Genomic DNA, 144179 nt, shown 5'->3' with positions numbered 1-144179 from the left:
ATGCCATCTGGAAGCCAGAAAGAGCTCTCACCAGAAACTGCTTGCACTTGTGCTTTGATCTTGGATTTCCCAATTTCCAGAACTGTGAAAAACAAATTTCTGTTGGTTCAACCACCTAGTCTATGGCATTCTATTACAGAAGCCAAGCAGAGTAGTACAAATCCCTTTGTCCTTTCCTTTGCTTTTATTTCACCAGCCTTTAAATATTAAAGCTCCTCTGTGTTTTCACCCAAGGTTTTTTGTGTTTTTTTGTTTTGTTTTGTTTTTCTTCTAACTCTGTTCATCCTCCTTAAATAATCTAGTCAGTTACCAAAGTTTCAGTTAGGGTCTTTGCACCAGTAGCAACCACATTATATAACTATCAAGTCAGACTTTGCTTCTGAGCTCCAAACTCATGCATCTGTATTTCCACAGTTATCAGGATGTCTCATATTTAACATATATCCATCAGGCTTCTGGAAGGAAACAGAAGAAATTTGAATAAAGAAGGTATTTGCAGAATTGTGGACAAGGTTTAGAAAAAGCAACATGGGTTGATGCCTTCCTGCTACTAGGTCTATAGACCTGGTAACAGCAGGAAGCTATTAGCATTCTGAATCTGTTGGGCAAGAGAAGGAACAAGAACCCAGAGAGACAGAAGGAGAGAAGGATGGGGGGTGGGGGGAGAGGAAGAAAGGGAGAGAGGGGAAGAGATTGTGTGTGTACTAACTAACTAGCTATGTGGAGAGGAACGTCTGATAGATGGTGGGACAAAGTCAACCCAAGAACACCCAGTAGGAACAGACCCAGTGAAATAAATATCGAACCCTCACTCTCCTCTCTTTGATCTATTTCCTCTGCCCTGTTCATTGAACCCAACTGGAAGTGAGAGGGCAAAGTCATCTATTGAATAGGACATAAAGATCAGCCTCCTGGGGCAGAGAGCAGAATGGTGAAGAGAGGAGACTGAATGTGGAAGAGTCAAAAGAAGCTCTCTTGATACAGAAAGGGTTAAGCCGAAACCATCTCTATCTCCAGTATTTCCTAGCTCAGCAGATGTCACCACCATTCACACAAATCCTGAAGCCCAAATCCTGAGAGTTAACCTTGATTCCTCTTTCTTTCTGCTCCTACAGCCATATCAAGTACAGATACAGTGCAGATAGCTTACAAATATGATGAGGTCTCTCCATTTGTACAGGCTTCCCTGCTGGCTCAGAGGTTAAAGCATCTGCCTGCAATGCAGGAGACCCGGGTTCGATCTCTGGGTTGGGAATATCCCCTGGAGAAGGAAATGGCAACCCACTCCAGTATTCTTGCCTGGAGAATCCCATGAATGGAGGAGCCTGGTAGGTTACAGTCCACAGGGTCACAAAGAGTTGGACACGACTGAGCAACTTCACTTTCTCCATCTGTACTACCACTATCCTGATTTTAACTTCCATGATATCTCTCTCAGACCACTGGAATAGCCCTCTATCTTCATTCACTTCTGTCTATCTCTATTCCATCAAGGCATCAGTGTGGTTGGGACTGACAGAATCTCAACCTTCCCAAAAGTCCATATTCTAATCCTTGAAACCTGTGAATCTATTATTTTATATAGCAAAGGGACCTTGCCAATGTAATTGAATTAAGGGTTTTTGAGATGGGAGGTTATGTTGTGTTATCTTGGTTCAGTTCAGTCGCTCAGTCGTGTCCGACTCTTTGCGACCCTGTGAATCGCAGCACGCCAGGCCTCCCTGTCCATCACCAACTCCCGGAGTTCACTCAGACTCACGCCCATTGAGTCAGTGATGCCATCTAGCCATCTCATCCTCTGTCGTCCCCTTCTCCTCCTTCCCCCAATCCCTCCCAGCATCAGAGTCTTTTCCAATGAGTCAACTCTTCTCATGAGGTGGCCAAAGTACTGGAGTTTCAGCTTCAGCATCATTCCTTGGACCAATGTAATCATGAGTTTCTAAAACTGGATAACCTTTGCTACTTGGAGGCAGTGGCAGATGTGACTACAGAAGAATGTTAAGAGGTATGTCACATGTCTGGCTTTGCAGACCAAGGATGGGGGTTAGTAGGCAAGGAAGACAAGTGGCCTCTGAAGCTCAAGAGGGAAAGGAAATAGATTATCTCCTATAATCTCCAGAAAGGAAGTTAGCTCTGTTATGACCTCGAGTCCACTGTGAACCATGTTGTTGTTCAGTTGCCAAGTTGTGTCTGACTCTTCACAACCCCATGGATTGCAGCACTCCAAGCTTCCCAGTCCCTCACCATTTCCCAGAGTTTGCTCATGTTCATATCCGTTGAATCCCTGATGCCATCCAATCATCTCATCTTCTGTCGTCCAATCTTTCCCAGCATCACGGTCTTTTCCATTGAGTCAGCTCCTTGCATCTAGTGGCCAAAGTATTGGAGCTTCAGCATCAGTCCTTCCAAAGAGCATTAAAGGTTGATTTCCTTTAAGATAGACTGGTTTGATCTCCTTGCTTTTCAGGGAACTCTCAGGAGTCTTCTCTAGCACCACAGTTCGAACCATGGCCTTCTTCTAAACCACAGAACTATAAGAAAATTAATTTGTGCTATTTGAAGCCACTCTCTGTGGTAATTTGTTATAGTAGCTATAGCCAGCTCTTAGAGTGGTCTTGTAAAGTCTCAAGTTTAATATATCACTCTACAGCTCTAAGACCCTCAAATGCTGGTCATTGTACTGACAGTCTAAAAATCCTTCACTTAAATTCCAGAGCCCCCTTAAATCTGCTACTTCATCCTTGTTGCAAACACTTCTCAGTCAGCACACTCCAGCTATGCCTCACCATTTCTGGACCATGCAGTATAACAAATTGCCACAAACCTGGCACATTTATCATCTCAGTTTCTGTGGGTCAGGATGCCAGATCCCCTCCTTAGGATCTCACTAGAATGCAATCAAGGTGTCAAAAGAGCTCCGTTTGCATTTGGGGAATAGGGAAGGATCTTCCTCCAAATCTGAGAGGCACAGTGCAGTTCCTGACAGAGAGTCTGTTCTCGGCCACCTTCAGCTTCTGATGACTGTCAGCATTCCATGGCTTGTGGCCACATCACTCCAGGCTCTGTCTCGATAGCCACAGTGATTCCCCCTCTTTTTTATGTCTTCTCCTCTTGTCCATCAAATTGCCCTCTGCCTTTTTCCTTTTTTTGAAAGAATTTTTTTTTTTTAATGTAGACCATTTTTTTTTTTTAAGTCTGTATTGGATTCGTTACCTTGTTTCTATTTTATGTTTTTGGTTTTTGACCATGAGGCATATGGAATTTTAGCTCCCCAGTGAAGGATCAAAACTACACTTTCTGCATTGGAAGGTGAAGACTTAACCACTTGACTGCTGGGGAAGTCAATGCCTTTTTCTTAAAAAGACTCTTGTTACTGGATTTAGGGCTCACCCAAGAATCCAGAATGATCTCCACATTTCCTTCTTATTTTTCCTTTTTCTATTTTTTTCTTTACTGTCCAACGTGGGTCCTACTGCTTTCCTTTTTTTTTTTTTTATCATTTTTTAAAAAAATTTGAAGATAATTGCTTTACAATGTTGTATTGGTTTCTGCTTCACAGTGAAGTGAATCAGCTATATGTGTACATATACACATCTCCCCTCTCTCTTGAGCCTCCATCCCACCCCTCTAGGTTGTTCCAGAGCACAGAGCTGAGATCCTTGTACTGTACAACAGCTTCCCACTAGCTATCTATTTTACACATGGTCATGTATATATGTCAATGCCACTCTGTCAATTCATTCTACTCTCTTCTTCCCCTGCTGTATCCATAAGTCCATTCTCTATGCCTGTATCTATAGTCCTTCCCTGCAAATCAGTCCCATTTTCTAGATTCCGTATATTTGTGTTAAAAAAAAAAAGGAACGCTTCACAAATTTGTGTGTCGTCTTTGTGCAGGGGCCATGCTTATCTTCTCTGTATCATTCCAGCTTTAGTATAAGTGCTGCAAAAGCAAGCACCAAAAACTCCTTTTTCTGAACAAGTCAGCATTCACAGGTTCTGGGGATTGAGGTGAACATAAGGGTCACCGCCCAACCTGCTACAGGTCAACTGCTTGAATGCCTTCCTTCTCCTGGGCCCTCCCATTACACACTCAACAGCCCCTTTTACTTTTGCATAATCACAATTGTGATCACTTGTTCAATGTCTAACTTGATCCACTAGAGCACAACCTCCCTACAGGTAGGAAACTTGCTATGTTGTTCACGACTGTGTTCCCAGCACCTACTATATATTAGGTACACAGTAAGTAGATTTTTTTTTTCTCTCCCAAACCAGCTGAATCATTTCTTTCTCTTCCACTTTGCTGAGGAGAAGTCACCTAAGTCATTGGTAATGAAAGTTCTTCCTACTAATTGTGAACTTGTCATCTCTCAAGCTGTCTCATTAAAAAAAAGCATTCATATTCTGAATTTAAATGAAGACGTTTCTCTTCTCATGTGCTGCTTTACCTTAGGAACTTCAGACCAATTTCTATGTGTAAGAGAAGGGTTGACATATGGAGGATGCAATATAACTCCTTTGCTATAGTCCATGGCATAAAAATATGGCACAGGACACCATGTATGCTTTAACAGCTCAGTTCTCTTAGGGTGATCAGATTGCTTTTTACAATATGAATATTTAATCCTTTCAAGTCTGAACTCTATCTTCATACATGCTGTGCCTTGCATGCTGCAGAATGCAGAAGTGGTACTCAATGAATAACAAATAAAAACCACAATGATGATTGTAATGCATACCGTAATATTGTTACTAGAAATATAATTATGTGAACAGACAATTTACAGAAGAGAAGGGACCTCAGAGCCCTTGTGTTGTCAATCTGGCCTGTCTCTTAATCAGGGATAATAATAATAAAAATATCGCCCCCCCACCTGCAGTCTGCTTGTCAGCATAACAATATTTATAGAATGCTGTATGTAACAATGGCATCTCCATGCAGATGGATTAAGATCGAGGAGCAGCTGCAGATGGCTGTTCATTAACGGAAAGAAGAAAATGAATCTGAACAAAGGCACTTATGGAACCCCTAATTTATTAGTGCTGTAATAGGGAAGAGGAACTCTCTGGAATGATAACTGAGTAAGACCAGTTACAAAGGTAATTGTAAAAACAAGACACAGACTCAGTACAACATACACGGACATTTTATTGCCTGTAAGGTCTGTAGAATTACAAGGTCAATAGATATCAGACTCAACATCTAATCCTTCATATTTATTAATTACATTCAACAAAGCACTTGCCATTAATGTACAGACTGAAGCTAGATTAACATTCTGTCACAAAAACCTGGTCCATTCATCCTGAGAGAGGTGAAGATTTCTTTTACTTCTCTGTAGTATTTAATACAGCACATGCATGCACACACACACACACACTCTTTGCCACAAAATACTTTCTGACTTTGGTCCTTAGAATGACTTCCTAACATTCAAGAATTTAATGAAGTAAGTTTCATTAAATGCTCAACAAAATGTCGACATGAAGGGGCTCCCAGCTCTTTTTTTTTTTCCTTCCATATCTCAGCTACCACATGACAGAAAAAATTTTTGCATATGTGACTTCTCTGGTTTATGCTTCTCCAAAAGAGTTCTTAAGAATCCATCCTTAGCTAAGATTCATGTCAGTGACTTCCAAAGTAGAAGATAGTCCATCAAAACAAAACAGAGATATTCATTAATAGATGAACAAACATATTGTGGTGTCAACATACAGTGCAATGAGAGGAACAGACTGCTAAAATAACATGCAAAAACCTGGCTGAATCTCAAAATCTTTACATTGAATGAAGGAAGACAGACCTAATGTCTGAGACCAGATGTGGGGAAATCCTCTGAGAAGGGGCTGATGGAGTGCCTTCCTTACTTTGATTATGTTGGTGGTTCCATGTCAAGTTTTGCCAAGAGAATGCACTGGTCATAGCAAACACCCTCTTCCAACAACACAAGAGAAGACTCTACACATGGACATCACCAGATGGTCAAACCAAAATCATATTGATTATGTTCTTTGCAGCCAAAGATGGAGAAGCTCTATACAGTCAGCAAAACAAGAACGGGAGCTGACTGTGGCTCAGGTCATGATTTCCTTATTGTCAAATTCAGACTTAAATTGAAGAAAGTGGGGAAAACCACAAGACCACTCAAGTATGACTTAAATCTAATCCCTTATGATTATACAGTGGAAGTGAGAAATAGATTTAAAAGACTAGATCTGATAGAGTGCCTGAAGAACAATGAACGGAAGTTCGTCACATTGTACAAAAGACAGGGATCAAGACCATCCCCAAGAAAAGAAATGCAAAAAAGCAAAATGGCTATCTGAGGAGGCCTTACAAATAGCTGTGAAAAGAAGAAAAGCAAAAAGCAAAGAAGAAAAGGAAAGATATTCCCATTTGAATACAGAGTTCGAAATAATAGCAAGGAGAGATAAGAAAGCCTTCCTCAGGGATCAATGCAAAGAAATAGAGGAAAACAATAGAATGGGAAAGACTAGTGATCTCTTCAAGAAAATTAGAGCTACCAAAGGAACATTTCATGCAAAGATGGGCTCGATAAAGGACAGAAATGGTATGGACCTAACAAAAGCAGAAGATATTAAGAAGCGATGGCAAGAATACACAGAAGAACTGTACAAAAAAGATCTTCACGACCCGGATAATCATGATGGTGTGATCACTCACCTAGAGCCAAACATCCTGGAATGTGAAGTCAAGTGGGCCTTAGGAAACATCACTACGAACAAAGCTGGTAGAGGTGATGGAATTCCTGTTGAGCTATTTCAAATCCTCAAAGATGATGCTGTGAAAGTGCTGCACTCAATATACCAGCAAATTTGGAAAACTCAGCAGTGGCCACAGGACTGGAAAAGGTCCATTTTCATTCCAATCCCAAAGAAAGGAAATGCCAAAGAATGCTCAAACTACCACGCAGTTGGACTCATCTCACACACTAGTAAAGTAATGCTCAAAATTCTCCAAGCCAGGCTTCAGCAATATGTGAACGGTGAGCTTCCAGATGTTCAAGCTGGTTTTACAGAAGGCAGAGGAACCAGAGATCAAACTGCAAACATCAATTGGATCATGGAAAAAGCAAGAGAGTTCCAGAAAAACATCTATTTCTGCTTTATTGACTATGCCAAAGTATTTGACTGTGTGGATCACAATAAACTGTGGAAAATTCTTCAAGAGATGGGAATACCAGACCACCTGACCTTCCTCTTGAGAAACCTGTATGCAGTTCAGAAAGCAACAGTTAGAGGCGGACATGGAACAACAGACTGGTTCTAAATAGGGAAAGGAGTACATCAAAGCTGTACATTGTCACCCAGGTTATTAAACTTCTATGCAGAGTACATCATGAGAAATGCTGGGCTGAATGAAACACAAGCTGGAATCAAGATTGCCAGGAGAAATATCAATAACCTTAGATATTCAGATGACACTACCCTTATGGCAGAAAGTGAAGAGTAACTAAAGAGCCTCTTGAAGAAAGTGAAAGAGGAGATTGAAAAAGTTGGCTTAAAGCTCAACATTCAGAAAACTTAGATCATGGCCTCCAGTCCCATCACTTCATGGCAAATAGATGGGGAAACAGTGTCAGACTTTATTTTTGGGGGCTCCAAAATCACTGCAGATGGTGATTGCAGCCATGAAATTAAAAGACGTTTACTCCTTGGAGGGAAAGTTATGACCAACCTAGATAGCATATTAAAAAGCAGAGACATTACTTTGTCAACAAAGGTCCATCTAATCAAGGCTATGGTTTTTCCTGTGGTCATGTATGGATGTGAGAGTTGAACTATAAAGAAAGTTGAGTGCCGAAGAATTGATGCTTTTGAACTGTGGTGTTGGAGAAGACTCTTGAGAGTCCCTTGGACTGCAAGGAGATCCACCCCGTCTATCCTAAAGGAGATCAGCCCTGGTGTTCATTGGAAGGACTGATGTTGAAGCTGAAACTCCAATACTTTGGGCACCTGATGCGAAGAGCTGACTCACTTGAAAAGACTGATGATGGGAGGGATTGGGGCAGGAGGAGAAGGGGACAACAGAGGATGAGATGGTTGGATGGCATCACCAACTCAATGGATATGAGTTTGGGTGAACTCCAGGAGTTGATGATGGACAGGGAGGCCTGGAGTGCTACGGTTTATGGAGTTGCAAAGAGTCGGACACAACTGAGTGACTGAACTGAAGTGAACTGAAACATTTGTCAAAACTTATCAAACTATTCACTTTGATAGTTTACTTACTGCTTGTAAAATATTAACTCAGTAAGTTGGTTTTTAAGATTCCTTAGCTCAAATATGTTTTAAAAATATTATATCCTGTATTCTCCTGTCACAAATTTATGACTAATCAATTAAAGAGTGTTCACCCATTAAAAGCAATTGAATCATTACAAGCCCCGAGAAATACTACAGTGTACAACAATGATTAATTGCTAATTTCCACATTCCCTAAATCTGTGTTATTTTCAGATCCTCCCACTTGAAAAAATTAAATCCTATTAACAGCATTGAAATTATATTTTATTAGCTCTTTGATCGTTTGTGAGTCATTTAAATTCTTTGTATTGCGTTTTCCTCACCTGAAAAATTAGATATTTGTCTCCATCTCATAGGTATAGTGAGAACGAAATGAGTTAGATGTTTGTAATACACTTAACATTGTGCCTGAGACAATGTGTTACTCTTGGAACACATTTTGAAAAATGGAGAGCCTTCTTTCTGTCATTCACTTAAGGGGAGAAGTCAGGATGAACTATTGTCTTATACATTTCTGAAAAAGAGGGCAAAAGTGAGTGGTACTTCTTAATGTAGAAGCTGCTCAAATGTGTATATGAAGCAGTGCACAATGATGCTCTAGAAAGGAAATCAAACTTTAACTGATCCCCAGCTCTGAGGTTTACTGACTGTGTAAGCTGGGAAGTCATGTGATGTCTCTAGCGCCGAGCTTCCCTTCATTTAAGAATAAGATGGCAAGAACGGGAATTTGCTGTATGACACAGGAAACTCAAACTGGGACTCTAACAATCTAGAAGGGTGGGGTGGGGAAGGAGATGGGAGGGAGGTTCAAGACGGAGGGGACATATGTATACCTCTAACTGATTCATGTTGATGTTTAGCAGAAACCAACACAATTCTGTAAAGCAATTATCCCTCAATTAAAAAATAAATAAATTTTAAAAAAGAATAAGGTGGCTAGGAATACAAGTGGCATCTTAACCCCAGGAAAGCCATCCATGAAACACTGCTACTACCATTCCATATGATGGTGAAAAGCAATGTTTCCCTATTCCTGGTTTGCTGAGTTCTTACTGGCAATGGATATTGAATTTTATCCAATCCTTTCTGCATATTTAGATGATTGTTTTTCTTTATTATTTTTTTAGTATGATGTAATATATTTATCAATTTTTAAATTGTAAAATTAATATGCATTCCTGGGATAAACTCTTTATAGTCAGCAGAAAAAGGTGGCTAATAGAGGCTAAAAGCAGATTAGAGATGGACAGGGACTGGGGTGGAGGGATGAGAAGTGACTGTTCAATGGGTTCAGGATTTTTTGGCAGGGAGCAGAGTCTGGTGGTGATGAAAACAAGCTGGGACCAGGTAGTGGTGTTGGTTGTACAACACTGTGAATATACTAAAAGCTATTGAAGTTTTCACTTTAACATTGTTAAAGTGGTGAATTTTATATTATGTATCTGTGTATATTCACCTTATACTAAAAAATATAAGATGAATAAGGTGAATGTACTGAATGATATTCAAGATCTTTGATCTTTGTTCACTCATTCACTTATTCAGTAAATTTCTATGAAGCCTCCACAACATGGTTCCAGGCAATATGTTCTCCTGAGAAGATATTGTAAAGAATAAAAAAAGACATGTTCTCTAACATCGCTAAAATTTTATCTTTGGAGCGTTCCTTTCTAATTTGTGCCCCTGGTTTAGGGTATTAAACTCTAGTCCCTTAAAGTCAATGAGTAGTTTGAAGGTTGGAAAGCATGCTAAGGGTTTGATGGTATGACATGAGTTATTGTTTGACATTATAGACAGAAACCATAAAGGGAACGGACTGTTATTTACTCGGCCCCAAGTAGCAGTCACTGTGGACTTGACCATACTTATCTCATTTAATCGTCACCAGATTCTTGTAAAACTGGTGTTATCATGCACATTGTGCAGATAAACTAAGCCTTAAGGACATTAAGTAAATCTTACTTAGGTGACAAGTTTTATAAGTAGTATAGCAAGGAGTTGAAATGCATAAGCCCATAGATTTTATATAATATTATATTTGATTCCATAATGTAATGTTTGTAATCCTGACATTATTTATGTAAAATGTAGAGTACTTGTGACATTAAGATTTACAAAGTTTCCTATGAAGTTTAATCTCACTATGACAGCTGCCAGCAAAAGAGTTAATAAGATGAAGAAATCTAATTAGAGGGGAAAAAGCCAGTGATACCTAGAGAAATATATCCTTTGTGGTATTTACCTACTCAAGATAGTAGTTAATATTTAAAACCATCATTTAGGATGTTTTGTGGTTTTTTGGCAACTAAAAAAACTAATTTTTTTTTGCAATTCCTGAAAGAATCTATTAAAATAAAATCTTATGGTTATCATAATTTTTAACCAGATACTGGGCCCATTATAAAAATAAAATGACCCTGACAGGGCATGTTTCCCCAGTCCTTGCAGTTTGCATACACACATCAAGTGACAACTGAAATACAACTGGCAAGGAAATTGAAGACAGTTTGGATAGTAAAAGATACCGATGTAAGGCAAACATGGACAGTTTACTTTGTTAGTAATTCACTGACACAAAGCTATTGCTACATTTCAGTTATATTATCAACTGGAGAGTTTGGTGGATAAAAATATTTGTTTTAATTAGTGTCTTGGTTGGTATAAAAGTTAGATTAGCTCTTTATAATCCAATAATTTATTTGTTAGCAGAAAAGGAAATTTCCTAAGCAAAGTATGGCTTCTACTTATATCCTGTTTCCTTTTTGTTTTTATTTACTTGGCTAAAACTGCCATTGTAATGTGAAAGAAAAGTGGTGATGGGAATCGTTTCTGACTTTAAAGGAGATGTTTTTTAACCTTTTAGTGTTAAATTAGCTGTTTAAGTTTATTGGGAAAAACTCATTATGAAATTGAAGTGTCTTTCTGAGACCAGTTTTCTAGGAAGTTTTTGAATCAGTGTTTCCTCTTACTGAATTCCTTTTTCTGCAACTGTTGATATGAACATACTGAACTTTCTCCTTTATTCTGTTAAAAAATTGTATACTACCTTAATCCACTTGCAGAGATCAAACCATCCTCACATTCCTGGTATAATGTTGGCCCTTGCTTATCTTTTCGGTGTCACTTCTTGCCAGTTCTGTTAATATTTATGATCAACAGTCTGGTTTTATTTGAAATTTTTTCAGTTATTTGAATCAATTTACTTTTACACATCATACATGAGGTTTTTTCACCCCAGCACAGTCTTCTGGACTTTTCCTTCTCCCAACACATCAATATGATTAAATTACAATCTACTACCCTTAGCTTCTGTTAGGTCCCTACCATTTCTGTCATTTATCAAGCCCATCTTGGCATGAAATGTTCCCTTGGCATCTCTAATTTTCCTGAAGAGATCTCTAGTCTTTCCCATTCTATTGTTTTCCTCTATTTCTTTGCATTGATCACTGAGAAAGGCGTTCTTATCTCTCTTTGCTATTCTTTGGAACTCTGCATTCAGATGCTTATATCTTTCCTTTTCTCCTTTGCTTTTCACTTTTCTTCTTTTCACAGCTATTTGTAAGGCCTCCCCAGACAGCCATATTAATTTTTTGTATTTCTTTTCCATGGGGATGGTCTTGATCCCTGTCTCCTCTACAATGTCACGAACCTCCGTCCATAGTTCATCAGGCACTCTATCTATCAGATCTAGTCCCTTAAATCTATTTCTCACTTCACTGTATAATCATAAGGAATTTGATTTAGATCATACTAGAATGGTAGTGGTTTTCCCTACTTTCTTCAATTTAAGTCTGAATTTGGCAATAAGGAGTTCATGATCTGAGCCATAGTCAGCTCCTGGTCTTGTTCTTGCTGACTGTATAGACCTTCTCCATCTTTGACTGCAAAGAATATAATCAATCTGATTTTGGTATTGACCATCTGGTGATGTCCATGTGTAGAGTCTTCTCTTGTGTTGTTGGAAGAGGGTGTTTGTTATGACCAGTGCATTCTCTTGGCAAAACTCTATTAGCTTTGCCCTGCTTCATTCTGTATTCCAAGGCCAAATTTGCCTGTTATCCCAAGTGTTTCTTAACTTCCTACTTTTGCATTCCAGGCCCCTAAAAGAAAAGGACATCTTTTTTGGGTGTTAGTTCTAAAAGGTCTTGTAAGTCTTCATAGAACCGTTCAACTTCAGCTTCTTCAGAGTTACTGGTTGGGACATAGACTTGGGTTACTGTGATGTTCAATGGTTTGTCTTGGACAGAAATGATATGGACCTAACAGAATCAGAGTATATTAAGAAGAGGTGGCAAGAATACACAGAAGAACTGTACAAAAAAAGATCTTCACAACCAAGATAATCATGATGGTGTGATCACTCACCTAGAGCCAGACATCCTGGAATGTGAAGTCAAGTGGGCCTTAGAAAGCATCACTATGAACAAAGCTAGTGGAGGTGATGGAATTCCAGTTGAGCTATTTGAAATCCTCAAAGATGATGCTGTGAAAGTGCTGTATTCAATATGCCATCAAATTTGGAAAACTCAGCAGTGGCCACAGGACTGGAAAAGGTCAGTTTTCATTCCAATCCCAAAGAAAGGCAATGCCAAAGAATGCTCAAACTACCGCACAATTGCAGTCATCTCACATGCTAGTAAAGTAATGCTCAAAATTCTCCAAGCAAGGCTTCAGCAATACATGAACTGTGAACTTCCAGATGTTCAAGCTGGTTTTAGAAAAGGCAGAGGAACCAGATCAAATTGCCAACATCTGCTGGATCATGGAAAAAGGAAGAGAGTTCCAGAAAAACAACTATTTATGCTTTATTGACTATGCCAAAGCCTTTCACTGTGTATCACAATAAACTGTGGAAAATTCTTCAAGAGATGGGAATACCAGACCACCTGACCTACCTTTTGAGAAACCTATATGCAGGTCAGGAAGCAACAGTTAGAACTGGACATGGAACAACAGACTGGTTCCCAATAGGAAAAGCGGTACGTTAAGGCTGTATATTGTCACCCTGCTTATTTAACTTCTATGCAGAGTACATCATGAGAAACACTGGGATGGAAGAAGCATAAGCTGGAATCAAGATTGCCAGGAGAAATATCAATAACTTCAGATATGCAGATGACACCACCCTTATGGCAGAAAGTGAAGAGGAACTAAAAAGCTTCTTGAAGAAAGTGAAAGAGGTGAGTGAAAAAGTTGGCTTAAAGCTCAACATTGAGAAAACGAAGATCATGGCATCTGGTCCCATCACTTCATGGACAATAGATGGGAAAATAGTGGAAACAGTGTCAGGCTTTATTTTTCGGGGCTCCAAAATCACTGAAGATGGTGATTGCAGCCATGAAATTAAAAGACACTTACTTCTTGGAAGAAAAGTTATGATCAACCTAGATAGCATATTCAAAAGCAGAGACATTACTTTGCCAACAAAGTCCATCTAGTCAAGGCTATGGTTTTTCCAGTGGTCATGTATGGATGTGAAAGTTGGATTGTGAAGAAGGCTGAGTGCCGAAGAATTGATGCTTTTGAACTGTGGTGTTGGAGAAGACTCTTGAGAGTCCCTTGGACTGCCAGGTAATCCAACCAGCCCATCCTAAAGGAGATCAGCCCTGGTTGTTCTTTGGAAGGAATGATGCTAAAGCTGAAACTCCAGTACTCTGGCCACCTCATGCGAAGAGTTGACTCACTGGAAAAGACCCTGATGCTGGGAGGGATTGGGGACAGGAGGAGAAGGGGACGACAGAGGATGAGATGGCTGGATGGCACACTGACTCGATGGACATGAGTTTGGGTGAACTCCAGGAGTTGGTGATGGATAAGGAGGCCTGGCTTGCTGCAATTCGTGGGTTCACAAAGAGTCGGACATGCCTGAACAACTGAACTGAACTGAACTGACCGTTAGCTTAAGGAATCCTTTTTCCAGGCAAGTCTCTTGTGATACATCCTATTCCTAGACTCCTCAGTTTAACACCCTCTATTTGTCCTTGGTTAGCACTTATATTGAGTTGTAATTATCTGTTTAATTTTCTTTCTTCCTAAATATACTATATATTCCAAAGGAGATGATATTAGGTATTTTTTCAGTAAAATATCCTCTGTACTTCACAGAGGGCCTGGAAAACTGTAAGGAAGTAGTAAATTATGAGAGAAAGAGCAAGAGAGTGGGGTGGTGAAGAACGGGAGAATATACTCAGTTTAGATTTATGGATGACTCTAAGGATGAAATAACTTGTATTTCTTTTAATTACCTTGAGAATTTTCTGGTTTCATTCAAATTATGATGTATATATAGAAAAAACATGGAAACTAATTCTATTTCTTTAGCCTGTCTGACACCAGGAAGAAGCAACATCGATGGAGGATAAAGAAAAGGCACTGCCATAAACATTTCCTTTCCACCAATAAAAACGAAGCTATATTGTTTTTAATGTCACCACATGTGAAGACTTATAAGAAACTGGTTTATGGTTAGGATCTTGAAAACTATCATTTTGTACTATAATCCTAGCAGTTGTGATATGTAGACACTGTAACTTGGATATTTTGATGCGAAATGCCAGCAGCTCTGAGATTGTCACAGAAGGTCCTAGGCAACAGCAGGACAAGAGAACAGTGATAGAAGAGAAAGGAGCAGAACGATTACCTCTAGGACGACCCTAGTAAGAATACAAAAAAAGAGTGTGGAAAGAAAGCGAAAGATGGAATAGACGTGAACCTGCCACTTCTAGAGTAGTAGAGTTACATTTCAGTGCTAATATCAGGTTGTCACTCAGATTTTCTTTTCCTTTCCTCTCTGTACTTACTGCTCACCCTTGGTTTATACTCTAATCAATTCATACCTATATCCTTGCCTTCAACCTCTTCCTGTTCCCATCTATCTTCTTCCTAGGAATACCCTTATTCACATCCCTCTTTCCACTTCTTTCAGGTACATCCATCTGTCTTCCCTGTAAGTCTCAACAGGCTTGGGGATAGATTTAACACATAACAGGAAGCATATCAAATATTCTGGATTAAGCCATCACATTGCTTCAGCTTCAGACTTTTTTCTTGCCCGAAGAGACAAGAGTGATAGTTGTCACATTCTTGCCATCCTGTCTTCTTTCTTGTCACATTTGGGTCCAACCTCCTTACGTAAGTTTGTAAATGTCAGATTAATAATCTCTCTGGTTTTACTTGTCCATTTCTGCTCCTCCCACTCTTACCATCTACCTGGTTAACAATACTCTGACCCAAAGCCGAATTTCTTCAATTATCACCTTGAACACAGAATTCAAGTGTTTCCAATTTTTGTCATTCCTCTCTGCCCCAGAAATTGTGTTGACCTCATGGCTTTTGTAAATAGCTTAATTGCTTTTAGGAATTAAGATGGTCATGAGTAGATAAATAGACTGTTCCTGTTACGTACATGCTGACTCAGGGTTAACCTACCTGTTGCTGACTTCTGCTCTCCTAATGATTCTGCTTCAAAACTTGACCTGTACTTGACCTACCAGTCACTTTCTCTTTCTATAGCAACCCAAAGTCGACAGTATCCACACCCAGTTGTTCCCCAAAAGAGCTGCTTTCATCATTTTATCTCCTCCCCACTGAAGAATCCACACAATTCAGCTACTTAACAGTGGCTCTCAAATTATGCTTCTCTCTCACTGGCAGACAGGTATTCCACTGCAAACTATAAATAATGAGAGTCTTTTTCTGTGACACAGAAAAATTAAGTGAATTGAAATTTTCTCGTTTTTTAATACCATTTTGTATTTATGTTAGTCATAGCACATAGCAAAAGCCTAAACACTCACTCAGTGAGTAAATAATCACTGATTTGACTTTATCATTGTTTGTGGTTTGGGATTTATGTGAAATTAAGGGTAAAGATTCCAAAGAGTAAAGGGTATTGGGGATTTTAATGCTCATCCTGTGGTTTCTTAATAACTGGGAATCTGATATATAATAATAAAACTAAATATAAAATACTATATATCTATTTTGCATATATGCTTACTATAAATATATAGTAAACATATCTACTAAAAGTATATATATATATAAAATATACATGCACACTTGTGGTCATAACTGTATACAAAATATAAATAAATAAGTGCATCCGCATATACATATGAGGCTTTCCAGGTATCTCAGTGGTAAGGAATCTAGCTGCCAATGCAGGAGGTGTGGATTCAATCCCTGGGTTGGAAAGGTCCCCTGGTAGAGGAAATGGCAATTCATGCCAGTATTCTTGACTGAAAATTCCCATGGATAGAGGAGCCTGGTGGGCTATAGTCCATGTGGTCAGAGTTGGACATGACTGAATGCTCACACACATACCCACACTCATTCATAAACACAGAGGAGTATCACACTTGGCCTGTTTTCTTCTGTTATTGAATATTTATAACTCCAATATGATTAAATTTATAAATGAGAGCAATGATACTGTCTTCTTCTTCTTCTTGTTCAGTTGGTTAGTCGTATCTCACTATGTGACCCCATGGACTGCAGCACACCAAGCTTCCCTATCCTTCCCATCTCCCAGAATTTGCTCAAACTCATGTCCATTGAGTCGGGGATGCTATCCAGCCATCTCATCCTCTATCATTTCATTCTCCTTCTGCCTTCCATCTTTCCGAATATCAGGGTATTTTCTAATGAATAGGCTTATCACATCAGGTGGCCAAAGTATTGGAGCTTCAACATAAGTTCTTCCAGTGAATATTCAGGACTGATTTCCTTTAGGATGGACTGGTTGGATCTCCTTGCAGAATTCAAGAGTCTTTTCCAACACCACAGTTCAAAAAACAATTCTTCGTTGCTCAGCTTTCTTTATAGTCCAAATCTCACATCCATACATGACTACTACTAGATGGACCTTGGCTGGCAAAGTAATGTCTCTGCTTTCTAATATGCTGTCTAGGTTGGTCATAGCTTTTTTTCCAAGGAGCAAGTGTCTTTTAATTTCATGGCTGCAGTCACCATCTGCAGTGATTTTCGAGTGCAAAAAATAAAGTCTGTCACTGTTTCCCCATCTATTTGCCATGAAGTGATGGGACCAGATGCCATGATCTTCATTTTCTGAATGTTGAGCTTTAAGCCAACTTTTTCACTCTCCTCTTTCACTTTCATTAAGAGGGTTTTTAATTCTTCTTCACTTTCTGCCATAAGGGTGGTGTCATCTGCATATCTGAGGTTATTGATATTTCTCCCAGCAATCTTGATTTCAGCTTGTGCTTCATTCAGCCCAGTGTTTCTCATGATGTACTCTGCATATAAGTTAAATAAGCAGGGTGACAATATACAGCTGTGACGTACTCCTTTTCCTATTTGGAACCAGTCTGTTGTTCCATGTCCAGTTCTAACTGTTGCTTCCTGACCTGCATAAGATTTCTCAAGAAGCAGGTCAGGTTGGATGGTATTCCCATCTCTTTAAGAATTTTCCAGAGTCAGTGTGGTCCATTATACTCTCTGAGTGAGTGACTGTTGCTCAGTCGTATCCGACTCTTTGAGATCCCATGGACTATACAGTCCATGGAATTCTCTAGGCAAGAATACTGGAGTGGGTAGTCTTTGCCTTCTCCAGGAGATCTTTCCAACCCGGGGATGAAAACCAGGTCTCCCGCATTGCAGGCGGATTCTTTACCAGCTAAGCCACAAGGGAAGCTCAAGTATCAAGGGATGATACTCTACATCTTGTTAATTCTTTTCCCCTTTACCTCTTTTTGCTTTTTAGCATTTGAAATATAAAGTGTGTGTTTTAATTAAAATAAAAAGTCTCTTTCTGTTAATAATCAGAATTAATTTCAGACAAGGCTAAGGCTAGAATTCCTTTGTAAATAGGCCTAGAGAGACTCCATGAGTGTCTGGTAACACTTAAACCTTCACTAAATATCCTATTTTATATTTATCAAATAACATATCTGTTTATATCAAGCTTTACAATAACTTGCTCTCATGCATTAGGCAGACATATGGATTTTTTAATGACATTGGCACGTCTTATGTCTCCAGAGAAGTTTCCTGCCATGGCATCCATACACTATAAAAACATTATAAAGGCATTTTTGGAGCAAGGAGTGAATTTTGAAATGACAGCCTGGCTCTGCTCCATGATGAAAATTAATGATAAATCTTTCCTTAAAAAAAGTTTAAAAATAACCCTAAAATACTGATTTACAAAGATTCCTGCGCTTGTTTGGCTACTGGAAATTTAGTAACTTTGGTAAATTATTCTGGTAATCTAGGTGACACCCTATTCTATTTGCTGCTTTTCCAAACCAGTAATCCAAGGAGATGTTTATAACTGTTTTCCTTAATCCCCAGCTGAACTGATAAAGGTGATTTCCTGAAATCAGGAGGTAAGAGGCATTCCAAGTAATCACAGATGATAACAATTGCCAAATAGACTTCAGATATCTAAAAATAGAAGAGCATTCATTCCTACTGCCACAAAAATAATCTGATGTCAGCAGTGTCAGGAAATGTAACCTAACCAGAGTGAAAACACCCCATGGGGTTATATAACTCACTGGAGTCATTTTCAGGTTCTGCATGTAAATTGTATAAAACGCCCAACAATATAATCCTCAGGATATAGGGATGATTGGCAGGCTGCAAAGCTTTTTCTTTAGACTCAAACAGTTCTTTGATACAAACAATATTTTTCATTTCAAAGGTAATTGTTGGTAGCCAATAGGCACTGATAGTCCCATGTGAGTAGCACAATAAGTACATTGCCTTTCAAAAAACAGTATTGCTTTTCATGTGATAGAGACCATTTGTGCAATTGAAAACCCATTCAGAAAGCACACTGATAGACAGACCCTTTAAAATTCCAAGATGTTAATGTACTGAAGTGCATTATCAGACAGGCTCTCACACAAAAGCTCCTTGGGAGAAAATCTAATATATATATTCAGCCATCATTGTATTTACTTTTTTGGCAATAATTCCTTTCCCTTATTTTCCACTACACTTAGCAGAAAAACCTCAGCTGTGTCTCAGCTGAAACAAAGGCAAGCCACAGCTCCTAATTTCAGTTTTTATTGTTGTCTCAATTACAGTGTTTCCCACTGTACCATTTTTGTTTCTTATCAGGAATTTGTAAATAACATACAGGACACAGAGATCACAAATGATTGCCTACCTATCCCTGGACAAAAATGTCCTGAAAAGTAGATTTTTTCCCAAGTAAATCTTGCAAATTGTCTCTCTTTAACTCCCATGGTGAGCTTATTTTATACCAAATAGCAAATGGTTTTTATCTTCTCTTTTTATTTCTAAAGAGCAGGCCAATAAGAGAGATCCTTAGGCTATTCAATATTTGTACTTATTGACAGAGCCAAAGAAAACAAGTAATCAGAGAGTGTAACAAAATGAACTATTAAAAAACATAAAACTAAGAATAAAGGAAAGCATTACCATTCATCAAGAGATTAGCCATAATCCTATTAAGAAATCAAAGAACAGTTCTAAAAGAATTCCACATTCAAAATTCTGACTGATCAGTTGTCTGAAAGAAAATCAATTCTTACATCACATCAAGAACAATTTTTGATGAATCTCTACATAACTATTGATAGCTATGCAATTAAAATAATAAAAGTTCAATGACAATGTTAAACCACTATTTAATCAATTTCTATTAAACAAAAAAATGAAAAGCTTATTTAACTGAGTCTTGGGACCTGAGAAAATTTAAGTCACAATATAAAACTGATAAGGGAACCAAGAGACACAGTTCATTTTTTCTCTACATTGAGTCACTGTGTGACCTTCAACTAGTAACATCATCTCTCTGTTTTATTTTTACCTCGTGTGAAAATAAGAGTTAAACTGAAATATCAGCAAATTTGCCAGAAAGACTAAAGACATCATGTTCCTAAAAGTATCTACATCTATTGAAAAAATACAGATTCATGTACTAAAATTAAAAATCTTTATTTCACAATGAATGCTTTAACTTATCTATGTGCTAGGAAGGTTGCATGCTTTCTAATACAAATGTAGAAATTTTAAATGCTACTTTTTCTTACATAAATGTCTTCGGGCTTGTAGAGTTTTCCTAGTTCATTTTTAGCTAAGCTAGGATCTCATGGGCTATATTTACTGCACCAAAGTTATCCTTATCATCACACAGACTTCTAGCTACATTGGCTAAATGCCAAGATACTTATTAATGACCATACTATAACAGTACCTTATATATGCAGGCCACTTTACACTTTACAGTCTAACATGCATAATGCTTTATTGGCTAGTAAACGATTCTACTTTGACGGTGATTGCATACTTGCTATGACTTCAGTTCTTTAGAGAGCTAGGGCGCTGGTGGTTTGTCATCTACAAATTTTTCAAAGATGAAGAATTTCTGAGATTTTACCTCTTAAGCCAAACAACATGATTCAGCAGCATACTCATCTTCATTGGATAGAATAACACACATGGCTACAGAAAGGAGTATGACTGCCATTTTTCACAGGTAAATGTAAAGCGAGTTACAGTTACTCACTTTGTTGGGGCAGTAAGCACAGCTAGAGACTTGGTTCTGATCGTTGCCACGTGGTGACTCAGCCCAATAACAACTTCTACAAACATTTTAAGAGAAACAAAATCTGTACACACACACATATAAATCAAATACCCCAGTTTTAAAAAATAGTGATTAATTAATGTATGTTGAGAACTCTGAAAAAGACCTCTGTGCTAGGGCATGATATCTGAGCTACTGGAAATTTCACTTTATCAAGAAATTCCTTCTGAGAAATGTTGTTTCAGTAGGAAAATGGAGAATCCATGCTTAAGAGTTTCAGACTCTCTACAACACGAGTCTTCATCCTGTAGGATATTTACAATAGTGATTTTTATCATCAGGTAAGTTTTTGTTGGAGCTGTAATGCCTCAGCATCACAGAGTGTTGACATCACATAGTCTTCTGCCCAAGAGCAGCAGCATCTCTCATCTCAAGCACCATCACCAATTTTGCACTTTCCATCTTTCTCATCGCAAATCATAAAATCATTCAAATAAGAGATGGGTTATAAACATAACTGTATTATATCTATACATCGGTTGCTTCTGATTTCCATCTTATTCAAACCTGAAATATACATATTGTTCTCAAATGGAGCAAAAAAAAAGTGTTCTTTTAATTTTCTGAAACTATTCTCACCTTATGCTGAGATGCCCATGTCAGCTGATGGCAGGGAAAACAAAAAGCTTAAAAACTTGCAAATTACAGCCCTTCCAGTTTCAAATAATTTCTTTTGGTTAGAATATTATCATTTCAGAAATTATTAAGGCAACTCGAAGCTCAGTTCCTACCCAATCTCTTTCCTCTCCCTCTCTAAATTAGCTTCTGTTTTCAAGAGCGACTTTTCTATCCTGATGGTGAGATAGTTGGGACCTGGGGTCCTCATACTTTTTTCTGGGACTCAACTAACAACCTGTAGGTATCTACCTCTAGTGTCCAAAAATGAAGAGCTCATTTATTAAAGTCATAATCTCAGTGAAATTCATATTCTTCAGCATGCTTAATGCTTGTTGAATATTCCACTGGGCAGTTAGACATTACTCCTTGCTAACAAGACCCTACTTCTATTGTTACTTTTATTAGGTTGGCCAGAAATTTCATTCGTGGTTTTCCTGTACATCTTCTGGAAAACTTTGAATGAACTTTTTGGCCAATACAATATCATTATTATTATAAAATATACATATCATAAAATTTATCATTTTAGCCATTATACAATTAAGTATCACTCAGTCTATTTACAAGACTGTGAAGCCACTCTAGTTCCTGAAATTTTTTGTCACTCCCAATGGAATCCATGCAATTAATAACCAGTCACTCCCCATTCTGTCCTACCCCCAGCTCCCGACAACCAGCAATGTACCTTATGTCACTGAATTTGTTTATTCTGTATATTTTGTATGAATGGAAACATACAACATGTGACCTTTTGCGGTGGGTCAGACAGTAAAGCATCTGCCTGCAATGCAGGAGACCCAGGTTCAATCCCTGGGTTGGGAAAATCCCCTGGAGAGTGAAATGGCAACCCATTCCAGTATTCTTGCCAGGAAAATTCCATGTACTGAGGAGCCTGGTAGGCTATAGTCCATGGGGTTGCAAAAGTTGGACACAACTGAGCAACTTCACTTTCTTTCTTCCTTTCTATTTAACCTAATGTTTTCAAAGTTCATCCATATCTTTTACATTATCAAAACTTCATTCCTTGTTAAGGGCTGAATAATAGTCCATTTTATGGATATATTGCTTTTTGTTTACCCATTCATCTCTTAATGAAAATTTGGGTTATTTCTACCTTTGGCTATTGTGAATAGAGCTGCTATGAATAAGCAAGTCTATGTTTCTATCCGAAGACTTGTTTTTCATTCTTTTGGGTTTATACCTAGGAATGGAATTGTTCAGTCACATGTTCATTCTGCATTTACCCACCTCTACCTATGTTTGCATGCAGATCTTCTCATTCTCAGTCACTTCCATTCACTTCATTCCTAATGAATGACGTCCACCCATGGTTACCATGCTGGGGACACTGAAGTTTTCATTACAGAAAGCTTCCTGGAAGACCTGCAAGTTTTCACCTTAACTTTCTGGATTCGGAGAGACACTCAGAAATCTCTGAATCTCTAATGTACCACTTGTAGGCATACAAAGCCAGAAGAACATCCTGTAGCCCATCTCTCATCTCCCTCCTTCAATTCAATTTTGACATCCCTGAGCCTTGTTGGATGTGCTGGGAAAATAAAACTTCTGCTTGAATATTCTCATGTTCTCCCTCCATTTCTCTGAAGATTCTAACATATTTTTCTTGTCTTACTGCATTCCTATCCACCCTACAAGCAAATACACACGCATAACCTGTCTGGTATTTCTGCTCTTCTCATCTGGTAGGTTGTTTCAACTCTGAAGAAGATGTTTCCCTTAGACTTGTTATCCTTCCTTCCCATCTCTTTCTCCTTCTGTAACCGGAGGGATTTCCATTACATCACTTCTTACTCTTTCATGAGGTGTTATTTGCCCTTCTTTTTTGGAGCAGAAGGGCTTCAGGGCAATCTGATTTAGGGGAAAATGGAAATATATATGTTTAATAGTTTTTGTATCAGATTATCCTGTTTGCATGTCTAATGGGCTTCCCTTGTAGCTCAGCTGGTAAAGAATCCACCTGCAATATGGGAGACCTGGGTTCAACCCCTGGCTTGGGAATATCTCTGGAGAAGACAAAGGCTACCCGCTCCAGTATTCCGGCCTGGAGAATTCCATGAACTGTCTAGTACATGGGGGTCACAAAGAGTTGGACATTGCAGAGAGACTTTCACTTTACTTCACTTTATATCTAATAGCAGTCTGTGTAATGCGACTTATATTCCTTAATTAATTGGCTATTTACATTCACTTGGGGAATTCTTGTACTATAAGAAAATTTGTATGCATTTTTAGGCGTTTCTAGAAAAATGAAGCTCTTTGGGAACATTTCCACTGTGTCTACCTGGCCTACACTCATGTTCTCCAAGTTGTTTATGCTTCCCATGGCTTCATTCTTAATGACTCCTTCAGTCGCTGTCAGTAACTTTTACTACCAACCATTTGGCTCCATTGAAGCCTGAGCCCCCAGAGTTGTGTTTTAGCTTCTGTGTTGTCCAAGGTTTGCAGCCACAAGCCTGTCCTGTGGTAATTCTCTAACTTGGCCTGAGTCCTCAAACGCCTTGTATTACTTTGTTGGTGGATGAAACACCACCAAAAAAAAAAAAAAAAAAAAAAAAACCACCACCAAAAAGTCCCATCAAGGGAGTAGGGAGCTTAAAGATGGAAGAAACTGTTAGTAATGTCAAAAACTGAAGAGAGTTCAGGTAAAATGAGGAAAGAATTGTGTCTCAATGACTTTCACGAGAGAAATTTTAGCAGAACGGTAGAGCTAGAAGCCCTAAATAAACAGCCAATACTTCTAAAATTTTTGTATTACCCTTCATTTCCTTATAGTATTCATTTCAGCTCTAATTCATTTTGTAAATAATAATTTGATGTGACTTTCCTTCCAAAATTATAAGCCCCATGAGTACAAAGACTATATCTTTCTGTATAATACTTTCATATTTTGTGTCAGTAGGACTGAATATAGTTCCTGGCACATAGAAAATGCTGAGCACATAAATGTGGGATGAGTGCAGATTAATGAAAATTTCAAAGACAGCACAACCTCTTAGGTATTGAGGGTGCCGGTGAAAGTTCCAGGTGATGTTAGTTCTAGTCCTGGGCCCTTCATTAGCAAGATACATAAACTTGGACATGTCACTGAATTCCTCTGATTCCCAGTTTTTTTCTTCTAATAGACTGATTGGATCTGTGAAAGATTTTTCTGTCATTGGTGCCTTTTTAGTAAATTCAGCCTTGCTTTTCATGTATGAAATGAGAAGTTTTAACTTTATCTTCTTTAGAGTCACACATTTTATTCATAGCTCCAGGCAATGTATTGCGGGTTGAGCTTTCTAGAATGGAATATTGAGTAGCTCATATTTGCCGTAACATCTTGTCTCGTTTTCCAGTTTTGGGGATCCTATCTTTCTTTATTTCCCCACAATTTTATGTTCTTTAGCCTTATTTCTTTCTTATTTTGTCTCTGCTTGCTTTCTTTCCCCCTTCCTGGCAAGAGGAAAAACAAGGAAAATAGGCAAGCTAAATACCTTGGGCAGCAACGTGACACTTACATGACGATCTTTTTCCAATAGTGAAGATTTTCATCTGGGAACCACACTACTGTTTTTTATTTCTAAACTGAATGTGTATTTAACCTTATTAAGAGCTTATTTGCACTAAATGGCTCTTTGTTGAACCAATGTTTGGATTTACTTGTGTGCATGTGTGTGTGTGTGTGTGTGTGTATACAAATGTGTGTACCTGTGTTTATGCCACAGTTTCTTAAAGCTTAAGCCCACTTTTTATTTTGAATGCTTTAAACAACATCTAAACTAAACACAGCAATTAAATTTTTAAAAAACTCAGGATTATGCTCCAGAAAGACAGTTTTATTTCAGAGAGAAGTGCTTTATAATGGTTAAGGATGGAGACACAAATTCTTCTTGATTTATATCAAAGCATTCTGTACTATCATCTCCATGTTTCTTAGCTACTAAAGAAATCTAATATCCAACAGGAACCAAACTCAAGAAGCTTTGAAATAGAATAGAATAAGCTTAATATGCAATCCAGTTTTCTAGTCTCCCAAAATTATGATGTAGATTAAATTAGGCTCTGAGAGGACTGAAATGGAAGATTTCAGTTCCCATTAGAAAATCAGGTAATTAGGGAAAAGAGTGATTTAAGAAAAAAGGAACCTTGAGCTACTGTTAAATTAATTATGTGAATTGAATCAAAGAAGTTTGAACTAAAATTGTTTTTTACAACTTTAGTCTTCTTTAGCAGAAGAATTAGAAGGTTAGGGAGATCTAGGAAAGAAGATATAGGAAGGGATTCTTCAAGAGATGAGGTAGTCAGTTTCTCCTTATAGTCCCATAACTGTTAATTATTTTAAGTTTTCCTGCTGGGGAGCATTTTTTTCCATTTTAAAAATGCTCCAAACTCTTTCCAATAAAAAGCACCTATATATTATAGTCTATTGAATCAAGACTGATATATGGCAAGTAATTTACAGAGAGATGCATTGAAGCCAAGCCCCAAATGAGATGCTATCATTACATGCAAAACTGACTCAGGAATAAAATGAACTCTCAGAAATGTTATCATTTCACTGGCCAATTCCTGTCATCCTACAATCAGGACCTAAAGTTGGTGGCCTCAGAGGTGGGAGGTTGCTATTGTAGCTGTATTTTCTAAGTCTAGGAAGTTGCTTCTTTTATTTTAAATAGTAACAGGATGTTACAGCATATAAACTTTTTCTTTGGAGTATTCACCTGCATCATAGAATTGAAGATATAACTTGTACTGAAATAAAACTGCAACCAGAGGGAATTCTTCCCTTTCAAGACTTATATTCATGAAATAGTAAGAATTCCCCTATTTTTCTAAAATACTATGATGGATGCATTTTGACAAAGTGAAAATTGAATATAAAATGTTATGATGAATTATAAATACAGAAATATTTCATTCTCTCATCTCAATACTTTGCATTAAATATGAGTGTTGTATTTCTTTCAAGTGACTGAGTTAATTTTATTGGAGAAAATAATAAAATGATCATTCATTTCAGAAAGGCCTTTTGGAAAAGTTTGCACTCGTCTCATTTCTGTTTTTGTATACATACATAACCCACTCTTGAAGAGCCAAGAAAATATTTTATACATCTCATGAACTCCATCAAGTGGAAAAGAACTTAAAGCAAATATTGACATAGGGTAGTGACTTAACCATATTACCTAGTGGGGAGAAATTTAAATTAGCTTCCTGAGAGATGGATCAGCAAAACCCAATGATAAGTTTAGTCTGCATTGATCTTTGAGAATGATTGAACTCAAGGATAGACTTTGGAAATTTTAATGAGACTGAAATGGAAAACACAATAAGAAGTAGTTTACAGATTATCCATGATTATTTGAAAGATGTTTGTGTGTGTGTGTGTGTGTATGTGTGTACAGATGAAAGGAATATAGGGGAGACAGGAGAAGTCCACTGATTATAACTTAATTGTAAGAAATCAATAAAATGAAGTAATCTAACAAAGTAAAATAATACAAATGTAATATAATTGTAAATATGATATCAATAAAACACATTTAGAAAAAAGTCAGAAAACTAATTCTTCTGATTAAAAAAAGTATTTTTTTGCCTTCCATATAAACTATATCTAAATATATAAATTTTCTCCATGTGGAAGGGTTTGTGGGTCCCCTGAAAAGTTCAGAAAGATGTTTCTCCTAAGAAAACTAACCATGACCTCACATTTCCCTGCAGAGAACAGAATAATATATTAAGCTACAGAATAGTGTATTATTTGTGACTGGAAAAGGAGCTCATTGCCACTTGCTCTTCTCTAATTCTTCTCTCCTGCTAATCTCTTCATGGATATAGACACAGAAGATAAATGATAAAAAGGACATTTGAAAAATTATTGGATCAAATCTAATCATGCATTTAATAATTTGTAAATTTCCATATTCCAAGAGGGCTTTAAGAAGTGATTCAAGATTAAAATTTAAAATTCAAGAGAGTCCATAGGGTTCTCCAGGCAAGAAAACTGGAGTGGATTGCCATTCTCTTCTCCAGGGGATCTTCCCAATCCAGTGATCGAACTCAGGTCTCTCACAGTGTAGGCAGGTTCTTTACCATCTGAGCCACCAGGGAAGCTTTAAAATGTAGAAAAAGATAGGACAAACAGTAATTAATGTTTAAAAATATAAAATTAAACAGAATTTAGGTTATTACTAAAAACTCATTCTATAAGAAATGGACCACAAATTTAGTTTTGAGGTTTCCAAATAATAATGCAAAAGTAAAAATAGACCAATTAGATGTTAATTCAGAATGTCTGTTATTAATATTTCCTTCAAAGGAAGGAAAACTCAAATATTCCCAGTACTCAGGCCAGGGAGAAGTTTCTCTCAAGGCTTAAAAAGTGTATTGTGAAACATAATGACCACAGCCTTCAACCACAGCTCATTTGCTACAATTCCGGTCTCTGAGAGCACTCTGGAGATCATGATGATGTGACCCTGCAAGTGTCTTCTGCTTTGACCAACACACTACTTGGGAAAACCTCACTGGATTTTGTTTATGTAGGAAAGATTTTCTATTTATAGTAATAAAGACAGATTAGTAATACAACAAACAAATGCTATGTAACAAACCCTCTGCTTCAGTTCAGTTCAGTTCAATCGCTCAGTCCTGTCTGACTCTTTGCCACCCCATGAATCGCAGCACTCCAGGCCTCCCTGTCCATCACCATTTCCCAGAGTTAGCCCAAATTCATGTCCATCGAGTCGGTGATGCCATCCAGCCATCTCATCCTCTGTTGTCCCCTTCTCCTCCTGCCCCCAATCCCTCCCAGTATCAGAGTCTTTTCCAATGAGTCAACTCTTCGCATGAGGTGGCCAAAGTATTGGAGTTTCAGCTTCAAAATCAGTCCTTCCAATGAACACCCAGGACTGATCTTCTTTAGGATGGACTGGTTGGATCTCCTTGCAGTCCAAGGGACTCTCAAGAGTCTTCTCCAACACCACAGTTCAGAAGCATCAATTCTTTGGCACTCAGCTTTCTTCACATTCCAACTCTCACATCCATACGTGACTACTGGAAAAACCATAGCCTTGACTAGATGGACCTTAGTCAGCAAAGTAATGTCTCTGCTTTTGAATATGCTATCTAGGTTGGTCATAACTTTCCTTCCAAGCAGTAAGCGTCTTTTAATTTCATGGCTACAGTCACCATCTGCACTGATTTTGGAGCCCCCCAAATAAATTCTGACACTGTTTCCACTGTTTCCCCACCTATTTGCCATGAAGTGATGGGACTGGATGGCATGATCTCAGTTTTCTGGATGTTGAGCTTTAAGCCAATTTTTTCACTCTCCTCTTTCACTTTCATCAAGAAGCTTTTTGGTTCCTCTTCACTTTCTGCCATAAAGGTGGTGTCATCTGCATATCTGAGGTTATTGATATTTCTCCTGGCAATCTTGATTTCAGCTTGTGCTCTCTGCTTAATTTCATCTTAATTCTCTCCTGTATTTGCATTATATATTCTTTTAAAATGATTTAAAACATAGAGTTGAACTCTTCTCACCCCCACCACCAACGCTTGCCAAATCTCAATTACCACCCTCTTTCATTTGAAATAACCACTGTTATGATTTTGATATTTGTTATTCCTGTGTATTAAACAACATTCACTCATTAGTTGAACTTTAAATACATGAACTTTTATATACATTTTAAAAAGTATATAAATTGTGCAGTTTAATTTTCATAAAGTAAAAAGGCTCATTCAAACACTGTTAATTTTAGAAACTAGAACATTATTGGGTCCCAAGGAGCCCCTCCCCACCAAAATTTGTACATCCTAGCAATCACTGTTCCCATAATTTTCTCAAAAAGTAATCAATATTTTTTCCTCTACCACCACAGATCAATTTTTCCTGTTTTTGAACTTGACATATTAGGAATCAAATTGTATGTTTCTTTTTACTTGGTTTCTTTTGCTCAAAATGGTGTGTGTGAGATTCATCTTGTTGCATGTGACTTTGATTGTTCATTTTCATTGCTGTATAGTATTCAATTGTATTTAATATACCAGAATTGATCAAATCATTCTATTAATACCATTTAGATTGTGCTCCAAATATTAATAAATATTGTTATGGGCATTCTTCAACATAGATTTTTATTGGCTGTATATCAAATAAGGAAATTATAGAATTAATGAATGAAACCAAATAGTTTCCCAAGTGATTCTAATGATCACACTGCCACTGGCAGTGTTTGAGAGTTGCCATCACTCTGCATGTTTGCAGTACTTGGCATTATTAGACTTTTAATTTTTAACCATTTTGATAAGTATTGATATAAAGTATTATCTTGTTTTTAATTTGCATTTGCCTGATGACAAAGATTGCTGGGAGAAATATCAATAACCTCAGATATGCAGATGACACTACCCTTATGGCAGAAAGTGAAGAAGAACTAAAGAGACAGATGTATTATCTTATAGTGCTAGAGGTCAGAAGTCCGAAAATGGGCCAGCAGGGCTGCACTGCTTTTCAAGGCTCTTTGAGAGAATATGTTTCCTTGCCTTTCTCAGGTTCTAGAGGTTCCACTCTCCTTTGTTCATTGCCTTGCATCATGCCAGCTTCTGCCGATTTATTTGGCTGCAACACGTCTTTGTTGCAGCATGTGTAATCTCATGATCTTCAGTCTTCATTGAGGCTTATGGGGTCTTTTTGTTGTTGCTGTTGCAGCATGCAGGATCTTTTAGTTGTAGCATGGGGACACCTTTTAGTTGTGCCTTGTGGGCTCTTTAGTTGCATCATATGATTCTTTAATTGTGACTTGTGGGACCTAGTTCCCTGACCAGGAATTGAACTCAGGTCCCTGGCACTGGGAGCATGGAGTCGTAGCCTCTGGACCACTGGAGAATTCCCCAACTTCTATTTTTGTTGTCACATCCATTTCTCTGATACTGACCTTCCTGCCCTGTTTTATAAGAACTCTTGTGATTACATAGCCCAGTCACAATAATCCAGGATGATAATATAACCATATCAAAATCTTTATTAATTGAAAGTCCCTTTTACAATTTAAGGTGTCATATTCATGTTTTCCAGGAAATAAAGATATGTACATTCAGACTACCACAAATAATATTATTAAATGAATTTTCTGCATCAGTTGAGATGATCATACTATCTTCTCCTTTATGCTATATATGTGGTGCAGCGGCTGCATGGTGCTGGAACTGTGAGCCTCTGAGAGAAGATACCCCAGGTCCAAGGTTAAGAGTGGGGGCAGTGAGGGGATACCTATGTCTAAGGTGAGGAGCAGGGTTCAGGAGGAAATACCCCAAGTCCAATGTCAGAGAAACCCAGTAAGATGGTCGGCGCTGAGATGGCATCAGAAGCCTGACAGACAGAAACCACATCACAGAAAACTAACCAATCTAATCAAATGGACCACAGCCTTGTCTAACTCAGTGAAACTATGAGCCATGCCGTGTACGGCAACCAAGACAGATGGGTCATGGTGGAGAGTTCTGACAGAATGTGGTCCACTGGAGAAGGGAATGGCAAACCGCTTCAGTATTCTTGCCTTGAGAACCCCATGAACAGTATGAAAAGGCAAAAGGAGAAGACACTGAAAGATGAGCTCCCCAGATCGGTAGGTGCCCAACATGCTACTGGAGATCAGTGGAGAAATAACTCCAGAGAGAATGAAGAGACGGAATTAAAGCAAAAACAACACCCGGTTGTGAATGTGATGGGTGATGGAAGCAAGGTCCGATGTTGTAAAGAGCAATATTGCATAGGAACCTGGAATGTTAGGTCCATGAATCAAGGCAAATTGGAAGTGGTCAAACAGGAGATGGCAAGAGAGATCGTGAACATTTTAGGAGTCAGCGAACTGAAATGGACTGAAATGTGTGAATTTACTCAGATGGCCATCATATCTACTACTGTGGTCAAGAATCCCTTAGAAGAAATGAAGTATCCATCATAGTCAATAAAAGAGTCTGAAATGCAGTACTTGGATAAAATCTCAAAACCGTCTCTGTTTGTTTCCAAGGCAAAATATTCAATATCATGGTAATCCATCTATGCCTCAATCAGTAATGCTGAAAAAGCTGAAGTTAAATGATTATATAAAGACCTACAAGACCTTTTAGAACTAACACCCCCAAAAAAGATATCCTTTTCATTATAGGGGACTGGAATAAAAAAGTTGCAAGTCAAGAGAGACTTGGAATAACAGGCAAATTTGGCCATGGAGTACAGAATGAAGCAGGGCAAAGGTTCGTAGAGTTTTGACAGAACACACTGATCATTGCAAACACCCTCTTTCCGAGAAAACAACAGAAGACACTAAACATGGACATCATCAGATGGTCAACACCAAAATCAGATGGATTATATTCTTTGCAGCCAAAATGGAGAAGCTCTATACAGTCAGCAAAACAAGAATGGTAGCTGACTGTGGCTCAGATCATGAATTCCTTATTGCCAAATTTAGACTTAAATTGAAGAAAGTGGGGAAAAACGCTAGAGCATTCAGATATGACCTAAATCAAGTCCCTTATGATTATACAGTGGGAAGTGGGAAATAGATTTAAGGGACTACTTCTGATAGACAGAGTGCCTGATGAACTAAGGATGGAGGTTTGTGACATTGTAAAGAAGACAGGGAACAAGACCATCCCAAGAAAAAGAAATGCAAAAAATCAAAATGGCTATCTGAGGAGGCCTTACAAATAGCTTTGAAAAGAAGAGAGCGAAAAGCAAAGGAGAAAAGGAAAGATATAACCATTTGAATGCAGAGTTCCAAAGAATAGCAAGGAGAGATAAGAGGTCATTTCTTTGACCTCAATGATCAGTGCAAAGAAACAAAGGAAAACAATAGAATGGGTAAGACTAGAGATCTCTTCAAGAAAAGTAGAGATACCAAGGGAACATTTCATGCAAAGATGGGAACAATAAAGGACAGAAATGGTATGGACCGAACAGAAGCAGAAGATACTAAGAAGAGGTGGCAAGAATACACAGAAGAACTGTACAAAAAAGATCTTCACGACCCTGATGGTAGAGCCAGACATCCTGGAATGTGAAGTCAAGTGGGCCTTAGGAAGCATCACTACGAACAAAGCTAGTGGAGGTGATGGAATTCCAGTGGAGCTATTTCAAATCCTGAAAGATGATGCTGTGAAAGTGCTGCACTCAATATGTCAGCAAATTTGGAAAAGTCATCAGTGACCACAGGACTGGAAAAGGTCACTTTTCATTCCAATCCCAAAGACGGGCAATGCCAAAGAAGGTTCAAACTACTGCACAATTGCACTCTTCTCACACACTAGTAAAGTAATGCTCAAAATTCTCCAAGCCAGGCTTCAGCGATACATGAACCGTGAACTTCCAGATGTTCATGCTGGTTTTAGAAAAGGCAGAGGAACCAGAGATCAAACTGCAAACATCAATTGGATCATGGAAAAAGCAAGAGAGTTCCAGAAAAACATCTATTTCTGCTTTATTGACTATGCCAAAATCTTTGACTGTGTGGATCACAACAAACTGTCAAAAATTCTGAAAGAGATGGGAATACTAGACCACCTGACCTGCCTCTTGAGAAATCTGTATTCAAGTCAGGAAGCAACAGTTAGAACTGGACACAGAACAACAGACTGGTTCCAAATAGGAAACGGAGTATGTCAAGGTTGTATATTGTCACCCTGCTTATTTAACTTATATGCAGAATACATCATGAGAAAGATGGAGCTGGATGAAGTACAAGCTGGAATCAAGGTTGCTGGGAGAAATCTCAATAACCTCAGATATGCAGATGACACCACCCTTATGGCAGAAAGTGAAGAAGACTAAAGAGACTCTTCATGAAAGTAAAAGAGGAGAGTGAAAAAGTAGGCTTAAAACGCAACATTCAGAAAACTAAGATCATGGCATCTTGTCCCATCACTTCATGGAAAATAGATGGGGAAACAGTGGCTGACTTTATTTTCTTGGGCTCCAAAATCACTGCGGATGGTGATTGCAGCCATGAAATTAAAAGACACTTACTCCTTGGAAGGAAAGTTATGACCAACTGAGACATAACAGACAGAGATGTTACTTTGCCAACAAAGGTCCATCTAGTCAAAACCATGGTTTTTCCAGTAGTCACGTATGGATGTGAGCGTTGGACTATAAAGGAAGCTGAGCCACCGAAGAATTGATGCTTTCGAACTGTGGTATTGGAGAAGACTCTCGAGAGTCCCTTGAATTGCAAGGAGATCCACCTAGTCTATCCTAAAGGAGATCAGTCCTGGGTGTTCATTGGAAGGACTGATGTTGAAGCTGAAACTCCAATACTTTAGCCACCTGATGCGAAGAGCTGACTCCTTTGAAAAGACCCTGATGCTGGGAAAGATTGAGGGCAGGAGGAGAAGGGGACTTCAGAGGATGACATGGTTGGAAGGCATCATCGAATCAATGGACGTGAGTTTGGGTAAACTCCAGGAGTTGGTGATGGACAGGGAGGGCTGGTGTGTTGCGGTTCATGGGGTTGCAAAGAGTCAGACACGACTAAGTGACTGAACTGAACTGAACTATGGTGATTTAATTTCTGAGTCCTCTTGTTAAACAAATTTCATTCCTAGAATAACTGAGTCTTTGTGATGAACTACTCCATTTACAAATCTTTAAATTTTATTTGGAATTTCCCAGGTAACTCCATGTTAGAGTTTGCCTGCAATGCAGGAGACACAGGTTTGACCCCTGGGTCAGAGAGATCCCCTGGAGAAGGAAATGGCAACCTGCTCCAGTATTCTTTCCTGGGAAATCCCATGGACAGAGGATTACATGGGCTACCATCTACACTGTTTCAAAGAGTCAGGCACAACTGAGTGACTAAACAGAAGCAGCAGATTTTATTTGCTGATTTTTTACTCAGCATTTTCACATCTATCTTCTTAAATAAAATGGCCTGTAATTTTTCTCTTTTTGTTTGTCTCAGTTTTTTTTTTAAATCAGTTTTCTTGCCCTCAGATAATGATTTGAAAAGTTTTCCTTTTATCTAGTTTCATTAAAGTTTCTACTTTTGTCTTTGTTATTTTCTTTGGCTGTGCTTTCTGTGAATTTATTTTCCTAAATTCTTGAGATGAGTGCTTAACCCATGGTTGTTTAGTTTTTCTTCTTTTCTAATAAACATCCTTAATATTAAAAATATCCTTCTCACTTGTTTAGCTGCAGCCAACAAGTTTTGATATGTAGTCTTATTATTATCAATTCAAAATGCATTAAAAATTCTACTTTTACTTTGATAATTTTCTTTGACCCACAGCTTCTCAACGGCCTCTTCCAGAATACAGGCAAACGTATCTACAGATTTTCCTTATGAGTGTGTTTATATAAATTGCTATTCTGCAACTATCAACTCAAGCATTCTCTATGACTATTTTTGACTATTCTATGTATGTATGGATCCATAAATAATATATGATTTTTCTGTGGACTTTCAAATATATATTTGTATATACTGTTTATATTTATATAAGATGTCAGATAAACATTGATCAAAAGATAACAGGCAGGGAATTATTAGTATCAGATAAAATAGCACTTAAGGCAATATAGACTGAATATGAACAAAAAATTAAAAAAATAATTCACAAGGAATACATAGAAATCATAAGTTTATGTACTACTAAAAATGTCATGGTATATGAAGCAAAAACTGACAGATTGTTCACAAACCGTCACTAACAATCATGATGAGATATTTCAACTCATGTCTGTAAGACAGTCTGGAAGTCAAACAGCTAAAAGGAAGATAGTTAGAATACAGATGTTTTGAATGAGACACTTACAAATAAGAGGGCAGGGGCTGAGTGGGTAAACAGACAGAAAGAACTTTATACCAAAGAAATAGCAAGCATACCTTCAAGTACACAGTAAACATTTATTAAAATTAAGCTTATACATTTAACATTCTCTAATAAAAAATTGAACTAATGATTCAACAATAAATTGATAATGAAAATTAGAAAATTAATACATTTAAGAAGGCTCCTCTAAATTTCTAATAGAAGATTTAAAATATTTTGAGTTAAAAATATAAGTATTAAATAATAAAATGTATCATATCTAAGATTATAACTGGAACAAATTTATAGGCATAAGCATAAATGCCTTTGGTAAAAATAATAGAATATTTGAAAAACAAAAATGAGTTTATCTCTTTCAAATCAAGAAGCTAGAAATGTAACAGAAAACAAACTCTTAATTAGGGAGAAGAACATTTCAAAAGTAAAATAAGAAATTAATGTAAAATGAGTCAGGGAAACTAAAGACCAACGAAACTAAATATGTTTATTTAGTGAACTAGAAAAATAGTCACACTTCGAATGAGTGATCAAGAAAAACAAAAATATTTTAAAATATTATGAACTAAACAAACACAATCACAGATATATCACTTTATAAAATCATAAGAAAATACTATAGGGAAAAGTTTTAAAATTTGAAAACTTGGATTTATTATAAAAATTTATAGAGAAATGGACTCTAGCTGTATATATCAAGGTTAATAAATGCCAAAAACATAAGGTTAAATTTTTAAAAAGGGTAGAATGATACAATATGGTTTATAGTTTATGAGATATTCATATTCATATTTTAAATTTCTCAGGGTAGTTTTGTCTCAGATGGACTTTGTTTTTTAGACCTAATTTAATAAATCATGATCTTTTGTTAATTGTTAACTTTGTTATACGTAAATCTATTACATATATTTTATTTTTCATCTGTTTAGTCTTGTGCCCATCATCTCATTTTGTGTTTTCTGTTCACATTCTTTTCCTTTGTTCCTTTTTCCTCCTATTTTCTTTTGAATCAATAAAAAATTTTAATCTATTTTGTTTTTCTTTACAGGCCTAGAAGCTCAGTTATATTATTATTTCACTAGGAATTCTGTAATATTTTAACACATATAAAGTTAATTGTATTTTCTAGCAAATTCTGTAGCTATGCAACATTTTTTCCCTCCTCTCATACATAGTACAAAACCTCTCATATTAAAACTAATTGTTTTAGTCTGTCATCTCATTATTGTTAGAGTTACATTTCACATTCTAAGATATACAAATTATTTTTGCCATCAATGAATAATTAAATTCATTGGCACATTTTATTGACTTCTGAGTTCACCCCTCTGCTTGATGACAGTCTTTTTTTTAAGTTGAGAGTGCTGTTAACATTTTAAATATCTATATATTTGAAAATCTCATTTTCATTCTTTTAGTTTAACTGGGTATAAAATTCTAGGTCACAGGTATTGACCTCAGCATCTTAAATAACACCACTGTCTTCTGGGATTTCTTATTGCTAAAGAGAAATCTCCTGATTGTTTAAATGTCATTTTCTGCAAATAGTGTTTTGCCTCCAGCTTTAGGATTATTTTTAATATCTTCAATGCTTTAGTTCTAACTTTATGGTTTATCTTGCACACTTCTCAGAATTCAGTAATTTGTTATGAACATTTTTGTCTTTCCTCACTTTTAGGAAATTTATAGCTATATCTGTTCAGATATTGTTTCTTCACCATTTCTTCTAGTCTCTGATTCTGGAGCCTCTCAGATCAGTCATCGATATTTCTTTGATGTGTTTCCTTATCCCTTAGAAATTTATTTTGCTCTTTGTGATGAATTCTTTGTCAATTCCTCAGTTATAGTCATATAATTCATTAATTCTCTCTTTTCTATCATGTTGCTTCATCGTTAGAATTGTTTCACCTAATGGGTGTTTTATTTTTTCTTTCATTTCAATGACTGTATTTTTCACTTACAGAGCCTGTGATTCAGTCTTTTTCATCTTCCCCTGGGCTTATTTAATCTATGTATGTATTAACATACCTATATTTTATTAACATATTGTATTTATGTTTTGTTTACATTTTATGGATTCTTTTTTTCAAAATTTATTTATTTGGCTGCACCAGATATTAGTTATGGCACACAGGCTCTTTGATCCTCTTGCTGCATGTGGTATCTTTATTTGAGACATGTGGGATCTAGTTTCCTGACCAGGGCTCAAACTCGGGCCTCCTGTATGGGGAGCACGGATGCTTAGCCACTGGACCACCAGGGAAGTCCCATTTTATAGATTCTTGCTCTTGGTAAATAGGAATTATTCTTTCATTTGAGACTGTCGTTGCCTTCCCCCATCCCTACAGTGCCCTAGTTCTAGGTAGCAAGACAGCAGTAGGTTTTTGGTTTTTTTTTTTTTTTTAGTTCTTTACTTTTTACTTTACAATATTGTATTGGTTTTGCCATACATCAACATGAATCCACCAAGGGTGTACACGTGTTCCCAATCATGAACCCCCCTCCCGCGCCCCTCCCATACCCCCCAGCTTTATTTTTTCATGAGCAGGAGAACACCTTGTCACCTGTTTTCAGGCAGTGATTCTAGCTTTGGTCCTAATATCATCTAGTACTCTGAATTTCTCATCAGTAGCTGCTACAGCCTGAATCTGGACTCATGGATTCAGTCTGGCTTTCTGTTTTCTATTCTATTTCTCATTTGTCCAAGAGTTTATCTTGATTAGCCTCATTGACAAATATAATGCCTAATATTGTATTTTACCTATTACTGCTGTGATGTGGTAAAAATGTGAATTGTGCTCCATTTTGTGTGTGCTTGTAAATTTGTTATTAGATTGAAAATTATAAATATAATCCGACTGGTAGGATGTGTTTTATTCCTCCAGATAAATTAGTAGGAAAAAAATTTAGGCAAGGAACCAAGAATTCTCAGTAACAATGAGATGATCTGGGATGGAAATAAGGAAAGCTTAGTTGCCGCTTACAGTTCTGCATGCAGGAGTCAGGCAACCTTGGAATGATATTTGTGTCCCTCTAGTTATCTGTCAAATGGGATTTGGTATAGATATATAAAATGAATAAATTTTGAACAACCATGGCCTCCAAAATTCTGATCTCATAGGTATCACTTACAACATTGTGGAATTCCATGGAGTAATACCATATTTTATAAGAAAAACAACCTTCCTTGATCAGATAAGCTTAATAATTCTGTTTAAATGAAGGAAAACAAGTTTATTTACTGCTAGAATCCCAGAACCTTTAATGTACTCATGACAGGGAGTCTTCCTGAATGAGCCATCCATGCAACACTTTACAAGGTCAAGATGAAACAAGCAGGTTTTGTGTTGGAACCTGCATGGACAGGTTGGACTTGGAGCCTCCCTTCATTTGATTTTTAAGGAATAATTTCTTTTGTTGAGAGCTTGTGTTCTACAAAGCAAATGTTTAAAATTCAGTGTTTGATTTTTTAGTTAGAATGTACTTTCTAGAAGATAACATATTGGTATAAACTACAACTGATTGTCGTCTTAATTTTGATGGAACTAACTGGGTCGAGTATAAACTCAAAGAACAATAATAACAACAAAAATCTGCCTAGGTCTTCAGCCCACTGTTTAACCTTATTAGCATCCTACTCCAACCACTTACAGAATTAAAGGTAAAAGGAAATTTGAATGGGACCTACCACAAATTCAGAGTCAGGATCTTACATTTGGAAAGAGAGAAATCAGCCAGTTAAGGAGAACAATTTCATGGGGCTATACTAATGGGCCCTCAAGTGCTAGCTTCTGTTCTTATGGATGACTACTCTAACCACTTAATTAGGTTAGATGAAGCCAGGACTTCTGTTTCTTAAAAGGGAGCAGATGTCATTTGCCTGTTTTTTTCCAACATGATGATAAGTAACCTGGACTACAAAGAGTTTTCAAATAGCACTGGTCAGCAATTTCAGTAATTATAGGATTTGGGGGATGATTTTTAAAATGAAAGTATACTAGATCTAAAATATATGTATTAGTAGATATATTTTTAGTCATTGAGTCAGGCATATGTCACAAAGAGCAATATTTAGATATAGTTTGTATATTTATATCTATATCCTTATATACCTATAGTAAGCTTACTTTGCTCTATTATTTGAATTAATATTTTTATACATTTTGTATCTTTCTTATAAGGTTCTATCTGGCTAATCTCTTGAGTTCTTATATTGTACTTTCTTGAAATTTGAAATCATTTCTGAGAAACCCTTGGTAAATATCCTCATTGTTTGCAATGAAGTGAGATGTGAGAACTGAGAGAGATTGCAACACAAGCTGAGACTGAGTTCTTAATTCCTTTTTTAGAGCTACTTCCCCTCTGGCAATTCCTCAGACAAGAGCAAAAAAAAGTGAGGTCATAATTTTGGAATTTTAGAATCATTTTAAGGGACCCCAGAGGTCATTGACTTATTGCTCCTTTCTGATGGTAATCTGTAATAATCATTTAAAAGATGCTTGTAGCCTGCATCATTATTTCTGATGACTTTTAAATATAGCAAGCAATACCCTAGTTAATTAATTTCCATAATATTTATTTTCTTACCTTTGTCTCATTTATCCCCAGGCATCATAAGAACATAAAATAAAAAACTTCTATAGTTGAATAAAGTCATTTATTTCATTCTTAGTTGCTTAATATGCTCTGCCCACCCTCACCTCCCTTGTCTCCAAAAAGAAGGATTTGAGTTGGCTTAGGGAAGAATGGCTCCCTAGCAAAAGCAGAACTAAGTTGAGACATCAAATGCCCTCATGATCTGACTCTAACTTAGCCCTCCAGTTGCAGCTCTTATGATTCTGTCTCGAAGTTTATATTCTATCAGCACTTAATCTCATGCAACTGACTCATGGTTGAGTCTGATTTCTCCATCTGCAGGAATGGTCTCTCTTCCTACCCATGCCCAGCTTGTCTCTTAGCCTGGTGAACTTCCACTTTTTCTCTAAAGCTCCCTAAGCAAGACTAGGGACTTTCCAGATGGTCCAATGGTTATGACTCCATGCTTCCACTACAGAGGGCATGGGTTCAGCCCCAGGTTGGGGAGCTAAGATCCTACATGCCATGTGGCCAAAAAATAAGTGTACAATAAAAATAAAACTGCCTTTAAAATAAGTGAGGCCTTGCTGAAACTCTTGGGTTGATAAGTGTCCTTTTCTGGACTCTCATAATATCTCATACAGAGGCCTACCTTGGCAAATTCTGTAATGTATTATGTTTATGTGTTTTGTTCCTTCTTGCTTGAAAAGAACAGATACATCTGTGTGTATAGCACAGTAGGTGCCCTGGTCATGTTTACTGGGCTCATGAGTGCCATGTGGTGTAATTGCACAATAAAAGATTTTGGAGTTAGGTAGGTAAACTCCAGTAAAATGCAGATTAAAAAACAAAGCTTTTTAAACAATGAAGAAGGTTCAAAAGATTGGAGATAGAAATTTCTGAAGACTTTAGTGGAGGATAATTGCTCTCTTGTATCACTGAGGTATTGATGTGTTCGATATAAATGAATTTATTGTATGTGCCCCAGTGCGTAAGTGACATGCTGAGTAGGATTTAGAAGCTGACTATATCCTGGCCCTGAAATTGGCTCTATTCTTACACCAAACTGCATTGCCTTCATAGTTCTCTGCTGTATTCTACAACTCAAAATAGGTTCTTTTTCTTTGGATGTATTTTCAGAGTACATGGCACAGTGCAATCTCTCTGGCTTACAGACTGGCTTGAAAAGTGGATTTGCTAATGCTGTTGTTGAGTCACTCATTCATGTTTGACTATTTGCGATCCCTGGACTGCAGCATGCCAGGCTTTGCTGTCTTTCACTATCTCCCTGAGTGCACTCAAATTCATGTCCATTGAGTCAATGATGCCATCCAACAATCTCGTGCTCTGTTACCCCCTTCCCCTCTTGTCCTCAGTATTTTCCAGCATCTGGATCTTTTCCAGTGAGTTGGCTCTTCACATCAGGTGGCTAAATTATTGGAGCTTCAGCTTCAGCATCAGTCCTTCCAATGAATATTTAGGGTTGATTTCCTTTAGAATTGACTGGTTGGATCTCCTTGCAGTCCAAGGGACTCTCAAGAGTCTTCTCCAGCACCACAGTTCAAAAGCATTAATTCTTCAGCACTCAGCCTTCTTTATGGTCTAATTCTCACATCCATATGTGACTACTGGAAAAACCATGGCTTTGACTATTTGGACCTTTCTTGTCAAAGTGATGTCTCTGCTTTTTAATATGCGGTCTAGGTTGGTCATAGTTTTTCTTCCAAGGATTTGCTATAGGATAAGTTAAATTCTGAATATGGTCGTAGAAAAGGACCCCAGAGATTTATCAAATTTGTCATTTGCTGTGAGTTGACCTTGGGATTATATGAAATTTTAGGCTCTCTGCTCTCAGTCCCTGAAGACAGTGACTGAGTTTTATTAGCATTAGCTGTTAGGCTGTTTAGAATAGTTTAGGATGTTCTCAGCAGCACAAAGTCCATGCTTAATAAATGTTCAGTGCCTGATATGCACATCCAACAATTTTTGCATCAAAGAATAATTTGTTAATTATTATTACAGTGATCTCTATATTTGTTTTCTGACTCAGAATCCCCAGTGTTTCCCATAAATATAGATATGAGATGTTTTGCTGCTGATAGTATTTTGTTCAAAGATAAAAGATATGTTGACCTAAATTAACTACAGAAAGCCAAGAACATCAATTGGAGCTTTAAAAAATTATCTTGTTTCCCTTACAGACACTTTGATCTTAAAGTATCGTGCTGTCTGTAATCTCCTTACTTCTTAATCCCACTGACTGGAAATATCAATATTCTAGCAGGCTCAAGTGCGATGTTTCTGTGGAGGTGAAAGGGGGTCAGGGGAAGGGGAGGAAAAAGGCAGGAATAGAAACCAGATCTGTCAAAACTTTCAGATATGAATTCTTACTTGACTTTTCTCCTTGGATGTCTCATTGTTGTTTGAAATTTACCGTATCTGAAAATGAAATTTTTCGTTTTCCCCACTTCAGTGACTTCTGATCCTGCCATTTTCCACCATCTCATCAGCACGAGTTTCATCTTCCTCTCTGATCTCCAATCTTTACTCTTTCTTTACTATCTTCTCTCAAATCCATCTCTAAACCATCTGCAACCTGAGTAGCTTTCGCCTTCACTTTAAATGAGAATCTGGATTTCCTTGTCCCTCTACAGCCACCACTCTAATCTAAGCCACCCAAATCCCTCACCTGGCCCACACACTAGCTCACCAACAGATTTGCTTGTTTACCTTTCTCCTGTGTCGCCTATTTTTAATGGCATCTCAATCATCCTTTTCAAGTTTAAGTCAAGTTATGTCTTGTCTCTGCTCAGAAGCCTCCAAGAGCTTCTCATCTCTTCTAGAGTAAAACTCAAAGTCTGTCCCATAGGAGACCAGCCATTGGAGGATCTCATTTTCTGTGCTGTCTCTCTGGTCTTCTTCAAGCACATCACATCCCCTCCTTTCTCAGGGCTTTTGCCTTGGCCTCCCTCTGCTAGAATGCTGTTCTCCAGGTATCCTCCTATCCCACTCTCTGATCTCCATCCTGTCCAGGTGTTATTGCATTATTGAGGCTTTTTTTTTAACCTGTCTACCTAAAATAATAACCCCCTCACATTCATCACTCCGTGACTCCGTCCATTACACTGCTCTTTTTTCCCTTTATTACCTGTCATGCGATATATTTGCTTGCTTTGTTTGTTTTACCTTCTGTTTCTCTTCATTAGAGCATAAATTCCATTTGGTAATAATTTCTTTTCCTCCATGCTTTGTCCTCACATTCCGAGCATTGGACATAGCGAACACCAAGTAAACATTCATTGACAAAATGAATTTGCTTGAAAAAGATTAACAAAGAATGTCCTTGTCCATTGGCTCATTTGCCCCTCACAAGGAACCCATGATAATAATGGGTCAGGAATTCTTACTCCTATGGTGGAAAATTTTAAAAAAAAGATTTCAAGAGTGTCTTTAGAATTCTTGACAAAGACCCACAAAAATCTAGAAAAACAATAGAGAGCACTCCCAAGTCTATGACATAGGGTGTTTCACAAAACTGGAATGCAGCAACACGTCAATAGGGTCTCAGTAGAGGCTGGGGATGGGAACACTGTCAAGGTGATTCTGGCTTGTTCCCTAGGAAGGGATAAGAATACACGAGACTCAGTCTCCCCTTCCGCTAATGCCTCTTCTCTTCTTTCTACATTATTTTCTCCCTGCACATTAGCTTTTTCTGTTACTTTGTCCATATGACAGAATGACACTTCCCATAGCTTACCTTTTATCAACCCTGTTGGGGGAGAAAATCTGATGAATAAGGTCTAATTTGCTGTGGGTAAGGAGTATGCAGATGAGATGGACATTGCTTCTCAGGAAAATGGGAATCATTTCAAATTGGTCATATGCCCCCAAAAATATCTGTTTAGAAGTGGAAAAAGCATCTCCCCAAAGTAACACATTGAAGGAGGGTAGAGGCTGGACTTGAAGTGGGGTCTTCTCTTCCGAATCTCATGCTTTTCAGACTTCTCCATATGTACTCTTTAGTGAGTTACCTGTGAAACTTCTATATGCCTTCAGTGACCATTAGCAAGATTGGCTGGTTAAAAAGACAAAATAAAAAGGGCCTAATTTAACATTTACATTAAAATTAAAATTTAAGGATAAAAAAATAGCATATAGGAAGGGGAACTTTGATATTCTGAGACCCCAACCCCAATTACCGTGCTGCTGGAAAGATGGCTGCAGCAGTCAGACCGTTTGCTTAGGCTGCTATTCATATCCAGGGTGCTGGAGAGTGTGGGGGGAGAGAAATACTTGCTTCTTTTGTGTCTCCAGAGAGTGCCCAGTGGAACATCAAGGGCATTGGTCTGGCATAATTCCAGCACTGGTGAGCATAATCCTGCTCTGTAAAATATTTATTTTATCAAATTTATTTCAACTTCATTCCTTTCTGAGAAAGCAATGGAGGCAGCTCAGTGCTACTATTGCTTTATAAAAAAATGTAATTTACTTTCCTTTCTGCCCAGAGTTAATTTAGCCCCATTGTGTCCTTGCCCCAAGTTCATGGGAATGTGACTTCACTAGGGAAGAATCCACATAAAGACTGTACATTATACTTTAATGTCAGAAAGGTGGATAAGTTGACATCTTAGAATGGAGAGTGTATCACCCTTTTACTAAGAGATGTAATAGCAGAAACAGTCTTGACTGTGGAAACTGCCATAATAACTGCTCTGCTCATTTTTTATTGATGATGGATAAAAATTCTCATAATACTGAAGCACAGTAACTTGCTGGAGTATAGCTTCAGGCTGCCCCTAGGGCAGACTTTATTTATGCATCCCTACTTTCACTATTTGTAATGATAATGATGATAATAATATTAACAATAATAATAATAAATATAAGTACGTTCTGTATTACAATAGAAATTAGAAGTTTCAGCTATTTTCACCTTGACCTACTCTGCGGTATATTCTTTTTAAAGATGTAATGCAAGAAACACCATTATAATCCTCACCATTGTTCTGGTTGCTAATAGACCTGTGCTAGCTATTTGGAACAGAAAGTGAAATCTGCCCACTGTGGGTTTTGCTAGTTTTGCAACTCTTATTGTAGCCTTTTTAAAAATTATTAATTTATAAAGTGCCCTGAGCCTTACGGAATATAAGCAACTGAGCAGGCTGAGGGAATAAAGTTACATGAATCACTATTAAGTTAGTAGCATAAACCATAGTGACCCTACGATGGCTCAATACAGTAGTTTTGGAGAACAGGCACAACCAGAAAGTTTCAAAAATCTAAAAAAGAAGTATATTTTAAAATATGTAGATTTGTATCATAATTTATAAAAACAGGTAAAAATGGGGATTCATGGAGAACCCAAAGAATCAACAAAAACCAATAAGGTCAGGATAATGTTTAAAATTCTTATGTAATTTGATATTTTGAGGACTTCAGAAGTGTTATGAGTGATCAAATTGTAGTCAGGATAACAAGGACAAATCACAAGTGATAATCATGCTTTCCTTGAATTGGGCTTGCAGCCCACCCAGACTTGTGAAACTCATCACTGCATTTATCTGTTTGGTTGTTTTTATTGGAATATAATTGCTTAACAATATTGTGTTCATTTCTGCTGTACAACAGCATGAATCAGCTATACGTATACATATACCCCCTCCACCTTGGCCCGCCACCTTCCCTGACCCCACCACGCTAGGTCGTGTCAGAGCTCCAAGTTGAGCTTTCTGTGCTTCACAGCAGCTTCCCACTAGCTATCCATTTTACACATGGTAGTGTATATATGTCAGTTCTGATCTCCCCGTTCATCCCACCCTCTACTTCCTCCATGGTGTGTCACATGTTTATTCTCTATGTCTGTGTCTCTATTCCAGCCTTGGAAATAGGTTCATTTGTACCATTTTTCTAGTTTCTACATGTATGCATTAATAGACAATATTTATTTTTCTCTTTCTGACTTACTTCACTCTGTATGACAGACTCTAGGTCCATCTGCATGTCTACAAGTGACCCATTTTTTTTCCTTTTTATGGCCGATTAATATCCCATTATCTTTTTGTACCACATCTTCTTTATCCATTCATCTATTGATAGACATTTAGATTGTTTCCATGTCCTGGCTGCTGTAAATCGTGCTGCAATGAACATTGGGATACATGTCTCCTTTTGAATTTCAGTTTTCCCAGGAGTGGGGTTGATGGGTCATATGGTAGTTCTATGTGTAGTTTTTAAGGAACTTCCATAGTGCTCTGTGGAGGCTATATCAATTTACATTCCTACCAACAGTGCACGAAGGTTTGCTTTTCTCCACACCCTCTCCACCATTTATTATTTGTAGATTTTTTTTTTGATGACGGCCATTCTGACTGGTGTGAGGTGATACCTCATTGTAGTTTTCCTGTCCAGAACACTGTGTATAGTATAACTTTGTCAGGTGTAATAGGAAGAATTTCTGTCTAATCTTAGCACCAGCAACAGTAGCACTTCTGAGTAATGGGTTCATTTAGTATTTAATGGTCCACACTAATTGACCACACTTCCCTTTACATACTGGTAATAAGAGAAAAATTCTCATTTATAGCCTTCCCAGTGTATGGATCCATATAGTAAGTGTCTTCTTGTCATATCTGAATTCACTTTATATTCCTGGGGGCAGGAGGAGAAGGGTACGACAGAGGATGAGATGGCTGGATAGCATCACCGACTCGATGGACGTGGGTCTGAGTGAACTCCTGGAGTTGGTGATGGACAGGGAGGCCTGGCGTGCTGCGATTCATGGGGTTGCAAAGAGTCAGACATGACTGAGCGACTGAACTGAGCTGAACTGAACATGTTTTTATTATGTTTAGTTAGCTTTATACATCTGGTTAACTGCCTTACTTAAATCCTTTCTGGAATGAATGTGGGAGTTAGGGAGGAAGAGAAAAGGCGAGAAATTTGAAAATTTTAGACTTTGACATAAATATAATTTTCTATTACAAATTGAAAAATCTATTTTTCCTGTATTTACAAAAGAGGTAACTAAATTCCCCTTAAGGGATTCATATCCTTAATGCTAAATACCTTTGATAGTAAATATCAGTTTTAGCTTGTATCATGTTCAAGGATGTAACCGTATTAATCCACACTGAATATTACTGTGGGGTTTAAAACTGTGGGATAGTTTCTTAATAGGTTTCTTGCCTCTGTTCCAATTTATTCCTCTATAAAATGTCAGTAATTGCATGTACCTTGAAGGCTTGTGAAAGTTAAAGATAATCTCTATGAAGAACAAATCTTAACCTTCTTGTCCCTAAATGTTCTAATCTGTGCAATTGGTATAAAATAGAACCTATGTAACAAGAAGGTTTGCAAAGATTAAAGAAGAAGGCATAGTAACAAACTTAGGAAAATTCCCAGTACAGTATAACTGATATTCTTATTATTGTTATTATTTCTCATATTTTTATTTTACAAAAATTTTATAAATACCCAAAATTAATTTCTCCAACTTAAAAGTTGGAAATAGAGGTTCACTGAAATAATCCATAGTAGGCTTCTTAAATGGTCTTAAAATGGCCAGATTTTAAAAGTCATTTAGTTTACCAATGCCTCCTTGGGCTTCTCTGTTTACATTGATCTTATTATTATTATTTTTTTTAGATAAACCATTGGTTATTATTTTTTTTTTTTAGGATTGTTTGTTTGTTTGTTTGTTTTTAAATTAATTTTTTTTATTTAATTTTAAAATCTTTAATTCTTACATGTATTCCCAAACATGAACCCCCCTCCCACCTCCCTCCCCATAACATCTCTGTGGGTCATCCCCATGCACCAGCCCCAAGCATGCTGTATCCTGCGTCAGACATAGACTGGCGATTCAATTCTTACATGATAGTATACATGATAGAATGCCATTCTCCCAAATCATCCCACCCTCTCCCTCTCCCTCTGAGTCCAAAAGTCCGTTATACACCGCTGTGTCTTTTTTCCTGTCTTGCATACAGGGTCGTCATTGCTATCTTTCTAAATTCCATATATATGTGTTAGTATACTGTATTGGTGTTTTAAATAATACAAGCTCAGTTACTGTGGAACTGTAGTTGTCAGCTGGGTGATTTTGACCCCTCCCCACCCTCTCCCTGCATTGGAGAAGGAAATGGCAACCCACTCCAGTATTCTTGCCTAGAGAATCCCAGGGATGAGGAGCCTGGTTGGCTGCCGTCTATGGGGTCGAACAGAGTCGGACCCGACTGAAGCGACTTAGCAGCAGTAGCAGCACCCTCTCCCTAATGCTATATAACTTTGATTGTAAATATCAACTTTAATTTGTACCTTGTTCAGGGTACATTTGTCAATGCCTGGAGTCATTTTTGATTGTCATAGCTGGAGAGGGTATGCTCATGGCATCTAGTGAGTAGGGACCAGAGAGGCAGCTGAACATCCTAGAATACACAGGATTGGCTTGACACCAAAAAGCGATCTAGCCCTGACTGTTGACAGTGCCATGGTTGAAAAATCCTGGTGTAGATTTTTTTTTTCTTGGCCAAAAGGTGAGTAACAGAAGAAACTGTTAGAAAACTGGTAGAAATCAAAATCTTTCTCATTCAGTTACTGCTGTTTCTGCATTTCTGCCCAGATTTTAGTTTTCAGTTTAGTTTAATCACAAGCTTAACAAATACAGTAAGAAAATTAGGAAATATAGCATGGTATAGTTTAAAAAATTCTGGCAACTGTCATTACCCACTTGCCTCTAAATATACAAACAGTTCTATCTTCAAAAAAGTCACTTAGACCCAAATGAAGAATCTCAGAAAGAGCTGTCAGAGACTACCTCTAGCACACATCCCAGAGGAACTCTAATGCATGTGAGTCCATGGGGCTATGCAGAACAATATTTTGGTAATGGTGAAAAGTTTCTAAAGGCCCATAAAAGGAAATGAATAGAGAAAATAAATTTAAAAATAAGTGAACTAGATATGTTTCAAAGTGGATAGAGGTCAAACATGATCTGAATGAAAAAAGCAAGTTATCAAACAGCTTGTTAGAGTACCACCATTTCCATCAGAATCTTTTTTGGTGGTGAGTGAGGGGGGGCATGGAACTTTCCCGACCAGGTATAGAATCCACGCCTCCTGCATCAGAAGTGCAGAGTCTTAGCCACTAGACCACCAGGGAAGTCCAAGAGTCTTCAAAGAAAAAACAAAAAAAAAGAACAAATATCAGCAGCTAGGATTGTGTTTGGCTGTGTTTGCAGAGATTTAGTGGCAGTGGCTTAACCAAATCAAGGTTTACGATTTTATCTTGTAAGAGTTCAACTGAAGGAGATTCAGATGAAGGTAGCTCCAAGAAGCCATCAGTCGGGTCCCACAAAGTGAAGGGATGGGATGCTTATACAATTAATCAGGTCTGGTGGTCCAGAAAGGGGACAGGGTATATGATGATCACTTGTAAATATGTTTAGTTAGTCCATTTCTGATGGAGAGCTTGACAGTAGTTTTCTGGGGTCCTCAAACCTGCAACCAGAGTTCCTTCCCTCCTCATTCTATCTTTGTTTTATCTTCAAGATGGTGAGAGCTCCCATGCCACACAGTGCATTCATGCATCAGGTCCACAGAGAGGGAGGGTAGAAGGTGACTCTGAATCTGAATATATGCACTCTTACCAAGAAAATGATGGGGTTTTTTTCCCAGAAGTTTCATCTTCTGAAATTCTGCTTCCACCTTCTTGACCAAAACTAGGTCACATCCTCTCCTCTGCTCCCCTCCCCTCCCCTCTTTAGCTGCACAAGAGCCTGGAGGGGATGATGAATGGCCTTCTTGGACACTGCTTCCTGGGCAAGACCAGGGTCCTGATAGAATGGAAGAGGGGAATGACAGTGATTAGGTGGACAAACAGAATCATCTTCCTCGAGTATTACAAAATGTTTAAAGATGGGTAGTGAAGACATAAAAACATGGGCTGGGAGACTATATCCCAAATTTATGAGAGTGTGTACCTCTAGAGAGGGAGAGAGAATCCCACTGAGTAGGCACACAAAGCAGATTTTCCCTTCATTCCTATTTTATTTATGTGTTTAATATGAAAGATTTCTGAATATGATAGAATATTAAATTTTAAAAATCTGCATCTTCAATATATGAAATGTATACTCTGTTCTATTATGTAAGTTTTCTAAGTTAAGGAAAAATCTCATAACTTTTGTTAACCTGCAAAGTACTTGGGGTGATGATATGTATTCTTTTGTCTCAAGAGAAAGACAGACATGAGTGAATCTACCCAGATAATGAGACAAGTGAGGACTGGGATGAAAAGTGGAGGGAGCAGCCTCCTCACTGGCCACAGAGCTGGACAGTCCTTGAAAGCACCAACCCCCAAACCCATATTGCATACGGCTTCCCCCAGGTGGATACTCTGAAACAATTAACTAGGATTTAAGCAGAACCATGGGGAAAAATTTTTAAGTATTCATGATTCATCTCGTTCTCAGTGAAAGTCAGCATAAAAGCTTGCACGTACAATGTTTCCAAATAGCTGACTGTCCTAACATTTTCTTTCATATGAGGTAGGTCACACGGGATACTCATACAAGAGGTGCTTTTATGAAAGGCACTTTATCCACCCCACCACCACCAAAAAAAAAAAAAAAGTGTAATGAATTATTTTCCAAAGCTGATGATTTCGGAGCACTCATTTTCATGAAAGTCAAAGTCACCCCCACTCAGTAATGAATTCCTTTTGGATGCAATTCAGACTTTCCAAGGTTACCAATTCATATTTTACAGAAAAAAATTATTACCAGTCTTCAAGAGATATGCATGAGAAGTTGAGGAACAAAAAGTTGAGGAAGCCAAAGTCCCAGGATGAGGTGACTGGGCATTTCCTGAGGACTTGAAGAGCTCATTTTCATGCCAAGGAAGAAGCCAGTTTAGAATAGGTTTTAATTTCTGTAAATGAAGAAGTCAGAGAAAGAATAAAAAGGAAGACTTAGTGATTTTCTTTCACTTTCACCTGCTGCAGACTCATGGCCCTGTGACCTATAGTGCTTCTACAAAAGAGGAAGAGCTTGGAAGGGAGAAGGAGGGAAAGATTCTGTGTCAGGGAAACTCAAAAGGCCCTCTGTAAAACAATCCCACATCTTCCCTGGCACAGTGTCTTTTATTAATTCGTCTAAGGAAATATGGTAGGGGTTTCAGTATGGGAAGGAAGAAAAATGAGTTTTATTTTTTTCTAACTCCATTAAATACAGAAAAGGAGACAATAAAAATAAAACACTTTGGCATAATTAATCCCAGGACCACAGAAACAACAGCAGCAATTTTCTTTGAACAAATGTGGACAACACAAAACTGTCTTTGGGAAGAAGCAGGCAAATTATTCGGTTGTCTAAAAAGCTAATCTGGGTTTTTCCACAGGATCTTGGCTAAACAAACATTTTGGCCAACCCAATACTTTAATATTCCTGAGGATCCGAGTTCTTGAGAGCAAATCAGTTTAGGGCCCAAAGAACCAAAGTGGTAGTTTTGTCCCATTCTGATGACGCTGACAGGTGTTCTTGTCATCTTGTGGAAGAGGCTTGGACCCACTTCCAGGGACAGCAGGACAATTTTGCTGGTCAAAGCTAAGTTTGGAAAGTTTCAGACCAATGGGAAAAGTGAATCTATTTAGATTGTGAAGTAGGTTTGTGTTCACTGCTGCTCACTGATGCATAGAATCATTTTGTGATGTGTCCCTGCCTGTGGAGCTGAACCTTTGGATTTGAGCTGTCATTCAGACCCAAAGATATGACCTTTGCTGTCCTTTTGGCCACTCTGAGTGCTCATTTCCTCAGTTCTTTAAGAAAACAAACAAACAAACAAACAAAAAACCTTGCATGGTTGTGAGGATTAAAATAATTTGTGTGAAGGCTTTGGGTAAACTCTGAAATGTTGAGCAAAGAAGATTGTCTTTAGGGTGTTATAGATGCTATGCTATTAGCAGAAAACTAAACATGTTTAATTTTTTGTTCTGTTGTATGTATTTTGCTTTTGTGCAGAGCTCATTTGATCTTGAATGTGCCATTCATGAGAGTAAACCTAGGATGCCCCTTCCCTTCTTCCAGCTTTCATTTCTTCGCCTTCAAAGAGGTAAGGAGATCTAACATCCCTTCAAGCTCAAAGGCTCCAAAGGTATGTGACTCAAAGTACAAACACAGAGCAGAATCTATCTTGAGTAAAATCCTTGTGTGAGCCAGTCGGAAAGGAAATCAACAGCATGACATGAGTAAGAGAGCATCGTTAAGGCAGTTGAAGCTAAAACATAGAAACTGGTTGATATTTGCTTTGGCTTCTCCGTGAAATTAGAGAAATGAGGTCTGTATCCTTTGAAAGAGTTTGATTGAAAAGAAGATTTTTATTAAGTTTTAGAAAAGTCATGAGGCAAGGGTGAATTCTCTGATAGCTGCTCAGATAGTTCCTGAACATTCTCCCTTTAAGGGACTGGAGTTTTGATGAATGTGGCTGTCACCCCCAGAGGTGTCATGCACAGGATAACAAATGGCTCAGCACTGGGATGTTCAGTCTTCTATGGAAGAACACAGAACACACAGATTCGAGGGGAAGCTGATTTTGCTTGGTGCTGAGTTTACATCTGGGCTGGGAGGTGTGCAGTTTTCAAACATGAATTACCAGGATGCTGTAAATCACTGGCACTCAGGCTATGAAGAGGTGTGTGTGTGCCACAGATCCAGGGATGTCTGAGAGCTCAGTCAGGTCTGACTCAACAACCTCTAGAGTAGAAGCGACAGCAGATCCAGAAATATCAGCCGCAGCAGCTCAGGCTGCTAACTCTCAAGCCAAAATAAACTGGGCTGAATGAACTTTTTTGTCACATCTGATTCAGCAGCATGCAGCTTAATGGACTGCTTCCCCAGAGAGAAGTGGTGGACATCTGCTCTTAAATATGACTGACATTTTCCCCAGCTAGCATTTTCTCTAAAGCTTTTGTGTCCTAGATTGCTGAAGTTTAATCTTAAACTTTTTGCAGAGTTAATGAAAGAGGTTGTAATCTGCAGGTATAGACCCTGTGTGTCTTCCTTTTCTGAGACTGTTTTTGCTGTGATGGAGATTGCTAGAATGTGATGTGCCCACTAAGTCTTCCTGTCAGCCCACTGAATCTGTAAAAATAAATGTCACTGCTCCCTCACATGTGACAAATGAGCATGTTTTGTCCGGGACATGTACTGAGAACACACTTCAGATGATTCTGAAGGTCCGAATAGTGCTTTCAAGTCTTCCGTGGTGCTTTTGCATGGGCAGTGTCCCACCACTTTGAGCCTGGAAATATGGCTGAGTTCAGACAAAACCTCTCCAGAACAGCAGCATCCTTTGAAAAGAAGAGAAAAGATTATCTCCAAAATCATTCCAGGTCCATGATGAGCTCTTGCCTTGTTTGAGGGGTCCTACAGTGACCCACAGTGATTAAGAGCCATCACCTACAAAACATATTTTCAAAAAATAAACAACTTTCATTTCTTTTAAATCAGCCCTGTCAGATCTCCTTTCTTTTTTTGCATCCCCTCTTATATTTCCAAGTGTATGTTGGGAGCTTGGCTGGAAACTTAGGTCCTACAGAAAACCCAGGGAGAACTAAAATGAACCCTTCACAGGCATGAAGACAGGTGGTAGGGCATGAAGTTTTGGCAAGGTATAGTACCATTTGTGTGTGTGTGTGTGTGTCTGTGTGTCTGTGTGTGTGTGTGTGTCTGTGTGTGTGTGTACAAGCCATAGATATAAATTTCCTCAAAAGCAAGGATGATGACTTATTCATTTGTGTGTCCCTTGCATAGCTGGCAGTGGCTTATATGTGATAGGCTTTAAAAAAGATTTGTTGAGGCCATTGATCAGTCATAGGGCAAAATATTCTACAGATACTGTAAGAGTCAACATGGAGCATAGACAGATGAAGAAAGCAAGGTCCCAATTCCAGAGTTTCCACAGGGTTAGGTTCCAGGCTTCAAATTCCCCAAAACCCTAAAACAGGCACTCTTCATTTCTCCACATGAGGTTTTGTATTCCTTCATAGAGGTAATACTGACAAGATTGAGAGCTGAAGTTGTTCATCATAAAAATATAAATGAACCCACAGTTTTAACAACTCTTTGGTATTTTTTTATCTTTAAAGATTTAATTAGTATATTATCCCATTTATATGAACTCATCTAGCTAGCTAGCTAGCTAGTTGTCATCTATGTCTATCCATCTATCATTTTTCTATCTGAAATAAAATATTCATGAAAGAATGATTATTATTTTTAATGATTAATGAACATTGCAGTAAAGTGGGATCCCATGTGATTGTTGCCCTCTTACATTTGTATATGTTTGAAATCATTGCACTGAACATGTATGGCTTGTATAATCAAAGAAAAGCAGCAAAATTATATTCATTATGCAAAAAAAAGAAATAGGATTCAGCAAACATGTGAATGAGGCGAGTCAAAGATGACAACTAAGACTGAGCCAAAATAACTGGAAGGTTGGTGGTTTTGTTAACAAGCATTGTGGGTTCAAGAAAAGGGCTGATTTCCCTGATGGCTCAGTGGGTTAAGAATCTGTCTGCAATGCAGGAGACACGGGTTCTACCCCTGGATTGGGAAGCTACCCTGGAGGAGGAAATGGCAACCCACTCTAGTATTCTTACCTGAAAATGGACAGAGGAGACTGGCAGGCTGCAGCCCAAGGGTTGCAAAAAGTCAGAATCAACTGAGCATGCATACACTGGGAAAGGACACATCCAGCTGTGCACATGGTGGGCTGGGAGCACCAGGAGATCATTGCCATGGAAACATGAAGAAGATGCTTGGGAAGCAACTGGTGCTGTGGACCTAAGGGGCCACTGATGGGAGTGGGATTGCCAAGGGAGAGATCAGCCAGATGGACGAGCTGGAACTTGGACATTTAGAAAGTGAAGGAGCAGACAGACCCATGGAAAGAAGGGACCAGTAATGAGAAGAGATGAGAGATGGGAGGTGAGGATTCTCACATCACCAGGAGAGTGGCCACAAAGAAAAAGAATTCCGGGAACCCAAGGCCCAGTGCTGAGGAGGAGGATGGCTGGAAGAGCCTGTGGTGTTTGGTGAGGAGGTCTCCTTTTGAATTAATTTCATTGGCGTATAGTTGATTTACAATGTTGTGTTAGTTTCAGGAGTACAGTTGAGTGAATCAGTTATACGTATATTCAGCTTTTTAGATTCTATTCCTATATGTCATTAGAGAATATTGAGTAGAGTTCCCTGTGTGAAACACAAATATCATATGATATTGCTTATATGTGGAATCTTAAAAAAAAATGGTGATTAGGTCTTTTTCTACATTCATGCAGAAGAGTTTCTTGGTGTTATATTATCAAAGAATAATTAACATTAGGAAAAGCTCAAAAATGATAAAGGAATAAAGCAGAGTATATACATAAATATGTTTTATGTAAAAACACATTTTAATTTTATAAAAAACTATACATGTAAATAAGCACAGAGAAGTAATGTACTCACAAGTAGTTTTTTAGCAGCTATTATGTGCCACCCACTGGGGACCCAGAGATGAACAAGATAGGTACTCTTGACCTTTAGGTTTTCATTATAGATAGGATAGACAATAAACAAATAAATTTATAAAGCAGAGAATTTCCCCTAGTGATAAAATCTAGGAATACAATAAAGATAGAGGTGATGGAGATTATTCAGGAAGGGAAAACGTGATGGTCTCTCTGAGGACCCTGCACTTCAGCTGGAATCCAAATGAAAAGAAGGAGCCAGCTCTGGGGGAATGGGAGAAGGGGTGGGAGTTGTCCCAGGTAAAAGCACCAACAGAACAAAGACTCCCAGGTAGAAAGCAGCTTGGTGAATTCTGTAAACAGGCAAACTTTCAGTGTGTCTGGAGCAGCGAAGTGGTTATAATAGAGTCTAAGACATGGCCCATGGCCTCAGACAGCTCACAGAGACATAAACAAGTCATTGCATGTATCATGATAACCACTGGGAAAGAGACAAGTGCAAAGTGCTGTCAGAACACAGTAAAGGTGAGTGGCTTGGTCCAGGAAGCAGGCAGATGTGGTCTTTGCGCTAAGCCTTCTGAAGATTTTGTGGGGGTTTCTACCAGAGCTGGAGATCATTGCTGGGTGAGATGTATTGCTAGAAGGGGGACATTTCACAATCAGCAGGGGAAAATATCACTAAGACAATTTAAAGAGAAGCTGTAAGATTACAGCTATCTGTAATACAGGAGAAACTGCCTCGTTCAGCCAGATCTGAGAAGAGGGGAAGGCTTCTGGGGACCACTGACCTGTCTCTTCTCCTGCAGATTCTTTTCCATGACCATGACTAGTGACAAAGCCCACAGCTCTCCATCCACGTTGTCTTACCTGACATTTTCATCAGCACTGCTGCTTCAAGGGAAACCCTAGAAACCAGGGAACCCCAGACTGGAGGATGTCTCTGCTTCTAGAAGATGCCTGTGCTCACTTTCTTGGGTGCCCTTAGGATGTAGAATAACCTTTGCTGATGGGGTTGTTCTTCCTCCCCTAAAAATCAACTCTGGCTGGGCATATAGGCCACCCACAAGAGCTGAGGGGTAAGTAGACAAGGAATTAATAATGGAGTGGCGGCAATGTTACACTGAAGAAAAGAAAGAGCAAAGCACGCAAACACATAGCAATGTAAAAAAAGCTCGCTCAGTTGTGTCAGACTCTTTGTGACCCCATGGACTGTAGCCCTCCAGGCTCCTCTGTCCATGGAATTCTCCAGGCAAGAATACTGGAGTGGGTTGCCATGTCTTCCTCCAGGGGATCTTCCTGACCCAGGGATTGAAACTGCAGCTCCTGCTTTGGCAGGTGAATTCACCACCTCTGTACCACCTGAGAGGAGAAGGCGATGGCGCCCCATTCCAGCACTCTTGCCTGGAAAACCCCATGGATGGAGGAGCCTGGAGGCTGCAGTCCATGGGGTCGCTAAGAGTCGGATACGACTGAGCAACTTCCCTTTCACTTTTCACTTTCATGCATTGGAGAAGGAAATGGCAACCCACTCCAGTGTTCTTGCCTGGAGAATCCCAGGGACGGGGGAGCCTGGTGGGCTGCCGTCTATGGGGTCACACAGAGTCAGACACGGCTGAAGTGACTTAGCAGTAGCAGCCGCAGTATCACCTGAGAAGCCCCAGCTAAGTAAAGGATAATAGCAAATTTAGGAGATCATGAGTAGCATGTTATGGTGGCAGCTGCATGTGTAAGTGTGTGTGTGTGTGAGAGAGAGAGAGAAAGAGAGAAAAAAAAACAGTGATAGAAAACAAGATTGAAAAGTCAATTTTGGGCCAACTTGTGATAGGTCTTAAATGATTTCCTTCAGACTTTATGCTTGATCTTGTTGAAAGCGAGACATCGTCAAAGTGTTGAATAGAAGAGACGTGATAAATCGTGCCTTTTAGGATGGTTCTGAATGCAGTTTGGAATATTTGTATGGGAGATTAGAGCAGGAAGTTGAATGACTGTTTGAGAAATGACTGTGGTCAGCGAGGTAAGAAGTGATGAGACACTAAATTAGGGTGGTAGCAACTGAACTAGAGAGGCAGGTCATACACTGAAAGGGATGATAAGCAATAAAAGTGAAAGAAGTTGGAGATCACTTACGTAGGAAAGATAAGAAAGAAGAGCCAAGGGTCAAGGGTGTCTCCAGTTTTAGCACGGGTACCTGAGGGGCTAGTGGCTACAGGCCATCAAGTGGAACACCGGGAGGGGATATAATGCAATCTGAGTGTGGTACAATAAGTATTCTATGTATACTGAGTGTATGATGCTTGCAGAATATCTGGGGTCGCGGGAGGAGATGCAATTCTAGGCATAGAGTTTAGGAAAGAGGTGGAAGTTAGAGACTGATAACTAGGTATTGATAGGAGTTAGCTGAAACCAAGAGAGCTGATGAAATAATTACAGCTTTTGACCCAGCTGTTAGCTGTCACTCGGGTCATATGGGAACTCTTGAATACTAGAAAGAACACTCTTTGCCAGAAGGTAGAAACAACCCCCAAGATCCCAGAACCACAACCATCCAAATTCTCCAGCCACTTACTTGGCAGAAACTGAACGACTGCCTCCACAGAGAAAACATATTTTGTCTCATAAATCCAATTTTCCTTGCTTGAAATATCTTAGTTTAGATACAAAGACTATATGATACCTGACATATGGTTGGTTTAGGGATTTTTGTTTTCCACAGTGATTTGATCAGATTTGCATACAATCCATTTGATCACTTCTCCACCATCCGTTGTAAATTTAGTTAATATTTAACTAAAATCTTAAGAAGTTTATCTAAACAAATTAGATGGGCTATGGATATGAACATGGAAACAGATGCATAGATTCCTTCTGAAGTTTTCTCTTTTAGGGTTCCTTTAGTTCATTCTCTCTCTCCTGGGGAAATCAGCTTGACTTTCTAATTCAATGTGAAATTCCTATATGGTTTGTCTTGCTTGTATAAACATCAGGGAGTGCAAAAGTGTCAGATTGGCCCTTGCAAAGTGGTCTCTGTGGTGTTCATCAAGACCCAATGGGTGATCTTGGTCAGTTGATTTTTCTGGCTTCTTTTAGATATATTCATTTTTTCATTTCCCAAGGTTTAACACTTCATAAAGCAAGCAGAATTTGACATGTCTGAAACCTTCAATTTATCTAATACATCTAAAATAATCCTTTGTTGGGTGAAAAAGATCAGTGTGCTTTCCCTTTAATTGCAAAATAATATTGGCAGCAGGCACAGTTGGTGATATTTATTTTTCGTGAATAATAGCCATGAGCATTGGAAGCTTGAGCCATCATTTCATCCATGTACTAGCTACCGGTAAATTCATGGATAACATTTATAAAGAGTTTACTCATGGTTTTCTCCCTTACGTTTATGCAATAAAATATCTAAGTGATTGTTCCTTATTAGCATTTATGGATCTACTCCATTCTCTTTAAAACCGATATAGTAGTATGTCGTGTGAAAGTAAAAGGGTCACTCCCTCAGTCGTGTCCGACTCTTTGAACTCTACAGTCGCTAAGTATTTGGCATTTATGTTTATTTCTATATAGGTATCGTTGTGTGTATATGTGTCGTGTTTGACTCTTTGTGACCCCATGGATTGTAGCCCACCAGATTCCTCCACCCGTAGGATTTTCCAGGCATGAATACTGCAGTGGGTTGCCATTACCTTCTCCAGGTGATCTTCCCTACCCAGAGATGGAACTCATGTCTCCTGCATTGGCAGACGGATTCTGTACCACTAGTGCCACTTGGGAAGCCCGTTATGTAGTATATGTGTTCCCTGATTTAATAATAACCCTATTAATGGGCACTCTGCTGCTGTTATAGAAAATCCTACTCTGAACAGTCTTATGTATATATTTTTGCACACATTTATCTGCAGGATACATTCTTAGAAGTTGACTTTGCTGGTCAAATGATAAATGTATTTTAAATTCTGATTGATACTGCCAAATGTCTTCCAAAGGAGTTGTACCAATTTGCGTCCTCAACAGCAATGAAAAAGATGCTTCTTCCCTTAATCCTTTCTGATAGAGCATTCGAAAAAAATTTTTTTTTGGAATCTTCACCAGACTGCTCACTGAAAAATGGTGTCTTGCAGTTTAGTTTGCATTTGAAAAATGGTATTTTACTGTGGTTTGATTTGCATTTTATTATTATTTTTTAATTATATGTATTTATTTTTTGGCTGTGCTGACTCTCCATTGCTACTCAGACTTCTCTCTAGTTGCGGGGAGCGGGGCCTGCTCTCTAGGTGCCATGTGCGGGCTTCTGGTTGCAGTGACCTCTCTTGTTGCAAAGCACAGGCTTTAGTGCGCGAGCTTCACTAGTTGTGGCGTGTGGGCTCAGTAGTTGCAGCTCGCAGGTTCTAGAGCGCAGATGCAACAGTGGTGGCGCATGGGTTTTGTCGCTCCATGGCCTGTGGGGTCTTCTTGGACCAGGGATCCAACTTACATCTCCTGCATTGGCAGGCAGATTCTTTATCCCGGAGCCACCAGGGAAGCCTGATTTGCATTTTCTTAATCATATCTTTTGCAGTGAACCATATACTTAACATCTTTTGTTCATATTTCCAGTGGTGTTCTTTTTCTTTTGCTTATTTGTGAGAGCTATTTGCTCATTAAGAAAACTCATGCTTTCTTACATTTGTTGCAAAAATATTTACCCAGTTTTTTGTTCAACCTTTAAACTCACTTATGGTATATTTATGATATAAAATGTTTAGTTTTATAAGTTGAAATATATGTATCACCTATGGTTACTTCATTTTATATCTTGCTTTGAAAACATCCTCACCATTACAATTGTAGAAACATAGTTCTCTGTTTTTTATTTTTAATGTTTAATTCTTTGATCCATCTGGACATGTTTTAGATATAAGGATTGAGGTAGGAATCCAATTTAATATTATTCAAGCCTTAAACCTCTTATAATAGTCTATCACTATTTATCTTTTATCAAAGTCCTTGTGTATTTCAGTTTATTTCTTGAACTTGTTCTGTTTCATTTTTCTTCTTGACAGAATCCGATTATCTTGCTTACGGTAGCTCTTTAGTAAGTCTAATGAGCTACCGTTTAGTAGTTTAGTGAGTCTAATTTTTTTCTCCCTTATAGTATTTTCCAGCTACTATTTCATGCTTATTTAATCATAATATTTTAGAATCAATTTGTGTAGTCATTAGAATTAAAATCTTGATTTATTCCAGAGATTATATTAAAATTTATAGATCAATTTAGGAGAAATTGATACTTTCTAAAATATCAAGACTTCTTCTTACCATTCCCCAATAGAATATATCTTTCTATTTGTTAAATTATTTGTTGAAGGTCCTCAAAGTTATTTCAAAATTTTCTTCACATGAATCTGGTACATTTCTGGTTTATTCCTATGTATAGTTCATGGTTCTAGTTCATATTATAATGGAAATCTCTTCAAATTTATGTTCTATGTGATGTTTGTATATAAAAAAGCTATTGATTATTGTATAATTTCAGATTATTTGTAATAGTTTCTTAGGTTTTTTTCTGCGTTTCCTGGATGTTCAGGACACAATCATCTATAAGTAAATGATCAATGTGGCTCTTCCACTCTGATTTCTCTACCTGTCCTTTCTCTTCTTTGAGTGCACTGATACCCTTCTCCATAAAGGAAGGTATTAGTGATGTATTGGTGATACCTATTGCCATTTAGAAGTTTTAAATCTTTACAATCTGTCATTCTTTTCTGTCATAGCTTCAGGGGTTTCTAACTTGCCTTGGAAGGTATTTCCCACTCCCCAAATGCTAAAGATACATTCCATATTTTCTTCTAATATTTTAGAGTTTTTACTTTTACACTTAGATCTTCAGTCCATCTGGAATTCATTTCTATATATTGCATGAGATAAAAAATTAACTTTATTTTTTCCAGATGGTTTGCAGAATTTCCCAACATCATTTATAAAATTGGTCAATCTTTCCTCACTAGTTTGAAATGCCACTTTCATCACATTCTAAATAAGTCAGTTTTCTTTTTAAGCCAGAGCTTAAAAACTAAATGAAATGAATTACAGTAGAGAACAAATATAGGAAATGGAGGCATAAAAACAAACATTGATAGAGTTCTACACAAACTATTTAATGTATATAATACAATACAAATGTCATTCATAGCAAATAGTATAAATATAAACATTCAGAGCAAATATTCTTATAAAATATTCTAGTAAGAAAGATTTAGAGGATAGACACCCATGAAATATAAGTGTGCAAGAGTTATTTAAACATTGTTTACAGTTACTCCCATCATGTGGATTGTTATTTAAAGCCTCGAAACTATAAACCTCCTCAAGCTGCCTAGTGTAACTCCAAATCAGATGTTACTGCGAGAGGATCAGAATGTACAGTAAGTAAAAAAAACAAAGCCTAAAATTAGAGGAAAAAAAGTAATGCTCTCTTCTGTTTTTAGATTTCTAGATGATTTGGCTTTTCACTGACATATCCAAGGCTCTAGATGTATGTCAGCGTGTATGTCATACATATATGTAGAGTGAAGGGGGAACAGTGGTTCTGTGCAATCCTTTTTCTCTTTTAACAGAAGAGTTAGTTAAGAGTCATTGAGATCAACTGCCGAAGATAACAGGAGTCAGTGTGAACTCTGAAACCTTGATGGAAATCCCCAAGTATGTGCACTAAAATGCACGCCTTCCCAAGGCTTTGAAAGATCTGTGAAATAACAAGTTAACAATTACTATTATGATACTGAACCCTGTAGTTCTCGGCCACATCCTTTTCGTCTTCAAAAGCCTGAAGTGCTCCTACCCTTCACTTTGTTAGTGGAGCTACAACAGAGGTAACTGATGCATTTGTGTAACAATCTTCACTTTGGAAGATTAGAAAGAATATTATTGGCCAACAAAAATTTCCATTTCCTCATGTTATCTGTTCCAGCTTAAATAAAAATTAACAGAGTAGTCAAAAGAGAAAGACAGTTCACTAATCTTGCAGTGGCAAGTCATGTCCTCTAGGAAGTAGACAAAGTCCACAAGATGATTGTGAGGCATGTTTCTACACACCGCCACTCTGTCGTCTCACAAATGAAATGGCAGGATTTTAGGAAGGACATTCAACTGAGTTCATCCAGCAATTAAATAGCAACAACAGTAATAACAACAACAGCACCAACAAATAAACCACTTTGTTCAGTGGTGAGGATATGGATGTTCTGTGTCTGTGAGGGGTTGATAGAGAGGTATGGCCTGTATTGCATTATACGAATGATATAAGTCAGTTATGTTGTGCAGATAAAGCAGAAGCCAGTCCCAGAATGTCAGCCTCTGGGAAGTAACTGCTGTCCAGGGCACTTTACAGCAAATACTATAAATGTTTTAATAGTTTAAAAAATATCCATAATACTATAAATGGATGTTTTCAAACATTACAATATTTAGCAAACTACAATAAAAACATGCAATTAACTAAGTCAAGTTTTAAGTTTTCATCAAGGGTCCTAGGCATACAACCTGAACGTAGGTTTTATTTTTCAATAAACTAAATGAATATAGATTTTCTTGACTATGAAAAAAGGTCCAAGAGAGTGGCCGTTCTGGCAGTCAGGTTAGCAGATGTTTCCCTTAATAGTCTTTCCTGGAAAATCTTGCAGAACATGTGTCTTTTTTGCCTCCACTACTTGTTGAGACAGCTTCCCAGGTGGCGCTAGTGGTAAAGAACCTGCCTGCCAATGCAGGAGACGGGAGATATGGATTCAATCTCTGGGTCAGAAAGATCCCCTGAAGAAGGAAGTGGCAACCCACTCCAGTTTCCTTGCCTGGAGAATCCCACGGACAGGGGAGCCTGGTGGGCTCCAGTCCGTAGGGTCTCACAGAGTCGGATGTGACTGAAGTGACTTAGCATGCACGAACTTGCTAAGATTGTCTTGGGTGCTCTCTGCCTTCCTGGCAGTGGGGTAAAGCTAGACTCTGGACTTTCTTTTTCCCAGGCCTTTGGAGGACTGCTAATTACAAAATACTTAAATACTAGAAATTCATTCACTGAGCCAAGCCAAGTCTCAGAGTCAAAAGCATTTTTAAAATATCTGCACAACAGCCATACTTCTTCATACTTTATCTATTTTTAGAGGCCCAATATTTGTTTTGCTGGAAAAGAAAAATTAAAACATAAAAAGCATGCCCATGAGCAAATCTGCAATAATAAGCAGCACATACATGTTGTAGAGGAAAACATTCAACATAAGACAGTCAACATAAAAACAGATTCAGCTGAGTATCTTTATAAATAGAAGTTATTATTTTATGTTTAATTGCTAAACATTTTAAATAACATGCCCTTAAAAGTTATCAAGTTCTTTATATAAATACAATTTCCTGATGTTAACTTTTCATAAAATTATTATGGAAAATTATAAATGTACTCTATTATTTTCATGTGTAATTTTGCAATCATCATATTGTTAAAATTAGAAACATGAGGAAGAAAAGAAACAGAAACATTATCAAGCACCAAAGAAACTATTAACTGAAAAATATTTATTTTTCTGTATAAAAACAGTTTGTCTATGCAAGTATTAAATAATTTGAACAGATATCATGTCACACAGATTTATAGATAAAATTTGGCCCAACTGGGTGTCCCTAGGTCATATCCAATTTAAGTTCACACCCTGCCTTATCTTTAATGTCTCTTTCAATTCCTGAGCATAATAACAGGGTGGAATTATGCTTTGAACCCTAAAGGAACAGTTTTGGAGTTGTTTGCCTTATATAATTACTGCTATAAAGCCAGGTTAGTTTTCACACTGTATCTTTAAAAGCAAAAATCATTTTAAAAGGTTCTGAATCACCTCCAACGGGAACGTACAGAGGCATATGAAAGGAAAATACAGCTATTTCAGTACTGGGGAAATGCAGTCATAATGCAGGGAAGAAAAGCGAATTTCCTGATTTCCACAATGCTGTGGCGTTTTCTGACCCCCGTTACTCATCAAGGGCTGTCGGTGGTGAGGAGGGGCTAATGTAAGCCTCCATCACCACCATCTTCCCGAGACCAAAAGCCGGCTCCAGCAGTGGCAGTTCAGAGGCACTCCCAGGACTGCAGGCGGACGCCAGCGATTGTGGTACCACTTAAAGGGCCTGAAATACCTTTATTCACTGCTTCAGTGCTTTCTCGCATCAACCCACATAATTCGACTTGGCAATATAGAAAATGGTAAAGTGGAGTTAAGGGAAATCCTGACGACGACTGCAAATCATGTTCAGAGTGGAAATTGTGGCTCTGTCAGCATTACCAGTATTTCCTGCCCAACAACCAGTAGATTTGTAACCAAAATGGCTTGCTGTGAATTTTGCAGCACCCAAGCCAAAGCAGTAACATTTCCAGAAAAGCATATGCACCGTGACAGAAGACCACAGCAGCCCGGAAAAATGATTTTCCTGGGAAGGTCCACGCAGTGATGAATAGGGCTCTTGATGCTATGGCAGCTGGGCAGAGATTTTCACTGTTTCCAGCCCACAGTGAGGTAATTTTAAAGGCACTTTCCCCTCCATTTGTTCTACATTCACTGAATGTACATTTTTTGATGTCAGAGGGACACTGCAGAAAAGATCAGAAGAGATAGTCTGACAATAGAGCCAAAGTTCAAAGATGCTCCATTTTCAGGTAACAGCCGCGACAGTTTGTCTGCATTAAATCTCTTGAGGGCATGCCACTCTCACCCGGTCCACAGCTTTTCAAACAGTTCAAAAACAAACAAATCACTTAGTCGTTGAACAACTCTAACATCTGATACCATCACACAGAAGTTGTAGCGATAGCCACTAATCAAAGTTCTTTTCATTCCGTTCGAAAAAGAAAATTCCTCAGCTTTGGTTTAAGATCACTTTTTATGTTGTTCTTTTGAAAATTATTATATGCCAAAGCTAAAAAAAGAGAGAAGATTCTGTCTGAAAGACGAACCAGAAAAGTCAAGCTGTCTAGCTGCACGCTGCTGTCAGAGACTAACTATGGTGTGGGGTGGGAGTCGTCGGAGGTGACTGGCGAGGCCTGTAAAGGAATAGCCAAGGCCTCCATGGAACTGCCTGGCCAGGCCTCAGGTGAGACCCCACGCGCAGCAGGTACATCCGGGCATCTGTGCTCTCCTTTCAGGCGTTCCGGCTGACTTCGCAAGGAAGCGCGTACATCCAAGGCCAACACCACCAGGCGGTAGAACTGTAACACAACCACCAGGAAATTCTTGGCAGCAAAGAACACTAGCATCTGGTTGATCACTTCGAAATAGGTCATGAGTATGAGCCGCACAACAAGGAAGGGACCATCTTGTATGAAGATACTGATTCCAATGTTCCATAGGTCGGCACTGTATTGGCAGAAGAACCGGCTGGAGAACCCCCTCGTTGTCATGGACACAGGGCACACGACATTCTGTACTGAAAACACAAGACAGGCCAATTAACGCAGGTCTCTGAAATGCATAAAAGAATGGAGTGGGTAAAAGCCATCAAACATTGGGGCTACGTTAGTTCACGATTGGGAGTGAGCCTGTAATTTCATTCTGCGGGGCAGGGGCATAGAAACAGCTGAAACCACCCTGCCATTGGACAGCCTTCATCATTTTATATTCAAAATGCATCATCTGTTTTAAGTCCAATCAAACACATGAAAGAAAACCAGCCTCTACTTTCTATCCATGTAAAAAAAAAATCGAGCTCACCTTCAAGTCCTCACACTGGGGAAAGCACCATTAACTAGCTAGATAAAGAACAGAAGAAACCGCCCTGTCTGTCTTTGAAGTCTGCAGCATAGGGAGGCATCAGGGCGGCAGGGTACTCTGGGCCTCAGGTCAGGGAGTCTGGCTGCTGCTTCTGGCTTCTTTACTTTCTAACAGCAAGATGCTGGCCACATTACTTAGGCTGCTTGGGCCTGCAGTTTCCTCCTTTGAAAACTGCAGAACAATGATACCTTTGAGGAGAGGGCCCCCTATTCCCTGATTCTTTTTGTTTCCATTAGACTAACACCCTGTGGAGAAGGCAATGGCAACCCGCTCCAGTACTCTTGCCTGGAAAATCCCATGGATGGGAGGAGCCTGGTAGGCTGCAGTCCATGGGGTCACTAGGAGTCGGACATGACTGAGAGACTTCACTTTCACTTTTCACTTTCATGCATTGGAGAAGGAAATGACAGCCCACTCCAGTGTTCTTGCCTGGAGAATCCCAGGGACGGGGGAGCCTGGCGGGCTGCCATCTATGGGGTTGCACAGAGCTGGACACGACTGAAGCAACTTAGCAGCAGCAGCAGCAACACCCTGGCAACTCTCCTTTCTCCCTGTCCATCTTTCCCTTAAGATAATGTATGACTTACCTGGCTGCTAAATTTCGAAGATGAACCGGAGTATACATGGCCAAGATCCTTCTGCATCCTTTCTTTGGTACCTACCTATTTACTGGCTGACTCACTCAGGCCTCTATGTAAATTGTGTTGTGAAAATTCAAGTGCTTCTTCAAATTCAAACTTAAGTCATGTTAAACATATTTCTCTAATGGTAGTGGGAAAAAAGCCCAAATAACTGCCGTTGTTATTGTATTTTGTCTAATTCCTTATGGTTTTGTTTCACAGTTTACATGAAAGACTGGATATAATTACTGATTTTCCAGTTGAACAAAAGGAGGTCCAATCAACAATGGAACCTTATTTGTTTTAATTTTTAAAATGTAAATTTAATTCAGGGTCAAGGGCAGAAAATAATCCTTTTATAATAACACAGCCTTCCACGTGGAGTTTTCAAACAAAGAATGCCTTCGTCTGTTGGAGCCTGCAAATACTATGAAGCTGCTTTGATATGGGTGCACATAATGTACTGTTTGTTGGAAAATACAATAGTGATTTAGTCAGAAGTAACATTTGGTCTTTGTTTTTCAAACAGCTGCATAACATTATCGCCCATGAAAGTTTACAAAATTTCTTTCTTAAATAAAAATTTTCTAAGTGAGGCTATAAACCACAAGATATGGGAGGGTGAGGATGAGCAGAGGGAATGACAAAAGAAAACCCAAGATAAGACCAATAATAGTCTTTCCTAAGATGTTAGGGTCAGGAAATGTCTCCCAGGGGATTTCCTGAGGGTATCATTCAACATCTAAACTGATGGTGCCTAATATGCTGGCAGAGGACACCAGCTGATCAATGGGTATAGAGCACGTGTGTGTGTGTACTTATTTGTATACATTTGTTTGCAATTATTAACTCATAATTAGGTTCTGAGCATTTCCAAAAAGCCACAGCCATGCTTTCCATCTATTCTATTGACAGTTTTGTTTTGCAAAAGTGGATGATAAGGTCTAAAATGGCCTCTGAAACCTCTGTGCTTATCAAAGTGGACCGAAAAGGATGCAGAAAAATTAAATATCTTTGTACAAAAATTCATTCTACCCTTGAGGTCATCAGGTAGGGTTCCATAAGAGAGGAATCAGACTTGAGGAAAATATAACTATTCAATCCAAGAACTTATTCAGAGGGAAATGGCATCCAGGAGAATTGCTACATCAGAATTCTAGGGCTCCTAGAATTTATAGGCTCACTCCAGGTCAATGCAGTACAATAAAACCATCAGTATTAATAAAAAATATACATTCTATATCTGTGTTGACAACACAGCCATGTATGACCACTGAGCAGGCTAGTGTGACTGAGGAACTGAACGTTTAATTTGATTTAATTTTAATAACTTTAAATTGCCACATGTGGCTAGTGGGTGCTGTCCTGGATAACGTAGCACTGGATCATCAGTATGAAATGCCTGAGGAACAGTTTACTTCTGGCAAAGGCTTAGGGGGTTTATGTCTTTATTAAAATAAGCCCAGGGGAGTATAAGACCCACTACTGAGGGAAAAAATCTAGTTTTCCATGTGGCCCTGAAACTGCTCTTATTCCTTTCGACATTCTAATACAAAGGTCTGACAAAAGAATGAAAATGACCCCTTAAAAATATCAAGAGATAGCATTTATATGCCAGTAACTATGCTAATAAGCACAGTTGTTGCAAACTACATCTTATTTTTGTCACCAAAAGAACACTCAACCCTCACTACAACAATTATCAACCTTATTTCATGGATGAAAAACTGAGGCTCCTAACTAATTTTCAGAAGTGATGGAACCACTGTATGAAATGGACATAAGGCTGTGCTCTTATCCTCTCAACTACCTCAGGTTCACCAGGTACCTGAAGGGAACCTTCTTGTGGCTCTCCCCAGCTTCAACCCGCTTTTCTTCTAAACTGAGCTGGAACTAACACTGAGCTATCAAAGTGATAAGAAAATGATAGTCCTCTCAAATGATTCCTTAGCTTCATTACAGTTTCATAATCAAGAGCTGTTATTTTCGGTTTCTCTGAACAAACATCAGATACTTACCTGCCAGGTCAAGTGGAAACTGCAGCATGCTCCAGGTCCACATAACAAGGATGGAATAGACCAAGGCAGGGCTGTTCCTGGGATGTAGACAATATTTTAAATTAGCGATGAAAAACATGATCACATGCAGAAAAATATTTCCTCTTTTCTCTCCTTTTTGACTATACTCTAATAAATGAGAGCTGTCAAAATATCTTGGCACCAAAATATTTTGACAGCTCTCATTTATTAGGGTATAATATCTAATATTATAAGATATTATATTGGTGATCACCAAGATATTTGTGAAAAATCCATGCATGATTAAAATGAAATAATGAAAAAGAAGTTTTTAAAAATATGAAACTTAAAACCCAACTTCCACATGTGGCAACATCTATGTGAATCATGGCAAAACCTCTCGGTCCCATATTGCTGAATTTCATTTTACAGAATCACAGAAGCATTATAGGACAAAAGTTAGATATTAACCTGAAAATTCAGAGGGGTTATTTCAAGAAATTTGAAGGACAGAAAGTGAAAACTGTCCCAGGTTCCCAAGACTCTGACTTAAAAATCCCTCTCCAAAAGGCTGGATAAAGCTCAACAATTAAGAGCTTAGCATGTAAAAGAAACTCCATCCTCAGCTGGAGAAAAAAGTGGGAAGATAAATCCAATAATCAAAGGTTTACAGTGGACACTAGGAGGTAAATTATTTCATTCACAATTGAATGTGTTTCAGTTGTGAATCAAGGAATATGATTGTTTCATTCACCCCTGGATTCCCAGTGCCTAAAAGAGTGGCTGGGAAATAACAGTCACTTAGCAAATATTTATGGAAGGAATTGTTGCATGTACAAAGGATCCATACCTGGAAAATGTACAGATGTCATAGACCGAGGAGAATGGTCTCAAAGACTAAAGTCAGAAAGAATAGAGGTTACAAAAATATAAAGGATATGAAAGAAGAATCAAAGCCACTCTTTTACAGCAAAAACCCAAAGGAAGTTATCAATTTGAGGTTAGTGGTGTAATAACAGATTTTGTTGCCAGCTTCTCTGTCAAGAGGGATTTCCAGAATGGAGAGGGATAGAAAAACATCAGGGAAGAGTAATTGAAACCAAATTCAATGAGGTGATTGTAAGGGATGTTTTTAAATGTTCCAAGTATTGAAGTCCTAAAAAATTAGATCTCAAAACTCTGAGAGAATTTGTAAATGAGATTTCTGAGCCATCATTATCTGTCCTGGCAGTTGACGGTGCAGACAAGGTTGACAAAAAATGAGGTCTTAACTTTCAAAATGAAGCAAAAGTATATCTTGAACTATAAAAGTGCATTTACTATTAATCCCCAGTTAGATTATAAAACTGGTTATTTGAAAGATTTCTGAGAGCCTGTATTGAAGAGAACAGTAATTACTAGGAATCATCATAGGTTTCCTGAGAACAAAAGCACTCATCTAAGATTATTTTCTCTCTCTCTTTCCTTTTCTTTAAAAATAGAGTTAGGATTACTAAGCAGGTAATGATATATAAATTAATAATAGACATTTGGATTTAAACAAGGCTCATGAAAAAGCCTCCCGTGGTGTTCTTATTAGCAAGATGAAGAAATGTTCTGGGTGTGAGTACAGTTAGGCAGATTCCTAACTGCGTAAATGACTCCCCAAAGGAAGCTCTCTACCGGGTGGCTGCAGGCCCTGCTTTTGATTCTGTCGCACTTCACATTTCATCCCTGAGTTGGTTGCTGATGCTGATGGAAGGCTTCTCCTATGCACATATGACACTGGAGGTTGGATCGGAAACCAATACCCCAGAAGACACAACCAGGATCCCCAGAGATCTTGACAGGGTGTAACTGAATGACCTTTAATAGGATAGAAGAGGTGGCACTTCATAGCAGCCATTCGAAAGGCTCAAGGATTTTCCCTTCCTATTATCTAGTTATGAGTCCACAGTGTGACATAATTTTTGATTTTCCAAAATCAAATGCAATCATAGATCACTTCCCAAGAAGTATAAGTCAAGAATTTTAAATCCAAATGCCTGGGGAATGTGATCTATAATTTTCCCTTTGCAGTTTCAATGTCTACATTTAGCAGACCTTCAGTAAGTGCCTGGATTTTTAAATAATCTTACCTGCAGTTTCTGAGCTCATACTATGTGCCAGGGAGTTTTCTAAGTATTTAGCTCTGCAGTCACACTTAATCCTCATACCGGCTCAACAAATGGGTACACTTATGATCCCTATTTGGCCAGTGATTTTAGCATCCACCCTTTTAACCTTTACGTGATAGTATTTCCATGAAGAAAATGGAAAGTTTTAGCCCTGCTCTGTTCTACAGTGTTCAGAGTATATCTGAAATATTATGTGCTGCCTTCATGTTGTAGGAGGAACGTTTAAAACGTCTTTGGTCCAAAAGAGAGAGTCTTGGATGGTGAGAGACCTCAGAGCTATGTTAGACGTGGCAGAGTTCATGAAACTAAAAACCAGACGATTCCTTAAAAACTGAAAGCGTTATCATCTGAAAATGAATTAAACTTATTTCTTGTGACTTCAGAGAACCAATTCAGGTTCAAAGGATTTTAGCTGCACCTATAAGAATCCAAATTTCATCACAATAGAGGAAAGTACTTTCTTATAATATTAACTCAAAATAGAATGAGTTGCCCCTGGGGTTAGTATATTCTCTATTAGTGAAAATGTTCAAAGAAAGTCTGGACAAAAACTTATTGAGAACATTTTGGAGAGGATTTTGCAAGAGATGTAAAATAGATTTCTCCATAGATGGTCACTTTTGAAGTTTCTTCTCATCTCAGACTTCAATAATTCTACCAAAAACCTCAGGTGCAATTTTGTCTGCAAGGCAGCAGAAAGAAATGGTAAGGCATGAACTCTGGTGCTGGGTTGCCAGAATTCAAACATCAGCTCTAACCCTCACCAGAAAGACAGGGCATGGGCCTCCAATTCCAGACTAATCATTTACCAGCTACATGAGTATGGACAAATAATATAATACCTCTGTGCTTTAGTTTGGTGGTTTAGTTGCTAAGTCAAGTCATGTCTGACTATTTGTGACCCCATGGACTGTAACCTGCCAGGTCCTCTGTCCTTGGGATTCTCCAGGCCAGAATACTGGAGTAGGTTGCCATTTTCTTCTCTAAGGGATCTTCTCCTGCTTTCGTTCATGCACTTTCAATGACAGTATTAATAGCTACTGGATTTTATTTGATAGTTGTATTACATGTTGTTTAAATATGTTAAACATATAAAATCAGCTCTCAGAATAGCACATGATACAGGCTAAGCATAGTTGAGTGCTATAAGTTATATATATATATTACTAGGTAACCTTGAGACTGTCACAACTTCTCTTGACTGCCACTGTTAAACATAAAATCCTGATACTGATGGTCTCTACTTAATGGTGTTATTGTAAAGACTAAATAACTTATCACAACTAAAACCCTTAAAGCAGTGCTTGGAACACAGCAAGAGGTAAATATTACCAACCACCACTATTAGTAGTAGTAATAGTATTTTTATTATGGGAACATTCTTCTTAAACACTTTGTGCTTTAACTTCATTATTATACAAAATAGGGATAAATGATAAACTGACCTTGACCCTAAATAAGATTCTAACTCTGTGATACTGAATATATATCTTTTGCAAGTGTTCTCTGAGCACATGCAGTATGGGAGAATGTGGGTATTGACAAATGTATTAGTAAAGTTATCAAACATAAATTTTGAAAAGATGATCAGAAAATCTTTGGAGCAAATTTGCATTATGAATTCAGGCAGTAAAATTTACTCAGGAAGGTTAAATGCTGGAATATAATTAAATCACTAAGCTTAAATGGCAAACACGCCAAACTTATGAAGGAATTTTGGAATGAATTTATCCAACATTGTCTCTATTGTGTAATTGTCTCCCCCACTTGTCTTGCCCCATTTTCTCATGTGTAATCTATCTTCATAAATGTCAGCTGACAAGCATGTAAGCAGACAATGGACTCTATTCATAGAGAGACAAAAGATCTTTTGAAGTATAATTATAGATGTGAGTATCACTTCTCTACTTGGAAAACTTAGGAGGATAAAAGACTGACATTTGGTAGATCAGTACACCAAAACTATTGAGTGAAAAACTAAAGATAAAGTCATGCGCTGCTAGTTGTTTTTAATTTTTAAGTTTATTGATTTACAATGTTGTGTTAATTTCTGCTGGACAGCAAAATGACTCAGTTATACATATATATATGTTCTTTTTTTTATCCCTTTCCATATGGTTTATCCCAGGACATTGAATATAGTTCCCCATGCTATACAGTAGGACCAGTTGTCTCTCCATTCTATATGTAAGAGTTTGCATCTACTGACCCCAACTCCAACTTCCATCACTTCTCCACCCCACTTCTCGGCAACGATGTTTGTTCTCTATGTGTGTGAGTCTGTTTCTGCTTTGTAGGTAGGTTCATCTGTGTCATACTTTAGATTCCACATATAAGTGGTGTCATATGATACGTCTTTTTCTGACTTACTTCATTTAGTATGATAATCTCTAGTTGCATCCATGTTGCTGAAAATGGCATTATTTCATTCATCTTTAATGACTGAGTAATATCCATTGTATACAATAGATATTTATGTCAATAGATATTTAGATCATTTCCCTGTCTTGGCTATTGTAAATAATGCTGCTATGAACGTAGGAGTGCATTGTATCTTTTTGAATTATAATTTTGTCTGGATATATGCCCAGGAGTGAGATTGCTGGATCATTCTGTGCTGTGCTGTGCTTAGTCACTCAGTCATGTCTGATTCTTTGTGATCCCATGGACTGTAGCCCACAAGGCTCCTCTGTCCATGGAGATTCTCCAGGCAGGAATACTGGGATGGGTTGCCATGCCTTCCTCCAGGATGCTGGATCATAGGGCAAGCCTATTTTTAATTTTCTGAGGCTCCTCCATACTGTTTTCCAAAGTGGATGCACCAATTTACATTCCCAGCACAGTGTAGGAAGGTTCCCTTTTCTCCATGTCCTCTTCAGCATTTGTTATTTTAGACTTTGTAATGATGGCTATTCTGACCACTGAGAGATGATACTTCATTGTAGTTTTGATTTGCATTCTCCAATAATTAGTGATGCTGAGCATCTTTTCATGTACCTATTGGCCAGCTGTATGTCTTCTTTGGAGAAATGTTTGTTTAGGTTCTTCTGCTCATTTATTTATTTATTTATTTTGTGTTGTTGAGTTGTGTGAGCCGTTTGTATACTTTGGAAATTAAACCTGATTGGTCACATTGTTTGCAGATATTTTCTCCCATTCCATAGGTTACTTCATTTTGTTTATGGCTTCCTTTGCTATAAAAAAGCTTGTACCCTTGATTAGCTCCCATTTGTTTATTTTTGTCTTTATTTCTATTGCCTTGGGAGATTGACCTAAGAAAACATTGGTATGATTTATGTTGCAGAGCATTTTGCCTATGTTCTCTTCTAGTTTTATTGTGTCTTGTCTAATTGTGTCTTTATGGCATTTTGAGTTCATTTTTTATGCACGTGTAAGGGTGTGTTTTCATGCATTGCTAATTTGCTTAACTATGTCTTTTTGGACGTGTAAATTCGCCCATAAATAACAGATAATCAGTGGATAGACTTGCTCTAGCTTTTTAAAAAGCATCTGACAAGCTCTTCAGAGGAGGGGACAAATTAAGGGGAGAGAGAGAGAAGGAACGAAAGGAAATGAAGTATTAATCTAACCTGGAAGAAATGTTTCACCAAGCAAAAAGAGCTAAATTAAAAGAACACACAGTGTGAACATAGAAAAACTCTCCTTTGTTTGGTCAAATATTTACAGTGAAGTTGCAATAAGGCTACAGGAACATTTTACCAAATGTGTTTTTTCTTTTCAACAGATGATCTACGTTCAAAAAAAGACTGCACAGAGTGATCTCTAAAGGTGTAAATAACCACTTAACTGTTGCTGGCAACTATATGGAAATTTAGACTTGTTAAAATGTTGGAGGGTGGCTTTAGCAGAATGAAATGGTCAGCAAACCCTATCCCCAGCAAACATACATAACAATGGAAAAATTATCGAAAACAACCACTTCATATCTCTGGAAATAAACCAAAGGCAAATAATAAACTGAGTAATTTATTCACGAAAACCCGGTAGAACTTTACTTAAGAAGAGTGAGTATCTAAGACATTCTTGCCCATGGGATATTCGTTTATCCCTCCAGCTTTGTATGTAAAGGAAAAATTGCATCAGACAATTAAATAAATGAAGACTTCATTGAAGGTCATTGCAGTAAGGGAGAGAGACTGAATTCACCCCCATTGAAACAAAAGGCAGAAGAGTTTTAAAACAGGGGGGTAAACCAGTGGAAAAGTACTAGAGGACATTAAAGTGGAAGTTGGTCAATGTGATTAGGCCATCTGTATTTGTTTATTGGCACTGATCTAAGTTATGTTCCTATCATCCCAAAGAGTCTAGGAGACAGAAGTGCTATCTCTCTTGATGATCAAATTTCAAAGGGATAGCTCTTACATCCTTAAGAAAGATATTCCTGGGTCATATTATAAAACTGGAAAGAGGGTGAGAAAAGACTTGCATCTCAAAGGGACGGAGGAAGAATTTACAACCCCAAGCGTTTTTTTTTTTTTTTTTAATAAATGCTTTAAGGAAAGGAAAATCAGAGGCCTATATGCAGGAATAAACCTTTTTAAAGTTTAGTCAAGATGAGGGAAATGTTAAAATTGTCTTGGTCAATCTGAGTAGTGGTTTTTACAACAGGGAGAGCTTGACAATGAAAACCAGAAGCTCCTTGTAATCAGAGTATACTGACTTGATTTGGAGTAGAGTGTGAAATCCCATGGTTAAAGGTGTGGTCAGTGAAGGTAACAAATTTGGTTGGAAATTAATGGAGAAGTCAAAAACTTTGCTACTTTGAGGCTGCAATCCCAGTCGGGGTGAGTGCTTGACTAACTTGAAATTTAATGGAGAAACTCCGAAAACAAGAGAACCAGAGAAAGGCTAGGTAACATCTCCATGTATGCCAGACATATGCAGAGATGATCCAAGAAGGGTCAGTAAAGACTTGAAACTGGATAAATATGAAAACTTTGATGTGCTTTCCAGTTCATAAAAAGATCCATTTGTTCATGAAAGGTAGAAATCAAAAAGGCTCAAGGCATTTGATCATAATCGCTGCTCAAATCATTTGACTGATCATAAGCTGTGCAGTTATAGGTGTGACTCTAATAGCCACACTAAAGACAAAAACAAGAAATAAAAAGAAACAAAACAAGATCAAGCAGAGACATCAGTGACTGGAATCCAAGGGAAGATAGAATCCTCAGAATAAACTCAGACAGTTTATTGAGACAACAAAAACAAGAAGATGCCTGAGGCATATGGGGAAGCCTGAGGATAATATATTGCAACACAATATAAAAAGTCTAGTTTTTAGCCAAAAAAGTATGAGACATGCAGAGAAACAGAATGTGTGATTCAGCTCAGGAAAAAACAACAACAATCAATCAATCAATCACTAGAAACTAATTCTAATGGGGTCCAGTTGTTGGGTTTAGCAGATAAAGACATCAGAGCAACTATAACACATATCCTCAAACAATGAAAGAAAACTCTGTTCCATAAACCAAAGAAAAGTATGATGACAGTGATTCAACAACTAAATAACTGAACTATGAAATATAAACTAAAAAGAGACTTAAATAGAAATTCTGGAGTTGAAGATATGGGAACTGAAATGAAAATTTCACAGGTGAATTCTGCAATTTGACTCTACATATATATTGGAGATGGTAGACAGATCAGTGACCTGAAAGATAAATCAGTGAAAACTAACCAGTCTAAAGACTAGAGAGTAAAACAGGAGAAAAACAAGAGTCTGAGAGACCTACAGAATGCAATTAAGCCTATCTATTTGTGATAGAAGTCCGGATTCATGTTGATGTGTGGCAAAACCAATACAATATTGTAAAGTAAAAATAATAATAATAATAATAATAATAATAAATAAAAAGAAAGTCAAAAAAAGAAGTCTCAGAAAGAAGGGACAATGGAGGAGAAAACGTGAAGAAATTATGGCTGAAAAGTCCTCTGTATGAAGAAAAATATTAATTTACATATCCTAGATCAACAGATCAGAATAAACTGGAAAATTCTGAAACAGATGGGAATACCAGACCACCTGACCTGATTCTTGAGAAACCTATATGCAGCTCAGGAAGCAACAGTTAGAACTGGACATGGAACAACAGACTGGTTCCAAATAGGAAAAGGAGTGCCTCAAGGCTGTATATTGTCACCCTGCTTATTTAACTTCTATGCAGAGTACATCATGAGAGACGCTGGGCTGGAGGAAGCACAAGCTGTAATCAAGATTGCCGGGAGAAATATCAATAACTGCAGATATGCAGATGATACCACCCTATGGCAGAAAGTGAAGAGGAACTAAAGAGCCTCTTGATGAAAGTGAAAGAGGAGAGTGAAAAAGTTGGCTTAAAGCTCAACATTCAGAAAAAGTAAGATCATGGCATCCAGTGCCATCACTTCATGGCAAATAGATGGGGAAACAGTGGAAACAGTGGCTGACTTTATTTTTGGGGGGCTCCAAAATCACTGCAGATGGTGACTTCAGCTATGAAATTAAAAGACGCTTACTCCTTGGAAGGAAAGTTATGACCAACCTAGACAGCATATTAAAAAGCAGAGACATTACTAAGGTCTGTCTTGTCAAGGCTATGGTTTTTCCAGTAATCATGTATGGATGTGAGAGTTGGACTATAAAGAAAGTTGAGCGCAGAATTGATGCTTTTGAACTGTAGTATAGGAGAAGACTCTTGACAGTCCCTTGTACAGCAAGGAGATCCAACCAGTCTCTCCTAAAGGAGATCAGACCTGGGTGTTCACTGGAAGGACTGATGTTGAAGCTGAAACTCCAATACTTTGGCCACTTGTTGCGAAGAGCTGATTCATTTCAAAAGACCCTGATGCTGGAAAAGATTGAGGGCAGGAGGAGGAGGGGACGATAGAGGATGAGATGGTTGGATGGCAATCACCGAATCAATGGACTTGAGTTTGGGTAAACTCTGGGAGTTGGTGATGGACAGGGGAGGCCTGGCGTGCTGCAGTTCACGGGGTTGCAAAGAGATGGACACGACTGAGCGACTGAACTGAACTGAACTGAACTGAGATCAACAGAGTCATAGTAAGAATAAAGACAAAGATATCTAAACCTAGACACATCTCAGTGAAACTTTCAAAAGTCAAAGAGAAAAAGTAACTCTTGAAAACAGCAAAACAATTAAATAAATAAAAGATCATTTGTGCTGGGTAACAACAAAACAATGGCTAACATCTCATTAGAAAATAGAAATAATGAAGGTCAGCAGAAAGTGGAATGATACATATAAAATGCTAAAGTAAAAACTATTGACCAAGAATTCTGTATACAATGAAACTATTTGTCAAACATGAAGAAAAAATACATACATTTCTGCCAAAGATGAGAAGAATTTGTTGCTAACAGATTTGCCTTAGATGAGACAATAAAGGAAATCTTTCAGGTTGAAAGAAAAATGACACTGAAAGTAACTCAACTCCACAAGACGGAATGAAGAACATTTTCAAATATGTGGGTAAATATAAGTGAACATATAAATATATAATCATATCTTAATTTCTTAAAAATTAATCTATATAATGGTAATGATAAAACTGTACTGTTTGGTTCATAACATATAAAGATGTGACTCATATATAACAATAATAGTAAAAAAGGAGGGGAGGAAATGGAACTATTAGAATGTGAAGATTTAAATACATATATTGTCTTCCCTACTTACATCAATAGAAAAATCAATAGAGGAACTAAAATTGTTCATTAAATATATTTTTAAAGCAGTAAATAACATAAGAACAAAAAGGAAATGAGACGTAGAGAAAAATGAATGCAAAATGGCAGATATAAATTCAACCACATCAGTAATTACATTAAATATTAATGGATTGAACACCTTTTAAAAACTTGTAAAGTGTCCACCCAAATTCGTGTGTACCTAGACTTCAGAATGTGATCTTACTTGGAGGTAGGGATTTTGCAGATGTAATGAAAATAATATGAGGTCATACTAGATTAGCATGGGTCCTAATCCAATGACTGGTTTCCCCAGAAAAAAAGAGGGAAAATTGGAGACACAGACACACTGGAAAGAATGCCATGTGAAGACAGAGGCTAGAAGACAAGTTTCTGTTAGATTAAGCCACTGAGTTTGTGGTATTTTGTTATGGCAGCCCTCGGAAATTAATATACACTCCAATTAAAGGACAAAGATTGTCTAACTGAGAGGAAAATACAAGATTTAAGTATGCTGCTGCTGCTGCTAAGTCACTTCAGTCGTGTCCAACTCTCTGCAACCCCACAGACGGCAGCCCACCAGGCTCCCCTGTCCCTGGGATTCTCCAGGCAAGAATACTGGAGTGGGTTGCCATTTCCTTCTCCAGTACATGAAAGTGAAAAGTGAAAGTGAAGTCGCTCAGTCGTGTCTGACTCTTAGCAACCCCATGGACTGCAGTCTGCCAGGCTCCTCCGTCCATGGGATTTACCAGGCAAGAGTACTGGAGTGGGGTGCCATTGCCTTCTCTGAGTATATGTGGTATATAAAGAGTTTGAAAAAAAGTCCATGTCAATAGTCATACAATAGAGTGCCTAGATTCATGAGAGGCAAAATAGACTTTTAGACAAGAAATATTACTAGGGAAAAAGAGTGACATGTCATTATGAAAAACAATTACTACATCAGGAAGAACTTTTAAAAATTGCACATCTTAAAACAGGACCTCAAAATACATGAAGCAAAACTGACAATACTGAAAAAGAAACAGGCAATTCAACAATTAGAGTTGAAGATTTCAGTGCCCCACTCAATAATTAGTAGAACAACTAGGCAGAAAATCAGTAAGGATATAGAAGACCTGAAGAAATGTATCAGCCAATTTGACATTATTTAAATTTATAAAACAATCAAGCAACATGTTCTTTTCAAGCACATATGGAATATTCTCCAGTATAGGCTGTATATTAGGCAACAAGATAAGTCTCAATATCTTAAAAGAGTTAATTTTGTATATTCTCAGACTACAGCAGAATTAAGATAAAAAAATGCAAGAAGAAATTCAGGCAATCCCCATATGGAAATCAAATAGCTTTGCTTCTAAACAATTCAGAGGTCAAAGAAGAACTCACAGGAGAAATTGGAAAATAATTTGAATTGCATTAAACAAAAAAAGATAACATATCAAAGCTTATGAGATGCAGATAAACCAGTGCTTAGAGGGAAATTTATAACTTTGAATACCATACCAGAAAAGGGGAAAGAGTTCAAATCAATAAGCTTCTATATTAAGAAACTAGAAAACAGAAGTGCAAATTAAATCCAAAGCAAACAGAAGGAAGGAAAAATTAAATATCAGAACAGAAACCAATTAAATAGAAAACAGAATAATAATATAAAAAAGTCAGTGAAGCCAAAAATTAGTTATTTTAAAAGACTGAGGAAACTGAGAAGTCTAAAGAAAAATAGAGAAGACGCAAATGAGCAACTCAGAACGAAAAGGGCAGGACCATAATAAGTGACTCTACAGGAATTGACACAAGCATAAAGGAATAACAGAATGTTCAGCTTCATACGAAAAATAAACTTAGATAAAATGGAAGAAATCCTAAAATGTAAAATATAATAAAACTTGACCCAAGAGGAAACAATAACAGAGTAGCCTTATTAGAAATAATGATATTGAATTGGTAATAAATATCTTCCCACAAAGAAAAACATAGGCTTAGACAGCTTAAGTGAATTCTATAAAATATTTAAAGAAAAATAACACCAGTCTTATACAGAGCCTTTCAGAAAATAAAGAAGGAACGATTCTTGAGATATTCATTGAGGGAGTATTACCCTGATAGCAAAGCCAGGAAAAATGCCATTTGAAAATATTACTAAAAGACAGTGTGTTTTATGAATATAGATGTAAAATGATTAACAAAGTGTTAGCAAACCAATTCAACAGCATACAGAAAAGATTATACACCATAACCAAGGGATATTTATCCTAGGAAGCTAAGGTTGATTTACCATCTGAAAATTAGTTAATGCAATACACTATATTAATAGAATAAAGAACAGCAACCACATAACGATCATAAGAAAAACAGAAACATATTTGACAAAATTAAATGTCCATAGAGAGAAAGAAAGAGAGAGAACGGAAGAAATAAAGAACTCTCAGTAACCTAGATAGGGATTTCCTCTAACTGATTAAGGGCATCTAATAAAAATATCTGTGCAAAACCTACAGCTAGCAACATCCTTAAGTGAAAGACAGAATGCTTATCCTTTGAGGTTTAAAAGTTCACTCATATTTATTCATTTATTTATTTATTTTGACCATGCCTCATGGCATGTGGAATCTTAGTTCCCCAACCAGGGATCAAACCTGCACCCCCTGCAGTGGAAGCAGGGAGTCTTAAGAACTGGACCACCAGGGAAGTCCCCACTCATACTTGTGTTCAACACTGCATGAGAAATTTCAGCTGGAGCAATAAGGCAAGAAAAAGAAATAAAAGGCATATAGATTAGCAAGAATCAAAACTATCTTTGCTTTCAAGTGATATTCTCCTATATGTTAAAAGCTCTAAGGAGCCTACAAGACTAATAAGCATGATCGATGGGTACAAGATTACTACACAGAAGTCGACTATATTTCTATGTAGTGGTAATAAAAACATGACAATGATATTAAGAAATTAAGAAAATATTTCTATCCAAAAAAATACTTAGGAATAAATTTGAGAAAAGTGGTGTAAGACCTATATGTTGAAAATTATGAAACATTGTAAGAGAAATCAAGGAAAATCTGAATAAGTGATGACATAGTTAGCATTCGTGGGGTGGAAGACTTAATATTGTAAAGATGCCTCTTCTTAATAAACTGATAGAAATCACGGTGTTAGTTGCTCTGTCACATCCAAATCGGTGACACCTTAGACTGTAGCTTATCAGTCTCCTCTCTTCATGGAATTCTCCAGGCAAGAATACTGGAGTAGGTAGCCATTCTGTTCTCCAGGGGATCTTCCCAATCCAGGGATTGAACCTGGGTCTCTTGTATTGCAGGCAGATTCTTTACTGTTGGAGCTACCGGGGAAGCCTGAGGCTTAGATTTAATACAATCCTTATTAAAACTCCAGCAGTATTTTTCTTTTTTTTAGAATTTGACAAGCTAATAATAAAACTTATATGAAATTGCAAAGCATCTAGAAAAATCAGAACAATTTTTTGAAAGAATAATGCTAGAGAACTTAAGAATATCTAGTTTCAAAACTGATCATAAAATGTCAATAATCACACTAATGTGGTACTGGCATAAGGACAGACACACAGAGCAGATAGATACACAATAGAAAGTTCTGGAAAACTCCTTACATATGTGGTCAATTGATTTTTGACAAGGAGTGCCAAGTCATTTTATTAGGGAAGGGATACTGTTTTCAACAAATGGTGCTGAGACAGTTGGCCCCAGCTGGGACAAAAATTAGAGCTGGAACAATGCCAAAACACAAAATGAAATAACATAAAATATGAACTTAGACTCTTACCTCAAGATACACAAAAATTAAGTCAAAATATTAGAGAAAAATAGTTCTAATTTTTGGTGAGGAAAATATTTCTTAGAATCTATGATTCCCAAAGCCCTACACAGAAGAAAAAAATGATAAATAGGATTTTATCAAAATTTAAAAAAAATCCGTTCATCAAATGACAGCATTAAAAAATAAAAAGTTATACACTGGGGAAAATATTTACATTTATGTATCTAATAACAGACTTGTAACCAGAATATATAGACAACTCAGTAAAAATTTAATCCAGTGAAACATGGGCAAAAATTTGAACAGATACTTCACCAAGGAAGATATATAAAAAGCTAACTCCACTTCATTAATCATTAAGAAAATGCAAATTAAAAACACAATCCAGTAATACTATGAGCCCACTAGAGTGGTTATAATCATAAACACTGAAAAAAATGTGTTGGTGACGATGTTGAGAAAATGGAACTCTCACACCTTGCTGGTGGGGGTGTCTTTACATAGGTATAGCCACTTTTGGGGGCATCCCTGCTGGCTCAGTGGAAAAGAATCCATCTGCCAATGCAGGAGATGTGAGTCCAATCTCTGGGATTGGGACGATCCCCTGGAGAAGGAAATGGCAACCCATTCCAGTTTTCTTGCCTGGGAAATCCCATGGACAGAGGAGCCTGGTAGGCTAGTTCCAGGATATCGCAAAGAGTTGGACACGACTTAGCAACTAAACAACAACAACAGCAATAACAAATAGTCATTTTGCAAAACAGTTGGGCAGTTTCTTAAAAAGTTAAACATGTACTTAGCATAAAATTGAGTCATTCTACTCCTACGTATATATACAAGAGAAATGAAAACAGATGCATACAAAGGCTTGTAACTGAATGTTCCTAGCAATATCATTTTCAATAGCAAGAAAACTGACTACAGAATGGATAAATAAAACATGGTATATGCATAGGATACTAGTCAGCTATTAAAACAGAGCTTGACAACCCATACAATGAACAATGGGAATGAATCACTGAAATATTACGCTATGTGAAAGAGCCAGACACAAAGACCATACACTTTATGATCCCATTTACATAAAATTTCTAGAAAAGGAATTTCCATAGCGATATAAAGCATATCAGTGTTTGCCTAGAGCTGACAGTGGGAGTGAGAATTGACCGCAAACAGACACAAGGAATATGGATTCTGGTGATAGTTACACAAATCCATAAATTTCAAAATATTACTGAACCATAGAATTACAATAGATGCATTTGTGTTGTATAAAATGAAGTTGTTACCAAAAACTTGCAATATCTCATGAGTCCATGCAAATTCATAAGAATCAGAAAGATGAACTTTGTGTAGGTATATGGAAGGAAACTGATTTAGGTTAAAAAAAAAAAAAAACTGGATTTGAGGTATTACCCAGGATGCAGGAAAGAGAAGTAGACATCATTATGATATAGACATCATTGCAGGTTTTCTCCTAAACCTGTCAGCTCAAATTACAGAATAAAATAAAAAAGAAAAGAAAATGTTGTAATAATAAGTGATGCTAAGTAGGTTATAATGAAGTAACCCTCTTTTCTACATTACATGGAAACATCCTTTACATATACACTAAATTTATGCTTTATGATTGTCTTTTTGAGGTCAAAAGGGAAAGCTATGCTGCAGTGAGAGAGTTTAAGTCTTTCCTTTGAAAACATGGCAATCTGCAGTGTTTATTCTTACAGTATGGAACCTGAGATGAAGTCAAACTTGGGAGGTGGGCCTTAGGTGGGAATAAAAACTCTCAGTTCTTTCTGGGCCTTGATTTTGGAGGCTTTGGGTTGTGATGGAGATATGCAGGAGTGCAGTGGAAACCACAGACGGTCTCTGACACAATGCAATTACATTACAAATAAAATGATTTCATTTGAGATCATGAACCCCAAAAAGAAATTGAAAAACAATAACCTGAGCAGTGTTGATTCCGTTATATTCTCAGGACTGGTGTAAGTTTAGAATGAATAAAATGATTTATAAAACACTCAGATGAATGTGCAGGTGGGGGAAGAAAATGCTGAATTGAAATTACCTGGGTGAGGACAGGATTGCGTATCCTTTGGTTCATCACTTGCTCCCTATTAGCTCCCCAATCTCCAGTAGCACACTTCTGGCCCACACTACATAATCAGTCAAGAGTTGGTGAATGAATGATCTCTCATGACTTTCAGAGTGTTTTTTTACTTGCCTTGGGCGATTGACATTTTAGTCATTAACATATTTAATATTCAACATCTATTGGCAAACTGGTCTATAAAATGCCTCTTGCTGTCACTTGTGGATGGGCCTAAAACACTGAGCATTAAGATAGCCATAAAACCATCTTTAGATGTGAGAAAGATCAGATGAGTCCCTCAAAACGTATTCCTCCCTGAACTTCTCCCTCTTCTACCTCATATCCCTTGGATCTCACTAGATATTTGGCATTTATGTGTTTATTTCTATGTAGGTATAGCTCTGTGTGTGTGTGTGTGTGTGTGTGTGTGTGTGTGTGTGTGTGCGTGCACGTGCTCAGTCGTGTCTGACCCTTTGCAACCTCATGGACTGTAGCCCGCCAGGTTCCTCTGTCCATGGGGTTTTCCAGGCAAGAATACTGGAGTGGGTTGCCCCTTCCTCCTGCAGGGAATTTTCCCAACCCAGAGACTGAACCTGTGTCTCTTGCATCTCCTGAATTGGCAGGTGGATTCTTTACCACTGTGCCACCTGGGAAGCCCCATAGGTATAGTCAATTGTGTGGTGCCTGTAGTTATTTCTTGTTTTTATATGCTTGGTCATGATTTTTAAATGTTTTTCTTGTAACCTCACTGTATTATAAATATTCTAATATGTCTGAAAATGTTACACAATGTAAAGCACTGGCCACATGTAAGGTATTAAAGCCACAAAGCTAAAATCAACATTTTCAGGACTTCTTTGGTGGTCCATTGGCTATGACGCCTCGCTCACAATGCAAGGGGCCTGGTTCAATCACTAGTCTGGGAACTAGATCCCATAGGCTGCAACTAGGAGTTTGCATGCTGCAACTAACACCCTGCACAGCAAATTAAGTAAATATTCTTTAAAAAATAAAATTGGCATTTTGAGGACAATGGATCAACTTAGACTAGATTCTTTTTAAAATTCTATATCTACTTAAGATATGAGAAAACAGTATAAATGGAACAGGAAATGATCATATAAAGGTAAGCTCTGATAATGATACACTTTGTACTATAATTGGGATATTAAGTTTACTCAGTAGGTTAGTGTATTTTGCTCAGCTTTATGTTTCGTTATTTGAGAAACATAGCATAAAGTAAACGGTAGCATTAAAAGCCAGCCTCATTGCAATTTATTTTTATAGCATAGTGCATAACAACCTGAGCTGAAAGTACATTCAGGCACTGAGACTTAAATCCCTAAAGGTAAGAAAGTGTTCCATAAACAGATGTGATCACGGATTCTGGGTTTATTTGCTTGTGGCAAAAATAAAAGTACCAACTCAATAAGTTTTAATTTATAGGCATCTACACCAGATAGCCTTTGGGCACTTTGAACAAAACTGATTAAAAATAAAATTTAGGAAAATAAAACCTAATCTGTGCCATTCTCCATTCACACCAGGGAATATAAATTCCTCAGTCAGCTAGGGGAGAGAGTCCTCCATGCCTCCTTGAGGTACTTTCCTGGAATAGTAGCTCTGCTCTGCAAGAGACACTTAAGATTGCCTACATTCCTGGACACTTGAGAATGTGAAAGGAGAGCCAGGGATGGTTTTCAAGTAACCATGGCTTCACCTAACCTGTGGTCATGCAAATAGGCAGAGCTTCTCTGTTCTTACCCATGGAAAATATTATCGGCCTTTTTTCTGTAGCAGCAACGTCCTTTACGTATTCAGTCAGACACAACTGAGTGACTAACACACACACACACAACTTTATTTACATATTCATATACAACTTCTGCATATGTACATAGCACATATATGTGATACATACAATTGTATATATATATATATATATGTATATGCATGCGTGCATGCTGGATCCCTTCAGTCATGTGCAACTCTTTACAACCCGATGGACTATATAGCCTGCCACGCTCCTCTGCCCATGGGATTCTCCAGGCAAGGAAGACTGGAGTGGATTGCTGTGTCCATAGCCAGGGGATCTTCCCCAGCAAAGGACTGAACGGGCATCTGTTATGCCTCCTGCATTGGTACGCAGGTTCTTTACCACTAGAGCCATATAGGAAACCCAGATACGTGTATACATGTATATATGTGTGTGTATGTGTGTGTGTGCACATTGGGGTACTGGTTAATATATACCTGAACAGCAACAAATTCTATGATTCTACCACTGGATATATGATATACTGAAAAAGCTTTATTAATGCAAAATATAAATAATAGAACGAAAAAGCAGGTGTGTGGGCCTGACCTTGAAAAGAAGGTCTTTTCATTGCAGGGCCTACTTACCTCACATTTTCTTCTTCCAGGGTCTCACTTGTGAATTCCAATATGTCAGCAGCTGTCCCCACAAACATAAGGAGAAGTTGAGAGAGTTGATCCCGAGTGATCCCACTTCCAATGGGGAGAAGCCATCTTCCAATTATTAGCATTAGAAGGAATGTCTGATGGAGTCCCAAAGTCCAGACTTTCTCACATACTGTAGATAAGTTATTTACAAAAACTTTGGCCTGTTTAACAGAAATGTTATGCAGACAGGAGTTATGAACTAGAACTTTAGAAAGGCCTTTTTCACCATGGTTTTCAATGAAGAGTCAGCTTTTGTGGAAGAGCATTTCCAGAAAATAATTCTTCATTTACTAAAGAAAGTAAAACTCTTTAGCTGAACAGTCTTTTAAAAAAGAAAAAAATGCTAATGTCTCTTTAAAATGGGGCAGCCTTATAACTGAAAGTAATTTAAATGTTTTACTTACTAGTGAGGTTGTACTTATATTTTAAATGCTAATTTTGTAACTTTTCACAGACAATTTCTCATATTATTTCATCAGTCTCTGTAATAAGTATAACATATCACAACATTTTTTAAATTCCATATTAAAATTTTAAAATTCCTATATTTTTATAGATTTCAAATTTGAATTTACTAATCCAGTAATATTTTCAGCATGGTACAGACCTTCTCCTTTGATTTTTATTGCTTTAAAACACTATCAAAGGAGAAAATATATAATGTTTATTACCTAAAAGAAACAGAAGAATTATAAGGTTATTTTTATTCTGAACATTTATTATTAAATATAAGCAAGCAACCAAATTTCTTCTGCCCTTATTCTTGGACTCTGGAGAAAATTTCCATCCCATTCATGTATTCCAAATACTATCTCTTGCCCACTTAACATCTAGTGTTCAATATCTTATTGGCCTTATAGGTTATGATCTTCTAAGGACTACAGGGGTGTAGCTCTCCAGTGGATGGACAGTGATTCCAACTGACTTATACAAGTGACTTAACTATATTTCTACAAATTTATTTACCCCTCTTGATCACTTGCTGAGGTCAAATGTAAAGGTGACGCGAGAGAAAAATACGTCTGTATGCTAACCTGATTGAAGCCATGCAAGAAGATCAATAATCTTTCATTTGCACATTTCATTATATGTCTTCTACGACTCTTCCCATTGCTGATGTTTAGTCCCTAAGTCACGTCTGACGCCCTTGCGACTCTATGGACTGTAGTCCTCCAGCCTCCTTGGTCCATGGGATTGTCCAGGCAAGAATACTGGAGTGGGTTACCATTTTTTCCTCCAGGGCATCTTCCCCACCCAGAGATCAAACCCATGGCTCCTGTGTTGGCAGGAGGACTCTTTACCACTGCGCCACCAGGGAAACACTCATGAGTCTTTCCAAACATCTTATTTGATTCTTATAGGATGCGTGTTGTAGTAGTTGCTGTTTAGTTGCTAAATCATGTCTGACTCTTTCACAACCCCATGGAATGTAGACCAGAAGGTTCCTCTGTCCATGGAATTTCCTAAGAAAGAATACTGGAGTGGTTTGCCATTTCCTTCTCCAGGGGATCTTCCTGACACAGGGATTGAACCTGTGTCTCCTGCTTGGCACTCCTCTTTACCACTGAGCCACCTAGGATATAGGAATGTATGCTAGCAGGGTAAATATTAATGTTTTCAATTACCAGATGATGAACTGAGAGACGGTGAGATTGATTTGTTCAAAGTGACATGAGTAAGCTGTGATTGAAGGTTATATTAGAACCCAAAACTAGTTCTGTTAAGCTCAATAGAATCAATAGCCTATCTTACTATTGAAAACATGGTTCAGTGAAAGGGGCCTTGGTCTTGAGTCTCTCATAGGCCATAGTTAGTTTGCCAAATATCAAACATGGGGAGAACCAAGAAGAGATTCTATTTTGGCTGAAAACCTTCCCTATTGTCAATATAAGCACCTAAAAATATAAAGGGCAGAGGAGATCAAGAGGGCAGAGGAGTAAGTGGACAGTACATCTCTCTCCATGGCTATATCAGGAATACACTTTCAGACACAGAAGTGCACGCAGAGCACCAGCTGAGAGCGGACAGGAGGACCTGACAAGAGGAAAAGAATATACAGACCCATGCAAAACTCAGTAGGATGAAGGAACTAGGGGAAGAAACAGGAGTGTTAGTAGGATGGGACCTGCACTCAGGGGATGGGGGAACTGAAGCAGAGGTCACCCAATCCCCACAGGGGCAACTGTCTGAGTCAGAGGAGAAACATTTAAGGCTGAGAGTGAAAGAGCTGATCTGTGGTAGCCTAAATGGAAAGAGAATCAGACAGTCCTTGCTGCAGCCATACATACCCCAGACAGGGATGCTGGTCCCCCCGCATGCGCAGCAGCTGGGAGCTGGAGTTTAGGGATTGTGGAGCAATCCCAGGGCAAGGACTGCTGTTGACTGAGAAAGATGGAGTGAGGGTATGTGAGGGAGGAGATCCTGATGGGAAATGCCGGTAGAGGAAAGCCAGGCAGCCATGTAAGCAAGGCGATGCTGCTGAGTCACGCATACTGGGCGGAGCCATCACCATAGCCTCTCTCTTCCCACAAGCCAGCATCCGCAGCTGAACAGTAGAGATGCTGGCCCATTCTAAAGCCTAGTGCACTGAACTACAGAGTAGGACCCCACCAAGGGTGCTCTTTTAAGTGACTGATGTGCCGGTCTAGAGTAGGACTCCAGCCAGGGGGCCCCTCTCTATGTGCCTGATGCACTGAACTACAGAGGAGGACCCCAGGCAAGGGAGCCTTCTAAGTACCTCAATGGTTGGAGCTACAGAGAAAGACTGGCCAAAGAGGCCTTCTGATCGATCGCCAGCTACAAGAGGCTTGGAAACAGACTCTGATAGCGCCATAACTCCTGTGGCAGAGGCAGTCCATGTTCCTGCACACTTGGCACTGCCAGGGTCCCCACAAGACAAGCAGTGGTGCCACCTTCATGCTCAACTCTCACTGGGGCAGAGGTGCCACAGGCAAAATAGAGTCTTGTGTCTATGCACACAGGTTCACTTTGGTTGTGTCTGACTCTTTGCAACGCTGTAGACTGTGGCCTGCCAGGCTTCTCTGTCAGACAGGGGCGTTCTCCAGGCAAGAATACTGGAGCGTATTGGCCAATACTGGTTGCCATACCCTTCTAGAGTACTGTATTTCCTGCTGCCCTAGCCACCAACTCCCCTGAGTACCTGGTGCTGCCAGAACCCCTGCAACCCAAGCAGCTGCCACCTCCACACCTGGCCCTCACAGGGGCAAACCAAAGTCCTCCAGGGCAGGCTCAGGAGCAAACCGCAGTGGACAACCCACATGTAGAGGTGGAAATAAAACCACAATCGAACCCCAGGGGCAGTGTGGCTAAGGGAGAAGACCCAAAAACCTTCCCACCAGCTGTACAAGTTGCAGATTGAATCCACATGATCAACTAGGCAGACTGTGTGCCTGCGGAATATATAAAAGGTCATTGAGAGCTCCCACAAAAGAAAACGCACTAGTTCTGATAGCTGTGGACATTCGAGGCAAGAACACACAAGAGTAGGACCAGAGCAGAATCTGAGCGGCCCCCACAGCAGGTCCAGAGATCAGCAAGCACGGTGTTGGAGGGCATTCTAGGGAGGTAAGGTGGACTGTGTCTCCCAGTGAGGAAAAGGACTCTGACTGCCGTGACTCAAGGAAAATATGTATTATTCTTATTTATTCTTAGTTTTTGACTTGTTCTTTTGATTCTTTTAGATTTTTCCCCCATTTTCCCCCCTCAGTTGTTGTTGTCAATGTTATTGGCACTATGAAATCCAATTAGGCTTTGACCTTTTTTTTTCCTCAGTCACATTTTTTTATTGTTGTTATAAACCTCTGCCTGTATGTTGGGCTTTTGCAGTTCTGTGGAGTTTTCCTTTTTTATTTTTTGTTTCTCTTTTTTTAATTTTAATTTTTAGTTTTTTAAACATTATTTTTTCTACATTTAGTCTTTTGTTGGCTTTTCCTACTGTTCTTTTCCCCTTAGAGTTAATCTTTAACAAATATAAATCTTCCTTATCTGCCTCTGTCTAACTTTGCATATCTATTCTTTCATTCTTTTCTTTCTCTCCTTTCCTCTCAACATATTTGTTAGTTTTATTTTCATTGCTTTATTCCCCAGCTGGCACCTTGCTTTAGTTTTGTTTTCCAGTTTTTGCTTTAGTTAGTTTTGTTCTGGTAGATATAATTTTTGGTTTCCTTAGTTTGCCAGGTCAATATATTGTACTTTATTTTTGCTGGACTATTTTTATTTTGCTTATGAGTGTATATGTATACATGTACATTCAGTCACATTTTTATTGTTCTAAACCTCTGCCTCTACATGGGGCTTTTGCAGTTCTGAGGACTTTCCTTTTATTTTCTCTATTTTCTCTCTTCTGTTTTCTTTTTTTTTTTTCCTTTTCTCTTTTCTATAATTGCAATTTTTAATTTTTTAAAAACTATATTTTTTCTATATATTCCTTTGTTTGCCTGTCCTACTGGTCTCTTCCCCTTGCAATTAATCTTTAATGTGTATAAATCTCCTCCATCTATGTCTGTTTAAATTTGCATATCTATTCTTTCTTTTTTTTTTCTTTCATTCCTTTCCTCTCAACATATTTGTTAGTTTTGCTCTCACTGCTTTATTCCCCACTTGGCACCTTGCTTTAATTTTGCTTTCCAGTTTGTGCTTTACTTAGTTTTGTTCTTAAGTAGTAAATATAATTTTTGATTTCCTTTGTTTGCTGGGTCAATCTACTGTACTTTATTTTTGTTGGACTGTTTTGACTTTTCTCATGGGTGTATATGTATATTCCATTATTTTAATTATTATTTGCCTGATTCTGTAACTACCATTTGTCTGGGGTTCATCTCTGGTTTCTCATTTTTGGATATTTGTTTTAATCTTACTTAATGCCATAACAAACCACTTGTGGAATCTTTGCTCCTGACCACTCTGAGCCTTTGGAGTGGGAACACTGACTCCAAGACCCTAGACTACCAGAGAACTAACCCTAGGGAGTATCAAATAGTGAGAACTCACACAAATGAAACCACTTGAATACCAGACCCAGCATCACCCAACCACCAGTAGCACCCTGTGCAGAATGCCTCATCTAAACAATGAAAAAAACAAAACTACAAACCAAATCATCAGCATACAGGAGTACCACCTCACTCAGCATTGCCCATCAGAGGAAAAACAAACAGAAACTCAATACAAATCTCACCCTATATGAAACTTACACAAGCCACTGGACCAATGTTAGAGGAGAGCAGAAACCAAAAGGAAGATAGAATCCAGCTTTCTTCAAGGAAGGAATTCAACTTTCCTTGAAGCCTGGGAAAAGGAGACCTCAAACACAATAAGTTAAAAAATAAATAAATAAATAATGAGAAGGCAGAGAAATACTACACAAATACAGGAAAAAACTAGAAACACAAAATCCAAATAAATGAAGAGGAAACAGGCAAACTACCTGAAAAAGAATTCAGAATAATGAAACTAAAGATGATCAAAAACCTTAAAATGGAGAAAATGGAAGAATCAATTAACAAAGACCTAGAAGAATTAAAGAAAAAACATAAGAGACAAACAACACAATAATTGAAATTAAAAATACTCTAGAAGGAATCACTAGCAGAATATCTGAAGCAGAAGAACGAATCAGTGAGCTGGAAGATAAAATGGTGGAAATAACATCTGAAGAGCAGAGCAAAGTAAAAGGAATGAAAAGAACTGAGGATAGTCTCAGACCTCTGAGACAATACCAAACACACAAACATTCAAATTATAGGGTTCTCAGAAGAAGAAGAGAAAAAGAAAGGATATGAGAAAATTTTTGAAGAGATTATGGTTGAAAATTTCCCCAACATGGAAAAGGAAACAGCCAAGAGGTACAGAGAGTCCCATACAGGATAAACCCAAGGAGAAACACACCAAGACACATACTAATCAAACTAACAAAGACTAAACACAAAGAAAGAATATTAACAGCAGCAAGGGAGAAGCAACCAGTAACATACAAGGGAAACCCCATATGCTTAACAGCTGATCTTTCAGCAGAAACTCTGCAGGCCAGAAGGGAATGGCAGGATATATTTAAAGCATTGAAAGGGAAAAATCTACAACCAAGATTACTGTGCCCAGCAAGGATCTCATTCAAAATTGATGGAGAAATAAAAAGCTTTTCAGATAAGCAAAAGTTGAGAATTCAGTACCAGGAAACCAGCTTTACAACAAATGTTAAATGGAATTATATAGTCAAGAAACACAAGAGAAGAAAAAAGATCTACAAAACCAACCCCAAAGAATTAAGAAAATGGCAATAGGAACATATATATCAATAGTTACTTTAAATATAAATGGATTAAATGCTCCAAGCAAAAGACACAGACTGGCTGAATGGCTACAAAAACAAGACCCATTTATATTCTGTCTACAAGAAACCCACATCCGACCTAAGGACACATATAGACTGAAAGTGAGAGGATGGAAAAAATATATATTCCATGCAAATGGGAAGCAAAGGAAAGCTGGAGTAGCAATCCTCATATCAGACAAAATAGACCTTAAAGATTACAAGGTACAAGGAAGGACACTACATAGTGATCAAAGGATCAGTCCAAGAGGAAGACAGAACATTGGTAAATATCTATGCACCCAACATAGGAGCACCTTAATACTAACAGACATAAAAGGAGAAATTGACAGTAACACAATAATAGTAGGAGATTTTAACATCCCACTCACACCAATAGATAGATCATCAAAACAGAAAATTAATAAGAAAATACAAGTCTTAAATGATACATTAGATGAGATGGATCTCATTGATATCTTCAAGACGTTCCATCAAAATGCAGAATACCTTCTCAAGTGCACATGAAACATTCTCCAGGATAGACCACATCTTGAGTCAAATCAAGATCAAACCTCAGTTATTTAAAAAAATTGAAATCGTATCAAGCATCTTCTCCAACCACAGTGCTATGAAGCTAGATGTCAATTACAAGAAAAAAGCTGTAAGAAACACAAACACATGGAGATTAAACAACACATTAAAAAATAATGAACAGATTACAGAAGAAATCAAAAGGGAATTCAAAAAATTTCTAGAAACAAATTACAATAAATCATGACAACTCAAAACCTATGAAATGCAGGAAAATCAGTTCTAAGAGGAAGTTTATAGCAACATAATCCTACCTCAAGAAACAAGAAAAACACTGAATAGACAACCTAACTTTACACCTAAAACCACTGGAAAAAGGAGAAGAACAACAACCAAAAAACAAAAACCCAGAATTAGTAGAAGGAAAGAAATTATAAAGATCAGAGCAGAAATAATGAAAAATAAAGAATGAAACACTATTAAAGGTTAATAAAACTTAAAGATGTTTCTTTGAGAAGATAAACACAATTGACAAATCTTTAGCCAGACTCATCAAGAAGAAAAGAGAGAAGACTCAAACCAACAAAATTAGAAATGAAAAAGGAGAGGTTACAACAGACAATGCAGAAATACAAAGGAGTATAAGAGACTATTATGAACAACTATATGGCAATAAAATGGATAACCTGGAAGAAATGGACAGAGTCTTAGAAAAGTTCAATCTTCCAAGACTGAACCAGGAAGAAATAGAAATTATGAACAACCCAAATGCAAGCATTGAAATGGAAGCTTTGATTAAAAATCTGCCAAAGAAACAAAAGCCCAGGACCAGAGGGCTTCACAGGAGAATTCTATCAAATACTTAGAGAAGAGCTAATGCCTATCCTTCTAAAACTCTTTTAAAAAATTGCAGAGGAAAGAACACTTCCAAACTCATTTTATAAGGCCACCATCACCCTGATACCAAAACCAGATAAAGACAACACAAAAAAAGAAAACTCCAGGCCAATATCACTGATGAACATAGATGCAAAAATCCTTAACAAAATTTTAGCAAACAGAATTCAGCAACACATCAGAAGGCTCATACACTATGATCAAATTGCGTTTATTTCAGGGATGCAAGGATTCTTCAATATATAGAAGTCAATCAATGTGATACACCATATTAACAAATTGAAAGATAAAAACCATATGATCATCTCAATAGATGCAGAAAAAGCCTTTGACAAAATTCAGCACCCATTTATGATTAAAACTCTTCAAAAAATGGGCATAGAAGGAACCTACCTCAACATAGTAAAGCCCATATATGATAGGCCTATAGCAAACATTATTCTCAATGGTGTAAAACTGAAAGTATTCTCCCTAAGATCAGGAACAAGACAAGGATATACACTTTTGCCACTATTATTCAACATAGTTCTGGGAAGTCCTAGCTACAGCAACCAGATTGGAAAAGAAGTAAAGCTTTCACTGTTTGTAAATGACATGATACTGTACATAGAAAACCCTAAAGATACTATCAGAAAATTACTAGAGCTAATCAGTGAATTTAGCAAAGTTTCAGGATACAAAATCAATACACAGAAATCACTTTCATTTCTATATGCTAACAATGAAAAATCAGAAAGAGGAATTAAGGTATCAATCCCATTCACCACTGCAACAAAAAGAGTTAAATATCTAGGAATAAGCTTATATAAGGAGACAAAAGAATTGTATGCAGAAAATTATAAAACACTAATGAAAGATATCAAAGATGACATAAACAGATGGAGAGATACTCCATGGTCTTGGGTAGGAAGAATCAATATTGTGAAAATGACTATACTACCAAATGCAATCTACAGATTCAATGTGATCCTTATCAAATTATCAATGGCATTTTTCACAGAACTAGAACAAAAATTTCACAATTCATATGGAAACATAAAAGACCCCAGATAGCCAAAGCAGTCTTGAGAAAGAAGAATGGAGCTGGAGGAATCAACCTTTCTGACTTCAGGTTATACTACAAAGCTACAGTCATCAAGACAGTGTGGTCCTGGCACAAAAACAGAAATATAGACCAATGGGACAAGAAAGAAAGCCCATAAACAAACCCATGCACCTATGGATACCTTATTTTTGACAAAGGAGGCAAGAATATACAATGGGGCAAAGATAGCCTCTTCAATAAATGGTGCTGGGAAAACTAGACAGCTGCATGTAAAAGAATGATATTAGAACACTTTCTAACACCATACACAAAGATAAACTTAAAAGGGATTAAAGACCTAAACATGAGACCAGAAACTATAAAAACTCTTAGAGGAAAACATAGGCAGAACACTCGACTACATAAATCAAAGCAAGATCCTCTATGACCCACCTCCTAGAGTAACGGAAATAAAAACTGAAGTAGACAAGTGGGACCTGATTAAACTTGAAAGCTTTTGCACAGCCGAGGAAACTAAGCAAGGTAAAGAGACAGCCCTCAGAATGGGAGAAAATAATAGCAAATGAAACAACTGACAAAGGATTAATTTCCAAAATATACAAGAAGCCCATACAACTCAATCCCAGAAAAACAAACAACCCAAGCATAAAATGGGAAAAAGACCTAAACAGACATTTCTCCAAAGAGGACATACAGATAGCTAACAAACACATGAAAAGATGCTCAACATCCCTCATTATTAGAGAAATGCAAATCAAAACTACAAGGAGATATCACCTCACACTGGTCAGAATGGCCATCATCAAAAAGTCTACAAACAATAAATGCTGGAGAGGGTGTGGAGAAAAGGGAATGCTCTTGTACTGTTGATGGGAATGTAAATTGATACAGCCACTATGGAAGATGGTATGGAGATTCCTTAGAAAACTAGAAATAAAGCCACCATATGACCCAGCAATCTCATTCCTAGGCATATACCCTGAGGAAGCCAAAACTGAAAAAGACACATGTTCACTGCAGCACTGTTTACAGTAGCTAGAACATGGAAGCAACCAAGATGTCCATGGAGAGATGAAGAAGTTGTGGTACATATATACAGTGGAATATTACTCAGCCACAAAAGAAACACATTTGAGTCAGTTATAATGAGGTGGATGAACCTGGAACCTATTATACAGAGTGAAGTAATTCAGAAAGAGAAAGATAAATATCATATTCTAATGCATATATATAGAATCTAGGAAAATGGTACTGAAGAATTTATTTATAGGACAGCAATGGAGAAACAGATATGGAGAATAGAGTTATGGACATAGGGAGATGGGAGGTGAGGGTGAGATGTATGGAAAGAGTAACATCGAAACTTACATTATCATATGTAAAATAGATAGCCAAGGAGAATTTGCTGTATGGCTCAGGAAACTCAGTCAGGGGCTCTATATCAATCTAGAGGGGTGGGATGGGGAGGAAGATGGGAGGGAGTTTCAGACGGGAGGGTATATATGTATTCCTCTGGCTGATTCATGTTGAGGTTTGATAGAAAACAACAAAATTCTGTAAAGCAATTATCCTTCATTAAAAACTAAATTAATTAAAAAAAAATATATAGGGCAGATCCCAATCTTTTCATTATATCATTCCTTCACAATTGTCTGTATCTCTCTTTGTACATAGGTCATCTGGTCTAAGTGTTAAAGGTTCCTTAATACTGCAAGTTAAATATATTTATTAATGCATATAAATATATATGCCCATTAGGCTTGTTAAATATGTTCAATAATAGTTCAAAATACAATTATCTTGTGACTTTCTGAGCCAAACAATTGGCGAATTTCCCTAGGGAAGAATGAGCTGAAAGGTATAGAAAGTGGTATTCTCACCAAGTGAAAAGGTGATTTGTTAGATCCCTTACCATACAAGGAGAAAGCTCTCACCGTCTCAATGAGATCATCTGCTCTGTTGGTATGTTCAGCTGACAAGAGAGTTTGATTGAAGTCTTCTTTTCTGCTGGTATTCTGTGACAATCCTCCAGATTGGCCACTGCAATACTAAGAAGTATTTTTAAAAAGCAATGTGTCAGAAAATATCACAGTAGGCAGCATTTAAGATGGCTTCAATGTATCTAACAGAGTATGAGCAAAGATGTGAAGTTTCTGTAGTATCCATAAACATTTTCAAAAATCAGAATATAGCCTTGAGGTAGAAAACACTTTTCAGTTAATATGAGAAAAAAATCAACTATACATGTCTCATTTTCCCACAAGTCTATGAGGCTGTAGATGCTCTAAGTTCACTGTGGAGAGCTGTAGAATTTATTAATTGATCTCTGGGGTCCCTTTCTTAAATCATGGAACAATTATAAAACAAACCAACAACCAATGAAGGCATGTATGATCCTGGTCAAAGCATTCATTCAACGATTTTATTACTTGTTCAGAGCCTCTTTATTTAAAATACCATTTTGCTAATGTAGGTAATTCAGTTACTTTCAATCATGTCTGTTAAGCACTGTAACAACCCCCAAAAATGATAACATATCTACCCATCAACATATACATTTTACATCACTCTAGAAGCCAATTTAGATTTATAGAAAAGTTAACAATAGACCTAAAATAAATGGCATTTCCCCCTCCTTATTCTTTCATTTTGCATGTAAATTTATTTATGTTACTATGTGTGATTTTTAATCCAACCAGAAGCTGGGAATCTGAGGTAGAGAAAGAAAAGAGAAAAGTACATAAGAGAGGAAAGGTGTGATACTTCAAACTGTAAGCGTAGCCAATGATTATTTCACAAACTCATTAAAAAAACAGACTCATTTTTAAAAAAATCTGCAGAGCCAACATACATGTGAAGTGCACACACACACACCCACACACACAAACACAACCACCACTGCACATCCATGATCACACATTTGGATTTAGAGAGTTTTTTTTTAATGCTATCACTGAGAAGTATATTTTTCTTAATTAATTCTGGATACTTCATTGATCATACTATGAGCTACTTGGAAAAGTAGAAAGGAAAGTCTGTCAAGAAGCTATTTTTTTTCCATTCCATCAAAACAACTAGTGTTATGGATGGAAAAAACAACAACAACAACTAGTATTATGGGTGAAATGACAAGAATAATTAAGAAAAATGGCCATGTGCCATATCTCTAAGAGCAAAAATGTAGTTGTTTGCACACTTTTTTTTTATATATAGCCAAGGCTCCAAGAAAAGATAATGAAGATAACAAATTAAATCTTTGAACCAAGCAACAAATCCTCATGGCAGGAGCTCTGTGACTCTAAGAACCTAATGTTCAATAGGAAACATATTTGAACACTTCTTGGCAGGCATGAAAGCAGATTGTATATTAAAAGTGGTGACCTTGATATGTTTTTCACATTTTTATCACTAAAAATCCATAGACATCTTGTTATTTTTAAAAAAATAGTCATCTGTACTGCAGCATAAGATAACATGATGGCAAATGGCTTTGTAGCTCATATTATGGTATAAAGACCCGAGTCCCTGTTCATTCTTAGAATTCTGTTTGTTATAAATTGATGCAACTTTATTTTAAGTGGCAGTTGTACTGGATTGCACAGAACAAACTCCTAAGACCTAACCTGACTTATATTGGTTTTATGGTAATACTGTTTACAATCAGCATTATATAAGTGAGTTACATGGATGATCTGGGTGCCAAAAAGTCACTTTTTCATGGGCTATGTCTGAAAACCTTTAAAAGCTTCAAAAACATTCCTTTGGTTCAAACCAGACATCTTCAAGACCAGAATATTTCCATTGCTTTAACTGTGCCAATTCATAAATAGACTTGACTAAGAGTTAAGGTCATAATTATTGTCACAAACATTTTCTTTCCATTCATGTATACCCAGTCAGATTCAGAAGTGAAGGCACAGAATTGATCATCTAAGAGAAATGTTATCATGAAATAGGTCAGGATGTTTTTTGAATGCCAAGTCATAGGTTGGAATGTTTAGGGTGCAGAGTAAATGGAAAATGTGAAAGCAAATTAAATTATCCTTTTCAATCATGAAACATTCAGATGATATTGATGCAAATTCCTGTAAAACATAAAACACATTATTGAAAAAGGCAGTGTGATTTAATGAACTAGGGGTTAAGACCCAGGTTCTAAACCCTAGAACTGCTGTTGATTAGTTGTGTGGCCTTGGGAAAATTACTTAACCTTGCTGAGTTTCAGGTTCCTATCCTCTAACATAGAAATCTACATACCATGTCTAACTTAAGGAGTTGCTGGGTATATGAATGAAAAAAAGTATCTGAAAATAGTTTGAAATAACAAACTATATGAAAATGTATAATATGATTATTATCGTAACCAAGATTTCCTACATGAATAGACTAAGAATTTCCGTACCTTCCTTTATTTTGACATTTTTTATTTCTTTAAATGCAATTCTAATACTTTTTTATCTCTCTCTCACTTTTTTCTACTTCCAACTCTGCCCACCCTGCCCAATTCACAATCTGGGCATTCATTTTAATTCTCAGTGTCAAAATGAGTCAGATCCATTACTACTAAAGGTCGAATTTTTTTTGTAGTGTGAAAATTAGAGAGGTACTGCCCGGGGCTCAAACATCTTTTTTTTTTTTTTTTAATTTTATTAAAAAGAGAGTTTTTGGTTGCATGCTATTTGTTGTAATGGGATTTGACCTGTATATCAATTAACTGTGTAGAGCTTTCTACTATAAAAGCATTTGGGGAAATGAATTGTTATTGTGGATGATAACCTTGTCATAGAATTGGATGTGAAAAAAGTGATTCAAGTCACCAGAGCTTATTCTCGTACCCCTGAAAGTAGTAAGTAGTAAGGAAATTAAAACAGTCCCTTGATATCCTAAAAGCTGTAGTAACTTGAACCAACCAATCTACTGTGACAAAAATTCTTTTGCTACAAACATAGAGATAGCCTTTGACATTAATATTCTTTAGACAGGAGATTTAGGCAGACAGATGTCTTCTTCATGCCTACATTATTGGTACATGCTTGTGGAATTCCACAAAACTAGTCCACAGAACTAAACTCCCCTCTGTGTGCCTAAAATGTTGAGCAAGCATTTTCCAGATAAGATTTGAATATCTAAAACTTGTATCAGAGGCTTAACTTTGCTATAAAGTGACCTTCTATAGCAAAGAAATCTGTGACAGTCTCACAGATTTTACCAGTAAAGATACAACATTATTATATCATAACTACAGTTCATCTATAAAACAATCCTGTAACCTGAGCCCTGAAGATGTGAAGTCCAGGCTGTAGTCCAATAGACTGCACAAAGTGCCCCCACTCCAGTGTCATACAGGAGCATTGATGACAATCAGTGGCTGAATCCAGCCTAGATCCTGCTACCTAGGGTTGCCCATATAAGAAGTAATTCACTGAAAAATCAGCACGTCTCTCTAGAGCGGGATGGGGAGAGGCGTGGGAGGGAGGTTCAGGAGGGAGAGGATATAAGTCTGCTGTTGCTGCTGCTGCTGCTGCTAAGTCACTTCAGTTGTGTCTGACTCTTTGTGACCCCATAGACGGCAGCGCACCAGGCTCCTCCGTCCCTGGGATTCTCCAGGCAAGAACACTGGAGTGGGTTGCCATTTCCTTCCCCAATGCATGAAAGTGAAAAGTGAAAGTGAAGTCGCTCAGTCGTGTCTGACCCTCAGTGACCCCCTGGACTGCAGCCTTCCAGGCTCCTCTGTCCATGGGATTTTCCAGGCAAGAGTACTGGAGTGGGGTGCCATTGCCTTCTCTGGATATGTCTACTTATAGTTTATTCATCTTGTTGTACAACATAAACTAGCACAACATTGTCAAGCAATTATCCTCCAATTAAAGAAATTTAAAAACCTAAGTCAGTGCCTCTATTTATAGATTAGGGACTCATATTGGAAGCCACTGTTTCTTTTCTAGGTCAGTGTGGTCTTAATATATATAGCCTACCCTTCCTGATCGTGGGTTCCCTGGTTCCTCTCCTTTACACTTATTTTGGGGCACTTGAATGAAATTCATATTTTACTAAGACAGCTCTTAGGACCTCAGAAGTGAATCTCCTATAACCTGCAAAGCCTGTATTTTAAAACAGACTATTTCAAATAGCCCTTCCGAGTTTGACAGTGTTTGTATAGCAGGGCACAGATGATGGAGTTTTGTTTTCGTTGTTCCTGTGCACGTGTGCTAAGTTGCTTCAGTCGTGTTTGACTCTTTGTGACCCTATGAACTATTGCCCACCTGGCTCCTCTGTCCATGGGATTCTCCAGGCAAGAATACTGCGGTGGATTGTCATACCTTCCTCCAGGGGTCTTCCCAACCCAGGGATCAAACCTATGTCTCCTGCAGCTCCTGCACTGTAGATGGATTCTTTACCCCTGGGCCAAAGGGGAAAATGTCATTTTATAGGATGCTAGATGATTGAGCCTTGCCCATTCTTTTTTTTTTTTTTTTAATTTTTATTGGAGTATAGTTGCTTTACAATATGGCATTAGTTTCTGCTGTACAGCAAAGTGAATCAGCTATATGCATATATATATATATACATACAGCTCTTTTGAATTCCTTTCCCATTTAGGTTACCAAAGGCAATGGCACCCCACCTCAGTACTCTTGCCTAGAAAATCCCATGGACTGAGGAGCCTGGTGGGCTGCAGTCCATGGGGTCACCGAGGGTCGGACATGACTAAGCGACTTCACTTTCACTTTTCACTTTCATGCATTGGAGAAGGAAATGGCAACCCACTCCAGTGTTCTTGCCTGGAGAATCCCAGGGACGGGGGAGCCTGGTGGGCTGCCGTCTGTGGGGTCGCACAGAGTCGGACACGACTGAAGCAACTTAGCAGCAGCAGCAGCAGAGCACTGAGTAGGGGTCCCTGAATTATACAGTAAGTTCTCATTAGCGATCCATTAGTTATCTATTTTGTACATAGAATCAATAGTGTATATACAACAATCTTAATTTCCCAGTTCATCCCACCCACCCTCCGTTACCTTGGTATCCACATGTTTGTTCTCTCTGTCTGTGTCTCTATTTCTGCTTTGTAAATAAGATCATCTATACTAATGTTTTTTCCAAATTCCACATATATGCATTATTATATGATATTTTTCCTCTCTTTCTGATTCACTTCACTCTAAGATACTGTCATGGGGCTTCCCAGGTGGCTCAGTGGTAAAGAATCCACCTGTCAGTGCAGGAGATGCAAGAGACATGGGTTCAATCCCTGGGTCCAGAAGATTCCCTGGAGTTGGAAATGGCAACTCACTCCAGTATTCTTGCCTGAAAAATTCCATAGGCAGAGGAGCCTGGCAGGCTAGGATCCATGGGGTCACAGAGTGCAGCACGACTGAGTGACTAAGAACAACAGTCTGTCATACAGAGCCCTGCCCATTCTTAGTACAGTAACTCACTGAAACTGCAAGGGATAAAACCAAAATTGTATACCCCCATGTAAACTGTAGCATATTGGAGGGGAAGTGTTAGGAACAAGATCTCTAACCCAGATTATTAATGAATACTCTTAAATCTTAAATGAAAGTGACACTTTTATTAGTTTAGACAGATCGTGGATTCATTTCCTTTTTGCTGAAGGGTCTTATTTAGTCAATTCTTGATAACTCCAGTTCCTTAGAAAAGTGCATTTCTGACAGAAATTGGATTATAATAGGAATGTAGTTTGTTGCTGAGTATTCAACTCTCCAAAAGTACATACCTGGGTTTCATGGTGCATTTCAAGAAGCCATAATGATGGAACAATGCTAATCAGATATAAAAATATGGCTGGAGAAAACCTGTGAACAAGGTAAAAAGATAGTTCAGCTTTCATAATTTTTTTTAAAAGAAAGAAAACAAGTGCACATACCCTGACCACACTGAGTCAAACCTTTTAATCTCAAATGTTTATTTCAAAGGGGAAAAATGCATTATGTGATTCCTGCCATATGGATTATAGAGAAACAAAGCAACTGTAAAAGGCACTAGCAGCTGTCATTCTCACTGAATTTCTAATCCAATTAATAGATGTTAATTTTAATACGGTTTAATGGGACACTGCCAATTAGTCTCAGGCACAAAACTGGATATTTTGTGTTTAATATGAAAGCAAATACAGCAACAGTAAATCTTGATTTCTGAACACTGTAATTTCGGGAAGGTTGCCTATGTTTTTCAACATTAACCTGAAATTCTGAGAGCTCAAAAAATAACATTCTGCTAGAAGACAAAAATCAGATGATAAGGAATAAGACTAAACAGAATCAACTGGCTTTGTGTGTTTCTGCTAAACCTAGGAAAAATAAAAATACAGGCACACCTCATTTTATTGTCCTTTGCTTTATTGAGCTTCATAGATACTGTGTTTTTCTTTACAAATTGAAGGTTGGCGGCAACCTTGCGTGAAGCAAGTTTGCTAGTACCATTTCTCCAACAGCATTTGCTCACTTTGTGTCTTTGTGTCACATATTTCAAATTTTCTTCTTATTATTGTGCTCTGTGATCAGTAATCTTGGATGTTACTTCTAAGATTCACTGAAGACTCAGATATAGCTAGCAATTTTTAACAATAAAGCATTGTTTAATTAAGCTTTGTTCATTGTTTTTTCAGACATAAAGCACACTCAGTAGACTATGGCCTATTGTAAGTATACTTTTAAATGCACTGGGAAACCAGAAAATTCATGTGACTCTCTGTATTTCAGTGGTATGGAAATGAACGTCCAATATCTCCAAGGAATGCGTATATAAACAAACCTCAGATGAAGGGTTTGGTATCTCTTTGAAGGCTATCTATAGTAATTAATTTCAGACTTAAATTCAGAGGGCAGTCCATAGAGAGGACTCTCATTTGTACCTGGACACATCAAATTTAAATGTTAGTTTTGCCACTGACCTCCCAGTTTGCTTCCTAATCGACAAAATGGGAACAGTCATGTATTCGTCGGCTCAGGCTGCCATAACAAAACCCATAGACTGGGTGGATTAAACAACAGAAATTTATTTTCTCACAGTTCTGGAGGTTGGAAGTTCACAATCAGGCTTCCAGAATGGTTGGGGTTTAGTAAGAGCTCTCTTCCTGGTTTTTAGACAGCCACCTCCCACTGTGAACTCACATGGCCTTTCCTGAGTGCACACACATCACAAGAAGAGAAATGGATTTCTCTCTTCTCTTCTTATGAAGCCACCAGTCTTAGTGAATTAGGACCCCATCCTTATGACCTCAAATAACTCTACTGACTTCCTAAGAGCTCCGTCTCTAAATATAGTTACTCTGGGACTTAGGGCTTCAACGTATGAATTTTGAGGCAACACAGTTCAGTCTACAGCAGTCACATTTATCTCACAGGAATTTTTATGATATAGTGGACCCTAGAACAACATGGAGATTAGGACTCTCTGTGTAGTTGAAAATCCACATATAACTCTGAGATCGACCCTCTATACCCACAGTTCCACATCCACAGATTCAACCAACCATGGTACTGTAGTATGTATTTATTGAAAATAAGATGCATATAAGTGGACTTGCACAGTTCCAACCCATGTTGGAACTTTCTAAAAAGCAGTGTCTGGCAGAGTTGTACATTCTATAACAAGTAGCTGTTACATAATTATGGGATGTCATGCAATGAAAACACATCCTTCAAAATTTGAACTAAGATAAAAATTACATACTTTACAAATTTATTTCTTCCAATTGCATTTTATTTTAGATTGGACTCTTGCTTTATAAATCATCTTAAAACTGTAAGTCAGTGTAATTTTATTAAAATACTTTTAGTACATTCATGCGATGGTTTAAGATGACCTGAAAAATAGAAATGTTAATTGCTCAAAAACAGAATTTGAGATGAAATTCCACTAAAATCATATGGTTATAATCCGGGGGAGGAGAAAGGGAGTGAACAAACCTAAATGGAGGAAAATATTTAGAATGGACTGTTTAAAGGCTATTAACCTTTTCACTAATATCTCCTTTCAACTTCTGGGAAGAGAAAGGGCAAGTGAAAGCAACTCTTAAAAAAAATCAGTATTTAAATAGACATTACCCTACCATCAATTTCCTGCAGAAATTAATTTGAAACAAAGGGTTATGGGTCAAGATATTATTAGAATCTGACTTAGACAATGGTTGGGCTGCAGAAAGATATCCAAGGCCGCCATGTCAAACATGCTTTTAGAAAGAAAAGGGACACTTAATTCTTTGACCTCCCATATCAACGGAAACATCAGGAGAGAATATTTCCTTTGTGAAATTAGGGAAGGATATGAATTCTGGTTGGAGGGACAGTTGGACTCTGTAAATCTTCTTTTGTATATGTCAAATTTGGCTGGGCTGCAATTTTGTTGACTCTCTCAGGATTAATTTTAGGATTAACTCGCCTGGCAATACTGTTAAAATAATAATCTAAGGAAACTATATACTGAACATATCATAGTTCTTGGAAGAGTTCAAGAATAAAATAAACAATCAATCACCCTGAACATCTTCTGTGCATGAAATTTATTTCTACAATTGGAAAAAAGACTATCCTGTTTCAACATGTTTCCTCTAATTAGAAATCTAGTTATGCATTTTAAAAAACATTCAAAATCTAGGATTTTCTCTGTTGCCTATTACAAAGATTAAAAATTCCCTAATCAGATACATATTCAAAGCCTTTTCCTTTCCTCATCTTATCTCTACTTCCCTTTCCTCTACCATATCCTATCAAGCTGAGCAACTCAGTAGTTTCAACCTGCTGTGTATTTAAAATGAAACAAAACAAAATGTTTTGGAAAGTTTCCCTTGTCCCATCCCTCTTCGTCGTCAGACCTCTTTGACGTCTGTGAAAGGGGGTGGGAATCCCATGAAGTGCCTGAGAATTAATCATATTCAAGTCAAGAGCATGTGGGTCCATTGTCTTCCTCCTCCCCCACCCCGTTCCTGACCCTCTTAACCCTATACCTAAGAGGATTTGCTGCAATTCCCAAAGGCTTCCAGGTAGAATTACCAAGGAAATGCCTAGTCCACAAAGTGACCAATAGCAATTCAGAATTAGGAACTTCCTCCCCTGGCTCCTCTCTCTCTCCCTCTCCAGTAGCAGGCTATGGTCGTTGTTCAACTGATTTTTTTTTTAATTATAGAGAAAATAAAAGTCTGTTACCTAGAAAAGTATTGAAAGGTATAGATACATTGCATTTTTACATGAAGGGTACATTTCAGTTATATGTTTTATTGGACCATGGGTCCCTGTTAAGAGCAAAGGGCTCTTTCGTCCCTTCAGGTTGGTCCATCTGAGAAGAGAGGTTCTGATGTGGGTTTTGGAGCAGATGTCCTTCAAATTATGACTACTTGTTTCAGAAAGCCCTGCTCTTATATCTCTATCAGTACCCTTCCTATATTTTGAAATACAGGAATTCACTGCAGTAATTAATTTTAGCTTGTATTTCTCTTGTGACCCAGCACATTCTCCACTGTTTTCTTGCTGTGTACATTTATAATACGATTCGGCAGATCCTGAGTCTCTAATTTATGTCCTTTCCCCCTTCCATCTCCTTCATCTTTTCCTCTCCTCAGTAGTCCCTGCTGTCTTTTTAAATCTCCATTGTTGTTGTTCAGTCGCTAAGTCATGTCTGACTCTTTGCAAACCCAAGGACTGCAGCACGCCATACTTCCCTGTCCCTCACTATCTCCCAGAGTTTGCCCAAGTTCATGTCCGTTGAATCCAGTGATGCTTTCCAACCATCTCATCCTCTGTTGTCCTCTTCTCCTTTTGCCTTTAATCTTTCCCAGCATCAGGGTCTTTTGTAATGACTCGGCTCTTAACATCAGGTAGCCAAAGTATCGAAGCTTCAGCTTCAGCATCAGTCCTTCCATTGAATAGTCAGGGTTGATTTTCTTTAGGATTGACTGGTTTGACCTCCTTGCTATCCAAGGGACTCTCATGAGTCTTCTCCAGCACCACAGTTCGAAAGCATCAATTTTTCACACTCAGACTTCTTTATGGTCTAACTGTCACATCTGTACATGACTACTGGGAAGACAATAGCTTTAACTATATGCACAATTTGTTAGTAAAGTGAGGTCTTTGCTTTTTAATACACTGTCTAGGCTTGTCACAGCTTTCCTTCCAAGAAACAAGTGTCTTATAATTTCATGGCTGCAGTCACCCTCCACAGTGCTTTTTGAGCCCAAAGAAGAGAAAATAGGTCACTGCTTCAACTTTTTCCCCTTCTATTTGCCATGAAGTGATGGGACCGGATGCCATGACCTTAGTTTTTTCAATGTTGAATTTTAAGCCAGCTTTTTGCACTCTCCTCTTTCACCTTCATCAGGAGGCTCTTTAGTTCCTCTTTGTTTTCTGCCATTAGAGTGGTGTCATCTGCATATCTGAGGTTGTTGATAATTACCCGGCAATCTTGAATCCAGCTTATAACTCATCCAGCTCAGCATTTTGCGTGATATACTCTGCATATAAGTTAAATAAGCAGAATGACAATATACAGCTTGTTGTACTCCTTTCCCAATTTTGAACCAGTCATTTTTTTTTCCATGTAAAGTTCTAACTGTTGCTTCTTGACTTGCATACAAGTTTCTCAGGAGACAGATATTCCCATCTCTTTAAGAATTAGTGTTTATTTATGAATGCTTAAAGTTAATACTTATTAAGCAAATGCTTAAATGTTTGAATGACTAAATTTATAAATAAAGGGAAGACTGAGAAAGCTAAACAGGTGACGGCTGCTAGCATCTACAAGGACCTTTTGTTCATATTTCAGCAGGCCTGGTAGCAGGTACAGTTTCTAGGTTGTGGCTCTTGAGGAACTGTTACACTGCAGTAGAAATTTCACGAACTTGAGAGACCCAAATTTGAATCTTGCCTCTCCCATTCATTCATCTTTGGAAATTCATTACTTTTTCTGAGACTCAAGATCCTTGTCTATGAAATAGGTTATATCAACCTCATAGGATGGTTATGAGGAGTAGAGAAGACAGTGTTATGGGCTTGATATTGTACTAAAAAAAGAGAAAAAAGCTAAGTTGATTTCTAACTCAAACCTTCACATATGTATTTCTCCCCCTTGAAATACCTCTCTCCCTCACTTTTCACCTTATCATCTCCTTTTCAAAGTTCATATCAGCGCTATAGGACTGCACACAAGAACTTTCGTTGTCTTTCCATGCTTCAGTTGGGCCTCCTTGTGCAATTGGGCCTCCTGCTTATCCTAGAGCACTCTTCACTCTTATTCCATGGGTGTTAAGAGAATTTCAACATTTATATGTGTGCATACAGGTGTGTGTCTGTGTGTGTGTTTGTGGTCACTTGTCTCCCAGCAATTCTAAGTGATATAAGCAAAGAACTGTACCTGACTGTGTCTATCTGCACATCATGTCCTCAGCTCCTTCCACAGTACCTGGCACGTGATGGTCCATCCCAAGTACTAATAGTGATCTCATAAGGTCCTAGTTGATTTACAGTTCTGACTTTCTTGACACTCTGTTGCTGGTCTGACTGGAAATCTCCTTTTGAAATATCATAAATTGATTCTTATCAAAAGTTTTCCTGAAGGAAACATTATTCTGTGCCTGGATGAATTTGATATTTTTTCTGCGATGCAGGATTTAATATTTCAAGGTGACATTTAGACATTACATATTATTTTGAAGGTTTACAATATTCCTGATAGTGCATTGTCAGTGCAGTTCATTTCTGGAACCAAGGAGAATGTGAATCCTAAAAATTAAAAACTAAGCCTGATCCCACCTTTTTCTGTATAATGAACCAAACTGCATACCCTTTCATAGGGGCTTCATATCATTTTACTCTAGTTTTCATGTCTTAATTGTATTGAAAATAAGTAGATGCCAACCATAAGCCCTAATATCAGAGAGGGGTCTAGCCATCTCAGAAATAAGTGAAATCAAGTTTCTTGATGATTGTTTATAAAATATAAGTTACACCAATCATAGACTGACATAAACTGATAAATATATGAATAAATGATTAAGATACATCCAAGTGGGATACTTTTAAAACATTGCTATTCAGATCAGTTCAGTCACTCAGTCATGTCCGACTCTTTGTGACCCCATGAATTACAGCACGCCAGGCCTCCCTGTCCATCACCAACTCCCGGAGTTTACTCAAACTCATGTCCATCAAGTTGGTGATGCCATCCAGCCATCTCATCCTCTGTCGTCCCCTTCTCCTTCTGCCCCCAATCCCTACCAGCATCAGAGTCTTTTCCAATGAATCAACTCTTTGCATGAGGTGGCCAAAGTACTGGAGTTTCAGCTTTAGCATCATTCCTTCCAAAGAAATCCCAGGGCTGATCTCCTTCAGAATGGACTGGTTGGATCTCCTTTCAGTCCAAGGGACTCTCAAGAGTCTTCTCCAACACCACAGTTCAAAAGCATCAATTCTTCAGTGCTCAGCTGTCTTCACAGTCCAACTCTCACATCCATACATGACTACTGGAAAAGCCATAGCCTTGACTAGACGGACCTTTGTTGGCAAAGTAATGTCTCTGCTTTTGAATATGCTATCTAGGTTGGTCATAACTTTCTTCCAAGGAGTAGTCATCTTTTAATTTCATGGCTGCAATCACCATCTGCAGTGATTTTGAAGCCCCCAAAATAAAGTCTGACACTGTTTCCCCATCTATTTCCCATGAAGTGATGGGACCAGATGCCCTGATCTTAGTTTTCTGAATGTTGAGCTTTAAGGTCTGTGAAGGTCTGTTTTGTATAGTTCTCCTGTGTCTTCTTGCCACCTCTTCTTAATATCTTCTGCTTCTGTTAGGTCTATACCATTTCTGTCCTTTACCAAGCCCATTTTTGCATGAAATGTTCCCTTGTATCTCTAATTTTCTTGAAGAGATCTCTAGTCTTTCCCATTCTGTTTTTTCCTCTATTTCTTTGCATTGATCACTGAGGAAGGCTTTCTTATCTCTCCTTGCTATTCTTTGGAACTCTGCATTCAGATGCTTATATCTTTCCTTTTCTCCTTTGCTTTTTGCTTCTCTTCTTTTCACAGCTATTTGTAAGGCCTCCCCAGACAGCCATTTTGCTTTTTTGCATTTCTTTTCCATGGGGATGATCTTGATCCCTATCTCCTGTACAATGTCACAAACCTCAGTCCATAGTTCATCAGGCACTCTATCTATCAGATCTAGTCCCTTAAATCTATTTCTCACTTCCACTGTATAATCATAAGGGATTTGATTTAGGTTATACCTGAATGGTCTAGTGGTTTTCCCTACTTTCTTCAATTTAAGTCTGAATTCAGCAATGAGAAGTTCATGATCTGAGCCACAGTCAGCTCCTGGTCTTGTTTTTGCTGACTGTATAGAGCTTCTCCATCTTTGGCTGCAAACAATATTATCAATCTGATTTCGGTGTTGACCATCTGGTGACGTCCATTTGTAGAGTCTTCTCTTGTTTTGTTGGAAGAGGCTGTTTGCTAAGACCAGTGCGTTCTCTTGGCAAAACTCTATTAGCCTTTGCCCTGCTTCATTCTGTATTCCAAGGCCAAATTTCCCTGTTACTTCAGGTGTTTCTTAACTTCCTACTTTTGCATTCCAGTCCCCTATAATGAAAAGGACATCTATTTTGGGTGTCAGTTCCAAATGGTCTTGTAGGTCTTCATAGCACCATTCAACTTCAGCTTCTTCCGGATTACTGGTTGGGGCATAGACTTGGATTACTGTGATACTGAATGATCGCCTTGGAAACAAACAGAGATCATTCTGTCATTTTTGAGATTGCATCCAAGTTCTGCATTTCGGACTCTTTTGTTGACCATGATGGCTACTCCATTTCTTCTAAGGGATTCCTTCCCGCAGTAGTAGATATAATGGTCATCTGAGTTAAATTCACCCATTCCAGTCTATTTTAGTTCACTTATTCCTAGAATGTCGATGATCACCCTTGCCATCTCCTGTTTGATCACTTCCAATTTGCCATGATACATGGACCTAACATTCCAGGTTCCTATGCAATATTGCTCTTTACAGCATTGGACCTTGCTTCTATCACCAGTCACATCCACAACTGGGTATTGTTTTTGCTTTGGCTCCATCACTTCATTCTTTCTGGAGTTCTTTCTGCACTGATCTCCAGTAGCATATTGGGCACCTACCGACCTGGGGAGTTCCTCTTTCAGTATCCTATCATTTTGCCTTTTCATAGTATTCATGAAGTTCTCAAGGCAAGAATACTAAAGTGCTTTGCCATTCCCTTCTCCAATGTACCACATTCTGTCAGACCTCTCCAACATGACCCACCCATCTTGGGTGGCCCCACGTGGCTGTGGTCCATGTGATTAGATTGACTAGTTTTCTGTGATTATGGTTTCAATGTGTCTACCCTCTGATGCCTCTCGCAACACCTACCTTCTTACTCGGGTTTCTCTTACCTAGGGCATGGGGTATCTCTTCACGGCTGCTCCAGCAAAGCACAGCCGCTGCTCCTTACCTTGGATGAGGGGTATCTCCTCACCACCACCCCTCCTGACCTTGAACGTGGAATAGCTCCTCTCAGCCCTCCTGCACCCATACAGCCACTGCTCCTTGGACATTCTGCTATTACCCTAGTAGAGACATTACTTTGCCAACAAAGGTCCGTCTAGTCAAGGCTATGGCTTTTCCATTGTTCATGTATGGATGTGAGAGTTGGACTGTGAAGAAGGCTGAGTGCCGAAAAATTGATGCTTTTGAACTGTGGTGTTGGAGAAGACTCTTGAGAGTCCCTGGGACTACAAGGAGATCCAACCAGTCCATTCTGAAGGAGATCAGTCCTGGGTGTTCTTTGGAAGGAATGATGCTAAAGCTGAAACTCCAGTACTTTAGCCACCTCATGCGAAGAGTTGACTCATTGGAAAAGACTCTGATGCTGGGAGGGATCAGGGGCAGGAGGAGAAGGGGACAACAGAGGATGAAATGGCTGGATGGCATCACTGACTCAATGGATGTGAGTTTGAGTAAACTCCGGGAGTTGGTGATGGACAGGGAGGCCTGGCGTGCTGCAATTCATGGGGTCGCAAAGAATCAGACATGACTGAGTGACTGAACTGATCTGAACTGAACTGAATGAGCTATCTGCCCTTGGAAACTCAGATTTATTACAGTTCTAATTAGCATTCCCTTATCACAATACAGAATATGCCCAACATTAAGACTTTAATGCCAAATTGCTTCCCTTTTGGTCAGCTATTTTTTCTAAATTTACCTTCCTAAAGATAATTTTTCTCCACAGAAATTTTCGTTTGTTTGTTTATTCACAGCCCTTAGCCAGTAGGCCAGTTCTCCCTAAATACACAGCAGGTGCATCATCCTTATTTTCCTTTATTTATTATATACTTACTTGTTGACTAATATGTTTGTAGGTCTTGCTACATGCTAGACCCTACTCTGAGCTCTTAAAGAACTATACTCATTGTTTTATTTTCAGTTCACTTCTTCCAAAAATAAAATATTATTTACCCTACAAAGTTGTCATTTCAACATGACATAATGTTTTTCACAAAATGATTGTGTCATGACATTGAGCAATTTAGCTCTGCAGTGGATTATATTTACTTCAACTCACCATTAGTCTAGAAGTAAAATTCCATTTTCCTCTTCCCCAAAATGATATGTATTATTGTTTTCGTATTGAAAAAGTAACATTTGTTCATTTTAGAAATGTATAACAATAGAAATAAATAGAAGAAAATTAACCATAATATTACCCAATACCCTGCATAGCTTTTCTCTCTGCATACAATGAGGATTCTAATCTTCTAATTATATGCATAAATCTGAAGATAGATAATATTTAAATGAAGCCAAAATAAAGTTCCAAAATTACTCTGAGGTGAACTGTCATTTATTTTGTATTTCACTTCTGAGTATTTCCTACTCTACAAAGGCAGAGTGGAATTGTCAGGATATACTAGACCCAAGTTTCAAAATCTCATGTTAAACCACCTCAAGGGTCCTCAAAATTTCTGGAGCACTTTATAATAATAGGTTTATTTTCATGGAAATTAAGAAACTAGGTCAAGATATCCTTTCATACACCCCTGAATCCTATCTAACAACTTAAGGACTGTCCTCCTTACATGGAGACTGGTTTCTTGAAGTGGGCCAGGGTTTGCATCTGGGCTGCTCAGGAGGCCTCTCTGTTAGCACAGGGAGAAAGGGCAACTGATAGGATGGCCTCCAGCTACCATCTATCTCTCTGCCACCCCTCAGAATGCACCGAGTGCTCCTGCAGAGCACACAGCCCCCGGATGCCTAGGAAGCCTCTTATCTGCACCTCTCTCCTAGAGTCCTTTGCCTGTGTCTGCCCATGAGAGGAAGGACTTGGCAGGAGAGGACAGGCCACAACCAAATGGCCATAAGCTGGTGAGAATGCCCCACAAATGGAGATCTGAATAGGAAATGTGTATGTTTCAACAGGTACCAAGATCACATGATGGGTTTGTTTTGTCCATGATCTTTAGCGAGGAGGTGGCTCAAATGGTCAAAAATCTGCTTGGAATGCAGTAGACGCAGGTTCAATCCCCAGGTCAGGAAGATCCCCTTGGAGAAGGGAATGACAACCCGCTCCAGTTTTCTTGCCTGGAGAATCACATGGACAGAAGAACCTGGTAGGCTACAGTCCATAGAGTTGCAAAGAGACACAACTGAGAAAAAAAACAACAGACTAATAATGAGAACAAAAAAGACAGGATTTCAAATTGGTCAGGAATACTTATTGTAACAGCATTTCCAAGCGTTTGAAAAATGCCCACATTTAGGTTTTATAAAAGGGGAATACTTGTGAAGGTGAATACTAGCACTCTTAATTAGAGCTTTCGTGATTTGTTGTTGCTGACTTTGTTTTTTACTTTTTTTTTTTAAATTTGTTTGGGTGTGCTGAGTCTTAGTTGTGGCATGTGAGGTCTTCCATCTTCATTGAGGCATGTGAAATCTTTAGTTGTGGCACACAGGATCTTTAGTTACACCATGGGAACTCTTAGTTGAGTCACGTGGTATCTAGTTCCTTACCCAGGGATCAAACTCAGCCTCCCTGCATTGGAAATGAGGAGGCTTAGCCACTGGCCCACCAGGGAAGACCATAAATGTTTTCTTTCATAAGGGAATATTCTCAAACTATAATATCAACCTCCAGCAAAATTAATATTATATATTTCACTTAAAAATTTCCAAGTGGATATCTAAGGCAAGAACAAACTCTATTAAAATTGAAGTTGCTCACATTCAAAGCTCAGGAAAATGCCTCGCAATGACTAAATGAGCTATAGGGACAAAATACGCATCGATTTTATGATCTACATTACTGTTTTTTCTCATAAAAATTCTGATCCAGAGAACATCATGACCTCTTCCTAAATGAACTGGTTCCAGCTGAAACCCTATCGCCACTGTTCCCTCTACCTGAAAAGCCCTTCTCTCTTTTCTTCTCTTCACTTTTGTAAAACCACCAGCCACTTTAAAGGCCAGGACCTGAAGCACATACCTGAGAAATTTTCCTTGTCTAACAAGCCTATTGCACAGACTGTATTTTTATTCTGCAGCCTTTCTGCTCTTTTGGACTTAATTTGTCAAAAATTATTTGGTACTCAGAGTATTGTTTTGTCTTGTCCTCATATAACTGCATATGTTTTATGTTCCTTCAAGAACACCATCATAGTGCCTAGTATAATAAATGAATGTTTAATGAACAAGTAAACTTAAGTGCTAATGACTATAGGAATTTTAATGGTCTCTCAGGGGATTCAATGGATTATGGATGTTATTTATGTATAACTTTAATTTATTTCACTCTATAAAAGACAGTGGTATTTATTTCTGTTCTGTGGAAGAGTTTGGTTGTTCACTTTAGGATCCATGAAAACAGTCTAGAAATTTTCCCCTTTTCTATCTTCTTTTGCATCTGCTTTGATTTTAAAGGGATGTTCTGAGCTGTGGCTGTGTCTAGTCTAAAATGTTCTTCTTTTTTAAAAAATACTTATGTATTTATTTGGCTATGTGGGTCTTACTTGTGGCATGCAGGATCTTTTTTCTTTCTTTCTTTCTTAAGTTGCAGCATATGGGATCTTTAGTTACAGCATGCAAACTCTTCTTAGGAATCTAGTTACCTGACCAGTGAGTAAACACAGGCCCCCCTACATTGGGAGCACAGAAGAGTCTTAGCCACTGGACCACCAGGAAAGTCCGTTAAATTTTCTACATTCTCTTCTAAGCAAAACCATTCTAGTGTTCATTTAGCAAATCACCTGGGATTTACCTACCCAATTTTGAAACAGAGAAAATACTTTGACCCTTTCTGTACCAAAGAGAATACTTGACCCCAAAAATGTCTGCAGTTGTACTGTCCACAGCAAACCCAGTTTGGTTGCTGAATGGAGAGTACAGCATCCAGGTGATGGAGCTGGGCGTGGGAGTACTTCTCTGGGTTTGGCTTCCTCATTTACAAGCAGGAAATAGCACCAGGGCTTTTGTGAGGAGTGAATGAGGGAATCCAATCAATGCAAAAGTCTGGCTCAGGAAAAGTGAGGGTTCACAGATGCTAGGATTGTTTTTATGATTTATTATTGCTAGTCGTGACCTTTGGTAAGTGATCTAGCCTTGCTATGCAGCAGCATCCTCATCTTAAAATGGTAATAAAGATGAAAATGAATTCATCAGGTCATTGTGAGGATTACATGAGATAATGGATAGAAAGCAGGCTTGGAGCATCATCAGTACTCAGTATCTCAGTAACTGTTACCAACTCCATGCTCAGCATCACCATCACTTTCATTGTCATCCTCATCCCCGTTATTAACAGACTATCAGAAAATGGCACAGCCAATTTATTAAGAGGCTTTTCCTAATAATAAAATAGGTGTGAGGAACAGGAAACTGAGTTAAGGAGATAATAAGCAAAGGACCCCTACAAGACCCAACGAGGGCTGGCAAGGGCATGCATCATCGAGAGGACTTCTTTTTTCCCCAAGGTTACTCATTTTTATTCTAATAAGCATACAACATTAAGTCAGTGTTACACCAGCTACCTCTTGGAGAGCCCAAAGATAAAATATAACCCCCTTCCCTGAACAACTATGGATGGTAAGTTTATATTCAGAGAAAATAAAATCAACTCCACCTTGGCATTTTATATTAATAGTTGTGAATTGTTAATAACCATTAGTGTGACTTTGAAAGAAAGTTCATTTTTTTAAAAACTGCATGTCAAAAACCTATATTAAAAAACACTGATTTTCTTTAGCAAAATGATTTATATACCCCAGGTCTGACACAACAACATCAGTATTTTAGAGGAATTTCTGAAATAGGGAGAGACATTGACATGGGGAAAATAAACCTGGAAGTAAAGGTGAGTCTTCCTTTGATGGAAAAGTGAAGGTATTCAGATGTATCCTGATGCTGTATGGATAATAATGCCGCTGCTATGAGAAGCAGAAATACATGAAATTTAAAATTAGATAGATATTAGATATATATGCGTGTGTTATTCCCTCAGTCAGGTCTGACTCTTTGCAAGCCCGTGGACTGTGCCCTGCCAAGCTCCTCTGTTCATGAAATTTTCCCAGTAAAAATACTGGAGTGGGTTGCCATTTCCTTCTCCAGGGATCTTCTTCATCCAGGGATTGAACCAGGGTCTCCTGCATTGCAGGCAGATTCTTTACTGTTTGAGCCACCAGGGAAGCCCTTAGACATATATCTAATTCTAAATTATATATATATATATATATATATATATATATATATATATATATACATACATATATACACACACTGACTCATGGGAGCTGCCCATACTAATTTGCACTTTGATTTTCTCCCAAACAAGTACAAGTAATTATAAAGTATTATAACCTTAACTTTCAGCTCTGAATATATCAGGTGAACATAGTATGTGGAGAAAAACATGGGTATCATTCAGTGGTTCAGCTTCATAGGAGTCCCATTTTAAATGTAGACAAAATTATTGTTTTGATCCCAAGTCCCAAGTCCTCAGTTTTCCCCTCAGTCAGTCTCTCCTATCAGGAAGTTTCCATAAGTCTCTTATCATTCTCCATCAGGGGGCGGACAGACTGAAAACCACAGTCACAGAAAACTAACCAATCTGATCACATGGACCACAGCCTTGCTAACTCAATGAAACTGAGCCATGCTGTGTAGGGCCACCCAAGATGGATGGGTCATGGTGGAGAGTTCTGACAAAACATGGTCCACTGGACAAGGGAATGGCAAACCACTTCAGTATTCTTGCTTGAGAACCCTATGAACAGTATGAAAAGGCAAAAAAAATAGGACACTGAAAGATGAACTTCCCAGGTCGGTAGGTGCCCAATATGCTACTGGAGATCAGTGGAGAAAGAACTCCAGAAAGAATGAAAGGATGGAGCTAAAGAAACAACAACACCCAGTTGTGGATGTGACTGGTGATGGAAGTAAAGTCTGATGCTGTAAACAGCAATATAGCATAGAAACCTGGAATGTTAGGTCCATGAATTAAGGCAAATTGGAAGTGGTCAACAGGAGATGGCAAGAGTGATCATCGACATTTTAAGAATCAACAAACTAAAATGGACTGGAATGGGTGAATTTAACTCAGATGACCGTTATATCTACTAGTGTGGGCAAAAATCCCTTAGAAGAAATGAAGTAGCCATCATAGTCAACAAAAGAATCTGAAATGCAGTTCTTGGATGAAATCTCAAAAATGACAGAATGATCTCTGTTTGTTTCCAAGGCAAACCATTCAATATCACAGTAAGCCAAGACTATGCCCCAACCAGTAATGCTGAAGAAGCTGAAGTTGAACAATTTTATGAAAACCTACAAGACCTGGAACTAACACCCCCAAAATATGACCTTTTCATTATAGGGGACTGGAATGCAAAAGTAGGAAGTCAAGAAATACCTGGAGTAACAGGCAAATTTGGCCTTCGAGTGCACAGTGAAACAAGGCAAAGGCTAATAGAGTTTTGCCAAGAGAACACACTGGTCATAGCAAACACCATCTTCCAACAACACAAGAGAAGACTATACACATGGACATCACCAGACTGTTAACACCCAAATCAGACTGATTATATTCTTTGCAGCCAAAGATTGAGAAGCTATATACAGTTAGGTAAAACAAGACTGGGAGTTGACTATGGCTCAGATCACAAACTCCTTATTGCCAAATTCAGACTTAAATTGAAGAAAACAGGGAAAACCGCTAGACCATTCAGGTATGACCTAAAACAAAACTCTTATGATTATACAGTGGAAGCGACAAATAGATTCAAGGGATTGGATCTAATAAACAGAGTGCCTGATGAACTATGGATGGAAGTTCGTGACATTGTAGAGGAGGCAGTGACCAAGACCATCCCCAAGAAATAGAAATGCAAAAAGGCAAAATGTCTGTCTGAGGAGGCCTTACAAATAGCAGTGAAAAGAAGAGAAGCAAAAAGCAAAGGAGAAAAGGAAAGATATACCCATTTGAATGCAGAGTTCCAAAGAACAGCAAGGAGAGATAAGAAAGCCTTCCTCAGTGATCAGTGCAAAGAAATAGAGAAAAACAATAGAATGGGAAAGACTAGAGATCTCTTCAAGAAAATTAGAGCTACCAAGGGAAGATTTCATGCAAAGATGGGCCCAATAAAGGACAGAAATGGTATGGACCTAACAGAAGCAGAAGATATTAAGAAGAGGCGGCAAGAATACACAGTAGAACTATACCAAAAAGATCTTCACTACCCAAATAATCATGATGGTATGATCACTCACCTAGTGTCAGACACCCTGGATTACCAAGTCAAGTGGGCCTATGAACAAAGCTAGTGGAGGTGACGGAATTCCAGTTGAGCTATTTCAAAACTTTAAAGATGATGCTGTGAAAGTACTGCACTCAGTATGGCAGCAAATTTGGAAAACTCAGCAGTGGCCACAGGACTGGAAAAATTTCTGTTTTCATTCCAATCCCAAAGAAAGGCAATGCCAAAGAATGCTCAAACTACTGCACAATTGCACTCATCTCACATGCTAGCAAAGTAATGCTCAAAATTCTCCAAGCCAGTCTTCAACTGTACATGAACCATGAACTTCCAGATGTTCAAGCTGCTTTTAGAAAAGGCAGAGGAACCAGAGATTAAATTGCCAACTTCCGTTGGATCATCAAAAAAGCAGGAGAGTTCCAGAAAACATCTACTTCTGCTTATTGATTATGCCAAAGCCTTTGACGGTGTGGATCACACAAACTGTGGAAAATTCTGAAATAGGTGGGAATACAAGATCACCAGACCTGCCTCTTGAGAACCTGTATGCAGCTCAGGAAGCAACAGTTAGAACTGGACATGGAACAAAAGATTGGTTCCAAGTAGAGAAAGGAGTATGTCAAGGCTGTGTATTGTCACCCTGCCTGTTTAACTCATATGCAGAGTAAATCATGAGAAGTGCTGGGCTGGGTGAAGCACAAGCTGGAATCAAGATTGCCGGGAGAAATATCAATAACCTCAGATATGCAGATGATACCACCTTTCTGGCAGAAAGTGAAGAAGAACTAAAAAGCCTCTTGATGAAAGTGAAAGAAGAGAGTGAAAATGTTGGCTTAAAGCTCAACATTCAGAAAATTAAGATCATGGCATCTGGTCCCATCATTCATGGCAAATAGATGGGGAAACAGTGGAAACAGTGGCTGACTTTTTTTTATTTTGGGGGGCTCCAAAATCACTGCAGATGGTGACTGCAGCCATGAAATTAAAAGACACTTACTCCTTGGAAGAAAAGTTATGACCAACCATGACAGCATATTAAAAAGCAGAGACATTACTTTGCCAACAAAGGTCTATCTAGGTAAAATTCTAGTTTTTCCAGTAATCATGTATGGATGTGAGAGTTGGACTATAAAGAAAGCTGAGCACTAAAGAACAGATGCCTTTGAACTGTGGTGCTGGAGAAGACTCTTGAGAGTCCCTTGGGCTGCAAGGAGATCCAACCAGTCCATCCTAAAGGAAATCAGTCCTGAATATTCATTGGAAGGACTGATGCTGAAGCTGAAACTCCAATACTTTGGCCACCTCATGCAAAGAACTGACTCATTTGAGAAGACCCTGATGCTGGGAAAGATTGAAGGTGGAAGGGGAAGGGGAAGACAGAGGATGAGATAGTTGGATGGCATCACCGACTCAATGGACATAAAGTTCGAGTAAACTCTGGGAGTTGGTGATGGACAGGGAGACCTGGCGTGCTGCAGTCCATGGGGTCACAAAGAGTTGGACACGACTCAGCGACTAAATTGAACTGAACAAGTCCCTCGTGAAACAAAATAAGAAAATATGACTTTTTCTTGAAAATAAAGCACAATGCTAACTCAAGATAACATAAGAGTCTTCTTCCTAAACCATGACTCAGATCCCTGAAAACAAAATCATTTACTGGTAGCATTCAGTACATGCCTACAAAAATGATGCAATTTTAAGTCACTCTTTTGCATTGGAAAAGACCCTGATGCTGGGAAATGTTGAGAGCAGGAGGTGAAGAGGGTGACAGAGGATGAGTTGGTTGGTTGGCATCACCTACTCAATGGACGTGAGTTTGAGCAAACTCCAGGAGATGGTGAAGGACAGGCAAGCCTGGCGTTCTGCAGACCATGGGGTTGCAAAGAGTCAGACAGGACTGAGTGACTGAACAACAGCAAGGCTCAGGATAGAAATTGCCTACACACAAACACACATAAACATGAAGATAATGAGTATTGTAAAACTCTATATACGCAGCAGGCAGTGCTGATAAATCCAGTGCACAGTGGAAACTGTTAGTGTTATTAACTAAAAAAGTTAAGGAGAGCTATCAGGCAGTCTGTATGAATTCGCTATTTGGGCAGCAAATGTAAGGAAAGAAATAGTTTATCTCCTGGGAGAATTTCTAGTGCCCACATTGGCCACATGGAAATCATAGGGTCTCCTTCTTTACACCTGCATTTCATCCTCTCTGATACCCCGTAAGATGGGGGGAAGAGTACTTGTATTCCCCAACTTTGTGGCATTTTTGTAAGCACTCTTGGTACAGGGATATACATACTATCAAATACTACAGAATTATATCCGACAAAGCTCTTCTCTGCTACTCAGAACTTGTTCATGATCAGACTTCATATGATATCTGTCAAATCTAGGTTTTTCATTTCTTCCTTTGAACCCTCTAAATATTGTACAGTTGAGTAATTAAAACATTTCATTGAGTTTTTTTACAGAATTGAATTGAATGTGCAATGAAATTAGGACAGAATCTCTTTTGGTTCCTAATTTATCTTTCCTATGTTTAGTTGGAGGCCACCCAGGCATTTTCTAACATATGATGTTTCAAATGAGATATGGTAACAGTTACACACTAGTGTATATAAAATAGATAAACTATAAGGACCTATTATATAGCACAGGGAACTATATTCAATATCTTGTAATAACCTATACTGGGAAAGAATCTAAAAAGACTACATATAGTCATATATATATACATATATATGATCCATATATATGTGTGAGTATATATATATATATATAGTCTTTCTGTAGTGATTCAGCTATACATATATATCACTGAATCATGTGTTGTACACCTAAAACATTATAAATCAACTATGCTTCCATTTTTTTTAATGATATATGGTAAAATATAAAATTTAGAAGGAATTTTTCACCTAGATGAAGGGGACATGGTGAGAAGAGACAATGAAGAGGTGAAGAGAAAGTCAGTACTTCTCTGTCTCCTGAGAGGGTGTCAGAAGTGACCCAGGACATGCTTAGCTCTTCCTTCTCTCAGTCCTTTTTGCCTCCCTGGCTCTTCCCATGCCTGACTCCTCTCTCTAACAGGCTCAGCTCCCTGATCGCCTCCCAGCAAGACATCTCACTTTCCACTCAGTAGAACCTTCCCCAAGTCCTCCATCCATCTATAACCCAGCCCATTTAGCCCTTCACTGTTCTGCTCACTCACTTGTTGACTTGCTTATTGCTAATTATCAGCACATCTGGGTTTTTTTTTCTTCCCATTTCACTAGGTATAATTGACACACAGTACTGTATGAGTTTAAGGTATACAGCATAATTATTTGACTTATATACATCATGAAATAATGACCACATAAATTTAATGAACATCCATCATCTCATACAGATACAAAATAAAAGCAAAAGGAAAAAAATATTTTTCCTTATGATGAGAACTCTTTAAGATTTACTCTCAGCCACCTTCACCTGGGGCTTCCGAGGTAGTGCTAGTGGCTAAGACCCTGCAGGCCAATGCAGGAGCCGTAAGAGACACGAGTTGGAGTTTAATCCCTGAGCCAGGAAGATCCCTTGGAGGAGGGGAGGCCATGGCAATCCACTCCAGTATTCTTACCTGGAGGATCCCATGGACAGGGGAGCCTGGCAGGCTATAATTCATAGGGGCACACAGAGTCAGACCCAAGTGAAGCAGTTATCACTCATGCACAGGAGCACGCATGCGTGTACTTTCATATCTAACATAGAGCAGTATTAATTGTTTCAATCATGTTGTACATCACATCCCCCATACTTATTTGTCTCATAACTGAAAGTTTGTACCTTTTGACCTTCATCCAGTTCCCCCTCAGCACACCTGTTTATTATTCATTTATTTTCTGAGTCCTCTAACTAAAACCTGAGTTCTTTTAGGGCAGGATTTTACCTGTTTTATTCACCTCCACTTTCTTGGCACTAAAAAGAATATCTAACACGTTTGAGATGTACCAGGTATTTTTGCTGAATGAAGAATAATAAGGCTCTGTGCTTCCTCCAGAGAAAAGTGCTCTCTTTCCCACCCTCACTTCCCTCAGGATGTCCATTACCTACCCAGCCTCCACTTCTCTCCCACCCGTTTTTCCTGCTCCCGTTCACACGCTGTAAAGTCCCCTCCCCCTCCCCACACACCATAACCCCCACCCCGCCTCCTTCCCCCACGCCAACCCCCACCCCGGCTATCACTCCTCCTCACATCCTATCTCTGGGAAATTGTTAGTGTATTAATATCCTTGCTCTTCCAATCGCCAACTCAGTGATCTCAAGTAAAATGATTTAACAGCTTTGTGTCTCAGATTCCTCATCTCAAAATGGGAGAAAACAGAAAATAACTATAGCCGCTGTCAAGATCACGTGGGAAATTCTGTAAAACACTTGAAAGAGCCTGAACATCACTAAATGCTAAATATTCATAATAATTCTTATCCCCACATATTTGAACACATCATTGAACTGCTACCTTTGATTTTAAAACCTCAAATGTGTTTGCTTTCTGTTTCTTCACATAGTATCTAGCGTGTCATGCCCACTTATTAAGCAAGTGAACAAAAGTGGTTGTCTGATTCAACTTAATAAAGGGAAACAGAAATAATGAAGTAACCAAGTCAGTAAGATATTTTGTTCACTCAAAGATATGTACCTTGTATTCTTGAAATTTTGATGAAGAAAGCTCAGTGCTTAAAATTCTGTACTTTCAGCAATAAATTAAACATATTTTTACATATTCTCAGATAATGTCTGCTTGAAAGTGAACAGGCTTCAAATTTGTCAAAGTCTTGGTCACTTTTTTTCTCTCCTGAGCAATGTTTTATCAGTATTAGCTGGAAAGGAACTGGAAATCTTGTCTGCTACTGGACTCTACCTAAATGATAATTCATGGGGCTTCCTAGGTCGCACTCATGATAAAGAACCCACCTGCTAATGCAGGAGATATGAGAGATGCAGTTCGATCCCTGGATCAGGAATATCCCCTGGAGGAGGGCATGGCAAGTCACTCCAGTATCCTTGCCTGGAGAATCCCATGGACAGAGGAGCCTGGCAGGCTACTGTCCATAGGGCTGCAATGAATCAGACACCACTAAAGCAACTTGGCACACGGGCATGCAAATGGTAATTCACAGATCCTTTTGATTGTTGCCCAGACAATAGAAAATAAAATCAAGGAAAAAATTAAGCAGTAATCAAACTTAGAGAATGAACTTATGGTTGTGGGGGAGCTGGGGGAAGAATGAGGGGGAAGAAATAGTTCACGAGTTTGGGATGGACATGCACACACTGCTATATTTAAAACGTATAACCAACACAGGGAACTCTGCTCAGTGTTATGTGGCAGTCTGGATGGGAGGGGAGTTTGGGGGAGAATGGATACATGTATATGCAAAGCTGAGTCCCTTTGCTGTCCACCTAAAGCTGTCACAACATTGTTAATTGGTAATACTACAATATAAAATGAAAAGTTTTTTAAAAATAAAGCAGTGATACTAATTTTTATCTTAAATGAATATAAGTGAATAGCAGATGAAATTAATAAATACTAGGGCAAAAGAACCAAATTCCACCAGCACACATTTCTTGGGCTTCATGAGGAATGTGTCATTGGCTTCCCTTCTTTACCCTATATGATCCCCCAAAATTAAGCTTTTCCAACTGGCAAGTTCTTAGTGCTGATGTAATGTTGCCTGTCCCTGGACAGCTGAGCTCAGCAGCTCTAGTTCCATTTTTCCTTTCCAAAGAATAGCTAAAGAAACATTCTTTGGATAAGTGTAATATGTTTGCTATGTTACAAGAAATTTTGTTCACATTTTCCTCTATAGCTCTGTTTATTGCCCCATTATTTCTATAGATTTGATTTATTTGGGGCCAGGTACAAATTTTAATAAAAAGAAAAAAGTTCAAACCAGCCCAGAGCAGTCTAAAGGAGGCTTATAGATCTAATGTTCCAGAAAAGACACTTTCATTTCATGTATGCACAGAGTTTAGTCCACCGTTCAGACCTCGATTGATGGATTGATTTTTAATATGAGAGGGTTTTCCCTCTCTCTCCTCTTCCTTTCTCTTCTCCTTTTTTTCCTCCTCTCATTCTCTCCCTCCTCCTCCCTGCCAGCTACCCTCCCCTCCACCTCCCACTTCTTGACTAGTACATAGATAATGTATTCAATTGATACAAAGGATAATTCTTTGATAAGTTTGTTTTTAAAGAAACTGAGGCAATAATATATACAACGCTGTAACTTTATCCTGACAATGTATCATGGACATTCCTCAAAGTCAATACTAAAACCTACCACATTATTTTCAATACCAGCAAAATATTCTATAGTATGGGTAGTGTACAATTTTTCACAATCTCTAGATGAATGGTCAGGTCGCTTTTAGCTCTATTTTCCACTATCAAGATGAAATTTAGTATTTTTGAATGTATGTCTTTAAGTTCTATAGGGTAGAATAAAAGGTGTAAGACAAATGGATTAAAAGGTAACATATATATTTATATAGATCTCTATAGTAACATGTTCATAGAGGTATAGATGCTGCCATAACTTTGTCTTTTAAAATATCATTTTAGCATTCCATTTTCTGATTTTTTTCCTCAAATTCATGAAAGAACATTGTGTGAGCTTTGTCCATCACGCAAATGATCATATTTATAGACTCAGCTGTAGTTGATAGCAACAGTAGAACAAAGTTTTACTAATTACATTTGTACTTAGATCATTTTACAAAGATTCCTTTGTTCCTGAATTTGTATAATAAACCAAGTCTATCAAGGTTTTTTTTTTTTTGGCATATTCTCAAATATGGTCTAGATATTGAGTCAGCTTTTTTTTTTTTTTTTTTTTTAGTGCTATATACAAGGTAGCTCAGATTGTAAAGAACCCTCCTGTAATGCAGGAGACCAGAGTTCAATCCTTGGGTTAGGAAGATCTCCTGGAGAAGGAAATGGCAACCCACTCCAGTATTCTTGCCTGGAGGATTCCATGCCCAGAGGAGCCTGGTGGGCTGTAGTCCATGGGGTTGCAAAGAGTTGAACATGACTGAGTGACTAACACTTTCACTTTACACACTTTTGCTATAATATAAAATATACATCATGGTCCTATTCTAAAACAAAGGTGAGAATTGTTTTCTACTTTTTGGCCCTGAACCAATGGTTTATTGGCTAGCCTCTCAAAGTTTTTTAACTTGAAAATGTGTCCACTTGACATAGAATAATTTTTAATAAGAAAAAGTCTAGGATCTCGAAAAGACCATCTCTTTTGTATTCACTGATCATCAACATGTATCATTTCATCTAATTCATAATAACCTATAAGATATGTATTTATAGATAAGGAAACTGAGACTGGAAAAGGTTAAGCAACTTGTTCAATGCCTCACAGCAAGTAAGTAGGAAAACCCAGATTTTACTCCATTATCTGTCTGATTTTGAGTCCATACTCTCTATACAAACATTCCCCTAGTTTCCTGTTTAACTTGACACATTGGCCATCACCTGTTTTGGTCCCAGCCTTTTTTCTTTTCTTGGTTTTAAGTTACATGTCCATCTTAGCAGCCAGTGGTCAATGGCTGAAGGTGCCATCGACTAGAGTATTTCTACACAACTGGCATGCAATTTTGACTTAATGTGAACTGAGCCCTCTTGTCCACTCTTGGAGAAGAAAGAGGATGTTTCAGCGCCAGTTAAGCTCGTCCTTCTTCTGAGGCTGACATTTTTTCCAGAGCCCTGATGGTGGCTGCTGGCAGGACTACTTTCCATGGAACATATATCAGCCTCAGTCTTCATCCTCCCCTTACTGAAGATCTTTTCTACCCCAGCATGTTAAAGCTACTCAGTAAACACTAAATCAGTCTCATGTGAAATGTTTGCTAGATGAACACTTTTCTCCCTTTTGTTTCTTTAACCCTAAGGCTTATCTGGGGAACTAATACCATTTATCTTTGAGACTTCCAAAAGACACGCTGAAAAGTACCTCAGATCTCTCCTATTTAATAAGCTGTTAATGAGGGGAGGGTTAGTGACATGGTTCCAGTCCTTATTGTATTAAATTAAGGTTCTACTTGAATAATTTCTTCACTGATAAGTCTAGAAATTTTTCAACATTGGAAAATTTAAGGAAGAGTCACATCATTTTAACAGACAACACATTCTCTCCCTTGGATTGTCGTGAAATACACAGCCTGTTATAGTTTAATATGTAAAATCGTCAAAAGGGTTTTTTTTTCTTTTTTTACTTAATATGCCATCATGTATATAATTCTTGAATTGGTTAATAGTATTTTCCTCTTTTTCATAGCAGTACGATTTTTTTTAAATATGGACATACATGAAAACACAGACTCTTTTAAAAATAATGATAATAATAATAATTCAGGAAGACGACTAACTCAGATAGTTGGGATAAAAATCTCCTGGGAGTGGAGCGATAGAGATAGCCGGTCTTGTAAATGGCAGGAAATCTTTCTCTCAATTCTTTGATTGCCATCCAAGTCTTTGGGAAGGAAATAAACCATCAGGCAGAACCTGTAGTGTGGCACGTTGAGTTTAAGGCTGAACCACTGCGTACCAATCCCTTCCCCAGCATCGCAACCCCTCTTTGACAAGATGGACTGACCACTAACCAAGGCTGTGAAGCAACCCCGGATGCTTCACAGGGCTTGATGCCAAGCCAGGGCGCCCTGGGCTGGTACAAGCGAAGCGGCTAAAACCACAGACGTGCTGCGAGTGGCTTCTTGCCCCTGGACGCTGCCCGATGCGCACAAGCTCTCACTCAGGTCTGCCCAGAGAAGAGCATTCCCATAACTGCACGCACCCAGGCTAAACTGTGCACACTCACACCTCAAATTCAGAATGCCGAGGGCCTGACACCCCTGATGCACTCTCCGCAGAGCAAGCAAGCGCTGCCCTTCTTTTTCCCGTCTTCCAAGTTGCCAGCCCTGGGACTGGGTGGCACGTGGGTGCGACTCGAGCCTTCCCCGTTTTGCCCTGGGACCCTGGGGGCACTTCGGCGTGCCCAAGAGACGCCCAAGCAACCCGCGCTGCTTCGACGCTCCCAGAGAGGACAAAGGGGGTCCACATCCCAGTAAAGAATCGGCAGCCTGCAAGGAGATGGGCCCCAGGGCCGGCCAAGAGTCCCCCAGGGGAGCGTCCCAGGGACTCGGAGCGCCCTCCCTCTCCCGGGGTGCGCTCACCATTTGTAGCCTCTGCCGCGCTTGAATTTGAGGGTCAGCGCCGTTTCCAGAAAGAGCAAGAGATTAAGCAGCGCCAGCAGCCAGTACCACGGCTCCTTCTTCACCACGGTCACTCGCCAGACTCCAACCAGCGAGTGCAGCACGAAGAGGAGCCGGGTGGCCAGAGCGTTGAGCAGGACCAGTCCCTCCATGCCGCCCGGCGCGCGCTGCCCGCGCCCCGCAGACCCGGCCCGCAGCCGGGGGCGGAACGTGACAGCTCCGAGACCTGCGGCGGCTGCAGTCCTCTCACCCTCCCAGAACAGGAGAGAGCCGCGCGCCCCTCCCCCAAACTTCCTGAGAACTCTCCAAAGAGAGGAGATGCTAGCCCCAGCTTTCCAGGCTTTCCGGGGAGTATGGGGCTGCCCTGCTCCGGCTCCCAGGCGTTGTTCTCCTGCTTTTGTCCCTCTCCCCTCCCAGTCCCTGGGGGTCCTCTTTCCATCCCTGCCTTGACCCCCCCACCCCTCAGGCTTCCGTGGGGTCACCGGGAACTTCCCCCGCTGGAAAGAGGAGGGAGGTGCACAAAAGGGCTTGGGGCTGCACACCAGGAAAGGGGAGGGGGTGCGCACGGGGAGTGTCCCTTACTTTTCCACTGAAGGACTTTCATTCACTCACATGTTGTATAGGAACCGGGTCTCCTGGTGACTCTAAGATGGGATGCAGGAAAGCCAGAGAATCTGCTATCCAGGCAGGTTTAGACATACAGATCCAGCCCAATTTGAAGAATTAAAACTTCCCTGGACTAGAGGAAATGAGGCGGGCTAGGTTTTTTTCCCGCAGAGCTCTCAGTACCTCACTTAGCAAGATAGGTAGCTGGGGTTAGCTCTACTTTTGGGACAGGTATTATTAAAACAAATGGATATTCTTTAGTATGTCTCTCCAACCCTCACCCACTACCCTATTTTTTTCCTAAAGGAAATAGAGTGGCAAAACCGGAAGGCAGGGGGACAGTGCAGAGGAGATACAAGATAAAGCCAGGCTTAGATTGGAAGGAGAAATTCATGGAGTGGAGAACTGTACCCTTGACATCAATGACTAATGAGGTAAACTGCCTTTCCAGCATCCGAGGCAAAGAGGAAACTGGAGTCAGGGTTTCCCAAAACACCTCCATGATTTTTGTTTCCTTGTTTGGTTTCCTACCATCTGTACCACTATTTACTTAACATTTTTCCTTAAACGAACTCAAATTTTTACTGAAATAATGTTTAAAGGAAACTTTCTATCACTTATAAATGGAAAATCAGTGTAGTAGGCTACAAGTGGGAGGTAATTGCAAAAATAAATAAGATAAAAATGAAGCTAACTTACTGAGATCGTACTAGAGATTAACTATTACCTTCCAAGGCTCTATGCCTCAGCTTCCTTCTTTCTGGGAAAATAAAGACATGCTGCTGCTGCTGCTAAGTGCTGGGAAAGATTGAAGGCAGGAGGAGAAGGGGACGACAGAGGATGAGATGGGTGGATGGCATCACTGACTCAATGGACATGAGTTTGAGTAAATTCTGGGAGTTGGCAATGGACAGGGAGGCCTGGCGTGCTGCAGTTCACGGGGTCGCAAAGAGTCAGACATGACTGAGTGACTGAACTCAACTCAGTCCTGTTACTACCAAGCAGGAATACTCCCTTGCTCACATTAGTAAAATTAAAAAGTATAACTCAGAGAGAATATTTCTTGGTTAGGTTTATTCAACTGAAAGTCACCCCATACCTTTCTTAAAATTAGGTTGAAATTTCTGAAGTATGTGATAACTGTCTTCATTAGGTGAAAAAAAGATCCAACTGCTTAAAAGAAGTTCACTTATTTCTGGTGATGTGATTAGGGAGATTTCTTTTTTTCCTGTGGAAACCCAGTAGTGATATCCTGGAGCTGTTTCTCATGTGCCCTTCAGTGTAGGCTGATGGCACTGTGACCAGCGACTGTACAGGAGTGATGCATGAGAGCACATAGAGCGTGGAGGGGGAGGTAGCCCGGAGTGCACACAGGAGCCCTAGCCCGGAGTCAGCTGGCTGTCTTGGACTCCTGGCTCAGCCGCTTGCACTGTAAACTCTGTACCTCCATTTCCTCACCTGTAAATGAGGTACGAAGCCTCTTGACTCATGGAGCCATTGTGGGTATAAAAAGAGTTAATACAGGGGTCCCCAGACTCCAGGATCTAATGCCTATTGATCTGAGGTTGAGCTGATGTAATAACAATAGAAATAAAGTGCACAACCAATGTAGCGCACTTGAATCATCCTGAAACCACCCTCCCTCCCACCTGGTCTGTGGAAAAATTGCCTGGTCCCTGGTGCTAAAAAGTTTGAGGACCACTGAATTAATTCATATAAAGCACCTGGCACCTCGTAAGGGCCTGGGCAACCTTGGGACTTACTCCCTGGATCAGGATCGTTAGTCCAGGGGAACTGCTCTTTGAAGATCTGTGACAAGTAATAATAAACGTGGAGAGAAAAATGTGACATTCCTAAGACCTGTCAAAATCCTCTAGTCTAACACCGCCAGGAACACATCTGTTGCTGAACAAATTGGTTTTATTACTATTTAGGGAGGGAGTACACACTCCATGGAGAACTGTGGGGCATCTCACTAAGTTGTTAGAGAGGTTGGAAAAGACTTACTAGAAAGGATTGGTCTTGTGTTAGGTGATTTTAAAAGGGGCTGAAAAAGGCACGGCTTTACTCTAAATCGGATGCTATCAGGAAGTTGGATTAATATTTCTAAGGTTGGGTATCTTAATAAAGCTAAATCAGTGGGGAATGTTTGGCCTTTTTTGTGTGTGTGTGGTTTGAACAATGTTAATGTTTTGGCTGTGTTCAGACACGATTTCAGAGTGATCCACTTATTGTCTCATCCATCACGCTCACAGAGACCTTGCTTGATATCCTGTGAAATGTTTATGTTCACCAGGAGGACACCAAGGCCTAACTACAGTGTCAGACTAGTTGCCTCCTTTAGGAAGTTGCTTTTCTCTTTCTCAGGCCTCCTAGGTGATGCCATCCAACCATCTCATCCTCTGTCGTCCCCTTCTCCTACTTTCAATCTTTCCCTGTATCAGGGTCTTTTCCAATGAGTCAGTTCTTTGCATCAGGTAGCCAAAGTATTGGAGTTTCAGCTTTAGCATCAGTCCTTCTAATGAATATTCAGCACTGATTTCTTTTAGGATGGACTGGATGAATCTCTTTGCAGTCCAAAAGCATCAATTCTTCAGCACTCAGCTTTCTCACATCCATACATGACTACCAAAAAGACCATAGCTTTGACTAGATGGGACCTTTGTTGGCAAAGTAATATCTCTGCTTTTTAATATGCTGTCATGGTTGGTCATAACTTTTCTTCCAAGGAGCAAGTGTCTTTTAATTTCATGGCTACAATCACCATCTTCAGTGATGTTGAAGCCCCCCCAAATAAAGTCTCTCACTGTTTCCACTGTTTCCCCATCTATTTGCCATGAAATGATGGGACTGGATGCTATGATCTTAATTTTTTGAATGTTGAGTTTTAAACCAACTTTTCATTCTCCTCTTTCACCTTCATCAAGAGGCTCTTTAGCTCCTCTTCGCTTTCTGCCATAAGGGTGGTATCATCTGCATATCTCAGGTTATTGATATTTTTCCCAGCAATCTTTTTTTTTTTTCTCCCAGCAATCTTGATTCCAGCTTGTGCTTCATTCAGCCCAGCATTTCACATGATGTACATTGCATATAAGTTAAATAAGCAGGGTGACAATATACAGCCTTGACATAATCCTTTCCCAATCTGGAACCAGTTTAGTTCTCATTTTTTTATCCTTTAAGAAATCATCTTTCTTGCTTTGTTCTGGGCAAGGCAGTTTGAACAGGAGATGACAGAGGCATGGCAGGCATATTGATTGACACACCTAGTACCATCTAGCTCTTGGGTTGACCCATACAAACCCTACACCTGCAGTGCTAGAGTTGTCCCTGCCTGATACTATCCAAATATCATGCAATTATGGACCCACTTATGGCCTGTCAGTAGCGATGCATACCAAAGTCATGTCTACACCCAGAGCCACCAAAGTTGCAGGCTGGCCTCAAAAGTCACAACCTCTTTTTAATATTCATTTCTCCCTTAGCCCCATTTTGATCCTATTCAGACATCACTTTAATGCACACACTCAGTAGCAGTGATGTCAAAGTAAGGAGGGTTCCCCTGAGCCTCTGAGAGCTGGTGCTTAACGTATCTCATTCAGGCCTTGGTAGAGCTGTCTTTACCCCATCTCCCAGCCCTGGTTAATGCAAAGATCCACATCCACTCCCAAGGATGCTCTGACTCTCTTTACATCTTTACTGAGAGTCTCCCTCAGCTGACCCCCATCTCTCTTTAAAGAACATTTCTCAGATTTTAGCTGGAGATCATTGATGACCCTAGGTTAGAAGTAGAGATGGTCCCCAATATAGAAAGTCTGAATATAGTTACTGAATAAATATCTTTACTGAATAAATATCTCATGCATAACTGTTCTTTGCACTTGCTGATGTGACTTAAACTTCTTAGGTGTTCTCATAGAAAGAACCATGCTCACCTCTGTTCTCTTAGACTGTTTTCTTTTGCTCTGCTATCTCCATTGACCCCCTCCAACTGTATTCTATCCTGAAACTCCTCAAAATGTCCAGTCCATAATGTTTTCTAGCAGTGTTTTAATTGCATCCTTTCTGGCTTTCAAAATATTTTCTGTTATTTAAGAGGTGAAGTCCTAGCTCTTACTTCACGAACTTTAACTAGGAAGCTCACCGATTTATTTGCTCTTCTGAAACATATGGATTAAATAGGAACTTTGCAGCCATTGCACATTATATATAATAGGAGAGGAAACACAGAGTTTTACTAAGTTAGTAATAACCATAATAATTACTCTTCTTTAAAAAAGTAAAAGTCACTGGTAATTGTCAATCTTCAGACACTTTAAAAGCTAGCAGGAAAGAAGAATCTGAAGTGTAGGAGAAGGGTCTGGAATGAGGCTGCCTTCAAGTTGCAGTCTTCAAGCCTTGGCACCATCTCTTAAGTGATTGTTGGCAAGTTATCTATTCTCTTTGAGCTTTGTTTTTTCATCTATAAGGTAAGAATAATGATGATACCTTCATCTATTAAGAGGGCTAAATTGATTGATATTTCTAACATGCTAACAAAAATGCCCCAAATATATCAGGCACTCAGTAAATATTTCTTGAATAAATCAATTAAAATATGAATGAGGGCTGAATAAACAACACCCCAAAACAGAAACATATTATTCCCCATCTGGTATCATTGCTGAGTCATCTCCTAAGGCCAGCTGGTTGTAAATGATGGGGTAAATACTAAAGTAGTCAGTGTCATCGGTATGAGCTCAATGCTTCATTCTATCACATGAAAGGAGATCAGATCCATGGAAACATGGCATGATTGATGATAAATCAGTCTAAAAATGCTGGTGGTTTTACTACCCTGAATAGTGTGAGACTCATCCTTTAGGATAGCTAAATAATTAAGATTTTGGCTTGGGAGTCATGCAGCTTGGGTTTGAGTCACCATTCCTGTCAGGGGCTGAATTATGTCCTCCCAATATCCATGTTAAAGTCCCAATCCCTAACTGTTGTTCAGTCACTCAGCCACGTCTGTCCCTTTGCAACCCCATGGACTGCAGCATGCCAGTCGTCTCTGTTCTTCACCATCTCCTGGAGTTTGCTCAAACTCATGTCCATTGACTCAGCGATGCCATGCAGCCGTCTCATTTTCTGTCATCCCCTTCTTCTCCTGCCTTCAATCTTTCCCAGCATCAGGGTCTTTTCTAATGAGTCAGTTCTTCGCATCAAATGGCCAAAGTATTGGAGTTTCAGCTTTAGCATCCATCCTTCCAATGAATATTCAGGATTGACTGGTTGGATCTCCTTGCAGTCCAAGGGACTCTCAAGAGTCTTCTCCAACATGACAGTTCAAAAGCATCAATTCTTCGGTGCTCAGCCTTCCTTATGTTCCAACTCTCACATCCATACAATTCCTTGCACTATAACTCAGAATGTACCTGGATTTCAAGACAAGGTCTTTAAAGCAATGATTAAATTAAAATGGAGCCATTCAGACGGATTACAATCCAATTTGACTGGTGTCCTTATAAAAAGAGGAAATTTAGATGCACAGAGACAACTGGGATGTGTATGCACAGAGGAAAGGCCATGTGAGAATTCAGTGAGGAGGTGGCCGTTTGCAAGACAAGGAGAGAGAGACCTCAGACATAAACAGACCTGTCAACACTTTGATCTTGAGCCCTCTGTGAACTAGGACTATGAGAAAGTAAGTATCTGTTCTTGAAGCCACTCATTCTATGGTATTTGACTATGGCAGCCCTAGCAAACTAAATGCTTCAAGAATATGATCTGGGTAAATTTGGGTGTTTCTTTACCTCGCTAAGCCTCAGTTTTCTCATTTGCAAAATGAGAATATTAAGTAGCACTTAAACCATAGATTTTGAGGATAAAGTGAGATTATTGCTTAACAGAGATCTGCCTTACCTTATAAAATATTACTCACTCAGTTGTGTCTGTCTCTTTGCGATGCCATGGACAGAAGCCCGCCAGTCTCCTCTATCCATGAAATTCTCCAGGCAGGGATACTGTAGTGAGGAATCCCTTCTCCAGGGAATCTTCCCGACCCAGAGATCAAACCCAGGTCTCCTGCATTGCAGGCAGATTATGTACCCTGTAAGTCACCAGGGGATATTAGCTATTATTATTATCACTATCATTATAATATCGATGATTATTATTGGTGTTATTAATGTCCCCAGAGGGGCAGTTATTGGGCCCCCTTCCTATCTGATTGAAAAATGAACAACATTGTTACACATCCAAAATGTTATATCTCTTTGTAAATCACAAGCCTGTTTTACAGGTGAGGAAACAACTTCCTTTTAAGGATTTTTGAGGTCTAATAAAAAGGCTTGAATCTTTAAGAAAATCACATATGACTATTGAACACAAAACCATCAGTTTGAGAAAGGAGAGTTCATTCCAAATGTGAATTTAAATTATGATTGGTTCATGTAGGTTTTTTTAATGTTTTTTATTTTTGCCTGCACTGGGTCTTGTTGCTTCCCACAGGCCTTTCTCTAGCTGCAGCAAGTGGGGGCTTCTCTATAGTTGTGGAGCACGGACTTGTCGTTGTGGTGGCTTCTCTTGTTGTGGAGCGTGGGCTCTAGAGTGCCCGGGCTTCATGTAGTTGCGTCACGTGGGCTTTGTTGCCCTGCGGCAGGTAGAATCTTCCTGGACCAGGGATCAAATCCATGTCCCCTGCACTGGCAGGCAGATTCTTTACCACTAGACCACCAGGGAAGTACCATGTAGTTTGTGGTTACTTGATTGGTTGATTGGACCTGTTGATCCATTTTGGATTTGTTCAGATAAGCCTAGGATTATAGCTGTAGCCATGAAGATAACATGTATCATTTAATCATGAGAATTCTTAACCACAAGAGCACTGAAACGAACATATACTTGAAAGCATTCTAAAACATTGCTTCTTATAAATGCTTCTTTTGAACGTGATTTAGAAGAAGTGGTTGAGGGTTAGGGAGAGATTGATTGAGTGCAGTTACAATGCCTTAGTTCTGGCCCCCACCTCAGGGTCTTCCTTTGTAAAATGGGGCTGAGAACGCCAGGCTTGTATACACCATGATCCTTAAAAGAGTCACATGACATAATGAAGAGGAAGTCGCTCCATCAAAGGACTCTGAGGTCAAGGTTAACTTTACAGTTATCAGTCAAGTTGGTGTACATTCCCTTGATATGATGTGAGGAGAAGAGCTCTTCTCTGTGGTCTTCCTCCCCCAAACCTATACCCCCCGTCTATCCATGAGAAAAATACCAGACAAACTTAAATCGAGGGACATTCTGCAGGATCCCCTCCCAGTACTTCTCAAAACCATCACAGTCATGAAAAACCAGCAAAGACAAAGAAACTCTCACAGCCCAGAGGAAATTAGGAGACATGGTGACTCAATGTGGTATCCTGGACGGGATCCTAGAACAGAAAAAGGAGATTAGTGGAAAACTAGTGAAGTCCTAATGAGGGCTAAAGTTTGGTTCATAGTAATGTAAGATATTAACAAAATGGAAGCTGGATGAGAGGTATACAGGAGCTCTGAACTATTTTTGGAAACTTTATGTAAAGCTATAATTATTATAAAATTTAAAAGTATTTTTAAAACAGGAAATTGATATACTAATATAAGATTTATTTATTTCATTTTATTTGAAAGCAGCTTATAAATTCAAAAACTCACTTTAGAAATTTCAGGTAAAGGAATTATTGGGTAATAATTTGAAAATACTTTTAGGATAGCAGAGTTAACTAGTTTTCTCTATTACTCATGCATAGAGCCTCTGGTTTGTTATCATTGTCATCAAAAAAGTCATCTCATTACTGAAGAGTCCACTGAGTTTACTAAGTCTTGTCTCCTCATTTTGCAAACGAGGCCCAGAATGGGCAGGTGACTTATTTAAAGTTTATAATAGTATTGATAATGGGAAGCAAAAGATACTTTTATTGCACAAAAAATATGAATAAATATGTAAAGAAATACATGCACACATATGTCATATACTGCATTATCTAGAAAGTATTTCTTTTTGATATAAATGAGATGTGAAAGCACAGAATGGTCTCTATAGTGAGTCTGCTTTTTTTTTTTGAGTGTTATTTTTTTGTTTTGTCTAGACTTAAGGAAACACATCCAGCTGAGTTTAGGAAGTAAATTGATAACAAAAACAATAAATGAAACTGTGTCACTCTTATGTGAAAGGCCTGCACCAGACTGATGCCTTAAAAGTGAGCAGTATCAGGTGTCTGACCTTGAGGCCCTCCCAACCTGGTCCAGGCAGCCAACACCTAAGCAGTTTATACTAGCATGTCGGAAGCAAAGGGTTAGATGGCTATGCCAAGAAAGCTCTGAGGAGTCACCTGACCCAACGAGGGGCCCAGCCTGATGGAGCCCTCCTAGAATGAATGACCACCTGAAATGCTTTACAAGAGGAGTGAGGAGTTGGCCAAATGGAGAGGAAGGAGGAAGGGACTCCAGGCAGGAAAAGGGACTCCGTGTCCTCTGAGGTTGCAGAGAAGGAAGGAAGCGTGTGGATTTAGATAAGGCAGAGGATGAAAGGAGACAGGAAGATGACAGAGATCAGGCCTGAGGACTTCAGCCTTCACAGTGAAGTAGGGTATGAGCCCAAGCACTGACAGTGAGGGGTGGGTGCTGGCTGGAGGTCTGGATGAACATGGTAAAGCCTTGGGCCCATATCTGAGGGCAAAGAGAGTAGGCTGTAAGCAGAGGCAAGCAAAGGGTGCATGACAAATTCTGAGTATTAGCACCAGTGCAGAGGAACATGAAGTTTCCTCTGCAGTCTCCAACGGTCCAGCTATAGAGAGAGCATAGAGCAAGCGGGATGTAGCATTCATCTTGGGCTCAGTTTTCCCAGACAGGGGGAACAGAGGGTAGGAGCCCAAGAGAACCAAGGATGGTGACTATTTGCTGTTCAGACCTCAGTTGTAAATGTCATGGCGGGGCAGAAAGGGAAAGTGGGGAGGTCAGCTGACTGGAAGAAAACAAAGACAGCGTGAGAGCTGATGTTCCTGTAAGGATAAGGGAAAGTCAAAGTCTCTCTCTCTCTTTTTTCTTTTTTAATTAAATTTGATTGGCATATAGTTGCTTTACAATGTTGTGTTAATTTCTACTATACAGCAAAATGAATTAGCTATAAACTTAGTCGCTCAGCTGTGTCCGACTCTTTGCAATTCCATGAACATAGCCTGCCAGGCTGCTCTGACTGTGGCATTCTCCAGGTAAGAATACTGGAGGGGGTATCCATTCCCTTCTCCAGAGGATGTTCCCAACCCAAGGATCAAACTCTGGTCTTGAGTGGAGGGGGTCTGTTCGGCCCAGTGACCCAGCTGCTGTCCCTCCTTGTGTCTCATTGAGTGACTGCTGACAAGCCACTGCGGCTCCTGGGCCAAGATGCCTTCCTGGGGAAGATGAGTGAACCTCCATAGCTGATGGCAGACCCCTCCCCTCTCAAAGACTGGAGGAGTCTCTGCTTCAGTTTCCCCATCTGGACAGCAGAGGGCTCTGCCTGTCCTCCATTGATATCATTAAGGAACCCCAGCTGGGATCCCCTATTCAGTGCTGACCGCCCCCCACACACATACACAGCAGCTGCTCCTCCAACCACACCCCTCCTCCTGCTCCCCCATCCACAGCCCTTGAACCTGGCCAGCTTCCCCCTAACCAGGTCACCAGATGGGCTCCTGAGACCCTCCCCCTGGCAAAAGGCTGCCCGCGTGCAGCTCATTCCACTGGGGGTGTGCACTTGACCTTGGACTAGCAAATAGAGGCCTGGAGTGGGGGGTCAATGTGCCTCAGATTCCTTCCCAACAACACTGAATTTTTATAATATCTAAAAATTGAGGGGGCTTCGCTGGTGGCTCAGGTGGTAAAGAATCCTCCTGCAATGCAGGAAATATGGGTTTGATCCCTGGGTCAGGAGGATCCCCCGGAGAAGGAAATGGCAACCCATTCCAGTACTCTTGCTTGGAGAATCCCTTGGACAAAGGCGCCTGGTGGGTTACAGTCCGTGGAGTTGCAGAGTCAGACACAACTGAGCTATTGATACACACACTGCATTGCAGGCAGATTTTTTACTGTCTGAGACACCAGGGAAGCCCCCTGGTATGTATGTATGTGTGTGTATGTATGTATATATATATATATAATATCCCTTCTTTTTTGGATTTCCTTCTCATTTAGGTCACCACAGAGTACAGAGTAGATTTCCTTGTGCTATATAATGGTGGTGGTGGTTTAGTTGCTAAGTCAAGTCTGACTCTTGTGACAAGCTCCTCTGTCCATGGGATTTCCCAGGCAAGAATACTGGAGAGGGTTGCCATTTCCTTCTCCAGGGGATCTTCCCAACCCAAGCATTGAACCCACATCTCTTACCTTGCAGGTGGACTCCTGCACTGCAGGCAGATCTTTACCAACTGAGCTACAAGGGAAGCCCGTGCTGTAGAGTAGGTTCTCATTAGTTTCCTGTTTTGTACGTAGTATCGATAGTGTATATATGTCCATCCCAATCTCCCAGTTCATCTCACCCCTTCCCCTGCTTGGTATCCATATATTTATTCTCTACATCTGTCTCTATTTCTGTTTGCAAATAAGATCACCTTAACCATTTTTCTAGATTTCACATGTATGCATTAATATATGATATTTGTTTTTCTCTTTTTGACTTATTTCACTCTGTTTGATACCCTCTAGGTCCAACCATGTCTCTTAAAACTAAATATGTTAGAAAAGAAAACATCCATGTGTCTAGCTTCTGAGTAAATAAAAGGAAGTGTATGGGGTTTAAGAGAAGCAGAAGATGTTAAACCCAGGTGCCATTGCCTTCAACACTTATAAGGAGGGCAAAGCTCCGTAGGGTGTCAGGAGAATGTATCTGGGGTGTTGGGATTGTTGGGGATACAGAATTGAAGAACAGTAAGGTGCCACTAGCGGTGAAGAACCCACATATCAATGCAGGAAAAGAAAGAGATGTGGGTTCGATCCCTGGGTCTGGAAGATCCCCTGGAGGAGGGTGTGGTAACCCACTCCAGTATTCTTGCCTGGAGATCCCATGAACAGAGGAGCCTAGTGGGCCACAGTCCATGGGGTCACACAGAGTCAGACACGACTAAAGGGACTTAGAACACACAAGGGATAAAAACACAGCAAAGAAAGGAGATGGAGTGCTAGGAGATGGAGTGGACCAAGGATTAGAGAAAACGGGAAGAATGATCAGAATAGATGCTCCTAATGTAACTGGGAAAGAAACAGCTCATGGTGAAGGGCTTAGGTACCAAGTGACCATAACTATGTAATGACAGGCAAGTACATTCATCTAAGCCGCTCTTCCCTCATTGTAAGAGTTCTGCTCTAACAGGCTATTGTGGCACTGAAGAGAATAATGCACCCGGACCACAGTAAATGGTACCTACTAAAGAAGAGACAACGTTGGCGCTATGGCTGAGAATCCTGGGTGGTCTGGCTAGTCTATGTAAGACCTGCATACAGAGAGGTGGTGATGCCTAGGCACCAGGCAGGTAGAGCAGCAGTTGGGGGTCTAATATGACCAAGAGCTTAGATTTGAAAACTTATGCATGCGTGCATGCTAAGTTGCTCAGTCATGTCTGACTCTGTGACCCTGTGGACTATAGCCCACCAGGCTCCTCTGTCCATGGGATTCTCCAGGCAACAACACTGGAATGGGTTGCCTTACCCTCCTCCAGGTTGAAAACCCTAGCAAGAGTTTACTATTGAAGCCTACTTTGAAATTTTTAAAAAAAATGGTGGAGATCGATATCCAAAATCATTACTGCAGATATGTGTTTTAAAATCAGTTCTCTTTTTGGACCTGATGGCACCCCAGAAGGCTTATTTGCTTGTAGATGAAGAGGAGGCATACCCATGGCAGAAAGTAGAGGGAAAGAGTGTGGAATTTAATAAGGAACACAAACAAAGAGACAAAGGAAAATCTTTACGGAGGCAACACTGTCAAGTGAACTCAACCAAATTCTGAATTCCGTGGCTCTGGGCGCAGGTTCTGTGTGTTCATGAGGAAGAGCCATTCATGAGATCCAGAGGGTCTTTTGCACTCATTATTTCTAACAAGTTGGTTATGTTTATAAAATAGAATCATAACTACATCTGGAACTTTTACACAGAAATTAAGGTTGACGTATATGCCAGAATGATTTATATTCCCTGATAAGATGGTAAAGTAAAGATTTATTTTACTTTGCACTCTCACAGCTTGGATTATTATTCATACTTTATTTTGCAAATTGGTGGTAACCCAACTGCAGCCAAATCAAGAGTTCACATGCCAAGTTTTAGTCTGGAAAAGTTTTGCATCCAATATAGACTTGGCCACAAAAATGAGGAGATCGAATAATAGAAGAGAAAAGAAAGTGTTTTATGCACTCGGGAGGTCAAAAACAGATGTGACTAGGGTTCTCACGGAGTATGGCTAGCTAACATCTGGTAATCCCTAATGCCCTTCACTGTCCATTTGTAAGTTTTCCCCCAATGTTTAATATCAACAGCTATTCAGGAACGTAGTGACTTGCACAAAAAATAAAATAAAATTTATAGATATGAAAGACAAAGCCAGAAAATTACCCTGTTCTTGGCTTTCATCCTTTCTGGGCAAGCACTTCGTATTTTCTTTCTGTCGATGCTATGTGTAATAAAGCTATATGATTGGTTAGATTTCGATGGGGCTGAATGTGTGTTGTCTTGTTTCTTTTGTATGACTCAGTAAAAAAAAAGAAACATAAAACCTTATGCTGACTTTAATCAGAGAACTCTGGATTTTTTTGTTTCTGTGTAACCTGAAGAAAAAAATGAGAAAATAGTCCCTGAAGGACAAGTTGTGCCTATAGCAGGGGAGGAAGGCAAGAAAGGATTGTTGAGGAAGGTGGATAAATTAGCCCATCTTTTCTTGGCCCAGTCTCTCTGATTTCTTGTTCCCTTTCAAACAACTCCCTTCTACAAAGACCACTCCCACAAACTGCAGAATTTGTCAAGTAATTTACAGAGGAGGGCAGACATGTCTGTATTTCCAGCCACAAAGGTTACAAAGGCTGAGGGACACAACTGCAAAGCTGATGGCTGCTAAACGCAGCATGAAAGGTTGGACATATGCTCCTTACTTGTCCATAGATCTATCTTGTATTATATAAATTAGAAGAAGTCTAGACATTCCTTTGGCAGATTAGTCAGGCCCACAAAATTGATTAATTAATAACTGATTCAGAAATGATAACAAGGTATCAACTTGTATGCCTACTCAGGTCCTCTGGTAGTAGCTGCCAGGAATACAAAGTATTAGAAGAATGCTAAAGCTCTTCCCAAGCTCAATGGGAAAGGGCATTCCTGGTAGACTTTGGATGTTGGCCAGGGCAGTGGGCAGGGAGGGTAGCAGCCCGTGAGCCACTTAGTAACCATCCTTGCTTTAACCTATGGTGTTTGTCATGATAAGATCTGTTTCCTAAGGTTTGGGAATTTTTATTCAAATTACACCCACAGTCACACATGCACGTGCATGTCATACAGTAATTCATTAGATCATTTGATGACACTCTGTATCTTTAGAAGAGCTTTTTTAAGTCATCTGATGAGATTCTAAAGTGATCTTATAACACAGAATGCAGATGTGTTTCTATCCCCCTCTCTGAATGAAGAACTAGATTTCAGAGCAGATAACTCATCCTAGGTCATGCTACCAGTAAGTAGAGAATTTAGGAAATACTTTGTAGTCATTTTAATGTTTTGTAATCCCTCAAATTTCTGACTAAAATTAGGAGTCATAGAATTGAGAATTCTGACTATGATTTCCTGTTTCCTAAATTTTGCAGCAACAAGAACTAAACATGAAATGTTTACAATAAATGTGTATACACATGATTAAGTGACAACTAGTGGGAGACAGCTGGCCTTTGAAATGCATGACTAGTAGTCTGAGTTGTCCAGGAAAAAAGAATGTATTTATGAATGTAATTGTTTATTATAAAGACTGAGTCATGTGCTTATGGAGGTTGGCAAGTCCAAAATCTGCAGAGCCTGTGTCCCAGTTGGAGTCTGAAGAACAGCAGCTTCTCATGGAATCAGAAAGAACAGATGTCCCCTTTTGAAGGCAGGAGAGAGAATTCTCACTTGTTTGTAGAAATCTGAGTTTTGTTCTATGCAGGCCTTCAACTGATTACTGGAGGCTCATCCACATTATGGAGGGCAATCTGCTGTACTCAGTCTGCCAGTTTAAATGTTAACCCAATCCCCAACACCCTCACAGAAAAATCCAGAATAATGTTTGACCAAATATCTAAATACCTCATGGCTCAGTCAAGTTGACGCATAAAATGAATCATCACAAGTTCACCCCTTGTCAACTTGTCATCCATATACTTCTTCGTAAGCCATATTTAGTCTCCAGATAAAGAAAATGACAGGTTATCCTTATACCTAACATGATACAACCATCCTGTGTACAACCAAAGCACTCTAAGCTTTCTTCCAGAAGAGGATGAAAAACCCTTGAGCAATATTTACTCTTCTCGTTTATATGTCATGGCTTAAGTACTATGAGGGTAGAATGTTACAGACTGAACTGTGTTGCCTTAAAATTCATATATTGAAGCCCTAAAGTGGGTTTTAAGGAGGTAATTAGGGTGAAACAAGGTCATAAGTATAGGGGCCTAACAG

General features: G+C 38.7%; 1 protein-coding gene and 1 non-coding gene across 2 annotated transcripts; both read right to left on the bottom strand.

Moving 5' to 3' along the window:
* Positions 1-3852: 3852 nt before the first annotated feature.
* On the bottom strand, positions 3853-3959 carry LOC138088042 (U6 spliceosomal RNA). The gene has a single exon (XR_011145635.1). It is a non-coding gene; the product is annotated as a U6 spliceosomal RNA (small nuclear RNA).
* A 60817-nt stretch (positions 3960-64776) lies between these two features.
* On the bottom strand, positions 64777-129044 carry TMEM26 (transmembrane protein 26). Its single transcript, XM_068982958.1, has 6 exons — positions 128854-129044; positions 103590-103668; positions 97786-97899; positions 86988-87208; positions 68825-68901; positions 64777-65842 (listed from the first exon to the last, which is right to left on the bottom strand). The coding sequence occupies exons 1-6, from the start codon at positions 129042-129044 to the stop codon at positions 65418-65420; spliced, it is 1107 nt and encodes a 368-aa protein (XP_068839059.1). The 3' UTR covers positions 64777-65417.
* Between the last annotated feature and the right edge of the window lie 15135 nt (positions 129045-144179).

The sequence above is a fragment of the Capricornis sumatraensis genome, chromosome 10 (genome assembly GCF_032405125.1).
Source record: "Capricornis sumatraensis isolate serow.1 chromosome 10, serow.2, whole genome shotgun sequence".
NCBI lineage: Eukaryota > Metazoa > Chordata > Mammalia > Artiodactyla > Bovidae > Capricornis > Capricornis sumatraensis.
Note: the sequence above shows the minus strand (reverse complement) of the source record. Positions and strands in the feature narration are given on the sequence as shown.

What these genes read in the sequence shown, in the direction of transcription:
- TMEM26 (XM_068982958.1), bottom strand. Translation starts at nt 129,044, where the DNA reads ATGGAGGGACTGGTCCTGCTCAACGCTCTGGCCACCCGGCTCCTCTTC. An exon ending in CAGATGATCTCATTGAGACG is followed by an intron (nt 87,209 to 97,785) that starts GTGAGAGCTTTC and finishes TCTGTTAAACAG; the next exon opens with GCCAAAGTTTTTGTAAATAA. An exon ending in CTGGAAGAAGAAAATGTGAG is followed by an intron (nt 68,902 to 86,987) that starts GTAAGTAGGCCC and finishes TCTACATCCCAG; the next exon opens with GAACAGCCCTGCCTTGGTCT.